Genomic DNA, 125,998 nt, shown 5'->3' with positions numbered 1-125,998 from the left:
AGTTAAATTAGATCGGCAGATACAAATATTACCACAAAAAGGAGGAAGTTAACTGAAATGTTTTGAAGGCAACCCGTGATGCTGCTGAATCAGTTGGGAATTGGTAAATAATAAACAAAATATTTCATGAAAATAGTAAACGAAAAATATTCTTAAAAAGTTTAAAGTAAGAACTACTTTAAATATTACAAAAATATTTAAAGACCTAAACGTGGATACACCAGGCTTGAATCAGTTTGCCATCGGATTTGTTTCGAGTCTGGATCGAGGATGACTTTAATAACACTAATCTTGAAACGCCAGCATTTCCCCCTAAATTCCACTTTAAAAGTGAGTGCCTTGTAGTAGAAATCCAATCCTGTTCTGATGTTTGCTAAAATGAAATTGATGTCATTCTTAGACTATTTATCAGATTTGTTAGCCTACAAACTCAAACTCTTGAAGACCAGAGGATCAGATTCCAGTGAAAGAAATACTTCAAAGAGAACGAAACTTCTCACTTTTTCCTTTTATTTTATGGGTTCAAGGCTGCTTCAAAACCTGAGTGGAAAGCAATACACCCATCAATTAGAATGCCGTGCATTTATCGTTTACAGTGCAGAAAAGTAACACTTATGAGAATCGAACTGACGCAATGACCCTTAGTGCATGAGGATAAGATTTCGAGTGCATGCAGCCAAATAATCCAAACAACCCAACATAGATTTGGCAAGAATAAATAAGGTAAACGATGGCAGATATAAGAAATATATCAGAAGATAAAGAGATACACTAAAAAACAGGCAAAGAACGCTTCATAAATTATTGAAGTCTACATGGCATATAATAGAGAAGGCCATCATGTCCCCATTTAGTTTGCCAAGCTGGGTAGGTCTCAAAACCTACTCATATCCAGTTTGGAAGGGCCCCATTTTTTTCATGAAGCCACAATATGTAGCAATTCTCTTTAGACACAAATGGGGTTGATCCCATTTACCTACAAGTTTACAGTTCTATGAAACTACAAATTTTAGAAGCATGGATTTAACATCCTTTTTATTTCACCAAACGCCAGGATTTCTAGCTAGAGGAGGCAGAGACTTCAAATCCATGAATTAAAAGAAGCATGAATTGCATGAGAGTCCTTGTTATGATCCATGGATCTTTCAAACAATGGACTTAAGATTCTTACTAGAATCTGGTCTTGGATCTCAGATCTTGAGATTTATGACACACAGATCTCAAGTCCCCTCGAATTTGAAATCAAATGCATGCAAACGCATACTAAGTTATAAGAATATAAGATGTGCTTGACTTACGTTAATATATATGAACGCCCTTCATATGGCTGTCATTGACGCGGATTTAAGTGGAACGCGTAGGCAAGCTAGATCAGCAGATCCAAATCAGATACGGTGAGATAATGTTGAATCTGGATCTCCAAAGTGCACACAAGTATGTTTATAAACTAGTGCTTATATAAATCCAGAAAACTGATGTTATTTGAAGATTTAACTCTGATATGAACTCACATCCAGCTTTTACTGCAAGGATCCAAATAAAAAAAAAAAAAGGATACCAAATTTGGATTGAATTCTCTTGTTATCTCCTTTCCAGTTCATATTCATTGATTAGAAAAGATGGGAATCAATTGTATATGAACAGCCCAAGGAATTTCTGGTAGGATTTTTGTAGCTTTCCAATGTTTCATTGCTTTGTATGTACTTCAAAGCTCCAATTGGACATTAAGGCTCGATCATGGGGACATTGCAATAATATTTTTTTTCTAATAATGGTGTCTAACAACATAGTTATGTTGTGGTTGAACTCGGGCATGTGTCATCATATTATTCTTAAGATGATTGATCGAATATTGTAAGTAGGGAGACAAACAGGCAACACTTATTGTAGGTGCTTTGTCATTTTTATGCACTTGATCCAATTTCGATTCAACTCTGCTTTGAAGACGAAGCTATGTGTCATCATATTATTCCCCAAGGATCTCAGATCCTCTCCATGCTAGGTGAAATTCACAGTTTTATCAAACTGTGGATTTCAACATCCACTCCCAACATGGATCTTAAATCCACGCTATAGTGTAAAAGACATGGATTTGAGATCCATTGAGCAAGTTGTGATCTACTGCTTGGGTGGGTGAGTTAATTTTGGACTTGATGTTCACAATACTTGTAGCGGCAAGAATTATCAGGTTGCTCACTTAGACGAAATTTATATAAATGAAGAGACTAAGTGGTGATTTAGATTCTTAAATATCACCTGAACGTCTGTTGTTCTGCTAATCATCGGCTAGTTTGCAAGGGAACTAATTGACTTAACAACACAATTAGCACTTGCACAACATTGGACATATTTTACCCGTTTACGTTCACGGGCCTGTGTTTGGGAACCTGGATCTTGCTACCAGCATATTTCCCGGTCTACTTTCATCTGAAGTGTACTTGTAATGACTTTAAACTTTTGAATTAAATATTTTTACGTGTAATGACCCAACTGACTGATCCCAACTCGCATCCTAGCAGTTTCTGTTTTATCTTAAAAAAGATAAGAAGCTGGGACAACCAATCACTTATCAAACCTCTTTATAAGTCTTTCAAGTTTATTTGTAATTTTAAATACGAGACTAAACTTTTTAAGGTGTTAGAGCACTTGCACCTCAAAATTGTGATGAAAATTTAGGGCTCCTACATCCTATTTTGTTTCAATTTTAAGGACAAAATCATGTCATGGGCCAGACAAAAAATGCTGGATAAAAATGGTAGTGTTTGTTTTGATACTTTATACAGTGAAGTAATTAGGTTAAATGTGGTAACCTGTGGGTCCGACCCCTACTTTTTTGTATTTCGAAAAAGAGTGCCACCTTTTGAAGTGGCAAGAACAACCTCCTGTTTGAAGAATTTACATTTAACTGCTTGAATTAAGGTGTATATCGGCCACAATTTCATATCTATACCAAACTTAAGCATATTCTTGTCATTTGATGAAAGTTAGACGTCAATTTGTATAATATTCATTTCTTCGTACAAGTCTAGCGAAACAGACCTGAAGGATCCCATTTACTAGAAATACAACATGCGGGAAGTGAAATACGTGGAATTTTGCGTTTGATAACTCTAAAGTGCTTCAGAATGCTTCACATGGTTCGTTTGCCTCGTTCAATATTTACTAGTGACAAATTATGGTTTCTTTGTCTCAAATAACAAAACACAAAAGTCCAGTTTTAACTATTTCATTTATAAGCCGTTGATCCGATTCAATGAAAGATAAACAGGGATGTGCTCACCATTATCATGATGTTACTAGAAACATGCATTGAACTAATGATATATTTTCAATTTTTCTACGTAAACGGTGACATTCATTGCCCATATCAATCGATTGCTTAAAGAACAAAAGTGCCATAGTGCCTGTTTGTGTTTCGGGTGGAGATAGTGCATCATCAATTCAATGCCATGCTCCGCGCCATACTGCTCAAGAGCATAGCACCTAGTAGAATCGAACCGAACCAGCGACACATCTTTTATTGGTTGCATGACCTTTGACAATAGTAGATTTTGATCTAGAGGATGCAGTTGACTAGCTAATTGTTGGACCAAGGCCTTGCGATTTGGGAATGGTAACAATATGTTATTGTGACATGCATCTGCTTTAAAAAATAGAGCAGATTCAGGTAACACTGTTTAAAGTATTCAATGAATCGAACCATTTTTTTGGGTAAGATACATGAGAATGTTCTCTATTTCCAAACAGCCTCTGAATTGAGCAGGGTTATCATGGATGGACATCAAGAGGTACTACTGAAGTCGTTTGTTGGTGCTCCATTCCATTCACAGGCTGTTCAAACAAACAATCTTTTTGATTTTGATGAAACTTTCTTCTGGGCTGCTAACTTAAAAATTTTTGGCCAAGAGGCACTAGTTAGATAATTTTAGATTTTTATGGGGCACCTGTATGTAAATGAAAAAGTTTCAATATTCAGATAAACATTTTTATGGGCCTGTGTGGGCAATTGACCACACATTCCCACACCTGCCTTTACCCTGCTGTCAACAGAAACCAAACAGGAAAGGCAAGTTGATGAATATATATGCATCTTAGGGTTCAAATCTTTTATAGTTGACTGTGCTTATATATGTTTCTTCTGACTGCGGCAATCCAGTGACCATCTTCTCCAAACTGCCGAAAATCAGAGCAGATCCTTTTTCTTCTCGACTCTACTCCTTCATTAATTGTCAAAAACTTCTGCATATATTCATCACCATTTTGGTTGCAACTTTTTGGTCGTACTCTGAACCTTCTGAGACTCAGACATGTGCATATAAATATATATAGATATATCAGACAATATGAATATCGATCAATATGAACCAAATGTGTTGTAACTCTTCCATCTGCCAAACATGCTTTAGGGATCAATCTAACACTTGGGCTCCAAATCCAATCCTATATGATACAAGGACAAGAGTGCAGGTAAAATTTTAAACAGGCAAAAGAACATTTTTTTGGAGTGCTTGGGCCTTCGATGATGTCTAAACTGAGTTTGAGAAGAACCCTGTTTTGACAAGACCTGGTTTTTCAAGAGTCGAGTGAAAAACTCTGACTCCGGTCAACATGAAGACCTGACTTATTAGTTCATGAAAAGTAGGGTTGACATTGGGGTTAAAGCACAAGAGGAAGTGGGGTAATTTTAATTATAAATGTTTCAATTCTTTAGTAAGCGTGAGGTTATTCAAGCTGAGTTGACCCCGAGTTCAATCAGCTCGAGTTATGCTCGACTAATGAAACCTCAAGCTCCACGCGGCTCGAGCTCAAGAATAGCATGAGGGGAAGCAACTCCAGCTTGACTCGGTGGTTACGTATTGAGCTCGAGTTCGACTCGATTAAAGCTCGACAAACTCGTTTGAATAGAATTGATATTCATCGTTATGTATTGAACTCGAGCTCGACTCGATTAAGCCTCGACAAACTCGTTTAAATTTATCGACTTGATTAAGTTTTGACAAACTCAATTAAGACTCGAGCTCGACTCGACAGTTATGTGTTGAGCTTGAACTCAACTTAATTATTTTAGCGAGTCGACTCATAAACTTGAGCTCGATTCGTTAAGTAAATGACTCAGCTCGAACTCGTTCATGACCCGAGCTTTAATTAGTTAAGCTCGACTCCTTGTTCACCCCCAATTATCCTACCACCCAAACCAGAGCCAAGTTCCCCCTTCTCCGCCCATGCCAGAGCCGAAGCTGCCCCTTTTCAGCCGCATCGGTACCAAAAGATAGGACAAATATTTGAAATCTTGACATGTGTATAGCGAAAGCTTTGCAATTATCGTGTCTCGTGTGAGTCTCTGCAAATTCTCCGTCGCATTTCCACATTTTCTTAAAGCTCTGACGAAGCAAAGGACAAGAAGAAAATAGGGGATTTCTTTGTCTTTCCTCCAACGGCTAGTCTTCCACCAGGGATGCCGCGTGAACTTCAAGATCTTGCAGGTAAAAAGATGAAAAGACAGTGAGGATGTCGATAGTCACGATCTCAGGTAGCCCCTCTCCTCAAATCTTGCCTAATTTCTTGCTGGAGAAAAGAGGAAAGGGAGATTCCTCTCCGGCCTTAATATGCGTTCATTCGTCGTTTTCTTTTTATGTTATGTGCTTTTCTTCATGCTCCTGTTGTTGCTACCTGCATTCATTAATTATATGCTTATTTTTATTGCAGTTCAGTTTAAGATTTTTGGATTTTGAGGCGTCGTGATTTAGCCGATACGTTGGCCTTCGTCGCTTGACTACTATAATGAATATACCTTTCATTAGTTATTCAATGAGTTCACACTTGAGGAGTTTATTCTACTTTACTGGGCTAAAAATTGTGCAACACAGAGATTTATAACGTCTCTAGTTTAGAAGCTGTGGTTAATTAACTGCTAATAATCCCATTCCAGCTTGCAAAATTTATTTGAAATCAGTACTTTTAACAAAAGTATCTAATCATAATAATTATAAAAATAATCAAGGAAATAATTGGATACTTATGAGCAGTATGATTCTTATACAAACGATAAATTTTGGAATTAATCTTCCCACTCACCTGGAAATAATGTGCTGCTTGTATTAAAAAGTGCTGACATAATAAATTGTGACAGACTGAGTTTTGCTTAATTGTTGAAGCATGAAGGTCTTGATTCTTGTTGGGTACGCAGTGGTTTAGGAAATTAAAGAGGCTTTAGATCCAAAAGATTCAAAAAAGATTTGCTTTTGTTTATTTCTTATTAATTTAGGTTTAGAAGTAATCAGGATGCTTTTGGGGTACTAGCCAGAACGAAAGGTCCGGATCTAACTATTGTACTGCATATAATTATTGAAGTTTAAGTTAGAGAGAAGGATTTAAGGTCTCCACATGTCAATATTAATTGCTGACGAAGACTGGGAAAAACAAGAACAAGTGAAAAATCACCGGATCTCTGATACGTGATGTAAGCAAATAAAAGCTAGAAATTAATCTGATAGAATATGTAAAAATTAAGCAAGAAGATCGAGACGAACTTGCGTAAGCTAATAATGCCTGGATATTGGAAAATATTGAAATGAATCTGAAGGGTAAAAATAAAACTTTTATCTATCCATAAAGACTTCTGACAAATCAATGCTCATTTTCCCTCTATATCATTTGCTTTTATAAGGGCTTAGTGGACGAGTTAAAAGCAGCATGCACCATTTCTATAAATAATATTTTATGCACACCTTACATCGACAAAGAAGTACTATGAAGTGGTCGTGGAAATAACTTATAGAAAACACTAAGATAAACATTACAGTGAGGTGAACTTCGTGGTTCACTTTCCACATCACTTTTTGACTAAAACTAGTGAAAGGATGCAAATAAAACTCTTTTACCAAAACATCTAGACAACATTTTATGAAAAGTTGTTCAATCAGAAAGAGAATCAGCGGGTCTAGCGTAAGATCTTTATACTATATTTAAGTGTTTTGTTGGTGAGTGTTAATAGTGTCAATCAAAACTTTTCATAAAATGTTGTCTAGATGTTTTGGTAAAAGTTTTATTTGCATCCTTTCACTAGTTTTACTCAAAAGTGATGTGGAAAGTGAACCACGAAGTTCACCTCACTGTAATGTTTATCTTAGTGTTTTCTATAAGTTATTTCCACGACCACTTCATAGCACTTCTTTGTCGATATAAAATGAGGTGTGCATAAAATATTATTTATAGAAATGGTGCATGCTGCTTTTAACTCGTCCACTGCCACAAAGAAATGCCATGAACAGTGATGGGGTCCAAAGTGAACCAAGCCAAGGTGACCCTGATCGAACTGCGTTTGGTTTGGGTCTCATTTTGAACCTTTGTGTTTGGGAGCCAGAAATTTTTCACTGTAGGGGTTGGACTATAGTTTTAAAACTTTAACAGGAGCTAAAATATATATATTTTTTAAATTTTTATATAAGTTAAACTAAATTTTTAAAATTTACATGTAAAACAAATGTCGTTCTACATCAAAACATTTTTAACCCGAAGAAGAAGATTGACAGGAGATGCATCCAACAAAACAGCCGCCCCATAAAGTGTCACATGCAAGTTAGAGCCACACACCCTAAATAAATAAGCTTCAACAAGTTTATGAATACCAACACTGCTTTTGCTTCTTATGAAAAATGATATTGCGGAGTTCGTCAAACTTTTGAAACCATAATTCAACCCCTTGATAAAAAAAAAAAATTTCTAGCTACGCCGCTGTTGGCATGCGTAAACTTGTTGAAGCCAATGTTTCTTATTTGCTTATTTAGGGTGTGTGGTTCTAATTAGTGACACTTTATGGGCCGCTATTTGTAGATTTATGTGCCTTAAATTAGTAAGTGCTATCAAGACTTTGAACATAATCACATGTGAGTCGCCTTAACTTAACTTGAAATTTTCACACCCTCACTTAATGGGACCCACCGTTTTGTGGGATATTGCCTTCCACACAATCAAACGTCCGGAACAAGGGAATTGGATGAAACGACAACAACAACAACAGAGATAGAGTCGAAGGGGAGACATTGTTATATATGCTTTCAGATCATGGCCGGAATGATCTTCCTATTAAGGACACTTGCGGACGCCGCCGTGAGTGGTCTGGGAGGCGTAGCAGGGGGGCACTCTTCGTTGTGGCCGGCGGTGCCGAAGGGGACGCAGTAGCACCTGGAGCAGGAGGTGCCGCACTCCCTCTTGCAAAAGTTGGGCCGCGACGACAGGCTGCACCTCACCCCGCATGCCGCATCGCCTCGTACCATTCACATCCTCAACACCCCACTCATGAATACACAGACTACACCATTAACAGCACAACAAAGAGAAAGAGACGTGCCTAGCGCTGGCGGAGGCAAAGGTAGAATGACCCAATGCCACACGAGGGCAGCCGTCGCTCGCGCCGAGGGAATGCATAGGAGTGCACGAGCGACGGCTGCGCTTGTGTGGCATTCGGTCGTTTTAGCTCTGCCTCCGCCAGTGCTAGGTACGTCTCTTTCTCTTTGCTGTGCTGTTAATTTTGCTGTGCTGTTAATGGCGTAGTTGTGTATTCTTGAGTAGGGTGTTGAGGATGTGAATGGTATGACGCAGATTGCGATGCGGCATGCGGGGTGAGTTGCAGCCTGTCATCGTCGCCCAACTTTTGCAAGAGGGCGTGCGGCACCTGCTCTCCAGGTGCCACTGCGTCCCCTCCGGCACCGCCGGCCACTACGAAGAGTGCCCCTGCTACGCCTCACGGCGGCGTCCGCAAGTGTCCTTAATAGGAAGATCATTCTTTCCATGATCTGAAAGCATATATAACAATGTCTCCCCTTCGACTCTATCCCTGTTGTTGTTGTTGTCGTTTCATCCACTTCCGTTGTCCTGTCGCGTTGTCACGGGCTCCACCATTTGCAGGAACGCCGCGTTCCTGATACTTGGTTTTCCGTGCAGTCAAACAGCCCATCATGTGTCCAGCGCAGAGGCCGTTCGTCGCATGAATGCAAGTGTTCTTGTGAAGGGCAAAGATCTGCAGAATGGGACAAGATCATAAGGTCATGCATGAACCTGAACCAGGTCCAAGTAGTACAGTTTGCATCAGGTGCGGCGTATGATTAAACTGTTGAATGTTTTATATCGAGAAAGTAGAACTTGGAAACATATCAAAGACCATATTCCAGGCCTAAAGTGGAAGAGAAAAATGTACAGCTTCAAAAATTAAAGTCTGCCACAAACAAATACCATGAACAGTGATAGGGTCCAAAGCCGACCAAGCCAGGGTGACCCTGTGGGCTAACAGAAAGTGGCATTTGAAGCATTTCATGTTTTGTTGGCGAGTATTAATATGCACCATCTGTCGACTGGCAAGCTAAGCTAGCTCGCTCTCCCCTAGACGAGAAATGATCATGCATTGAATAAAATGTTGTCATGCAGTGTTTCATGAATTTGCTCTAATAATTAGAGTTATAACAAACTGTTACTATAGCCAAACACCCTTGTAATAGGGTAATAGGGACTCCGCATGGCCCCTTCCAAGTTGGTGCAAAGCGAGCCCGCTGGGTTTCATCTGCCATGGAGTACAAAAGTGAGACAATTAATGCCCATGCTTCTTCAATAAGCTCTGGACACACCCAACCAGGTGAAGGTGAACTTTTGGGTTTATACCAGCAGTTGAAGCGCTTCATGTTTTGCATGTGAGTGTTAGAAGTAGAACAATTAATACCCATGCAAAGAAAGCAAGAGAGAGAGAAAGAGAGAGGCAGTGACTTTACTCAAAAACATCTCACTCTCACATGCATGTTCTCTCTTCCTTCTCTGGCTTTTCACCTTTTTGTGGCTTTATGTCTTTCCTTTCATTTGCTTCCACTTCAATGCAAATGAGACACCTATATGTTTTCTACTTAGTTAGCCATGAATGATCTTTTGATGGTTTGGTTTCCCACCTTTCAAAGAAGTGGGATGTCCACAAACTTTACACTGTCTCTATCTTCTCCTCAACTAACGTCTTAGTGGAACACAATCTTTAGCCTTTGCCCCTCTCTACTGTGTTTGCATCCCCGCTCAACTGTGTATATATATAAAGTCATCCGTTTGAGTTGGGGACATACCGTCCGTAAAGATAAAAAAGAGAAGGAAAAGGCATTTATTACTCAATTGTCCCAACTAACACTTACAGCGGGGAACAGGTGCACATTTATTTCATTCGTCTGCAGTAAAAGATCTAAAGCAAAAAGAAATATATTTAAAAAGCGCAAACCCCTTCTCTCTCCCTCCCTCTCAGCTCTCGTTAGGTATATATGTCTTTAAATCCCTCACCTTCTTCCCTTGCTCTCCTGTCTCTCTCGCCATGGGGAGAGCATCGTTCTTCGTTCTCTTCCCCTTCTTCCTCCTCCTTTCATCTGCTTATGCAGATCTCGTTTCTCACCAGACACTGGTAGTCCGACCACTCTCGAGCCCTCCCATTCTCGATTCTTCCATCCCCTGGAGCGACACTCTGTTTGAGGCCGAATCGTTTTCGGACCTTGGCTCGCTCTCCGCGTCCGCTTCCCTCTTCCTCCGGCTCGAGCACCGGGACTCCCTCGCCTACAACTCAACGCCGGCCGAGCTATTCTCGCTTCGCCTTAACCGCGACGCCGCCCGTGTCGACTTCATCGCCTCGCATGTCGCCCACCGGAGGCACCGTTCTGGGCGGAGGACGAGGCGGCCGGAGGGCAGCTCCGGCGCGGTTATGTCGAGACCGGGGGGTTTCTCTTCCCCCCTCGTCTCCGGGCTCTCGCAGGGGAGCGGTGAATACTTCACGCGCGTAGGAGTAGGCACCCCTGCACGTCCGATGTCCATGGTGGTAGACACCGGCAGCGACATTGTGTGGATCCAGTGTTCCCCTTGCCGCCGCTGCTACTCGCAGGCCGACCCTATATTCGACCCGAGGACGTCGTCGTCCTTCGCCGGACTACCGTGTTCATCGCCCATCTGCCGGCAGCTCGACATCTCCGGCTGCAACAGTCGCCAGACCTGCCTCTACCAGGTCTCTTACGGTGACGGATCCTTCACCGTCGGCGACTTCTCGACAGAGACGCTCGCCTTCCGCAGCGCAACCATCGGCCGGGTGGCGCTCGGCTGCGGCCACGACAACGAAGGCCTCTTCGCCGGCGCGGCGGGTCTGCTCGGTCTCGGCCGAGGCGACCTTTCGTTCCCCTCGCAGGCCGGCCGGATCTTCGGCCAGCGCTTCTCCTACTGCCTCGCCGACCGCCAGGCCGGCAGCACCCAGGGCTCGTCTCTGGTATTCGGGGACGCCGCGTTGCCTCCGACCGGCACCGGAGCGGCCGGCGGGACCGTCATCTACACGCCCATGGTGACGAACCCCAGGCTAGGGACGTTCTACTACGTGGAGCTCGCGGGGATCAGCGTGGGCGGCACTCCGATCCCCGTGCCGACGTCAGAGTTCCAGATCTCCAGTGATGGAAGCGGGGGGGTGATCGTGGACTCCGGGACGTCCGTCACCCGTCTGGTGCAGCCTGCTTACGAGGCGATGCGGGACGCGTTCCGGTCCGGCACGACGCACCTCCGGCGTACCACCGGCGGATTCTCGCTCTTCGACACGTGTTACGACCTGAGCGGGCAGACCGTGGTGAAGGTGCCGACCGTGGTGTTCCACTTCAGCAGGGGAGCCGACCTCTCCCTACCGGCGACCAACTACCTCATACCCGTCAACTCCAACGGTCTCTTCTGCTTCGCCTTCGCGGGAACCACCGGCGGCCTCTCCATTATCGGCAACATCCAGCAGCAGGGCATCCGGGTCGTCCTGGACTCTGCCGGGTCCCGGGTCGGGTTCATCCCCCACGCGTGTTGATACTCCCGGGTCGGGTTTGAAAAGTTAAATGGACCCGCTTGGTCGGGTTCATGTGACTTTGTCTGCAAAGTCACATGAATAACCTTTGTTTGGTAGTGTAGGAGGAAAATGCGTGTAACTTGTAGTGGTGAAAAAGTTGGACATGTAGAGTTGGATATTATTACAATCAGAGGAAAAGAATGATGAATTGTTTTTCTACTGTCATATCCAACCGTAGTCAAACGACCTGCTTTTTTTTAAACTGTGATCAACTATGTCCCGCGTATATTGAATATTCGATGTGCATTTGAGACGAGGATAACTGATCCTTACTAAAGGGTTAGAAGGACAGGCTCTTTAAGTTGTTTAATGCAGACTTTTAATGGTTTTGTTATTGCACGCGCCTTAGTTTGTACATTGCACTGCATGCGGACACGTATTATATTATATTATATACAGTGATGGAACATAAAGTTACTTTATATGCAAAATATGATTAAGAAATGGTATGGCATGTCGTGCTGACCTATTCGAGTGTCGCTTTTCTTAACTGAATTTAAAGCTCGAGAACATGTGATCTCTTAATTAAAACACATAATATTGCAAACAAGCAGTTCTACTTAGATATATATACATCACGTGTATTCGGCCAAGCGGATACAACATACAGAAATACAGATATTGAAGGAGAGTTCTATGAATGGTACACAGAGAAGCGAGTAAAAAGGCTGAGATTCATAGCCCTCTTCAACTCTAAAACCGTACCGCACGTAACTTTCTCAAGCATGGATTTCAAGAAAATGATTGGTCGAGATTAGGAACTAAAAAAGCAAAGGGTGCAAATTTCTGGGTGCCTTTCTAGCTGACTAGTTCCTAATCTTAGTGCTTTTTTTTAGTGTCAAGTACTCTTCACATCTTAAGACTTGTGGCGGTGGGAGATACAAAAAGTAAAAAAAGTAGTGAAGAGTACTTTACACTAAGAAAAGCACTAACATTAGGAACTAGTCAGGTAGAAAAGCACCCAGAAATTTGTGTCTGATTCAGATTGCACATCCGCCGGGAAGTGGAACCCAAGCTTTATTATCATTACTCCATATGCAGGTCGCTGTATATATATATATATATATAATATTTATAATTTACTATTTTTTTTTATCAAATTCGGCCTGGCTCGCCCTTGCCTGGTTCAAGCCGAGCCTGGGCACAAGCCCGTTCCCCGGGTTCTGAAAGCCCACCTGGGCCCTTACCAGTGTCTCTGGTGAGAAACGAGATCTGCAGAACCAGTGGAGAGGAGGAGGAAGAAGGGGAAGAGAACGAAGAACGATGCTCTCTCCATGGCCAGAGAGACAGGAGAGCAAGGGAAGAAGGTGAGGGATTTAAAGACGTATATATACCTATCGGGAGATGAGAGGGAGGGAGAGAAGGGGTTTAGGCTTGTTAAATATATTTCTTTTTTGCTTTAGATCTTTTACTGCGGACGAAAGAAATAAATGTGCACCTGTTCCCCGCTGTAAGTATTCGTTGGGACAATGAGTAGTAAATGCCTTTTCCTTCTCTTCTTTATCTTTACGGTCGGACATGTCCCCAACTCAAACGGATGACTTTATATATATATATATATATATAAAGTCACAGATACACAGTTGAGCGGATGCGACATACGAATACGATATTTAGGGAGACTTATTTTAACGATTTGCATTAATGAATGGGGACATATCCCACTGCATAGTTTAATGACTGATGAAGGTGGTTCATGTGTTCCTGTTTGGGATGCAAACACAGTAGAGAGGGGCAAAGGCTAAAGATTGTGTTCCACTAAGATGTTAGTTGAGGAGAAGATAGAGACAGTGTAAAGTTTGTGGACATCCCACTTCTTGAGTGGTGGGAAAAACAAACATCAAAAATATTTGAATGAACATTCATGGGTAGGCATAAAATATACAGGTGTCTCACTTGCATTGAAGTGGAAGCAAATTAAGGGAAAGCCATAAGCCACAGAAGGTCAAAAGCAAGGGGAAGCAGTGGGAGCATGCATGTCAGGGAAGGATGCTTTTGAGTAAAGTTTCTTCCTCTCTCTCTCTCTCTCTCATGGATATTGATTGTTCTACTTCTAACACTCACCTACAAGACATGAACCACCTCAACTGCTGATATAAACCTAGAAGACCACCTTCTGACAATGGGAAGGGGGCACACTGAGCCCCTCTACAGGCCAGGGCGGTGCGCCGCTGCCGCCATGTCCAGTGGGATGGGCGACATGTAGCCCTTGCGCGTCCAGGTCAGAGGAAGCCTGGTGGACAGATGGTGCACTGTTTAACATTCACCAACAAAAGATAAAAAAAGCTTCGAATGCTGCTTGCTATATGCCCATAGCTTGGTTGGCCAAGTTCTGGTAGCTTCTTGTATGTTTGGTCCTCAGCACTGTTAATAGTTTCTCTTTTACGGCATACTTTATTTTTGAAGCTGTACATTTTCCTCTCCCACTTTATCTACAAAGAAGAAAATGTATCCAACTCCAAATCTGAGCTTGAGACCCATCATGAAAAACATGAAAAACCTGCCTGCAACACCTTGTATGTTGTTAAAATAACAAAAAACTTAACAACAGTAAGAGATTTAACATGGTTTTTTGCCATGGAAGGCCACCCTCGACCTTAAGGATTGATAGTGTAAGATTTGATATTTATAGTCTCAGTTTATAATAATCTCCAAATGTTTCTGCCATTTTTTTTTTGCAATGTCAGATTGGTGACCTCCTTGATGAAAGCAATGCCATTATTATATTTTTTGCATATTTACCTCAATAGATGTCATTCACTTATGGGGAACAACATTATCTTTAACAATAATAATTTCCCTTTTATTGAGAAGATTCTGCTTGATAAAGTTAGAAACTTTGCATAAAGCCTTCCATTTTTATCTTCTCTCAAACTTGAAGACATATTTGGAAAGTCTAGGGAGATATTTCAAAAGATTTCTTTTTACAATGCCAGGTCGATGCCCCTCCTTATTGATAACAATATCATTGTCATTCTTTTTGTTGGCATCATTACCTACATACATCAATATTGCTTATGAGTCATGGTATTATTTTTAACAACAATAATATTTCTTTTGTGGTAAAGATCATGTGTGATAGCATCAGATACTTTGCATAATATCTTCTATTTTCATCATTCTTCAGATTAAGTGACATATTCATAAAGTCCAAGTTTGTCTTGTAAATCTTGTGAAGATGGATTGAGCCATCACTTTGTTGAAAAAGCTTGCGGTTTCTTGGTCATAAGGAGGGCCTTCATTGAACCCTAAATCTTCTTCATCAAGTTTGTCATTATTTTTGTTGGCATCTTAACCTTCACAGATATCGTTCTCTTAGTGGTTACAACATTATCTTAAAAACGAGAACCTCCTTTCGTCATACGTGGCATAACACTTTCTATCCCTATATTTGTTTGCAAACTTGTTTGCCATTTGACGGTGTCTCTTGAGTCGCAGGTAGGGCTGCACAAAGAGTCAAGCCAGTTCAAGCTCGAACTCGAACACGACTTGTTTATAAATGAGTCAAGCACAAGTTTAAATGTATGTTTAGAATGTTAAACGAGTTGAGTTCAAGGTGTAAGAACTCGGCTGGGCTTGTCTCCACTGGATAATGAATGTTGAATTATAATGATAAAAATAATTAAAAGAAGTAGCAACTAAATGGGTTAAACGAGTTAAAAGCGAGACATGCTTACACAAAGGAGTTAAACAAGTTGAGTTTGAGCTCGACGTTGTATCGTCGAGTTGAACTCAAGCTTATTCTATTGAGCTTCACTCGAGTTCCAGCCAAGTTTGAGCTCAAGTTTTATGAGTTGATTTGAGCTCGAGCTGGCCCAACATGAGAAGGAGATGAATCTCGCACATAGCGCCACACCACCCGAAAAATCCGATGGCCAAGTGGCAGTCCTTGAGATCTATGGGCAAGGGGGGAGGCATGTGTAGGTTACAATTGCCCACATGGGCCCCCAAAATCATGTTATTTTTATATTGGTATTTCTTTCTGAACAATTTTTTTCATTTACATATTGGTGGGCTTTAATTTAAAATTTATACCTAGTGCCCAGAATTTTATAGCTCCACCCATGTCCAGAGATTCCCACATCCGTGGGATTCGACATTCTTCCTCTATATATAAAATGAGTAAAACTTGTGTCATTTGGAGACTGATTTTTTTAACAGTATCGTCTACCCCAATTAAAGGGGTGTTTGAAAGCTTTGGAGGAGTGCTCAAACATGGAAGATCCCTGGACATTCCAGGTGGGTAGAGGAAGGGGAGCTCGTCATGTTGGAACGATCCCTATATTCGGTGCCAATATGGAGAGAAAGGGGCTCCCAAATCAAACCCATCATGCATTCTCTCAAGAAAAGTCACTCACTTGTTTGGACTATCCCCTCTGGTTCATAAGCCTATTTAGGTCTTCATTTTCAACATAACCAAACAATTCTGGAACCACTTGATCTGCTATATTGATGCGTCAATCGTCTCTTTTGGGATTTATAGAACTGAAGCTTCACCTGTATAGACGACCTGTTATTGTGATGTGAGTCACGATTTGGTGAAGGTTCAACTACACTAATACAACCAAAAAAAAAACCTGAGGGTCTGAAGCGTCAACACTGAACCGTGGTTACTGCCCTCTCTCTCTCTCTCTCTCTATCTCTCGCTGTGCATTGTATTGTATATTTCGTCTTTTTGCTTTTGTTTTTGCGGATTGCTTTTGTATCTAGGGGACTTAGGGTGTCGCATAGCTGGTCGAAAAGGAGGCGCATATCGGATGCGTCTTTTAATTCTGTTCCAGTGGATGCTACTTGGTTGATGGTGTTGAGAGTTGGGCTGATGGTGTTCCAATAATTGTGAGGTTTGGTCAAACCATTTTGATTTTAAGGACCAGATGATTTGAACTTTAATCTCATAAACGTAACCTGAAAGCCTTTGATTATCTCGTATCTCAAATCGAGGGGTATGAGCTGTCATGAGGTCCGCCTTAAATCCATGTCTTTGTCAAACTCGAGATTTTTCCAAATTATGGATTTAAGATCCTCATGAGCCTTTAAATTCATGGATTTAATCCATACACGGAGGAATGTAATCTTAAATATTAATGGAGAATGTAGCCAATATTGCATCTTTCAATCCAGAGATCTATGATCTCTGTCAAAAACCAAGGGATTCGATACGTTAGCATCTTAGATCCTAAGATTTTTTTTCTCTAATCTCATAACACAGGTATTCAAATGACGACCTCCCAGTTTACCAATCTATAATCTCTGTCAAAAACCAAGGGATTCGATACCTTAACTTCTTAGATCCTATGACTTTTTTTCTCTAGTCTCATAACACAGGTATTCAAATGACGACCTCCCAGTTTATCAAACCATTCCCACACCTATGTCTTGTGGCAATGGCACACAAAGACAATCACTTCCAAACATGGAATGAAATGAGGCTATTGCAGGGATATTAGTAGGACAGCAGCATTTTATAATCCAAAGGGCTTCCGAGGGAAGCAGACAACTTGATGGCCTATTACCTATGAGTAAAAGTACAGGCGAATTCACCACCCTGCTGTCTATGTGTGGAACCCACTGCAGAAGAAAAGAAAAAGACATGGCACTCTCCTACCAGTGAGATTTGATCTGGCTTGTTTACTTGAAAGTCTTTTAACAACGTCAGCTTGGACAAGTGTTCTTAATCAAACCATAGTGATGCATCATACAACCTGTTGGTATAAACTTTTGTAGAATGTTTCACGCATATGATTTGAATTGGGTATATTCTGGATGCATCATACGACCTATTGGCATCAACTTTTACAGCTTGTTTCAAGACAGAAACTTGAATTGTGCAGTCTACTAGAAACAAAATGAAGAACACATGAACAAAAAAAAAAACGATGTATAGAAAGTAAGAAAACATGAACTCATGAAAAAACGGCGAACAATCAGTAACTATCAATGCTTTAACAAGCAGCAACTTCCAAATTTTGATATTTTGTTGCAACAACACATCATTAGGACTTCCTAGCAAGGCATAATGAATTCATTGTTTTCTATGCCAATCTCCAGTTTTGCCACCCGTTTTGCTCTCAAGCTGAACATCAGTAATTCGTATTTCTTTTGATGCTGCCTTGCACATGTCATAGACGGTCAGACCAGCAACTGTTACTGCTGTCATTGCTTCCATTTCCACGCCAGTTTTCCCAGTTGACGAAGCTTGCCCTTCTATCTCTACTGCGAAATCCTTCTGATTCAGCTTTGTATCAACTGAAACATGACTCAGAGTTATGTTGTGGCACAAAGGGATGAGATTGCCAGTCTGCTTGGCAGCACATATGCCTGCAATCCTTGCCACTCCCAGAACATCTCCCTTGGCTATTTGGTTGGCAGCTACCAGCTTGAATGCTTTCTCACCTAGTAAGACTCTGCAGGATGCAATAGCAGTTCTATTACTGCTCTCTTTTGCAGAGACATCGACCATCTGAGCTTGGCCGCGGCTGCCAACGTGAGAAAGAGTAGGTTCAACTTCGAGAGGTGGGGAACAAAAGGACTGGGCCGGTTCCGCATCTTCCAGAACATGTGAGCTGGTTAGAGAACCATGGGAGGTGGGAGGAGGTTCACCGAAGATTGTTTCCATTTCCTGTAAAATGTTCCCTCATCCGTAACCACTTCAAATTTCAGTATCAAAGAAATTCGTGAGAGAGAGATGATCGTAAGATTTTGTGTGGTGGAAATGGAAAAAAGAAGCCAGTTGAAGGGTACCAACTTGGTCATTCAGCAAGAGAACGATGAAAAAATGCATGAAGTAGCAAATAAGACGATTGAATAAAGGCCTGAATATCAACACAAAAACAAAAAAAAAAGGAAAGTAGAGCGCTGCAATGGATCTTATCCTAATTGCCATCTTTAAACAACATAAATATTGCAATTGAGACAAGGATATGGTTTACCTTATTGAACTCTCTAATTGCATGGTCAAGGCTGTTATCACTGAAGTGCCGTCTTCCAGGAGCATAGAATGATGAAGTAGCCCTCGTAACACGTCTAAGGATCATAGAAGACATGACAGGAAACGGTTTCTACTCCTGGAAAAGTACAAACCGCATCAATAATATAATATGGATTCCATATGGAAAACGAAGAAGCAGTTGCCCTCTCTCTCTCTCTCTCTCTCTCTCTCTCTCTCTGGGGAGGTTTCTATATCATACATCACACTCGGCTGGTTGTCTAGTTACAAAATACGCTTAGAGAAAGCCATAATTAGCAAGCCGGCAAAAGCGTATAAGAAGTTTGGTTGAGTCATTTCGTCAAACAGTTTGGCGATTACTCCAAACACACATTAAGAAAATCGACGACCCAGATGTCAAATCACTATCATCTGTGAAATGGCCCTTTATACACCAACCAAGACAGAGAGAAGGAGAGACGCATGAAAGGGAAGGCAACAGAGAAGTTGAGGAGATCACCTCGCAGCACGAGCAAAGGCCCCTGCTGAGAGATTTGAACGCGATTGAAAGAAGCACTGGCTACCTTAGTTGGGGCATGCTGTCAAACATGTTGAGAGAGAAAGAGGGCACGAGTACTTGAAGCTGGGGTTATGCAGCTGATCCTGACGGTAGAGCGCAAGCAAAAGGCTCCCTCTTAATTTTCAAACCACACTAAAAAATTGAGAACCTTTCAGGAACGCATGGGCCATAGTTTGGCGATAACAAATATGTATTTAATTTTTCAACATTGTTAAAAACAGCTAAATTTTCTATTGTTAATCAAAACTAACTTTTGTCAATTAAAGTCGGGTTTCATGCAGTTAAGTTGGTTTAATGGTATAAAATTATGAAACTATGCCACATAAATTACGTAACTAAGAATACGTTCGCTGTTTTGCAAGCTTTTTCGAACTGTACGCCATAACATTGACTACATGTTTAACTATTAAAATTTAAGAAATTTTGATTTTGCTGTCTACTTTTTTAGCAAAAAAGAAACTCTAATTTTTTCAAGCAAAGGTCATATTTTTCATAACTTAAAGTATACTTTGCTAACTTGAAGAGAAAAAAGAAAGCTAGTTAAATTTTTTCAATATTACATATTGTTGCTAAGTTGGATTCTCGTTTTTCACAAGTTGCATATTAGAAATTGACAAGACTGACGAAAGGTACACAACGTAATTTAGTGGATAATCTCATATTAGAAATTGACAAGACAAAGGTACACAATGTAATTTAGCGGAGAATCTTATTGAGAAGAAAATAAGAATCTTATTGAGAAGAAAATAGAAGCTAATGTTTTTTCTTTTTTCACATGTTAGACCCCATTTGATGCACATAATAAACCATGGGCATCGGTTGAGAACTGTACGGGTGGGTGAACTTTCACCCATTCACCTCACAATGCATCAAACTACATGAAATTTCACCCGAAAAATGAGATACGATCGGGTGAAATGTCACAGGTGAAAAAGTCCGACATGTGAAGTGGGACTTTTTCATGGACGCCCATCGTCGAGCAAAATCTCACTGTCTCCTCCTCCCTCACACTCAATGGAACCTCTCCTTTCTCGCTGCACAGGTCTCTCGCTCTCGCTGCGTCTCCCATCTGTCGATGAGTCTCCTCCTCTGTCGCTCTCTTGTTCCTCACCTTTGCTGTTGGTCGTGTCTCCTCTCTCGCTGTGTCTCCTCCTCTATTCGCTGCATCTCCCCTCTGTCGCTGCGTTTCTTCCTCGTCGCTGCTCCTTCATTCATGTATACCTCTCAGAACAGGAAATTAGCCCTGCTTACTGTTTTACATCGTTTATTTTAGGTGCACTTTTCATGACAATTTTGAGGAATAAGATAGTACATATTTGTCATGTGTCATCCATGCCACAGTCTGATGGTCTCTAACTCTTGTTCTGTATACACTGGGGGCATGGATTATTTTAAGGGCATCAGGACCTCACTACAATCCTCATGTTGCTGCTAACTTAGCAATATTAATGGTCAAACCTATCTCTACAAAGAAACGTCCAAATGTTCATGACACCCCAAACTACGTTAAATGGTCTAGAAATCAGCTTCGCCATGTTTTATGTTTTCTTGCTGGTTATTTAAGGTTTTTACCTTTTAGAACTCCAATCATATACATGGTAGCTATTTTATGTATTGCAATTGTGCATTTTTTTAGCTGATATCCAAGTTTTTAGTTCTTGTTAGTAAAATGCAAACTTGTATCTTGTACAAAGTGCTCATGTTATGTTAATGTTTTGAGGTGCTTTTTCATTTTTCATGATTATGTTATATTATTCTTCAAACTTCTGTTTTCCTTGTATCGTGCTGACAACACCTTTTTCTTTTTTGTTAATATAGTCATTGTCCACCAGCATAGAAGGAGGCACAAAGTGGCTGGTTAACAGGATAAATGGTAATTTCCTTTAACTTTTGCTTTGTTTCTTGATTTCTTTAGCTCCTCTGCTTATCAGTGCAGAAATACCAAGGACATACTGATCTTTGTGATGCTAACTTTAATGTGATCTCTATCAATTGAATAAAAAAGAACCTTGGAAAATGTGGACATAGACACATGCTTTAGAGTTGATAATTCTGAGCTGATGTGCAAGTTATTTATTTATTTTTCTTTTCTGTGAACTTGGCACTGAGATGGATTTACTTGATCTTAGCTTTTCAGTGATGCAACACATTTAATGGGTGTATCTTACATTATCCAGAGCCGTCATGTCGAATTGAAGTTAACATATCCACTTTATGCTGCTTCAACATGTTGAAAAGTCTACTGTATGCTACTTTAACATGTTGAAAATTCTGAAGTTGCCATGATTTAAAAAAAATGAACACACAACAACTGTAGGGTGCAAGGAGATAAATACTGAGATGGATTTACCTGATCTTAGCTTTTCAGTAATGCAACACATTTAATGAGTGTATCTTACATTATCCAGAGCAGTCATGTCATGTCGAATTGAAGTTAACATATCCATTTTATGCTACTTCAACATGATGAAAAGTCTACTTTATGCTACTTCAACATGTTGAAAATTCTGAAGTTGCCATGATTTTAAAAATGAAGACAAACAGCAACTGGAGGGTGAACGGAGATAAATTCCCTGATCTTCTCATATGAGTACTTTATGTTGAAAAAGCTCTCTAGTTTGTGGTGGATGTCGTGCTTGGTCTTCTACATAGATCTTTATGGCCAAACTTGTCACTTTTAGCCTCAATATGTTCAAAATGTCATGTCTTTAACTTATTGAGCTCATTTCTGTAAATTTTATCTTGTGCTTTCTACCTCAAGACTGCCATCCGCTTCATGGACATTGTTGGTTGTTATTTTATTTCTTTTTTGTCTCTTCTACTTGATTGCCTTTCATTGATAGCATACTGCAATGTTCATTACACCATATTGCAGCCATATCCATGAGATGGGCAGTGCCTTTGATAGGAAATTTCAAGGACACAATTAGTTTTCTGAACGAAATCCCATACAAAAGAACGTAAAATTGTAGTTCAGCTGAATGTTGGCCATGAGTTCGTGCTATTTGGTCGGGTTTATTATGTATTATGTAGTCTTAAGTTGTCTATGTTTCATTGAAAAATTGGCTTGACTACTAATCCCATAAAAGGGGAGAAAAATAAGATAGCAAAACTGCTGAAGGATGACATGTATACAATTTTCTAGGTGTGTGCTATGTCAGCATTTTTCTCTATTCTACTGGTTGCAAGAACAGTCATGGTTCTAACTGTGTTACTTTATTTTGTACCTTAATTTTTTTTGGTACTGCATGCTTAATGAGTAGGTGTAAACCTCAACATTTTGTTGTTTTGGAAGATCATCTTCCAATTTGTTCCCACTGAAATTGAGGAAGAAAAGAAAAAAAAAACTACTATTAACATGCCTGAAAAAAAAGTCTCTCAAATTTTCTACTCTATGCATCAAACATGATTAATTTTACCATGCAAAAAACTACCATGTGCATTAAACATGGTTAAATTTACCACGTTAAATTCTACCATGTCATCAACCAGGGCTTCAGATTGGAAGAGAGAAATTTCATTCTGTAAATTTTTTCAAAAAAATATGGTAAAGTTACCATGTTAAATTCTTTCATACCATCAAATGGGGCCTTAATGAAAACCTCATAGTGTTAATTATCTCTTATGATTGGAAATAGGTGAGGGTTACATGTGGGCAATTGCCCGCGTGGTCTCCAAAAAATTCATGTTGATATTTGTAAGTAATTTTTCCCATTGACGCTCCTTAAAAATTTTAAATTTTAAATCCAATGCCCTTTAACAAGAATTTTGTCCATTCTTTCGAGAAAATTACAATAATGCAAATAACTTCATACTGTTAACATTGGAATGCATGCAAGGCGAAGCTAGGGGGCCACCAGGGCCCCTGGCCTCCCCACCTCATTAATTTTTTTTTCCAAATTTACATGTAACTAAAAAAAATTGTTTATCCTATATGAAAATTTATGTTTTGGTTCTTGTTAAAATTTTGGAACTATAATTCAGTCCTCCTCATGAAAAAATTCTCGTTTTGTTCCCTTTCAACACAATCTTATAACTAATATAAACATTCTAGGTCTGCAACTGACTGTTTCAACAAAATCTTATAACTAATAAAAATTCTGGCTAAGGTCCTGGCTGTTTCAGCACAATCTTATAAGTAATGAAGTATCTTGCTCTGCTCTACTCGTGGCTGTTTCAACACAATCTTTTAACTAATGAAAACTCCATGGGAACGTTTAGCATTAGGAACGACATATGAGTGTTTAGTGAATCTGCTTCAAAATGAGGTATATTTATATAACACTTGTTCAAGTATTTCACCAATTTATCCAAATTTTAAAAGTAAATTTCTAGAACACTCGCATGTTGTTCCTAATGCCAAACAGCCATGTCTGAACCCACATTCTTAGGTCAAATCGTCAGTTTTGAGTTTATTATTTATTTGAACGGGCATGCTGCATGATTAGGATCTCCAAATGAACTAGTTAGAAGAAGAGCTCAAATCACTTTGGTGTTCAATTTCTTTCAAAAGTTTACGGAAATTCCAGCACAACGAGCTTGGAATTATGCACACAATGCCCTCTCAAGTCGTTGTGGAAGAAGCACAATTAGAAACAAAATGTTTGTTTAGAAGGCCACATACTTGTCTCTGATTGTCATTTACCTTGTATAATCATGTAAACATCTTTGGTCATTTTGAACTGTCATTTTAGTTATTCTTTTTTTTTATTAGTTTTTAGATATTATATACATATTACATTTTGCTTCTAAGCTTACGCTTCAATGCTTCAAAGCTTACGCCTCGCCTCATGATAGGCTCAACCTTCGCATCACCTTATCGTACAAGATTCACAACCCGGTCACTATTTTGGTTTCAAGTGCGGGTCAACTTATAGATATACTATTTTGTAACTAGTATGAGTTCTTGTCATAGGGAAAATAATAATGATTTGGGTCTGCTTCATATGAACCAATGCTTTTTTTACCAAACGCTCCCTAAGTTAAGTTGTATTTTAATCATATTAGCAGATATTAGTTTTCCCATTTTCAATGTACTGGAATATATATATAACCTTTATATGGCATTAATAAGATTCATTGCTCTTCATATATATTCTGCCACTCCACTATTTATCACTATTTAGTGCGGCTCCGCCAATTTCACGGTTGGATTTCAGCTATTTCTTTCCAAATAAGATTCAACGTATTGACATATAATATTAAAAGACTTGATTTTTTTGGGTGTGCAAAGAAATCAACAATATCTGATGCACAGATTAAATTTCGTGAGGATTTTAGATCAGCCATTTCAAATTGTTTTAAACTTGTATAGGTTGAAGAGGCAAATTTTCACCATTATCTTTAGACTTATTAGTTTGAATTCTCTAAGTCCATCTCAGTATTGTTAAATTGGAAATAAATTTGAATCGAATGGTCAGCCAGATTTCCTTTATATATATATATATATATATATATATATATATCACTAAGTTTTCTGATTTGATTCACAAGCTGCTTTTGGCAACATTGGCCCATCCATGATCTCAATATATATATATATATATATATATATATATCATCACATTAAGTTTTCTGATTCGATTCACAAGCTGCTTTTGGCAACATTGGCCCATCCATGATCTCTACGCAACAAGATATTTGAAGAAACATACATGAACCCAATGAAGCTGTCATAAATTGAAACGGATTAAATGTGTGAAATGACCAACATCTTACACATAAAAAACCACAAAAGAAGTAAAAAAACCCATGATAAAGATAAAGATGAAAACAATAACTTTTGAAAGAAAAACTATAAGAAAAGGGGATCATGACAAATGGAATATTTTGTAAAAGTTCTACCAAATTGAAACAAATTCATAAACACTTAGCTCTAGTGTTCCATTTTATGAAAACCGCACTGCAGAGGCCATGTTAGAGGTCAACCAAGAACTTCAATGGTCAGCCTAATCGGATACACAGACATATGGCCGGCGTTCCACATTCAAGTTTCTGTCCCACCACTGTTTGATCCCGTGACACTCTTCCGTGCTTCCCACATTAAGGACAAGGCAGGCCGACGGGTTCACGAAAGGCAGACTGAGCTCTAACTGGCAAGCCTCCTTTGTGCTGTCCCGGTCCTCATAGTAGTCGATGTAGCCATTGCAAATGAAGTCCCCGGGATTCACTAGCAGCCGTGGCTGCCACTTCACGAGATTGTCGAAACCCTTCCCCCCTTCGTTTGATATATATTCCTTATGAGCGAGTATAAACATGTTCCAGGCAATGAGGCCGATTGGATCGTTCCACAGAGATTTTGTATAGAAATCAAGCTGACCCTTCCTCAGGTAGTACAGAACGATGGGGGGGTTGAAGAAAAAGGTGTCCAGGTACGTTCCGGATGTTGCCAGGAACTTCCCGGCGATCAACCCCATGGCTGCACCAAGGGAGTGGCCGCACAGCCACGCTCCTCCATGCTTTGAGTAATAACCCAAAGAGCCAGTGTTTTGGAGAGCGAGAGCGACTTTCAACATGCCGGAAAACGTATTGGAAAAGATGTGGCTGCTAGATGGCGTGTTGGGATCTGATATCTCGTCCCAACCGGCGACCATGCCCCGGAAGGCCATAACCATTTGAGGAGCCGATTCAGGGGCGGCCACACGGAGATAAATTGCTCCAAAGATCACGCCCTCATCGGGGTCAACGAGTGTTTGGAGCAAGGTGTAGCCGAAAGAGTCCCACCACGGTCGGGCCAAGACATGATCGTCTTTGGATCGGCCCTGCCTGCGTTCATGTTCCAGGACATAGACGCCATTGATGAAGCATGCTGCAACTGCATATTGATGCTCTTCATTTTGGCACCTAAACCAAGAGCATAAAAGAAAGCCAAATGAAATGGAGAGGAAGGTTTGAGTTAATTTTGCAAAGAAATGGACAAAGAATGAGATGGGAGAGAGAGAGGTTATATGTTATGGCTCCTACCAAGTGATCATGTCTTGTGTGACATTAGTGGCCAAAATGCCCTATTGATTAGACGAAACTCTCTCTTATATGAGGGTAAAAATGGAATTTTAAACATTTTCAATTTATGCAATAAAGGTAGTCAAAGTGGTAGATGCATGTGGGTAGAAGAGACAGAGAGGGAAGGAGAGAGAAATTATCTATATAAAAATTTTGAAAAATTATATTTCAGCGGTTATTAAAATTTGAGTTCTTCTCATAAAAAATTCATGACTCTACCGTGGTGGCAAGGACCTAAAGCTAGTGAAAGTGGCGAAAGATAGATGCATGTGAGTAGGAGAGAGAGAGAGAGAGAGAGATTTACCAGTTGGGAGGTAAGTGCTTGGGTCCATGCAATGCAAAATCCACCATTTGGTACTTCTTCTTGTTCTTGGAAGAGGATGAGGATGATGAGGCTTTGCTTTCCCCACTTGAAATTTTCTTATACTTGCCGCTGGAAGACGATGAGGAGTTTCCCATTTTCTAATTCAATTCAGAAAAAGAAAAAAAAAATCATTCCTTTACCCTTTGATAGTATGAACATGAACAATAAACCTACGCCTAAAAGGACACACTTTTTCCGTTGACAATAAGCTTTTAACACGAGTGAAAAAAATACTTCACTCGTCTAATCTGGGTTGAACATTACCAAAGTATAGTTACATAGACCGAAATTGGTGTATCCCATTTAGGTAGGGGACAAAAACTATACCTCTTCAATTCTTACAAAAAAACATGTATTTCGAACAAAATACAAATATTTTGAACCGCTTGTAAACATTAATTTGACGTAAAACATGTCTTAATTCTGGTTACTTTTATGAAAAATGTTGGTTTCTTACTTGTAAATATTTGATGTTATAAGAGTGTTCATCTTCTGATTATTATAGACACATTATTAACTGATCAATGATTTACTTGTACGTTTCTCACCAAAACATTCTTAAGATCACAAAACATTTTAACCAGGCTTCAAATGGAAGGTTGAAAGAAAAACAAAGAGAAAAAGACATAGACTAATAATAGATGATGAAAATACCCATAATTTTTTTTCTCCTTGGTTTTCTCTTTAACCTTCGTTATGATAAAAAATTCATTATTAAAGTTTTTTTAATCTAACATTATAGATATTTAGACTAATTTGATGAAAAACATATATTCAGTTAGTCATCTTTATATATATATATATATATATATATATATATATATATATATATATATATATGTAGAGAGAGAGAGAGAGAGAGAGAGAGAGAAAGAGAGAGAGAGAGAGATGTTTTTTTTTTTCATTGCTAAAAACAGCCACAAAAGGGGCATTCAACACTAGTTGCCTAGCGATGGTTTTATGCTACCCCGTAAAGGGACGTGACAAATAATCTGCCCTTCGTTAATCGCCGATGGGTGGTACATCGCCATGAGAAATTTTCTCATTCACCTACATATGTTTTGAATAAGAAGAAAATTGAAGAGACAAGTATTCATTCAAAGAGAAATGCAAACCTTGAGAGGAATTTGATGGTGCTTTGAATGAGCTAGGGAGGAAACACAGTTAAGTATAAGCAAATCAAAATAGATTCAATCTGCAGGCGCTGAATTGGTTCTGATCTGTGTTTGGGCATGCACTGGTTTTGCCGGCTTCCTGTAGAAATGGGTCGCTACTTCGTTGGTATGATGCTGATGGAGTAAGGCAGGAATAGGGCTTACACAGAGAGGCAGTTCTTAGTGGGAATCCAGCGAGCAGACGGGAAGACTGTGGGGGGTTTCACGTGGAGCTATAGAAGGTGAAAACAATAATTCATAGAAAGTCGATGCATCTAAGGAAAATGCTGCCGGTGAGGATTGCCTCTTTAATTTTTGAGGGCACTCACAAATCTTTTCTCACAAGTTGATATCGATAAAGAAGCTGCCATTTCTTAAGAAAAGTTACTTTTGAATAAATTTCTGATTCAGCTGAAGCAAATGTGCCCAAAGAGGCCGTAACTTGTACCTTGATTAGGGAATTCTGTCTGGGGATGCAGCAATAGATAAATCTTTAGAGTTCTGCTACCTATTTTGGAGTGTATATATATATATATATACATATATATATATATATATATATATATATATATATGAATGGTGACTGTGGCTTTCTATGGTCACCAAAACCATCAAGTAAGAGTCATCCAATTTATCATGATAAACTGTTAAGAAAAAAACAATAAAAAAAAGGTGGTGAGTATTTTTGTCATCTTGTTTTCCTCGCAATTATCCTTCTGCTTTAGATAAACAGGCTTGGTTAGGTGATTGGGTGACTCTGAATCATCAGATATATATATATATATATATATATATATATATATATATATATATATATATATATATATATATATATATATATATATATATATATTGGGTGATACAATTAAGGATGTCAATGGATTAATGGAATTGAATGAGGTATCATGTTTACTATATTCGATTTAGCAGACATTCACATATTCAAATCAATTACAAATGGAGAATGATTTATACTATACCCAAATCCATCTATTCAATTCACGACAAATCTAATTCAAAATCTATTTTAAAGTTCATATCCAAATCTAATCAACAATGTGATATTGAAAACTAACCTTCAAAATATATGAGTTTTGGGTATAAGAAAAATTATCTGGCCATATTGATGCTTACCATTTGATCGGGCAAGTATTTTAAACTGAATTCAAATCTAATTTTCATTTCTCAAAACTAAACTATTTGAATTTTTAACTGGATGTTAAATTTTTCATCTGCTCCATTGACATTTTTATGATATGGTTCAATATCTCCTAGATTTTAGTAATAGATTGACAAAAAGGTTTTTCTCTTACTACTTCAATACATTTCCTTTATTGTGATACAAGCTACATTCTTCACATTCTCATTAGGAAAGCATTAAGTAGTTACATTTTGGAAATGGTAGGTTGTTTGTCAATCTCATTTTGTTTCCTTATGGAAAAAAATATATCTGCAGATTCCTTATGACCAGTATTACTAGCATCCTCATCTTTACTATATATGCTTAGGATGAGATTGAGGAGGCATTCCAGTCCAATGGCAGCTTCTTTTGTTCAGTTTTCATGCATTACTCTTTTTAGTAGGCAGAAGTCTGGGAGAGTGTGAGGAAGCAAATAAAAGTACTTAAGATTTGAAGAAGCAAATGAAAATACTCAAAGAATGTCTGATGGCCCTCAAGAATTTTTTTGGAGGAAGAATTTCATGGTTCTTGTAGGACAAAGAGGAAGAGGAAAAATTCATTCTCATTACAAATTCAAAGTGTGTTTGATATTGCGTCATCATAGTTTCATAATATCAGTTATGTTGCAGTTTGATGGACCTTAGAAAACTTTCATGGGAAAAAAAAAATTCATTGACAAATCATTGCATTATGTTTGAAATACCATTGTATGATTTCTATAACCATTGAATTGACTAGTTGAACCCACATGCTTAATAAATTGGTTCACTTTCATCACTTGGATTTACGAATTTGTTACCATGTAATCTTTGCCTGCCATGTATAGGCTCAGTAAGACAAATTGTGGGGTTCTATGCAATATTTTACCCTAATTTATTGCCCTTTCTCATGATCCTCTTTTTTAATTAGTGTACAATTTTTTATGGAAATAGCTTATGCTCTTTCCTTCTTTGTGTGTCTCTTTCCTTTTGTGTTTCTTGGTCTTCTTCTTCCCGTTGGCATACGATTCTTCATCTTGCTTGTAAGATGTGAAGTGAATTAAAAAAACAATGTTATCTGTGTTCTCTCCGTGGATGTAGGCTATATGCTGAACCACATAAAATCTCTTGTCCCTTGTGTGATTGAGATTAGTTTCATTGTGTTATCATTGTGAGTCTTCTCTTGTCAGACCATTCCAATAAGTAAAAGAAGAAAAAATTAGTGCAAATGTAAGATAACTATGCCATGTATCAAAATATTTGCCTAAGCACCAAATAGAGAATTGCTTTTCACTTTTCAAGCACTTAAGAACTCATGAAGAATACTTGGAGCATCTACCAAATCATTGAAGTTTTAGAACAAAGGGTATCAATTTAGATTTTGTAAGTAGAATTGTTAGTTTAGTAGTGGGAGTTGCCAAATCTTACCTTGGAACTAGATAATGTACCAAAGCCATAGTTTGAGTGATAATGGAATCACATAAAACCCTAAATATTTCTTTTGCTTGAGTTCCAGCCCCATACTTTTAGTATGTGCAACAGCAGCTTTTGAAATGCAGTAAACAACCATGTAAAGTTGACCAATTGATTAGATAACTAAATACCAAAAAACACAAAAACGAAGATATAAGTTAGACTATCACTACCAGACATTGAGGTAGAGATTAGTAAATTGTGCTTATTTTCATACTGTAAATTGCCAGTTGCCCCTTAAAAAAAATAAGAATAGATATTGGTAGGGTTTCGTCAACAGGGTTTCTGAAACACCATACAAAAGAAATCGCAAGTGCGACCACTAGGCATTTTTTAACTCATTTAGGTCGTGCACCATGAAGTCAACATTGAGCAACTCTAAATTGTATAAACCTAATTTTAAGTGATGAAAGGTAACAAAGCACCTACTAAAGAAGCTTAATATGCAAATTTATTAAAATGAACATTAAGTTTTATTTCGATAGGTCATCCACAGCGAAAAACAAGTCGTTACAAAATTAGAAGTGAACTATAAACCTCAAAAAGAATGTTTTGACTTCCACTGCTCTAAGTCAACAAGCAACAACATCTAAAACCACACACAATGACCATAATAAAAAACATGCATAACCGTTCATGTCTATCTGGCAAATGAAATTTGATTATCCCATAATCTCAAATTGGGGGGTATGAGATATCATGAGCTTCACCTTAAATCCATGCTTTTGTCGAACTTGAGACCTCCAAGTTATGGATTTAAGATCTTCATTAGCCTTTAAATCGATGGATTTAATCAATACATGGAGGTAAGTAATCTTAGAGATTAATGGAGGAATGAAACCAATGCATCTTTCAATCCAGACATCTGTAATCTCTGCCGAAAACCATGGGAGATAACTTAAGCTTAGATCCTAAGATTATTTTTTCTAATCTCGCAACATAGGTATTCAAGCCATTCCCTCACGTATGTTTTGTGGCAATGGCAGACAAGAGGCATGAACTCATGAAAAATCGGTGAAAAATCTTTAACTATTAATGTTAACAAGAAACATCTTCAAAATATGGATATCTTATTGCACCAGCACATCATTAGGCCTTTCTAACAAGGTATAACTTGAGCCATATTGTTAACACTGCACTATTTGCGGTTCCATCAATTTGATTGAATTTCAGCGTTTTTTTTCTAAATCTGGTTTCAGATATGAAAACATATTTGGTTTTTTTTTTAAGGTGTGCATACAAAAAAATCATCAAAATCCGTTACACAAACTAAATTTCAAGAGGTTTTGAAATATATATATATATAAGCTTATTTTATACCAGTTATTTTCAATGCTATGATATCCATAATTTCTTCTATGCATTTACATTTTTCTTGTTTTTTGACTTTTCATTTCATTTCTGTTTTCCCACAAAAAATATATACATATTGTTACCTAATCAGTAGGGTGACAATGTGGAGAGCCAGCTCCAGCTCTACTTGAAGTCGCTTGTCAACACTCAAATCCAACTTACTCATTTATAAATGAGTCAAGCTCGAGTTCAAATGTATGCTTGAGTTGTAAGACCTTGATCATGTTTAAACTCAACACAGCTCGGCTATATATAATGAATATTTGATTATAATGAGAGAATAGTTGAACGACTAGCAACTGTACGAGTTAATTGAATCAAATTAGTTAACGAGTTACAAGAATAAAAGTGCTACACCCTCAAGCGACCATATGATGGGCCATGTGAGACGTCAACCACGGGCTTCAATCGTCAGCCGGAGAATCGTCATCCTCATCGGAGACATAGACATATGCCCGGCGTTCCACAGTCAAGTTTTTGTCCCACCACTGTCTGATCCGGTGACACTCCTCCGTGCTTCGACGACAACAGCGGCCGATGGGGTCACGAAAGGCACCTTCACCTCTGAAAGGCAGCCCTCCTTGGTGGTCTTCCGGTCCTCATAGTACTCGATGTAGCCAGCCATTGCTAAAGAAGTCCCCTGGATTCACTAGCAGCCGTGGCTGCCACTTCACGAGATTGGCGAAACACTTCTCCGTTTCTTTTGTTACATGTTGTTCATGAAAGTGTATAAACATGTTGCATGCAAATAGGCCGACGGGATCGCTCGACGGAGTTCCAAACTGGAAGTCAAGCACACCCATCCTCAGGTAGGACAGAACGATGGGTGTCCAGATGAGCTCCATGCTTTGTCAGGTCCTTCCCGGCAATCAAAACCATGGCCGGCCGCGCCAAGGGAATGGCCACATAGCCACACTCTCGCTCCTCCTTTCCTTGAGGAAAAACCCAGAGAGTCGGCGTTGTCCAGGGCAGATTCACCATGGGGGCAAGGTGCGGGTGTTAGATGGCAGGCCGGGATCTGGTATCTGGTCTCAGCCGGCGACCATGCCAGAATCATGTGAGGAGCCGATTCTGGGACAGCCGCGCTGAAGTTCCGAACAAGAATAGCTCCAAAGATCACGTCCGAATCGTCGTGAACCTGCTTCTGAAGCAACTTGTAGCCGAAAGGTTCCCAACGTGGCCGTGACAAGTCATGGCCTTGGTCGAATCGGCCCTGCCGGCGACATAAACGCCATTGACGATGCACGCCATGACTGCATATTTATGTTTTTCATTGTCGCACCTTTTGACCAAGAACAAAGAAAGGAAGCAAGTCAAATGAGGAGGAAGGTTGAGTTAATTTCAAAAGTAAGTGGAGAAAGCAGGAGATGAGGGACAGGGAGGCGACAGAATCGGAATTTAATATCAAAATTGTGAAAAGAAATCACTATGGAACACAAAGAGTCCCCAAAAAGACAAACAAATAAAGCATACAAGGAAGAAAACAAAAGGCGATAAAAAAGCCAGAACAAGAGAACGAGAAAATATGAGTTATGGCCCCTAACAATGAATATATTTTATGGACTAAAAGTGACCTAAATACCTCTGTTTGTTAAATGAAAGACCCCTCCTTTATAAGGGTAAAAGTAGAACCTGAAAAAAACGTAACTTATAAAGTTATCAAAACGCCTTTTTAATAAAACATGGGAACATGACTTCCAATGTTAGGACATAACATGGAAAGTGTTCCAAGGAAGAGAGCAAACCTGGGGGTGCACGAAAATTTCATGCGCCAGTACGGTTGATGACAAAAATGTTTTCATTTAACAAAAAAAAAAAAAGAAATTCTTTGTAAAGACCAAAAACAAACTAAAAAAAGAAAGTGAAAAGACTCAAAAAGATATTTTTTTCGATAATTTCAAAAGTGTCGCTTTTTTCTTTTGATGTATACTTGTTGCATGCACCAAGTGACACACACAACTCAAACTCGAGAGAGAGAGAGAAAATTGCATTAGAAACCAAATTATGAACAAACTGGTGGAGAGAGAGAGAGAGAGAGAGAGAGAGAGAAAAGGTTATATGTTATGGCTCTTAATAAGGGATATGTGTTATGCACTAAAAATAACCTAAATACCTTTATTAGTTAAATGACCTCTGTGAGGGTAAAGGTGGAACTTAAAAAAATTCAACTTATAAAATTATCAAAATGCCTTCTTAATAAAACGTGGGAACATGCCTTCCGATATTTAGGATATAACATGGAAAGTGTTTTTTTGAGAGAGAAAAGTTTTAACACCTCAAAAAGTTTAGTTCCGTATTAAAAATTGTAAGAGATTTTTGAGAACTTATACAATGGGTTGTTAAGTTGTTAGTTGTTTTGGTTTTTGACATTTTTTAAGCTAAAACAAAAACGGCTAATGCAAGGGTTGAGATTTGACAGATTAGGGGTCTCAGCCCAAGAGAATGTCAGTATAGTTATACACTCGAACCTACACTCGAACCTGGGGTGCCACACTCATAGACTGGTGTGCCTTAAGAGGTCGTTTGATTGCTGTCCATTGGGACAGGACAGACAGGACGTCCTGTCCGTTACACTACTGTCCTGTCCTCATGGACAATGATGTTTTTTGTCCAACGTTTGATGGTTTTAAGAACATAACACCATGTTATTCTTGTCCGGCGTTTGTTTTGCATATGTCTGTTCTGTCTGTTTTGTCCGTCTTGTCTAACGTTTGTTCGCATATTAAACTAATCTAATTACAATTATAAAAGATAAATTCGAACTTTGTCGCAATACTGGATACTTTGTTGTTTTATTTATGTCAATCTAATGTAAATTGGGATATGCCAATGGATCCAGATTCGGATTAGATATCTAATTAACCAATCAAACTGCTTAAACAAATTCTGTTTGGATGTAAAAAAAAAAATCGTAATCCTAAGAAATGGGATGTGTTCCAAATTTAACAAATAATCAAATTCAAATTCCTTCTTAAATGAATATTCTAACGAATAATAATCATTAATATCGTTAATATGTACATACATACTCTGAAAGTTTGCTGTTAAAAAAAGCATATATAATGCAGTTCATATTTGATAAGTGTTATTAAAAAAAAACATATATAATGTTGAATACAATACATTGACATTCCTGCATCCACCTCGAACGTGCCCAATAGAGACAATTTTAATACAGGCAACCCTATGAAACAGCTGCTCACACTAAATCTACTCCAACAACAAATTCTCCTCTTGAGCTTCTCGCTGTCTCAAAACCAAGACAGCTTAAGCGATGAAAATGCAGTCTTTTTTGCTTGAAACCATAGACTGCCACTTCCTCCCCTTCTTCCAACATGAGAGGATTTGCAGGCAAACATCCTTCCCACCAATAGAAGGCCAACCATCCGGGATGATGCCATGAGTGGACCAGACTCCACGCACTAACGATGACTTGAAATACATAAACTAAAACTCCTCAAGGTTCTGCAGTTTTGCTGCTGGACAACAACGAGAAATGGATGGCAATAACTTACTGGCAGCAGAGGCATCTTTTGCATAATCAGAACAACAAAAAAAGCTTGCCCAATAAAAGTTAAGGGAAAATAACAAAGATGTAAGAATGTGCAAATCCGGGAATGATTTTGTGTGAACCAAGATAAACAAGGAATCGACTCCCCATCACATGACAATCAAGGGGGTTGAGCCACATGGCACGCCCAAGAGGCATCCATCCCTTTGAAGAAAAGAATGTTGAAGAGATCACACGCCTGGTCTCCTCTGCTCGAGTAGGGCAAAGTGGTGGGTCATTCAGGGCACCACGTGCAATGCAGTGGCAAACACAGAAGGTAATGATGTTTGCCTCAAAATGAAATTTCTTTCTATGTGTTTACTCTTCCTTTTTGCTTTTATTGAATAAACATCAAGGAGGCAAAAAGAAGCAGCAACTTAACCACAACCTTCTCATTTTCTTTTTTCTGAATTTGATAGGAAAAGCAATAAATTTGCACCGATTGCACCTTCCTTTCTTCAAAGACAGATTTTGTACAATCCACAAAGTAATATGTCTCCATGAATATCGAAAACAAGGAGACTGTGACAAAAGACAAAATGTAAGTGTAACTCTGAACATAGCATCTCTGAAAGACAATGTCTGCAGAACAGGACTATCAAAATAGGTTTGATGATCTCCCTCTTTTCCTTTTCCTCATTGATCAATAAAGATATACTTGGAACAAGATGAACACAGGACAGCTAGGACAAGAACAAAGTTCACACATAAATCAAAGTTCACACAGTGAAAGCTTTTTATATTTCAAGATGACATTTTGCAGCGAGTTCAACAATGATAGTTGAGAATGCCAGACAAGACTACATTCACATGCTGACATGATTCTTCAACATAATCCAACATAGTATGAACAAGACCAAGGATACCTAGGAGAGTACAAAAGTTCACACAGTGACGAAGTTCTTCAACATAAACCAAGTTTGTTGGCTCCCTGAATCTGACTTAAGAACTAACTCCCCCCAGGCAGCAATACATTTTCATGTCATGTCAGGTGATTCATTCAGCTCCATGGATTGCAAGCTTATTCCCTGCTGCATGAAACACTCTGCCACTGAAAACAGCAACAGCCATGATAATGATGGCTTGTAATTATCATTATTTCATCCATATCAAAATCAATATGCACAAGCTCCAGCACAAAGACACCCCAGTCAGAGAGTTAAAACAGGTTGTTGAAAAGGTTCACACTATCATGACACATAAGCCAAACAGAGTAAACTTGGAACTTGCACATAAGCCAAACGGAAGAGGTCCACACTCCACAGGATTGAGAACAAGAAATTCCTTCACTTAATTACTATCACACATTGGAGGAAATTAAAAGGACCCAAGTTAAGAAAGATGGATAGAGAAAAGGAACCAGGCACAGACAGAAAAATAGGGTCAAAACATAAATCCCACTGGAATTTTCTGTTCAACTTCAATAATCAGGAAAATAGTATGACAATACAGAAAAAGCAATAACACGTGTGGTTCTCGACCACGATACGCCCTATAAAACAGGTTCTTGAAGAGAAAAAAATACAAAGGTGAAAGAATAGGGAAAGGAAAACGTTCTCAATAAAAATTACCCCCTCTGCTTTATTTGTGTTGTGCAGACGTGTTGAAAAGAAGCTTGTAAGGAAGGGAAGAGGACTGAGGCTGAGTTTTTCCCCCTTTCAAGAGGCGAAAGAGACAAAAAAAGTAAAAAGCCCAAATCTAGTAACCCAATCGTTGCCATTTGCAACAAATCTCCATATCAGACAATGCAAAAGGGGCTTCAACTACCATTGACAATACAATCGAACAATAGAGAGAGGAGAGAGAGAGAGAGAGATAGGAATAGACTAGTACCTGGAATGCAGATGGTCACCGAGACGTTGGAGATGAATAGAAGGCTGGAATACCCGTCGGCAGTAGGGCAGGATGTAGCCTCTGTCTGGCGGAGACAGAGGAGAAGGAGAGAAGACGGGGCCGAAGATGGAGGTGGCGTCAAGGGCTCGGGGTAGGGTGCTCGTGAGGGAAGAATACCGGCCGGTCGGCAGCAGGGCAGGATGTAGCCTCTCTCTGGCAGAGACGGAGGAGAAGAAGAGAAGACGGGGGAGGAGACGGAGGAGAAGGAGAGAAGACGGGGGAGGAGACGGAGATGGCGTCGAGGGCTCGGGGTTGGGGTCGGGGGCTCGTGAGGGAAGAGTTCTGTCCGTTCCGAGGGTTAGGTCGGAACAGGATGGGACAAAAAAACTATTTATAGTGTTGTCCAGTTGTCCATCGTGTCCAACCTGTCTTATGGACGGTGTTTGATGAAAATTTTGCTTAGACAGGACACGTGTGTCCTGTTCTGCGTGTCCTGTGGTCATCAAACGACATCTAAGGTGTGTTATGACTAGAAATAACTCAAATACCTCTATTAGTTAAATGAAAGACCCCTCCTCTATAAGGGTAAAAGTGGAACTTGAATTTTTTTAACTTTTAACATTATCAGAATGCCTCCTTAATAAAATGCGGGAACATGCCTTCCTATGTTTAGGACGGTGTTCCCAGAAGAGAGGGCCAACAAAATGGAAAATGCATTAAAACCCAAATTATGAGACAAACTGTCACTACTTTTACAAATTTTGACAGCAAAAATAAGTGGCAAATCAAAAACAAAAAACAGAGAGGAAGGGGGGGCAGAGGGTTGAATGAAAATGGAGAATAGTTTATGTTATATCCAAATTCAACTTCTAAGTTCCCAACCGAGTCTAATTATTCAACCGAACTATCTCATTTCTTAATTGGATGTTAAATTTTTTATTTGAACCAGTTAGATAAAAAATCCAATGCGAGTATGATCCATTGGCATTTTTAAGACATGCCTCAATATCTCTATCTCCTAGATTTTAGTAATAGGTTTACAAAAAGATTTCTCTCATACTGCATCAACACATTTCCCTTATCATGATACAAGCTATAATCTCCACAATCTTACTAGGTGAAATTGAAAGCATTAAGTAGTTAGTATGTTTAGAAATGGCAGCTTCTTTGTCAATATTCCTAGTGTTCCTAACCCAAGATAGCTTTAAATTAAACAACCCAACAACCTAACTAAGGTGAACAATTAAAAGTAAAACCTGACAACCTAAAGTAAATACAAGAACTATCTATAACACTAAGATAAACTAAGGTGGATAAATTAAGCCATGATAAAGCTAAAAAAAATGAAGATCCAATTGAGAAATTGGATCAGATTCAGGTTTAAGAAATGAGATTGAATTCAGATCTGATACCGAGACCTTTTGAAAGTCAGTCCTTCATATCGTGATGTGGATTCGGATTTGGATATCATGAATTCAAAAGTGGATTTGAATTTGATTTGGATGTAAATTTCAAATTTGGGTTGAAGTATATGATTAAACTTTCTTTCCATTTGATTCCAAGTATATGAACATCCAGTAAATAAGATGTGACAAAGGTTTCGTCTAATTCCTATCCAATATGTTGACTTCCCTATTTTATAATGCATAATCACTGTGGAAATGTGAACATATATATATATATATATATATATATATATATATATATATATATATATATATATATATATATATATATATATATATATATATATAAGATTATCTTGATTCCTGCATGGACTAGGTTTGCTGACAATCAAAACGACGCACAAAATATCTTGTTTTGTTGCATTTGCACCCTAGCCAAAACCCAGAGAAACAAAGGCTTTCAAAAAGTCTGACGCATATTATAGTCATTTCACATTCTTTTGACTGAGCCTAATTCTAATTGTTTTGTTTCAAAGCAAAGATATCTAAGGGAAGCCGGTTCATCCTATTCAACACGACCAAGAGGTACGGAATTCTCTTTTGAAAAAGCCTTTTGAAAGGAGAAGGAAGCCGGGAATGCTAACATATCTAATCCACCTGACACGATAGCACCTACTTATTGATGTTGGGCCTTAAAAGGTCCGCACAATAGGTTCTTTCTTCTTTCCATTGATGACAGCAACATTGGGGTGGTGAGCTCCATCCTCCCAAATTCTTATTACCCGACCATGGTGGACATAAATGTAGTCACCATCAATATTTAGGGATGCACACGAGTCGAGTCGACCTCAAGCTCTGTTAGCTCGACACGACTCATATATTCATTGGCTTTAGCTCGAGTTGATCTCGAGCTTGACTCGTTTACCAACTCCCCATTGGATTTGAGTTCTTTCTTTGGTATTAACTTTGAAAACTAAAAAGAAAAGATAATATTGAATAAACGAGCCAATTGAATTTGATTTTAATAAGAGTGGGACGAACTCGGAGAATTCAAATTTATGTCTTAGATAACGGTGTAAATTTCATGTACAATTCATCTTAATTTTTTATTAGTTTAAAGCAATCTAACGCGTGCACTACAGCAAAACTTGACCTTATTGGTGTGGTAGGGAACCCATCTCTGGCGGTTAAGAATCTTAGTGCAGCCGCTGACCAGGTCCTTGGGTGCGTGCTTTATATAACTACTCCACCCACTTGGTACCACCGAGCCCAATCCACTCTCTAGCAGCTTCCATTTCAATTTTAAATGCAGTTCTGCGGCCACCTCAAACTTTTTTTATATCCTTATATATATATATACATATAAAATATTCATTTGAAGCTGCATCTGTCTAGATATATGAGTAACTTATGAATAAAAGTAGCACTGGTTGACTAGAACTGATAAACTCCTACTTCCTTGCAATACACACATATTTATGTCATTCCCGATTATAACATGACTTTTGCGCATAACCAGATACTATATATATATATATATATATATATAGATACCGTTGCAAACTCAACTGAGTACAACACTTACCCTGAATAGAAATAATGTTGAATCTAAATAAGCAGCTCTTCTATCTTCTTTTCTCTATTATTTTGTTACTAACACGGTAGGCAATTCAGTTACCAGCAACTTTGTCTTCAACCAAGGATACAACAAGAAAATAGAAGGTATCTCTCTTTTTTTTTTTTCTTTTTAATACTACTGGAAATTTCCCCACTAAGGTTGCAGTAAGTAGGAGCTAAAATGGCACCTAATCAAGGTAAATAAGTTATTTTTAATGTCCCCAAGACTCCCATCCGAATCTGCAGTGTTACCCTAAAAAAAAAGAGTGACCCTTTGGTGTCTCTTACTCTCATTTAATGTTACAATTAAATATTTCTAGTAGTCTTAACATTCTCCTCAACTATTTCCTTTATTATTATTATGACGGACTTACTAATTAGTTTGACTGGTTCAAAGATTGCACGTAAATGAATATATATATATATATATATATATATATAGTCATTTACATGCATATATCTTATCTTTGTTTGAAATTATAGGGCCTTACAATATATATATATATATATATAGTCACTTGAAACATGCATTTAAGAAAACAGTTTTGGCATCTCACAAACATCTTGCCTTAAAATTTTTTTGAAGCGACAATTTATGAATTATTTTTACTGACCGGGAAAAATGACCCAGATTGTTCACATAATTCGTGTTGTGGGATCTAAAAATTTGGGTCCACGCTCCGATACGATTCGGTCAAACCGGTTCCTCGTGTCGCTTCGTCAAAAAAAAAAAAAAAACCACTGAACCGCACGTGCGAGGAAGAGCGAGGGATCCGTTATGATGCTTCAAAGGTTCTTTCCTTTTAGCTTCATAGAGAGGAGGAGACAGAAAGAGGGTTTGCTGCAGAATCGTAAGTAAAGAGATCGGCGAGAATCCGTCGGACCGGGAAACCCTAACCCTAAAAAGGGACGGAAGTGGGGAAAATCCAATATCCGGAAATTTCGGGATATCTGTCTTTATCTTTCCTTCTTATTCCGAGAATTTCCACTGCGGGCTCCTTCCGACGGGTAGGAGGCCGCGGATTTTTATTTTGGTAATTTGCTTGCGCCACTTGTGTTCCGTTTCTCCGTATTATCGATCGTCTGCCACTGCCATCTTCCTGGATGATGAGTAAATGGAGTGCCGCCTCTTCCCCATTCCCCCGCTCTTTCTTCTAGCCCTAATCGCTCCATCATCATCGTCGGGCGCCCACGAGGAGGATTGCTCCCCTCCCAGCGAGTTGTCGTGCTGGCCGTTGTGCGCGGCCGTGGTGACAGTCCTGTGTTGCTGCTCTGCATTTTGGGTTGCCCGATCGGGTCTGTGCAGCATGACGAACATGGAGAAGCTGGAGCAGCAGAAAACGGCACCGGATGATAAGAAGAAGGCTTGCGGTTGCAGCTGCTCTTGTGGGTATGCGAATGGGACGGCTAATGGAGACGTGCCTGCTGTACGTGAGGCTGCTAAGGAAAGGGAGCAGCCGGGGACGTCGATGATGGAGCAGTTGGTGCCGGAAATCACAACTCATGCGCTCAGTTATTTGGATTACCCGAGCTTGTGCCGGTTGTCGATGACGAACTCGTCGATGCGCAAGGCTGCTAATGACGATAATGCATGGAAAGCCCTTTATCATAAGGTAATGCCTCCATCTTTGACTTCGGATTTGCTGCCCTTGGCTTCCGATTGCTTTGGAAATTTCGAGCATTCTCCAATTGCTTAGTTTATTGTAGCCTTTGTCTTTGCAATATGACGTGTAATATCGAGGGAGAAACGAAGTGCCTTAGTTTAGCCTCTAGTTTATATCCAGTTGCAAAAGTCATGGACTCCATCTAGACTTCATTGATACGGTACATTCTGATAGAAATTATGTTTGTGCACCTCTTGCTTCCTTCTTGATGGGACAGAATGAGTCCTATGAAAATGTCTTTGTACTGCTGATTGTGTCTAATTCGAATATGCTAGCGTGCATTTGTTTGCTAAAGATAATTGTCTTGGGCCTTTAGACTTCATTTTCTTTGAGACTAGAAAAAGTTGAGAAAAGTATGAAGACAATACATGAATAATTTGGAAGTTGTCAATCAACAAAATTATGAACAAGTGAAATTGCTTACCGTCCTACTAGCATTATCTTTAGACTGTAAATGTGACTATACCTAAATGCTGCAACTTGGCTCCGTGAGTTCATGTCTCACTATCTGCAGAACGTTAAAACTTAGAAGCCATTTTAGTGTAACCGCAGTTTCTCTACAAGCATCTCTTGGCCATGTGACCTCGTCAACCTGGGACTATTAGGTTATAAGCCTAAAATCAGTGGGAAATCTATCACGGGATCACCTCTTCTTCAGGTGGTAATTTCTTTATCTATTATTTCCCTTAGGTTGATGAATGGACTATGACTGCCAGTAGGCATGGATATGTTTATTCTCAAGTTGATCAAAATTAATGATGCATAAGTACTCACTGCTAATCTCTTGCACGTCCACCCAAAAAACCAACATTTTATTTTCCACTATGCTGTTAAATGCATTCTGCTGAGCCTAGGTGATGAGTGCTCGAGTCTGGGCATGCCTAGGCTGGATTCGGTACTTTAAGTAGTACAAAAGAAAGACAGATATAGAAACTAACAAAATGCAACACTGAATGTACTATATATGTTCACATATATAAATTATAAACACATGCACAGTTACATACAATCACATAAAGATTGTTAAAGTACTTTAAAATAATTCAAATAAATAGAACTAGGCAGTTGGACGAGCCTAGAGTCTACGAAGGACTAGGCACATTAAGTGGGCCCACCCCCTTATAAAGGACTCTATACAAATTGTGTAACTATATGTGTGCATGTACAGTCACGTATACTTTCAATACCAAGTCACATGTGACAGCAAAAAGGTGAAAAAGTGAACAAAACAGAAGAACTCTCTCAAAAGAAAAAGAATAAGCTAAGTAATACAAACTCTTCAAAGGGGTTGCCATGTCCGAGTCGTGGCTATGAGCCTATGGCAAATAACAATTTGTTTTTATTTTTGAATTTTGATAAAATTCTAGTTTGTTAGTTGTTAGTTTTTATTGTTCGTGGATAACTATACAATGCACTTGCTTCATTTTTTTTTTTTTGGGAAAATGCCCACATCTAGGCCTGCATCACACCAACCCCTGCACCTGTGTGACATAGGAGGAAGAATAAAAAAGAAAAAAACAAACAAAACTTTTGGTGTCTGCAGGAAAAGCCTAAGCTATTGAGCACGTACCAGAGTATAGGTGTCATAAGTGATGTTTTAGGACGTTTAAATGGCAGGTTGCCTAAAACCAGCTAACCTGGGAAATCTGGGAGCTTAGATAAGCCTAGCGAGCCTTTGACAACATAGGTAGGCCATCATTTGTGACCACCCTGATTAGCTATTTAACCGATGGCACTTGCTTCAGCGGCCCTTGTTGATTGTAACAGGTTTTATGTATGCGTCTGTCTTAGAATTCTTGTCAATGTTTGTTTTCTCCCGGTAAATTGTCTTGTTATAACTTTTATATTTCATTTTTGTCTGCCCATATATCTTCCCGGTTTGTACGAATTCAATCATTTTATTCAAATCCATTAGGAGTTTCTTCATTCTGTCTGTTATTGCTACAAGGATCATGAGTCGTCCACCTTTTTTTTTTGGGGAAAAGGGTGCATAAGATTGACAACAGGGTTCTGTTTTACCAGGATTTTACTGTTGAGCAAGACAATATTACTCCACCAAATGGATGGAAATCATATTATGCAGCTACAAAAGCTGTTGTAAATGTAAATGCAGGATTTTACAACATTATCAGGGAGAGATCACTTGAAGCTATGGGCCGTCTTTGGCTTCGTGCTGATTATGTGAAGTGCATTCATGGTTCTGGAGAGCTTTTTGCAGGGTATGCTTCTAATAGAGCTCTACTTTGACACCTGAAGCTAATTCTCTACTTCTACTTCAGCAAATATTTTCATGAATAAACCATAAAATAGCATCCTTTCTCTTTTAATTTGTGTTTTGTACATCATATTTATGTATAATCATTATAATAACACCCAAAGAGAGAAAACCTGTGATGGTGGTGACTCTTGTGGTAAAATGAGAGATCTCTTATTTTACTTATTCCAGCCCCCTGGCCCTTGGTGAAATCTTGCAGTGAAATAAGAAATGTCTTATTTCATTTATTCCACACCCACCCCCTCTTTCTGATGGATGATATTAATCGTTATTTTGAATACCGTGGGCATTGTTCATGCAATTGAACTAGCTCGCACTCTATCAGTGAGGAGGATTGACGACCTCTCATATTCTTAAGTTAGCTTTGCAACTACAGTTTATTGAATAGTCGTTCTATTGAATGATCTTCTGAAAAGGTTGGGCCAGTGAATCTAGGAATGGATACTTGTTATGCTACAATGCTTGATTTGATCACCTTGAGGGACACACGTTTGTGGATGACTAACATACTTTTCGGTGTCAAACCTCTTGTGCATTAATATATAAATGGGCTAATAAGCATATGCACAATTATAGAGGGTGATAAACTTGTAGAAAGAGGAAAATCTTTGGCAGCCCATGCATGAGGTGGATACCTTCATTTAGAGCTTAGTTGAGCAACCAACCAAGTCACTCACTCACTGTTTCACATATCTTATGAGGAAAAATCTCAAGAATAGAAAGTAACATGTGAGAGTAAAACAATAATATAGCTAGATGATAATTTTTTTTACATAAATATAAAGAGAACTGAGGTTTTGAGTAGAAAAATTGTAGAGGGAAGAAGGAAAAAATGTATTAAAAATATAGAAGAGAAAAATAAGAAAGTAAAAGTAGCTGAAAATGTCACAAGCACAAACATCTATATATATATATATATGTATATGCACGAAACAGACATTTTTTTTTATTCATGTTATCGGTCTAGAGGCTTAGGCAGTCGCTCAGGTGTTATCTAGTGCCCAGAATGGTCAATAGTGAGGCATCAACTGGCACATTTGAGTACATGAACCTGTGATGGCTGTATCTGAGACTATTTTCTTCACATACTTTATGGTTTTCTGGAAAAACCAGTGAACAGAAAGCCTTTGATAAAGCATCCGGTTCTTAGCTTCTTGTGATGATATGTAGTAAAATTTTGAACCATCTTTACGGTGCACCAGAATTAAAAACTCTTTGAACTTGATGGTATGTGTGTTTCTAAGTCACACGGACTCTTCTATTTTACTGTTGCACTCACGTGAGTCGGATGCGGTCAGCCGCACCAGACTATATTTGTCCATTTCTGGCACGCACCCAACTCACGTCAAACTCGAGGCGGGTGCAGTCAACCAGCGTCCAATCTAAATGTGTCCCATTTTTTGGTATTATTGTTGTATACATTTTAGCATTTTATTTAGATACTTGTTCAGTTGTTCTTGAATCTACTATAAAAATTTCAAAGTTCAACTAACAAATATATATTGTCAGCCGTATACATATGCAGCCGTGCATATATACTTTGCAACTGATATAATGATATATTGTCATGTCATAAACTTATAATATATAATATAAGCTTTTTTATATATGCATTATGCAGCCGACCAGCTGTGGTTAGTGTTGTTCTTTTGAAGTTTTAATTTGAAATTTTCATTTTCTGCTTCTATGATTCTATCAATTTTTTATGTTTTATGTTAGTATGTCATATTACTAATTACTATATATAATATATTAAATATAATATATGTTGTCCTGATATTTTTCCACGCGTATCGCACGATACATGCGATACGGTAGCCGTATCGCACGATACGTGCGATACACCCCCGTATCGCACGATACGGGGGAAAAATTAAAAAGGGGCCCGACGGCTCCTTTTTTACGCCTTGTTTTAGAACAGACGCTCCTCTCTCTCTCTTTTCTTGTTTGTAAACGCTACAAGAGACGTGGGAGGGAGAGATATTCTCCATTTGCATCAAGTTTTGCCAGTGAAGAAGCTTTCTTTCTCGTTGTGGGGAGTCTAGGGACAGTGGGAAAACTATGTCAATATGTTTTGAGTTTTGACTTCTGAACTTATGAATTGTGATGTAATTGAATACTCTTAGCCTCTTAGGTTGCTCAGTATGTTATTTTGATTTTTTGAATGTTTGATTTCTTATTTTCGAATGTCTTGTTCATATGCATACTTCATAGTTCATACTTCATATACATGAATGATGAATGTTCCTTTAAATACATTTTTCTTGAATTTTTCTGATTTTTACTAGTTTTTTCGGTTTTTTTTAGTTTTTTTCTGATTTTTTCTATTTTTTTATAAATTTTTAACATTTTTTAGAAATTAAAAATATTAATTTTACGATACGTTACGATACATTTACGATACGTTACGATACGGCGTATAGGTTGGCCCGACCGATACACGATACGATACGGTAGTGATAACATTGGCATAAAATACTTTCTGTTGTTCATGCCATTGTGTTCCTTTTTAGTTGCAATAGAGAGTGTCGAAGGGTTAGCAATACCTTCTTTGTTTCTTTACGTTGAGACGGTCTCTTTTCATCATATCTGATCCCAGCTAGGGCTATACAATGAGTTGAGCTAATCAAGCTTGACAAATGAGTCATGCTTAGGTGGAAAGGCAACTCACTTATCTTATGAGTTGACCTGGAGACAGCCAAGGTTGGCCGTTGCAGAACAAGTAGGTACATTTAAAGAGCACATGTACAAGGTTTTGCTCTATGTTGTTAAGGCCTTGCCTAGGCATAGACTAAGCATGAGTCCACACCCGTCGCCTAAGTCCACCACTTAGGCAATGGGATATGTGTTGGTGCCTAGGCTCGCCTAGGTTGGCCTAGGTGCCAACACGCCTAATCCATGGAGAAGTAAAAAGTCACCATCCCTTTCAATTAAAATTTGTTAATTGAGTATAAGTTGTTATGTAGTTTATTTTGTATTGATATACGTATTTTTATGTGTTGATATGTTGATCATGCTGTTATATGTATATATTGATAGTCACTTAGTCTGTTATATAGTGTCGGAATACCTCATGTCTGTTATATGCATACGTTATTATGGTTATGTAACGTACTTATATCATATAGTAATATGTATGGTTAGTTTGTTATATCTGTTTTAAACTTATATGTATATATTATTATGTTAAATTGTATTGTAATACAATTTGTATTATATGTATTGTAATATGTGTTATATGTATATGCTGTATTGCAGAGTCTGTTATACCTGTTATATAGTATTGCATCAACCTATATATGTATATATTGTTAGCCTGTTATATAATATCTAGTATTGTGTGTTATATGTATACGTTAGTATGGTTATGTACTTATATGTATTGTCACTGACTTACTGTTGTGTACTTATATGTATACTATTATGTACTGTTAGTCTTTTTTATTATACTATGTCTTTCTTTAAGCACATATGGATTAAATCCTTCTTGTGGATTTACATTCCTTCTTCTAGAGAGTAGATTTAGGTTTTTTTTTTCCTTTTTGTTTCTTGTATCAGATTACATTTAATGAGTAATGTTAAATTTCTTCTATTGATTTTGCATATTCAATGAAGTCAACAATTAAATTTTGATGGTTTAAGTTGATTATGCTTGTTATATTACTACTCTCCACATTTCAAATATTAGTAATAGTTAATTAAAATAACTGACATATTAACAAAACTATAAAAAAAAATGGTCGCCTTGTTTGGCTGGGCTCTCCTAGGCCCGCCTAGGCCCTCCTTTTGGTGTACATGGTGCCTTTCTTTGGTCCTTGTAGACAAGTCTTTAGTTCAAACCTCCTTGTTCGCACGTGCTTTTCAAATGAAAAGTCTTTGTTAGACTCATTTTGCCTTGGTTTAGCTCATCCTATGGATGAAACAAATAATGTAAGTTGTTGGAATAAATAATGAGTTTTTGAAATGCCTATCAGGTTGAGAAACTTTTGGGAGACTTATTTAAATGAAAAGAACTCAGAGGAAAAGGGTTTATCTGATGAGCACAGTTTGGGTACAAAGTAAAAAAAAGCTGATAGCCTGTGATTGTCATGTCTGCACTAAAACACTAGGACGAAGACATCTTGTGGTATTTGGCCAAATGCAAGTCTAGATAGTCATCTAACCTGTATTACAAGGCTCTGAGTCATTATCAAAAGCTGAAGATGCTTTTGGTGTTTCTTTGTTGTTATGCTGTACGCATTTGAGTGTCTCGACTTGCTAACTGAACTATATCATTCTAAATAAGTTTATGCATCTCTTGTTGTCAGATCTCTGCTGACAATGATCAAACCACCCTTATTTTACTGAGACAACTATAGGAGGATATTTAGTTTGTGTTTTGGGACTATTAATGAAGTTGTGATCTTTTGGCCCTTTCAGGTATGATGCTGTTATAGAGAGTTGGGCACTAGCTTTCAATTGGCATCAAGGAGTAGCCTTTCATATCAGGGACGTGCGTGTGCGTGTGCTACCTGACATGGCCTGGGTCACCATGAAAGCATATGTAGATGTTGATTCTGGTCCATTTAATGTCACCAATATCTATGAATTTCACAATGGGCAATGGTTTATGGTTCATCACCATAGCTCCGTGATGCTGACCGACCCAATGGTCGATCACTTAATTTTTGGTTGAATCAATGAACTTTATTCTATAGATAGCGTTCTCTTATGAGGTCTCTTTGCTGCTAAGTCGAGCAATCAAAATGAAGAATGGGAAAAGTTTTCCACTATATCATTGCCAACCTCATGTTGGCTCATAGGCTCTCCTGTCCATGTTCCTCCTTTATTCAGTCTTTTTTTTTTTCTTTTTGGTTTTGGGGGGTGCGGGGGTGGGGTGGGCAATCTAACAGCTTTTTGTACAGATCACAAGTTGTTCAGCTGTCATATGTATTGTTACATGGAATGCAAATTGCCATTGTCCAATTAGTGGATAAGTTCAATATTGGTATCCTGCAACTTGATGCTGTTAGATTTTTGGTTGTACATAAAATTCATTTATTTGGATGATCTCCTAGTCCCACCTTCTTCTCTGATGTTCTTTAGTTAGCATTTACTTTCTGTTATGGAGAAAATATGTAGTAGGCAGGGAAACATGCCAAACTTCCCTTGGTTCGGAATACTATAGTGTCTTCTCTAGTGCTGTCTTACATTCGTGGAAATGAGTTTGGCAAGCAGAATGTGCACGGCAGTAGCTTTGCTTTGTAAAGCTCATATAAACTCATGAAGAAATAGTTTACTATATTCTAGCATACATGCCATGTGGTAAGATAATTTGTTGAAGTGTTTCTTTTTTGCAAATAAGTAAATGCAAATTCCAAATTCTATAAGGAGTTAGTATGAGATTGGTTCAATGACCTGAGGGTTCAAGTTTAATAATACATTTGATATGCTTAAATTGAAGGTATTGTGCACTGTGTGTTCAAACACCTAAATTGAGACTCGCGGAAATGAGCAGGTTCGGGATCTTCTCGATCTGATGTGAATTGCTTTACGCTTGCACGGCTTCCTATGAAATGATTTTGACCTTAAGACACATTGAACATGCTAATGTGTTTATAAACTCATTTGAAACGGGTATATCCTGGATCACTTTAAGTCGGTGGCAGTCAAGATCACGCAAATTTCATGTGGATATAGACACTAATTTAATATAAAGCATTCGTTGAGGCAAGTTATCTTTAAGAAACTGTTCATTTTCTACTGTTAAAATTGCAACCGTTGACATTCGCTTTTCGTAAAGACATTTAGACTTTAAAATATAATTAACAATATATATTTCTTATCAAATCACTCCTAAGATTATAGATTTGTGAAAAAAATAATTTGGGTAATCAATTTTAAGATGTGTGGTTTTTGTCCATGACCTAAGTGGTTTGGGATGCACCGTTTCTTGTGGATTCTGAAGTATTTTTTTTATCTAAAGAACGCAGTTTTCATTGTCATTGAAAATAGTAGTGCACAGGGCCTTTAAACTAAGATGATGCTGATTCGATTGGAGTTGCAAACGAAGTTATTCCCAAGAAGGAACACAGCTTATAAATGTGATCAATTGGGTGCTAAGAAATCAACGGTCTGGACATATACAGGACAATGATGGATTAGCTGGTATAGGTTTATCTTAATTGTAAGCTGCGCTACTTGACCGGGTAAAGCGAGATGTTATGAATGGGCTTAGAAAATGGAACAACATAGTTGTTAACGTGGGCCCGAAACAGTTCCAATTGGGTCTCTACTTAAACCTAAACTAAAGAGTTGTTCGTCTAGCAAAAATTCTGAATTTATGTTTGAAATCCGACGAATTATTATATGCACTGATTGAAGACCTTCGGTCAAACTTATTAAGCCAAACCCCTTGGCCATATAGGGCAGTATACCTAGCTTAACTCCGTGGTGCAAGAAGCTAGTAAGCTAAATGCATTTTTTAACTAAGAAGCAACAATATTATATCAAATGGTTCCATGGTCTAGTGGTTAGGACATTGGACTCTGAATCCAGTAACCCGAGTTCAAATCTCGGTGGAACCTGTTGAATCTGTGCAGATAGTGGACCCCACTCTCTCTCCCGGAATACTTTTTTATCTCACAAAAGTGACTTCGGTGGCCTATATTTCAATGCTCTTTATATTTATTCGGTGGATATCAATATAGAAAAGCAGTTGCATGAAAATAACAAAAAGAACCTCATTCCTATAAAAGATCTATCGACCGAAGGAATGTAAGCTGCCATTCTGACATGACATCACAACCCAGGGATGGAGAGCCGCGGTCTTTGGAGATGAAAGCCGAAAACCTTTTGCATTCCAGTTGAAAGCGCAAGGCCGCACAGGGCTGTCTAGTACATTCAGTATCTTCCCTTCTTGCTTTCACGTTTGGCATTGTTTTTTAAGTCAACTTCCTCTTCCAAAGTCGTTTAGAAGACGAGAAACCATTTCAGAAGAACGAAAACTTTTCAACGAGAGGGAGCAGTGAGGCCAACTAAGGAACAGAAGTTAAGGCAGGGCCTGCGAGTTGCTGACCACCGTACGACCCATAGATTTTTTTGATCGGATTTTCAAAGGATCCTAAACAATCATCCTCGTTCAATCAAGTCATTCTCAAAACAGATGGTAAGCCCCGAATCAGAAAATATAGTTCATAGTCACCATCTGCCAAAGAAAAATCGATTGCAAAAAATGTGGATTGTTTTCAAAAGGGATTGTGGTAGTTAACTAATATACACACTTTTTTTTTTCTGCCACCACAACCCAACTTGAGAGCCGTGTCGTGGTAGATCCTCTGCACGGCGTAATCTGGGCTTCCTTTCTGATAAAATGGCAAGCCAACCATGTCAGATCTGCAGACAGCTTATCAAATTTCAATGAAACTCAGTATGATCGTTTAAGCCAATAACTGCTAACAATTTAGAGTCCAAAAAGTATTTCATGACCATAATGCCAACTCGATACGATCAATACAGGCTTATTCCCCTATCCTTCTGTCAAAACAGTTAACCTCCAATAAAATGCTGGCAATCATGGAGTCAAAAACCATTCCTGGCAAGAGCTTCAGTATGTTCCAGCAGAATCTTACTCGGATCAAATCAAATCAAGCATTCAGGTTCTTTAAAACAGACTGGTTTGTGACAGAGATACACCACCAAATGCACCAAAAAAGAGAACACCGGAGTTACTGTACTGTATGGGATTCACCCACAGAATATCGGTTAGTCGGTAGTCATCATTCAGCAGTAATGCTTCAAAAAATTGCAGGAGTATCAACTGGCTCCACAGAAACAGAACCGCCAAAAAGATTTTAGGCATAACATTTCCGGTTGGAATACGAACTGGATGGTCAGTGATATCACTAGTGAAGGCCCTGCTTTTCATAGAGAAGTGCAACCTGTAGGACATGTTCTTACATGTCTGAGCATTTATTAAACCGAAGCAATAGATGGTAGAGCATTGTCTATAATGGAGAACATTTAGTTGAATGTGCAAGGACTCATCTCAACCTCCGTTCTCCTAGCATTTCTCTCTTTGCCCCAGAAGATCCTGATGCTAAAAATACAAACAAGAAAATAAGTGTGTAGACATTCTTTGACATAGAAGGAATGACTATAAAAAATGAGCTGAACACAGAAAACGAACAAACAGTATAAAAAACAACACAAATTTATTCTTTACTCGAAAATGAATTTTGATTTCTCTTAGTTACTGTGACCATGTGGTGAATCTGAAACAAGGACTGGTCTTAATAAAGAGAACATAAGCTTCACAATAAAAAGCAAGAAAATTGAGGGTGTGGAGGGCAGAGTGCAAAAACAACAGCTATTAATGGAGAACAAAGACATAAAAATACCAGAAAACTAGATGAAATAAATATAAAACAAAAGATGCTTTTGGAGCACAAAAATTTTTAGCAGTCCTCGTGATGGTTTTATATGTACAGTGCAAAATACACATTTTACAAGAAAGGACTCAACTCTGTAGAACAACAAAGAGTATACTCGGGCATTAGAATGAAGTTCACGCTGCATTATTTTACCTTGCTCATTAGTGGAGCGCTCTGATCTAGGAATTTCATAAATTCTTCTCTTTTCAAAGTATACATACTTCTAACTTTATCCAAAACACTCTTCTCTCTTCTGATGTCTTCATCAATCCTTTCTTTGTTCCATATCATCAGCCTCAAACGTTCCTCAGATTCAACCATGTCAAGAGACATTGATGAAGCAGGCAAACTTACAGAAAACCTAACTTCAACTTCTTCTCTGACAAAAGATAAAGGTAAATGAACAGAAAAACAAATGAGTGACTTTTAACTAAGGAAGTCAAAACAATTGTACTCCACCACTACAAGTATAGCAACTATGGCTAATATAAATGCAAATTACAGTGTACTGAAAGTCTGAATACCATACGTTGTGACCACAACTAATAATAGAAGAGAAGGCAGAGCTGAATAAGATGTTCCGATATCTAGCATAGGATAAGCATAAAAAGTTGAACAGGAGTCACATCATGTATGGTAATATAAAATATATGCACTAGAAAGAAACACAGCTCTATGGGCTAGGAGCCCTGCCTTTATTAGATGTGACATTTTACAAGAAGGAAATCTGGTAAAACATGCTATCATCAGAAATATTGGTTGACTTATCTGACTCTCACCTCTGACCAAGTGAAATCATACCACGAGTTCTAATAATTCCGCCATCCAATGATAGGGCACCATCACTTATGCAAGGGAGAGCAAGTTCCATTTCTTTTCTGGTCCAATACACTTGCAACTGTGAGAAAAGCTCATAAAACAATGTTTCCCTCAGGCCATATCCCGAGGATGTAACACAGGTCAAATAAGCAGGATTTACATGGACCATATTCACTGCAAAGTCGATAAAGCCAAGTGGATGTGTGCCATCTGGAAGTCTGGGCTTCAGCAAATCAAGCCTTTTTTGTGGATCCCCAGCGACTAGTTTTCCCACATAAGGCCTGCATTAACATGAACAGACAGGGAAAGCTACAGATTTATTTAGTCATAACCAAAGGTACAACCGTACAAGCCATTCGCTGTAAGAAGAATGACACATCAACGGAAACATTAACCTTAACGGGAGGCATCATCATACGAGATTCTTCGGGAAAAAAGAGAGAAAAGAAAAACAGTGTATCTGTTCTTGCCTTAAATCTTCGAGACAAATTGCAAGAAATCTCCCACTGACAGGCTTTCCTGTAATAGTTCCTACTCCATGAATTCCAGACACGATATTGATCTTGGCTTCAGTGTCATAACTTTCAAGAGCTTTAATACCCTCATATGTCTTGCAAACAATTGCAAGCATATTTTCTGATCCCAGATATTCCGAGAAAAGCCTGGAAAAGATAGTGTCATGATAGCTACTGTACAAGGCCCAATGTGTAACAGACACTTGCAAGAACAGAGAACTTATGAACTTGCACATAGAAAGACCTGCTGAGGTTATCATCTGGTGCCTTCCCAAGCATAGCAACTATACCAAGAATATCTTTAGACAGGGTGCAGCCAGCTGCTTGCAAGCTCTTCTCCCTGCATAACACACTAGAAGCTTTTTTATCCTCTTTCAATATCTGATCAATAGTATCCTTTTCACTCTGCACATTTTCATGATTCTGACTGTTCGTTTCAGCTTTTCTTGATGAACGATGTGCGACAAGTCCACCTAAGAAATAGTAACTTTAGAAGTTACACAGTAATCATGGTTGAAGGGAATAACAAAGCATCAATAAAATAGGTCCTGTTTAGTTCCAATTCAATGTTATAATCCCTTCATCTCATGACAGTCTAAGATCAGGCTTCCATCTTCAACATAGACATTTTGAAACAGCAAGATAAGTTAATCTTAGAAATGATCTCGCCATCCTTTTCCATTTAAGGAAAAACAATTCCTTTGGGAATGAATCTTTTTATCTTGTTGAGAGGATCAAATATGGAGGGAGAGAAAGTGCCATGCAGTCAACTTTGTGTGGTTCTCAAACAATGTCATTGGGAGGTAAAACCTTCTCCAAGTTCAAAGTCGTGATCTTCGCTAATAAGCAGCATAACCTAAAAATTGACATCGGATAGCTGTGGTTTTCATTTTTCTGTTCCAAAATTGGTACTCCCCATTATTTGACAAAATTATTTCAATATAGGAGTATACAAAAGGTTCCAAACAAGAAATCCAAGCAAATAAAGTACATATATATTTTCTAACTACAAATTTACACTGGTCAATATATGCTGCAGCAAGTGTCACAAATTGATCGAAGAAAAAATATATGAACAAACAGATTAACAGAGCACTAAATCAACACTATTCAATCCCATAAACCTTCCAGATCCTTTATTGACTTGTCTAAGCTGTTTGATTGGCACTTCAAAAACTCCAGGTTTGCCTCGTGGTGCTTGATTTTTAAGTCAAACTTCTGTATATCGTCTTCAAGTATCTGCAAGTTAGCAAAGCTTTCAAAGCTTAGGTGAACCTGCAGCGTTCCAGACACAACAAAACTTCATCTGGACAAAATGGGCACATTAACGTGAACTAGACTGTACAGTACATCCTAGGCACAAATAAGAGATCCAACAGCAGGTAGAAAAAGGAACTATTGATGAAAAAAATGATCATGTGGTCAGCTGAAAGATACCCTAATCCGGCCTAAGACTATCTCCACGTTGTAAAGTAATTCCCTTTCATTTTGTATGGCCCCATTAGTAGCTGTATTTGGATTTCCCCCATCGAGTACAGGAACGGGCATTTCTGGAACAATTAGTGCCCTTGAATGTGAAGGAGAGACCTGAGAGGTTAGAAACAAAACAAACAGAAAAGTCTGTGAAATATCTGAAAAAATGAACGCAGAAATGCAAACAGGCGTACATACCGCCAAAGTTGTTGCGTGCCTCTGTAGTAAATACCTCAACTATATCAGACTAGTTTTAAGTAGTAGTCTGAAGAACTTGTAAGTTTAGACATTGTGGGCCTCAAGAACCATAAACTGGAACACACATATCTAATTATGTTGGATCATAATGGAACAAGAAACAATGTCCAATCAAAATGCAAATGCTAAGAATAGAAAAGGACGGTCTTTCTTCAATTCTACACTACGTAAAGCAGTTGCTCCAAGAACTGCAAGTGAACATAATTGGCCTCAAGCGGAAACGAAGAGTCCCATGATGAAACAGAGTGTAGGTCAAGGAAAATAGAGAATCGAGATATTTTTCTCAATAAAAACAAGCACACCAAAGATGAGCAGAACTCCAGGCTCCTCTGCAAACCTAGAGAAGATATAATGTGGTTTCCAAATAAAATAGCAAACACAAGCATTGCTAAGAGAGCAAAATCCAGGCTCCTCTACAAGACTACAACCTCAGTAGCAGAAAATAAGAGTTGGAGATGGGTGCAGTCACCAAGAGAGGTTATACACATCAAGAAATCCCAGATTAAGCAGATACTATTCTTAATCAGGACATAAATGGAGATGGGTTGTGGTGAAATTACCTGATTTTGGTGAAACTGTGAAGAATTTGTGGGGTTACTCATGATAAGGAATCGGAGAGACGCTTCTTGGCACCCAGAAACTTTATGAAACTCTCTCTCTCTCTCTCGCGCGCGCCCGCGCGCTAAGATGCAGAACAGAGAGGGGACGAGGGAAAAGGAATGAGGGAAAGCGTCGAAAATCTCTCCTCAAACTGCACCGTCTGTCTGCAGTGTACGATGCGACTCCTTTGCCAACACATGGAGGACCCGCCTGAACTGTCCAAATAATTCCATTTAAACGTTCTTAATCGAGCCCAATCTGAAGCCTTAGATGCCAAACTGGGATTCGTTACTTTGACGTTTGCAAAAGCACATAATAAATAAAGAAAGCAAATTCCCGCGTTTAGCTAGTGTTATTCATCTCCAGATCCACACTACGAGCCGGGAGTTGGGCTGTGAGCCAGATTTGGCTTCTGGGCTCTTTCTTCTAACAGCGGAGAAATTGCAGTTGAAGTGGAGTCGCCTCGCCATGCTGGTTTAACTTGTCATACCTGCTATCACCTCCACATCTTACCTGATCAAGAACTTCCAATCTATTTAGAGCATGGTACCAATCATTTGCAACCATAATAATGGCGTATTCATGCCATGGGTTTACATTTTCCCAAATTTGGGAAGAGTTTAGATCCTCAATGATGCACAGTATTGATGGTTGTCTCAACAAATGTGGCGGTAGAACCTTGCAGTTTTTTCATTTAGAATATTTTTTTTTCATGTTGTTTCGAGAGAAGTAATGTAGCTGATAGGACTGGCTGGTTGATGAAAGTGAAATTGTTAATTCGGATAGGTGCAATTTATTTGGACTATAAATGGTGTATGTGTGATACTTTAATTGATGGGTATATCGCTCTTCACTTCTGATCTCGAAGCAGTCCTAGACCCTAAAAAAAAAAAATAGATCCTGAAAAAAAGAAGAAAATGGAGAGAGTTCAGCCTCTTCGGGATATCTCTCATACATCATACACTTGACGTTTGCATTGATACCACAATTTCAAGCACAGTTCGCTCACTTGAGAACTTGGATATTGATATCCAAAACTTTGTCCACAATTCCGACGCAGATTTAGTCATTGTTGGCAGTCGATATATTTAGTTTGGAGGTGTACTATCATCTACCCACAAACTTCAGCCTTTGGATTAAGGTTTTCAGCTTGAAGCCAAGATATTCGAGTTACAAGGAGTAAAAGATTGTGGCACTCTAGCTGGTGATCAGTAAGGGTAAAGATCAAGTAATTTGATGCTTCTACTTAATGACGCGAAATGTCACAGGAAACACCCATTCGCATAATTAGGTAGTGAACAAAGATGAATGACTCATTTAAACAGTACATAGAGATAAATAAAGCGGAATTATTATAACTTTAATGTTGCAATCATGTTATAAGGAAACACACACGCACACACATCTCCATCATAAAGTGACAAACTTGATTTTACTCATATGATAGCATTATACTAAGCGCGAGACCTTTTCCATAGCATGCACGTGATATAATGCCCGACCAAGAAATTCTATTTTTTGTTGACTATTGGAGCTTAGTTAATCGTATGTCATTCATGTCATATTATGAATATTATAGAGGCGGAAGTAATGACATTTCATTTGCGGATTTCCAACTAGGGCTCTTATGGACCGGATTCAGACCCAGCGTGCTTTTCTGTACCCGCCCGACCTTGACAGGATTGAGTTGAGCTCAATGAAGCTCAAGCCATTCCTATGGGAATTGATAAGGGTTTTACAACCTGGTCGATTGAGTAAATTCAATATATCTAGGAATGACAATGTATCTAATTTGAATTTGACTGAACTGTTCTAAAAAAAATTGAATATGAAAAAAATTTAATATCTAATTAAGAAATTAGATCGGATTAAGATATAAGAAATAACATCCAAGATTCTGATTCAGATTTAGATATATGTGATCAATGTTTAGATTTGGATTCAGATTTGTTTTAGTTTTAAACAAATATCCTATATTGAACACTCTTACATTTTGAAAATTGACTAGATTTGGTTTAAAATTGAGATTTGGTTGTGAATTTAAAAATGAGATACGAAGGTAGGGCTGTTCATGAGCGAGTTCAAGCCGAGTTGAGCCGGCTCAAGTTCGGCTCGTTTGTTTTGAAAGGAACTTGAACTCGGCTCGAGCTCAACTCGGCTCGATTCAGCTCGATTAAGCTCAAGCCGAAGATTGGCTTGAACCGAGCCAAACATTTTCATTAAAGAATTTGTTTTTTAAAGAAAGAGGCAGCATGTAGACTTGGAGCCTCCTCCATACCATTCACATGTATACCATGTGAACACTCTCACCACTAGCTACTGATACAGTAGTTTACATATGATCTAATACTGCCTCACTCGGCATCAGTTGCAAGTCGGCAGCTTGTTCAGTCTTGAGCACTAGCTAAACAACAAATTATATTATTATTACAATTCGGAGAAAAATTATTGGAAGTTCTCTGGACGAAGAAAATCTACCAAGCACCAAAAAGCAGATGAGGAAGGTGTAGCCGGACGCGCTCAGTAGGTGTACATACAATTGAGGAGAAAAATACTGAAGCATTTCCATGGCCGTGGTGCTTCCCCGCTACAGATGATGAGGTGCTGCTGCTGTGGCTGATGAATTGAAGCAAATTATGGCACCGGCTTCAAACTCCATCCTCTCCCCACAGGGGGAGGTCATCACCTCTATGAACCATGCCCACCAAATCCACGCTCACATCGTCAAGAATGGCGGCACCCAATGCAACACACTCCCTCTCACTAAGCTGCTAAGTTTCACTCCACTCTCCAGCTGTGGAGATATCCGCTGTACCAACTTGATCTTCACCTCCATGAACAGCCCCACCACCTATCTCTGCAATGCCATTATCAGGGGCTATGCAGGAAGCACCACCCCGGAGAAATCCATCCTTCTCTTCTGCGCCTTGAGGGAACTGGGAGTGAAGCCTGATCACTTCACCTACACATTTCTTCTCAAAGCCTGCAGCAGTCTGCGGGCTACTGCTGAAGGGAAGCAGATCCATGGGCTCGTCTGCAAGGCTGGTTTGGTCTGTGATTGCTATGTTCAGAATTCTCTGATACATATGTACTGCAGGGGAAGCGAATTGTCTGCCGCCCGCCAAGTGTTTGCCAAGATGCCCGAGAGAGATGTGGTTTCTTGGACGTCAATGATGAGTGGCTACGTCGCCAATGACCGTTCCCTCGATGCTCTGCTATTGCTTAAGCAGATGGAAGCCGATGGCTTGGTGCCGAACGAGGCAACAGTTTTGGCTGCTCTGAGGGCTTGTGCTGATTTAGGTGCACTGAGCGTTGGCCGGAAACTCCATGACTTCATTCGACGAAAGGGGTTCGACTCCAACGCGAGGGTAGTCACTGCGTTGATTGATATGTATGCTAAATGCGGACGGATAGACTTGGCTTCGGAGGTTTTCGATGGGTCGCCTCGGGTTGATGTTTTCTCATGGACTGCCATGATTTCTGGGCTAGCCATCCATGGGCTATGTGAAAGTTCATTAGAATGTTTTGCCAGGATGCAGAGTCTTGAGATACAGCCAGATGAGATGACTCTTACTGCAGTCTTAGCAGCTTGCAGAAATGCAGGGTGGGTTAGTGAAGGCATGAAACTTTTTGAAAGTATGGAGGCAAGTTACGGCGTGATTCCGACCATACAGCACTATGGATGCATAGTCGACCTCCTTGCACGAGCTGGGCAGCTTGAAGAAGCTGAGAAGCTAATTGAAGCCATGCCCATGGAGGCAGACGCAGTCCTGTGGCGCACCCTTGTCTGGGGCTGTAGGCTCCATGGTGATATAGCCAGAGGAGAAAGATTGGTGAAGCAGAAACTTCTGGCTCATGAAACAGATGATAGTGGAAATTATGTTCTGCTCTGCAATCTTTATGCATCTGCGAAAAAATGGCAGGAGAAAGCAAGAGTGCGGAAGCTCATGAAGGCCCGCAAGATCGAAAAACCACCAGGAACAAGCATGATAGAGGTGAATGGTACAATACATGAGTTTCTAGCTGGTGACTCTGAGCATCCAGAAGCAGGGAAAATATACGCGAAATGGGATGACATTGCAGAGAGGTTGAGATTAGAAGGTCACCACCCAAAAATCTCGGAAGTCATGCTTGATATAGAAGATGAGGGAAAGGTCTTATCGCTGCACCACCACAGTGAAAAATTGGCCATTGCTTTTGGGCTGATCAAGACCAATCCGGATGAAAGAATTCTCATTGTGAAGAATCTGCGATCTTGTGAAGATTGCCACAGTTCGATGAAACTCATATCTAAGATCTATAGGCGGGAGATCATCATCCGTGATAGAATTCGGTTTCACCATTTCAAGAATGGTAGCTGCTCCTGTAAAGATTTCTGGTAACAAGAAATTTCCTGCCCTGCACAGACCAATAAGAAGGTTGTAGCATTTACAGAAGCAGGAATGCAGGGGGAGAAATCCGACATAACACGGTTAAGGAGAAAAATAGCATATTCTTGTCATGTCATGCATAGAATTAATTCATTCCTTGTTGAAAAAGAGGAAATCTCAAAAAAAAAAAAATCGTGATTAATAACGAGCTTTCAGAAAAAGAACTCGTAACATTATTGTGATTGCAACACTCTTTCTAGTGCTTATTTATGCTTCAGTCCCAAAATTATTGCCCTTTGCTCGTGCAGATACTTTCTCAAGATTTATACCATATTTTTTGTGTGCTTGATACTCATTCACATTGTACTACTTATATCCTTGTGTGCTTGATACTCATTCCCATAACAACGTAGTACTACCATAGCTCCCCAAGTGCTTCACGTTTCCTGTGACTTGTAAATGTTTGCTTGTGTAAAGCATCAAATGTTTCACTTTTGATGCTTTACTTCTCACTTCCTCGCCGTGGCAGTTACAGGTATACCAACGAACCGTTGCTAATATCTTTTCCTTTCCTTGGGTGGGCAAGCTAGGGTTAGATGGACTTGCAACATCATGCCAACTTAGACATACTCTGAGCAGTGAAGCCCTTCTGTTCTTTTTCTTCAGATAATGAGGATGAACCCTCCAAGGTCCAAACCATCTAATAGCCCCGCTCCTTTGGGCGGAGCTCTGAATGAGTCCTGAGTCTCCTGACCACCATATCTGATGAGGACAACACCATAGGAAATGTCAGGCGGCAGAGTTGCAGGTCCGGGACTTAGATTCAAACAGCTCAACACCCTTCACAACCCTCTCTTACAATACGTTAGGGCGAGCTCTTCTTGGCTGAGAGATATCATTAACAAAAATACTGGGAATTCAGGTGATAAGTTTTTGTTTTCCTAAGGGAAATGGAAGTAGATAACTGATACAGAAACAGAAACCACATTATCAGCTAAATTTTAACAATGAGACTCATTAATGCGTGCAGTAGACAGTTACTCTAACTTTTACATAGAGGAAATGGTAGTTAAAGCTCTCATGATCTAAAGATTAAAAAAATTGGAGAACTTCAATATGGATCAGATGAGTAATGGAGGGATGATTAACATCATATCAAAGAAGCTTTGGATATTGAAGATTCAAGAGAGTTTCCTTTTCTTAGAAGTTCAAGATATCTAAACCATGCAATTCTCGCAAACTTTTACATGATCAGAAAAAAGCAATGTTTTTCTGTTGTAAGGGCACCATTCCTTGGAATCCGCAGGAGCAGTGGATACAGTTAGAAGATGACGACATGCTTTAGATGGTTTAATGGTTAGGTCAACTTATTGGGATTTTACATGGTTTAAGATGCCACTACTCAGCGGTCCCCAATATCACTTCCTACTCCCCGAATCATTTGAAATTTTGAAGCGGCTGCCTCCTGGTTCTCGTTCCTATACTGCTCCTGATGTTCAACTCGCCCTTTGGCGACCATGATCTGAACATCATGTTTCTTAAGAAATTTCTACCTAAAGATTTGATGGAAAAAGTGAGACAGTAGACATGAAAAGCTTTGCCAACTGAGAAAATATGCGAACACGAGATGGAGCGAGCAAAATAAGTCCGATCACAATTACATAACCAGAGAAAAGAAACAAGATCAGATGCAGAGACAAATTACCCAAATATACTTATAGGTAATTTCAGTCTGTCATCAATGTTACTGAACCTCCAGTTGGGAAAACATTACCATTCTTTGCTAGGCCACCTTTTCTGAGCCAACCAAGGTGGACGATTTTTTGCTTAATCACACTAGCAGGGATGATAACTGCATTCTCCAGTCCAATAACAAGGACGGTTCAAATGCTCCCACAGCATCATCCAATTCCAGTTAAAGTGGTCAGGATACTGGAAAATCTGAAATCCAATCCATCCTTGAGAAAAATTCAGACCCAAAATGGCATAATAACTCAAGCCACCCACGATTATGATCGCGCGGAACACTTGCCAACTTATTCAGCTTTTGAGATGATCAAGATGATAAATTTAGTCCTCTTCATATTTATTGACCAGGTTATTGTCCCCGCTGTTTCCACGTGCATATGAGAGAGAGAGAGAGAGAGAGAGAGAGAGAGGAAAAGAGGCCACCTATGGGGGGAATCTGGATATTGTAATTATTAGCAAAAAGATCTAAGCAATCTTGACAGATTAAACTCCATTCCGATGCCATAATATCAGCACAGTTTGTCAATAATACTAAAACATTGATTAGTTAACTGAATAGTTGCAAAAAAGATCCGTTATGGATCAACTAAATACATGGAGGTGAAGTTCCAGGGGATCAGCTACAGTACAGCCAAAAATGGGCAGAACACCCACAGGCCACAAACCATACAACTCATGCCACTTATCCTGGCATATAGTTACCTAAGAAGGGCATTCCTCCAAAGGATTCTTCCATAACTAGAATAACAAAAATTATTACAGGATGTTGGTCCAAGACCTAATAAATCAGAATTACAACTACAAACTCTTTACTTCATTAGAGAATACAGCAATCAACTTGTCTTTTGTAATCTGCTTGGGCCCATGAGGCCTGACAGTGAAAGTATGTAAGACTGTATCACTACTAGTCGATATATTCGACTCCACCATTGAAATCTCAGCTTCCTTAAAAGCATGAAGCACTTTTCCGATCGGATGTGCGTCCAAGGGGCAGCTCATCTGGATAACTACCTTGTCTTGCAACGTCTGCACATCGACCTCAGGAAGGCAGGTTCTCATCCCGTGATCTGCCGCGTTAGTTTCTTCTCTCTCTCCTTCCATGTCTCTGAGCTTCTTCTGAAGTTCCATGATGTAGGCGACAGCATCCCCAAGCAGCGAGGCCTTATCCATCTTCGAGATGTTTGGCACCACAGCTCTCAATGCGTAGAACCTCTGGTTCAGCTTCTCCCGCCTCTGTCTCTCAGCTTCGACATGGTTCAGAGGCTCTTCCCTTCCGTTTGCCGGCTTCCTCCCTCTCTTCCGCGGCCTCCTTTCATCCATTTGTGCCAGACGATCATCCTTACACGAAGCCTCAACATCAGAGTGCTCGGAGTCGATTACGCCCGACCGAGCACTAGAAGCTGTTACGGCAACTCCAGTAAGATCCGGCTGTCCATGTTGGTCTTGACTCTGAAATCGACTCAATAGGTTTTCTTCTCTGCTGCCATTGCTATGAGCACAGACAAGGTGTGAAGTGGAATCTTTACTAACAGCAGGTATGCCATTGCAAAGCTTTGGCTGATTAAAAACTTGAGCTTGAGAATTGAAGACCATGGCAGGTTTCCCGTCCTGGATATGGTCCCAGTTCAGTACTGGCACAATCTTCCCGCTACCGTTTGAATGAAGATTGAGTGGATCATGGGAGGGGCTTATCAAGGAAAGGCGCTGATCCCCGATCTTTCCCATAACCTTCTCACTTGATTGAGATTGTGCAACATTTAGATCTCTACCAAATATTTTTGGGTTCTCCTTCGATTGCACAACAGATACAGAACTGGTACTGTTCTCCCGCCGAAGAGCTATAGGAGCAACCACCCTTGAAGATGGCGGAGGAGACGAGAACGCTGAGGTGCTGCTCGATCGGAACCAGGGGCAGTCTTGACCATCAATAAAGAGAGACTTAATCATCTGTATGACGCCTTGATTCTCAGGAATGGAAACAAAGGAGCCCAATTCGAGGACTCCATTCTCAGTTGGGATGCAGACCAAGGTTTGGAACCTCGCAGAACTAGCAAGATGAGATCGGTAACAGAACTCCTTTGATGTCTTGGTGAAATCAGAGATCCAGATATACCTCCTGGTTCCAAAAGCCTTGCCGGGAGCACCAATGCCACTAGGGAAGGAAAAGTACATCGAAGATAGGAAGAACATTTCAGCATCAGAAACTCTATCCAATCCTAGAGCATAATTTTCTTCATTAGATCCACCGGAGAAAGTGTGAAGGTGGTGAAGAACCCTTTTCCTCTTCTTCTGTTTGGTAACTTCATCCTCAAGAGAAGAGTGCAGTCTCTTACCATCAAGCTCTTCTCGTGACTCTTTACAGTAACCGTCCCCCCAACCGAGCATCAAACTCCCTGACTTAGTCCTAGAGACCTGCCAAAAGATGGCATAACTCCAACTCAGAGTGGGACATGTATGTCCTTCCACAAGCTCATACAGCTTGTTCTGCAGTGAAGGATCAGCGGAGGCAATTTCTAAACCTTCTGAACAAGCATAGCTACTTGTTAAGTACTCGAAAGCACGACTACCCAGAACGTCCACAGCCATTGCTTTTGCTTCTCCATGCCAATACTTATCCATTGTCATCTCTCAACAGTCAATTGTCTACCTCTTACAGCGGAAAGAAGACTCAAAACACAGAAAGAATACAGAACTAATGTACTAAAAAACTTAAACCTCCTTCACCCTTCCTTCCTCCCCAAACACCCTAGAAAAGGAAAAGAAAAACAGAAGAAAGATCCCAAACAGATGACAACGCACAGCCAAACCGAACTGTTATAAACAGATTCCTCCCTCACTTCTCACCAAAGCAAAAAAAGAAGGAAATAAAATATGAACCAATTTTAGACTTCTCTTTTCCTCTTTTTTTGGCTAAATATACCACTACCCTGTGAAGAATTCGCTCAAATTTCCGAAGCAAAATTCTCTCTTACCAAATCAAGAAAAACAGAAAGGCAACAGAGACCCACAGGCCAAAAAATTGGGAGAATTACCTCACCCTGCCCTCACTTGTTTCCCGACACCCTCAAACACAACACTTGCCCATCCACCACCGACAAAAACTCAAAACCCACCATGAATCCATTCTTCTGACAAGATTCCACCATCAAAAGGACCGAAACAGAAAGGAAAAGAAGATGGTCGCTGCAGAAACTGAACTCACCTCAGATGAGGAGAAACCCAGAGATTCACCAAAGGAACCCGAAAAAAAACCGACAGACCCAAATTTTCAAAATCGCTACTGGGACTCAACGGTCGGCCTTCAGGTGAAACAATGGAGGCAAAGGCCAGATCTCGGGGAGTCTGAGACGGTAACCCTTTCTCTCTCTCTCTCTCTCTCTCTCTCTCTTGTGCCCGCGAGCGGCAGCTGGTGAAGAAAAAGGCGAGGAGGAAAAACCGAAAACGAAAAGGGAGAAAAGCCGAGAAGCAAAGTGGGCCGAGTTTCATTTTTTCTTTTTAGTGCTTAATTTTCACTTCCTTTGACAACCACGGTCAATATATTTATTCATACATACGGTAAGCTACAATACGGATTCCAACTTCATGTTGTATATTTCTTTCCCTTCACCTACTTATAAACACTGACCCAGTTTCCGTTCATTGGCTCATCATTACTCAAGCCTATGCGACTGAAAGAGGCAGAATTAGAATATATACTATTAAGTTGAAGAAAATCTGCACTGACTCTCAACTTTACATTTATGTTTTCATAAACCTTCATGACCGGTGCCGGTAGAGGCCCACATTCAATTCACAAGAAAGAGAGAAAGAAAGAAACAAAGAGATGGTGGATATCATTTCTTAAATTTTTGAAAAAGGGTTCATAAGTAAGGTTTTCAAAAGCATATGAACTTTTTAATTTTTTTTTTGGAGGAAGAGGCGCACCAGATTTTTAACCTTTATTAGCTTGAAAATCTTATACCTTGCCAATAAAGTAGTTTCAAAAACATACGTGTCTCTTTCTGAATACTTTTGCAAAATTTTGAAATTAATTTTAGCTTTTATTTTTTAAAGTATTTTTGACATAAATGCTTTTCTAAGTATTTATCTCCCCAATTCTCAAACGGATTCAAGGGAATCCAGCAAAAACCGGATTGCTGTGGTCCACGATCCGAGAGACCCGTGGGTCGGATCCATCCCATCAGGCTCAGCACCGTATATACGTATTTGAATACGGTAGGTAGGACTGGATGTTCGGCCTCACGCGAAGCACGTGGTTAACATGCGGTGGGGGACACGTGTCACGAGATGGCCTGCGTTGCCCTCCGTTCACCTAAAGCTGTGTGAGCGCACGTGACAAGCATGTCAATGTGGCGCCAAGCACGTGAACGGCATTTACGAGTGCCTTCCCAACAAGTCATCGATTTACTCTCAAATTACCTTTTTAACCTTGGCTCACGGAGCCGTAATTTATCAGAAAGAAAGTTCAAATAAGACAGGCGCTGCAAAGTACTTCAACGTGATGTCATTCACTGTTACCTCTCGTGACATGTTTAACACTTTTTCTATGTTATTGAATCATAGAAACGCGTAGTTGAAGCGAAAAATGAAGCAAAAATGTTTAAATGAATGTTGCATTAATAAGAAGCCGAGTCAAGTTCGAAAGAAAGTTTGATAGAACAAGCTCGAGTTCGACTCGTTTAACTCATTTATGTTAAGCATGCTTAAACTCGAGCTCAAGCTGACTCGAGCTCAAGCTGACTCGCCTCATTATGAAGCTCTACATTTTAGAGATGTAAGGTAAAAAAGTAAATAGACCAAAGAAAAATGAGTTTATAATTGTAACAAAAGTAAGCGAGCCAACTTGTTATCAACTCATAAGAACCTTGGCAACGCACAAGGGCAGAGGGAGACGGGGCTCGCCTAGGCCATGGCCCACTCCAACGAATTGAAAAAATTGAAAATTTTTTGTTGCGTTCATGTATTGTTTGAATTTTGGTTCATTTTAACCCTACCTGGATCCAACCCACAAAACTCAACCCCTTTCGTTGCAGTTCGTTGAATCATTTGACCCGCCCCTAAAAAAATCCTGGCTATGTTCCTAGCAACAAAAAGTTTGGTTATGGTAATTGATCCAGCTGCAAAAAGACTAAATATTTAAAAACAATTGTTAAAAACACCATAAACTATCGCTACACTATAAACCGTGGTTAATGTTTCGATTATATGATGCTTTAATGAAAAATTTAAAATTATTTTTGTTTCTTTTTTCTTGTTTTAACTTTCTTTGAAAAAAAGAATTTACAAACGTTGCAGTTTTCACCGTAGTTTTGGATCTTAGATCTGAGCCACGGGCCCTCCTCATATTTATGGCGTTAAAAGAAAAGAAGGCGAAATTTGGAGCTTTGGGATCTTGTGCCTCCGGAAGCGTTCCCAATCACGGGGACATTTTGGTCAATTCACAAGACTCATTCATGCACCACTTGCCTTTGACAACTATGAGGCAAAAGTCACGCCAAAAGCATGTGACACCGTGCAACTGGTTCACATGTTCAATGCCTATCTAATTTTGCACCTTTTTCCTCATCGCCTTTCTTTTTTTTTTTTTGCTTTTCCCGTTTTTAAAGAATCTGTCATGTGCTTTAGCAAAAAGAATGCATAAACGTTAAGATGTTTTTAAAAATAGCACACCTTTGTCATAAAGAATATATTTTTCTAATGCCAAGCACGCCTTTATAAAGAACTTTTTTCCTTTAAAATCCCGCTATTTAACCACGAGTTCTTTTTGGGAGAATCTTTAAAAAGCCAAGAAGGTGATCTTATCTCAATATAGAGTAAAACTTTTTTTTTTTTTTAACTTTAAAGGCATCGAATTGTTTTGTCACAACAATGATGTTTTAATATTTTGTTATAAATAAAGTAACAGGGTCAAATCGTTTGGGTAGTTTGAGTTTAGTTTAATCACGACTGTTCGATGCATATTAATATGCTATAAAAAGCTTTGAATAGAAAATCCATAAATTTTACAAATATTTCTTAAAAAATTTTCAAATATTTTGTATTTTATAAAAAGAAAAAAAACAGTAAGCTCTGAACAGAAAATCCATAAATTCTACAAATATTTCTTAAAAATTTTTCAAAAATTTTGTATTTTATAAAAAGAAAAAATCAGTACTTCTAGCTTAATTTATTTAATTCAGAGTTCACTGTAAAAAAATGTCGTTTTTGCCCACACAGTCCAATAAGATTTTCATATTTACATATCAGTTGATCACAAACTTTTGCATATTCATATATACAGTCCGGTGGTGCCTCTCAACCAAATATGCCTAGCAACTCACTACTTAAGGGCTAGAAAAAAAAAAAAGCAAATATATAAACTACTTTGAAAGATGCCAAAATATACAAAAACTTACGTTGAAGACGGACACTAATACATAAACAGTGCATGCACATAAATTAATGAAAATGTACGTCAAGGATGCCCAGCTTACATGTGGCGCCTCTGCAACTGCAACTGCAAGACAACCCATTAAATGGTGAACATATTGCATGCACCTACCCCATTGACTCTTACGAGAGATGGAATAAAAAATTTTACGGGCCCTTTTTTCTTTTAATGGGATGGGTTCAAAAAATTTAAATGATTCTCTTTTAGTTATTTTTTGCCTGAGGAAGGGTCGAAGTTGCGCCCCTTCCTCTCATGCTCTAGGTTTAAAGTTGTTTTGGGACTTAGAATGAACAAGTATTTAATACCCAACTTTTAGGAAATTTTTTTTTTAATTTTGCTGCCATGAATAATTATAAAGTATTTGTTATTTTATATGCAAATTGAAGTATAGTAGAAGTGTCAACCCCCCCTCGACCTACTGGTCCGTGAGCCAACCTCTCATAGAATACTTCTTTGTTATTAGTGAATTTGCCAATTTGTAATGCATTTAGATGCAAATTACAGCTGGATCTAGACTGTTTGAAATCCATTATACGGCGTTCATCTTGGATGGGTCATTATAAGTATAATAAAAAAATATTTATGCATCAATTATGTGTATGCAAAAGACACGCAACAGTATGTAAAAAAAAATAAAAATCGAATTTTAAAAAGTACGATTAACTATTAAACTGATGCATTAATAGAACAAGACAAAACGCCTAAATCGTTCAAAGCACGTGGACAGTACTGAAAGGTGTAAACGAATGATCAGAAACTAGAAAGAAGACTGATACAATCTAAACTGTATAAATTTTATATATAAACAAGCATAGTGTGTATGGTACAATTATTGTCCATGATATTTTGGTTAAGGAGATGAGTCGTTGGCCCTCTGCAGTACTTATTTACAACATTTAACAGACATTTGTAGGAATTTCAATTTAGATAATGGAAATATATGGATACTCTAGAAACTGTCTGTGTAATGATTCGCAAATTTATTGATAAAATTTTGGCAATAACAGAAATGTTTATATCAGCATATATAAGCTATTAATGAACAATAATATTTTTCGTTTATAATCTTCGATCGTCACAATAATATTTTTAATTCAACTGTTCGCCACAAATGATTAGGAAAAGAAAAATAAATTAAAGAGATGTCACTCTTTTTCTTTGTTTCTGTATACTACTGGCTCGATGAAATGAATGGCATAATATTAATTTAACAAAATTTGCAACATCGTCAGCCCCTCTTAGAGGCGTAGTATAGCTGGTCGAACCAGTTAACATGTAAACAACATGCCGGTGCTAATCCCCTGAATGCTAAACATGAGTTGAGGTACAACCACCCAGGTCCTGAAGCAAGCCCTGAACCCCAAGGAAGGAGGAAGGCTTTGACTTCTAGAATATATATATATATATATATATATATATATATATATATGTATATATATATATATCAGGTAGAAACTTTGGCTAATAACATATTCAACTATATTTACACATCCTAACAAGTAGAAGGTTAACAACCCACTGCTTAGAAAAAGACCGGAACGGCTCTGTACATACATTTACATCACCATTCAAACCCTTGTCACCTCATATGTCGCTCAATTCAAGCACACCCTTATCATGATGCCCAACTTTTCAATTTAATGTAAGAACCTGGTCAATGAGTATTAAACACGTTTTGGGTGTCACATGTCATGGATGGTTAGGCTGTTCTACGACCATGTGCGAGTGCCGTGCTCAAATCCCTTTGAAGCGTCAACTAAGAAAGTGACGTGATGATCATCTTCTTTTTCACTACTCACCTGTAAAGCTAGCAAGCTTAATCAATGGAGAATTATTAAGGACACGTTGATCATGACTCCACATGTTTGTAATCTTTTTAAGGGTTAGCTAGCGTTAGGTAGTAAGTCCCCTTTGATATTTCCATGCTGAAGGTAATTTTTATTGATAGAATATATATGGTAATTAACTCATAGAATAGCAAAAATGCAACGAGGTTTGAAGGTTTTTATTTATTATTATTATTTTTTTACCGTGTCACTTCATAGGGAATAAGAAAATGTGAAATGGGTATCTAAGTAAATGATCACACTCTTATGAGTATGTTTTTAGAGACTTAATTTTGAAAGGAAAAGGATTTATGATCCCCTTGGCTGGGAAATTAGGTGAATTGAATTTAACTTCACTTTGAATTGATTGATGCCTTCAAGATGTGCATCGGTAGCCTCTTGTTTACAGTACAAAAAGTTGGTCCGCATGGGTTCCAAGCATAGACTAGTCGTCTGCCAACTCCTACTCGATCCCACTGTACCAACTGTCCTTAGGGATTTCTTGGTTGACCAGGCATCTCTTGCTGGCAAAAAAGAAAAAAAAGGAAGCGGAAAGAAATTTGTCGATTTTAGCATAAGAAAGAAAGAAAGGCAACAGTTTCTAAAATAAATGTATCTAGAAGCGCTACATTGATAGCTTCCTTCCTTGCCGTCCATATCAACATAATTGAGACTACTAGTCCCTCTTATGGAGGACGTTTGATTACATTGTGGAAGAGAATATCTTTTCCCTTAGCAAAAATTCCCCTGTTCAAACATGTTGGAGGATGTGACATCCTCTCAAACCCATGTTCAAAAGCCGCCTCCTATTAATCGTACCAACCAAAAATGTCCTGCACCGTGGTAAAGAACCCGCCTCATAAATGGCATTGCATCGACAGATGTGATGGAACAATGAGCTTTGTGTCAAATCGCCATACTTATATGACCAATTTTTTTAGTGCAACAATGTTTAGTTGAGTAAACCCGTACTGATCAATTTAGCTCCATGAGAAAGTAAGCCGATTTAGCTCCCAAAATTCCAGCTTCTTGAATTATTAATATCCAAGGCATATTTTTATTATGATATGTAGATGCCGACACTAGAACGGATGAGCGGAAGTATTTTAGAGCACCTAAATCCTTCATGTGAAGTTTAAGAGAGATGAAAGACTTGAACTTTTTGATGGCATCCTCTTAATTGCTTGCAATCAACAAATCGTCAACATACATCAGGACGGCAAGAAATATGAAACTACGCTGGTATGTAAATATGGAACGATCGGCCTTCGATTGAACAAACCTATATTCTTTCATAGAGTTGTTAGTTTGTGAAACCAATGTCTAGGTGACTGCTTCGGGCCATAGAGAGACTTGAGGAAACTTGCAAACTTGATTCTCTTGGTATACTTAGAAGGGATTTTCATGCATGCAAACTTGATTCTCCGCCTGTTTGGTATACTTAGAAGGGATTTTCATGCACACTTCTTCGTCTAAGCCATCATGCAAATAGGCATGGCTGACATTCATTTGACATAGAATCCAATCTTTGTTAGAGGGAACCTCAAGAAAAAATGCAAACATTCACTATTTTAGCCAAAAAATGCAAATGTTTCATTATAATCAAGTCCCTTCTATTGAGAATAAGCTTTGGTGACCAGCTTGGCTTTGTATAGTTGGATGGACCCATTAGGCCCATGTTTGATCTAGTAGACGTATTTGCATCCAATTGGTTTAATTCCGTTGAGCAATATAATCAATCGTCATTATTATCCTACAGAGCATGGACTGTAGAATCCATAGCATCCCACCATTCTCTGTGTTGAACCGCCTCATCAAAGCATTCAAGTTCAGTTTTTAACACAAGGTAAGCCAAAAAAAAATAAAACGTAAGGATGAATTGAAACGTTGAAAAGAAATATACTAAACTTTCTATTGTGGGATTCATTGCAGACAAAAAAAATAAAAGGTGGGCATTTGTGGATATGGATATGAGACTTGTATTAAAATAATATGATGAATCAGTAAGTTTTTTAACATTGTTGAACATAAAAGCTCAATACACTAAACTAGCTCTTAGGGGATCCATTGTTGACAAAAGAGAAAAAAAAAACAAGCTTTTGTGGATGTATGGGACTTGTATTAAAATAATATGGTGAATCAGCCATGGTCAATCAATATGTGGCCGACTACATTAGAATATTGTCAAGATTTTTTTTTTCTAATTGATAAAATGGTAAAGAAATAATGATAATGTCAAGACCAATATCATCTTGTGACACTTTTGAGTGCTGAGACAATATAATTGATATCTATTAAACATGTAAGCATATTGATAAACAAAAAGTGAGAGGATCATGAATATAAAGTATGACAAATATGAAGATTTGATACCAACAATGATGATTTTGATTGGAGGCTCGTCAGGATAGTAATTTCTTTCAAGTCCTTCATTTAGCAAGCCATGATTGAATATTTTGGTTGTGGGTTTTTCTCATGTATATACAACCCATTTTTGGATATGAACTTGATGTTTACGAATTGATATATATATATATATATATATATATATATATATATCAATTCTCTGTAATGGATTGTTATACAATGCATAGATGCACCACTCTAACTATGCACTAACTATGCAGGTAATGATATACTGCCGCAGAAGACAGGTGCTGCTAGATGCCAATTATGTGAGCAAACTGCTTGCATCTATGATACGCCTCCACTGCATTGTGCATTATGGTTTGTGTGAATTGTGTGGGTCGTTTCTTGAGAAATGGAGCCGTCACAGGTCAAGTTGCTCTTAATAATATTGCTAGGAATGCCAGATACCATTAGTAGAAATTTTCTACAATCAATTGGAAGAAGATTTCCATCTATAACTCCATAACCTTCCCTTGGATGGGGTTTACATTAGCAATTCACAAATATATATATATATATATATATATATATATATATATATATATATATATATATATATATATATATATATATATATATATATAAGTGTTATAGAATACTATTTTTGACATAATCCCATATGAACAACTTGGAAACTAAATGCTGAAAGCAAAATGAATTTTGTAACATGGGGAAGAGTAAGAGGAAGAGGTTTCATATAATCAATGATAATCACTAAGCAAAACATGTAACAATATGATAAATATAAAGGAATTTTTGTAACTATGGAAAGGGCAAATAATCAGCCACTTTAGACGATCAAGGACACTTTTTTTTATCATATCCTGGACCACCCATAGTTATGTAACGGCCGTATTGATTATGATATGGCCAATCCATGACATCATAACATTTGGAATTTGTCATGGTGACCTTAAGCCCATTGGGTGCATTATATAAATTCATATTTTCATCAAATAAGCGCATGTTACTGATGTAGGCAGCCCTCCCTATCCCTTCTCGAGCAAAATAGCCACTGCCCATTTGGGTGGTTGTGTGCCTTCTAGATCTCCATTCGTTTACGATCTCTCCTCCCCATTCAACGCCAGTAGCTGAGGGGAATTTATCAGGGTAATTATTGCTTGGCCAATAACCGATAAGGTTGTTGTCGAAAAAAAGCTCCCAATTTCCATCATCGTTCTGTTCACCATGCAAATGCATTAGAGATCAACAATATACAATGTTTCACTCTCATCTATGGCTAAGTTATCCTTTTTGCATTTGTTGTTTGTTTCGATCATTTTTAATTTGCATCCTTAGATTTCTAGTTGTGATGATTTAAACTTTGAATTTCATACAAAGTTTACTGAAACAAAAAAGCCAAATTATCAGAACTACTGAAACAAAAAAGCCAAATGATCAAAACCATGTCATAGTCTTACATTTATAAAGCTTAGAGTTATGGACCCATTGTGAGGATAATAGCAGATTAGACGATGACAGCCTGTTCTTGTTGTGATTTTGATAATCCAAAAACACTTTAATCTAAAATGCATGAATCTATCTTGATTCATAAAGTATGTCATTTAAAGAAAATATTACTTTTAAGGCTTTACTGACAAACTTGATGGGCAAAATTAAGGTATATTCCTACGTCAGGCCATAGATATTCAAATGAACATAAACACCAACATTGCATAACCATGCACAAATAGGAACAAATTTCTTTCTTAATATAGGCTCCGAGAGGAGCGTTTGTGTACCTTTTTCATAGTGATTTCTATTTCGCGTTGTTCCCCTGCATAACTTGAGGTTGGTGTGATTTGATTACCAAAAGGGATATCATTGTTATGTACCACAAATTGCAAATTGTTGTCGTCAGGCATCTTGATGTCGCTGCCATAAAGCGATGTTTTGTAATCATCATTCTGTTGAATCAAAGAAATGCAACAATTGTTAACATTCTCATCTTGTATGTCCTAAGAATTATGGCATATTGCCTAGTCAAGATGGCCAGCTAGCTACCAGAGTTGCTAAACAAGAATAAGAACTTTTTAGAAGACCATTTTTTGCTTCATATAGAACCAGTGACAATCTATTAAAGACAGATATTTAACAATGATTTTACATGAGACACATGTAAACAATGTAAAAATTTTCCATTCACCCAGCCTTATGGGAGTGCATCAAATGAATTAGAGATGAAGTCAATAGTGGTGAGAGCTAATTTGTAAGGCAGCAATTTAGAAGGAGGTCAAATGATTATTATATCATGTTAATGAAAATTACCACGAGCACATATTTGTTGAGTTACTATGCCACCGTCACTACACCAGCATGACAAACATAGCCATAAATGTGTTCCTTTCATGCATATGGTATGGAATAATAAGGGTATGCGCTAGATCCTAGTTCTAAAAAGTAGTTGATGTTCATCTCCATGAATGTTTGCAAAAAGTGGATGACACATGCTAAATGGTCCCTTTTAGTTGATGACATTCACCTTAAATCTCCACCTCATCATTCATATAACATTTTCTAAACAATGACTAACTGGACGTTGTTTTAACTAACCTCAAAGGTTTTTTAGAGGCTGCAAAATGGTCCCTTTTATGTGGACTATATTTCACGATAATGGTTCCCTCTTGTTACTTAATGAAGTGCAACTTACCTTCCAACCAACTCTTGAAAGATAGTGTCTTGTAGTAATGTCAATTCCCACCTTAGTTGAAATTATTAACAATAAAGTAATAACATGCAACCTTGCATTTAAAGATGACAAATTTTCAACTATTGGACCTCTTTAGCACCCTATAGTTAGTAAAATTTCACAGAAATAGATTATAACAATGTAATCATTGTATCAAAAGCTTCTCTTTAAATGGGTTTCTATACTGCAGACAAGAAACAAAACAGACATTTTCAGTCCTGAACTTAAGGTTATATTTTACATATATTGGTAACACTAATACCTTTGTACATAGCACATGGTTGTATTCACAAAGAGAGAGAAAGAGATTACTTAAGCAATAAACTTCAGAAGAGGGACATCTCCCTCTTCTTTCTATTTTATAACAATATTCCTAGCAGTAGTGGGATAGGTAGAAAATTACCGTAGTGAAGTAAAAAAACCTTGTCTCGAAATCTCCAAAAACAGCAGGATTCACCTTCACCATTAATAATATAAAGGAGCTAATCAATATAAGATAAGAAAAAAAAAAAATGAAAGCATTCCAGCAATTTGTCTCTTTATGGATGTTGCATACCATCCAACCAGCTTCTAGTGTCATAAGTTTCTTAAGAAGACCATAGCGTCGTGAAAGCCACACTTGTGATAGGCTCATCTCAGTAGAGTGCTGAACAACAGGCTGCCAAACATTAAGAGTTCCCTCTGCTCCATAATATTTTCCCTTTTTCACCTCAACTATTGCATGCTGCGATCCATGTGCACATCAACCATACATTAGAAAAGAAAAATTGCTCAAGCTGCACCCCTGCTACAAATATAAGGTGAGCAAAGAGGTGCAGCTAAACTGCTCAAACTATAAGTTGAGTTACTGCAAAGAAGAAGAAAAAGCTTGGTGGAAAGGGTGCACTTAAAGGGTAGGCATTAGACCTCATGTTCCCCTTCATCTGACTTGCGAAAACATGTTGGCCCTATAGTTCTGGATCTGAGAAGAAACCTGGCACGTGATCTTGCAAAATCTTCAAGAGCACTGAGATTAAGCGGTCCTGCCTTGGTAGCCTTGAGAAATGGAACGCTTCCTGGTGGGCAGCTCCTTCCTTTTGGGTCAATCTTTCCCAACTTGTCACTAGCCGGTTCATGGGATTTATTTTTTGCTGATATTGTTCCTTGCGGGAGGATTTTTTCTGTCAACTGAAGCTACATCCGATAAATATATACATATCCTTTCAGTAATTTTTGCTTCACACATGATTTGTGACCTTAGATGTTTCCAAGGGTCCTTTTCATAAATCACTCTTGGCTTACATGATTCAATATATAGGGTACAAGAGAGAGAGTGAGTTTCTAGAAAAGGTGTAGGTAAAGCTAAAATATGCTTAGGTTTACATATATAAAAAATATGCATGTAGTTGAATTGCGGTACAACGTGAACTTGGTTCCTTTCTTTAAGAACAAGTCTTGATTTGGTGACAAAAACTGAAATAGAAGAGAGAATGTTTGTAACGCAAAAAAAGGAAGGAGGAAAATGAAATCTTTAGAAATTAGGTCAATAAAAACTTGGTTCAAAAAGCTACCAAAAATTTTTTAATCACTGAAATGAAACAAGGAAGGAAACCATACTTGCATATTTCTTCTAACGAGAGGGTCTCGCATGGCAGGCTGACCGTAAAAATCCACGCAGTCAATGATGTCTCCATTATCCAACTAAAAGATCAGCAGATGCTATTAGAACTACAGAAGGTATTGCAAGAATGGAGCCGTAGCACTTCTTAAGCTAAAAACATATGTGTGTGTGTGTGTGTGTGCATGTGTCCATCTGTATAGAAATATTTTCTTCCCATTTGGATTTCGATAAAACTATAGTGTTTTCTCATAGGAAAATTTTATTACACCACTCTTGACGATGTCCCACTTTTTATATGCAATGGTAGCTTAGATATATGACCACATTTTTCAATGGCTGTTGAAACGATGCATGTACTTTTGACATGAGGGAGTGAGCACGTCGATCTGAGAAATTTATGCATGTGCTGACATGAGCGTATGCTTCAAAATTGGACAGCTTGTGGTCCAAATATAACAACAAAAGTCTTGCTCTCAAACAAGATGCATTACTTAGAATGTGTGATTTGCATCAAAAGGTTACATTTTACGAACCGGCGTTGTTTAATGCATATATAAAGGTTCTTGTACAAATTAGGTATGTGTGACTTCATGATCCTTTTACGCACTTTTCAATGTTTTCATTGCGAGATTTTGTATCAATATTTTAGGTGGTGCCCGAAGACATGGTGTTTTTGCCGACATGAATGATCAACTCATATCATCCTATTTTAAAATTTTCTAAGTCTAAAGAATAACAAGTAATTTTTCCAAGGGGGTCATTCGTACCAGAACCGGCTAATTATGCATCGCAATCATAACCCTAGGTACTCGCCAAATGGGAAAAAAGTTTTGAACATTATTAAACATAAAGTCTCATAGTAAACAAGTTTTGTGGATATCGGTATAACTTATATTATATTAATAAGGTGGAACATAATTGGGCCTCGTGTTACTCATGATCATTAAGCCAATCAGAGGTGTCAATGGATCAGACTTGAATTCAATATACTCTTATTTTGGATGTTCACATATTTGGATTCAAATTAAATTTCAAATATGAATGAAAAAAAGTTAAATCTGAAGCCGAAATCTGATTTCACATTTGGAACCTATCCAATCTAATTTTCAAATTCACATCAGCTTAATTCTATACTGAATCTAACCTAGCTTCAAAATGTATGGGCATTAAATATAAGATTTTTATTCAAAGCTAAATCCAATCCGATCCAAATGGATATTTATGTATATCAGGATCTGAATCTGATTTTTTATTCGGATATATTTTTTTTTTCCATATCCAACTTGTTGAGAACGGTTTAGTCAGATATCTGATCCAAATCTGATATTGGGATCCCTAAGCCAGTACAATCTATATTAACAGAACATGCAACCTCATTGATAACAAAAAAACAGAGGATCAAATGGAAATAAAGTAATCTGTATATCTATAGCATTGCGTGAATCCTGAGTGTTAAGCCAATACAATCTATGTCGAGCGAATATGCAACTACATTGGCAACAAAAAAGGAGAGAGGATTAAGAGATAATGAAAGACAAATAAAAAATGTACACCAACCATGATGGTTTCGATTGGATGCTCGTTAGGATAATATTTTCTCTTGAGTCCTTCAGTACCTCGGAAGCCATGATTGAAGAAGACAACGATACAGACAAGAAGAGATGCAATCTGAAATATGACACTCATTTCTGGTGTTTCAGGCCTGGTAGAACAATTGAAGATTTAGGCTCTTTCGGTCTCTAAGGTGAGGGAGTTGGCAATTTATACTAAATATTTTAAGCAAAAAATGTTAATTTCTCAGTAAACAAATTTGGGGGAAAAAAATCAATATAAATCTTTTTTCTTTGATGGTAATGAGAACTTGCCTTGTTTGGTGAATCCAAATTTTATCATTTTCACTCATCTATATATGAAAATAATGGATGCTATCCTTTTTTTAATTTGCTTCACAAATCTTAATGAATAATATCGCTCCAAGCTATAGCACTGGCATTTGTCAACCCACCACAACGCAAACCCTTATGGAAAAATAATCCAAAATCAGATTTAAGCACTAATTATACTTAAGAAGGAAACATTTGGAAAGTTCTTTGTACATATGCAAGAAAAACAAAAGGAAGGTCGATAAAATTCAAGTCGCTCCAGGAAGTAGGAACAATGCCCTTTTACTTTCCGTGGTCCCTATCATGGATTGTGCTTGAAGTCCCTAACTATATAACCAGTCAATCTGTACATACCCCCACAAACAAAGAACATGTACTAAAAAAAAGTTTATCTGTTCAACATTAAAACTACATTGATGTTATCTTCAACATCTCAAAGACAATAAAAGCAAAAATAAAAAACGGAATCAAGTAAATCTATATGGAAATGAAAAATTATTAATTTGGTAAAATCTATAATCATATTTGCTTTCCAAAAAAATGAAACACTTTAGTTCTGTTTCTGGTTCACAAACGAAAATACACGTTATCCTATAAATGCTTTATAAATTTTCCTCTTTATTTAATTTGAATTTGAAATATATATATATAATTTATAGATTTTTCTGGTTGGACAATGAACAGGGAAATCCTTTGGCCTCTAACAGAAGAACACTGAATGCATTTGGTGGTGTGTTTAAGCACATGGCCTGATTCACTTCTTCCGGTGGCCCTAATTAGATGGTCGGGGACGTCTTCGAAGATAATTTGTCTCATAATCAAAAGGTCGGGGACGTCTTCGAAGATAATTTGTCTCATAATCAAAAGGTCGGGGACGTCTTCGAAGATAATTTGTCTCATAATCAAAAGGTCGAGACGTCTTCGAAGATAATTTGTCTCATAATCAAAAGGTCGGGGACGTCTTCATGAAGGAAAGGAATATTTTTTATTTGATTATGAGACAAATTATCTTCGAAGTTTGAGACGTAATGCCTTTATGGATATCCTGATTAGGCATTCAAACGTGCGACCAATCTCCGGTTCAAATGATTGGAGCATTTACAAGCTTCGTAATTGAATAATGACATATGCGTTGTGATTAACACATGTTTATAATTTTCTTAGAAGCTAGTAAATTCTTGGAGGCGTTTTTTTTAATTAAAATAACGAACGATAATTGAAAGCAAAACTACCAAAAGATTCAAGTATCACTTAAACGAATTTAGCGTGTCGTATTGTATGTCCTTATGTCACTCGTTTATATGTCTTTTCATAATACATAAAAAAATGTGACAAATTAGTTCACACTTTTAATATGTTAAAAGGAAAACAAGAACAAAAATGTGATGGACATTTTTTTTATTTAATATTAGTTAGCACTTTTTTTTCTCTCAACCATCCATCAGTTTTATATAGACGGTCTTGATTTTTTTTATTTAACATTAGCTAGCACTTTTTTTTTTTCTCAACCATCCATCAGTTTTATATAGACGGTCTTGATTAGGTGGTTGGGTGACTCTAGATAGCTGGAGTCATGGTTCACTCACTCCCTAAAACTACATAGAAATATTGAAAGACAAAACGATAGAATCCTTGTTCATTTACACTAAAATTCCTTAACCAAATAAAAAAAACAACAGATAATTACCTAAAAAAATTATCCTCCAAAAAGTTACAATATTATCAAATCTAATTGTCGAAAGGATATAAGCAAAACCTTTATAATTAAATGAAACATAATTCTACAGAAATGCGGAAAACCTTCCAAGAGAAATAGCAACCCAATCTAATACATATCTTACAATTCAATATGCTAATATTCAAGTTCAATCTCCAGACTCAGATAACAATTTGAAACAAAAAAAAAAAAAACTTGGATCCAAGATTATTTGATGATGCGCTGCTTAAGCCACGCGTCATTTCCTTTAGGTCGAATAAACTGGCCCTCGGGTCGTTTGACCAAATAATCCAAACCATTAATTTGTCACTGGAGTTGCCGTCTCCCAGGTGAAACAAATCAAATGGATCTAAAAAAAGATGCCATAAAAAATTTGGATCCATCAATGAGAAATCAGTGCGGTTTACCTTTTCCTTCCATTTTCAAATAGATATGGGGCTCCGATAGGTTTGGAAATGTTTTGGGCTTAATGGATCTTGGTAAGGGGGCGGGTTTGCCTGGCTAGCTGGTTCATGTTCATGTGGTTTCAGTCAGCTTTGTAAGGCCGATTGCATGAATCCTCGTAGAAGAACAGGAGCCAATGTTCCTAAAGATGTAATTTGATTTGATTCGAATCCAATATACTTTTAATCCCATCTGCTTTTTGGATGTTCATGCATTCAGATTTGAATTTGGATTTAGGTAGGAATGAAGAAAGTCATATCCAAATCCAAACCTGAAATCAGATTTTGTTATTCAAATCAGATTTTTAAATTCACATTCGAATCCAAATTTTAAATCAAATCCAACCAATTCTCAAATATATAAGGGGTTGTTAGGCGACAATAACACATTGTTACTGTCTTGTGAATTTGATCCTAAAAATGTAAAGCATATTCATGAAACCCTTGTTACAAATTATTACATGTATTAGCACATTAACAGTGTGTTACTATTATCAAATAGCTCCTAAAAGGCATCAGTCATTCAAGACGAATTGTGATCTGAATCTGAATCTAAATCTGATTAAAAAGTTATGTATATCTGAATCTGAATCCAACTATATGTCACTTTTAAAATCCAAAACCTTTTTTTAATCAAACATTAAATATTTTTCCATATCTTTTTTTTTTTCTCACAATAGTTCGGTCGAATATACAAATGGGATGATATTGACATTCCTCATCAAGGAAGACATATATTCAAATGGACCATTGCTGTTTTGGACATGCGGATCCCTCCGTTTCATGAACTGAGTTGCACTGCTACTACTGATTCGGTGAATCAAACCGATTAATTGATTCAGTGAAGGAGCGAAAAATATTTGAAATACCATCTACGGAAGAATGAATAAATAATATGTAAAATCATTAAAAGTAAAAAATTATCAAAATACTAAAAAAACAAAAATTAAAAGAGACCTTGTTTATTTGAATTGACAGGTTCTTTGGAATTGGTCAAAAAGAGTGACTGGTAGCTACCCGACTGTTAGGAACAACACAATAAACACTCCTCTTTCATAGCTAACTCCCACTTAACCGAATCTGTAACCTGCATTGCTTCATCAAAACACTCGGGTTCTCCAGCATCAGTTAACAACAAGTAATGTAAGTAAGGAGAATACCTTCGATTTGGTTTTGGTCTTCTACTTGGTCTCCTTAATGGAGGTTGGGATGTGCTTGCTTCTTGTTCCATCTGACTGTTTCCATCTTGACTCTTAATTGCAACATCATCTTCAGAGACATCTTGAAGTTCTACAATGTCTTCACCTGTGTCATGATGTTCATTCTTCTCAGACATAAGACTATCCTTGTCTTTGTACAGAGCCATCTCATTAAACACTACATCATTATGTCTAATAATCTTCTTCGCTTTATCATCACAAAAGCGATACCCAAACTCATCATTTCCATAACCAATGAAATAACATTTCCTGGACTTAGGATCTAATTTATCCATTTTATCTGAGTCTATATGTATGTAAGAAACACAACCGAAGACTCTTAAGTGTGCAAGATTTACCTCCTTGCCGGTCCAGGCTTCTTCAGGTATTCCATAGTCCAAAGGAACAGAAGGCCCACGATTTATCAAGTATGCAGCTGTACTGATTGCATCCGCCCAAAACATTTTTGGTAAGCTTGAATGCAGTCTCATGCTTCTTGCTCTTTCACAAAGGGTTCTGTTCATTCTTTCAGTAACCTCATTCTGTCGTGGCTTTTTAGGGACCGTTCTTTGTGTTCGAATCCCATGATCTGCACAAAAATTTTTAAACTCTTTGCTGTCATACTCACCTCCATTATCTGACCGCAGACATTTAATCTTCTTTCCGGTCTGATTTTCTACTTCTGTTTTCCACCTTTTGAAAACAGTAAACACGTCAGATTTATGTTTGAGAAAGTAAACCCATACCTTCCTTGTACAATCATCAATGAATGTGACATAGTATAGGGATCCTCCAAGAGAACGAACTGGAGCTGGTCCCCAAACATCAGTATGCACCAACTCTAGCTTTTCCTTCTTTGGAGGCCGTCCAACTTTGGAGAAAGTGACCATTTTCTGTTTTTCGAAAACACAGTCTTCACATAGCCCAATGTCTACAGATTTCAAGTCATGCAACTTGTTATTTGTTGTCATGATCTTCATTCCCTTCTCACTCATATGCCCAAGCCTGTAATGCTACAACAATGATTTATTCTCACATTTCGCCACAGCCACTGTGTCTTTCACATCTGCAGTCATGTACAAAGTGCCAAGTTTGTGACCTCGTGGTATAACCATAGCACCTTTGGTTATCTTCTAAGATCCGCCAACAAAGGTAGTAACATAGCCTTCGTCGTCTAATTGTCCGACCGAGATGAGTTTCCTCTTCAACCTTGGGACATGTCTGACATCTTTTAACTTCCATACATGCCCATTCTGCATTTTAATGTGAACCTCACCTTTCCCTACAATATCCAGAGGTTCATCATCTGCAAGGTATACTCTACCAAATTTTCCTGCAACATAGTTATGCATACTTTCATTAGAATACGTTGAATGGAAAGATGCGCCAGAGTCTAAAATCCAAGACTCTATAGAGCTGTGTACACTCAAGGCAAGTGCATCAGCTATATCTTCTGTTGCTGCATTTGCTGAATCATCTTCACGATTTGGGTTCTTCTTCTTCAACAACCTGCAATCTCTTTTCCGGTGTCCTGGCTTACCACAGTTCCAACAGCCATCACTTCGAGGTTTGGATTGACTCATTCCCTTAGGTTTGGACCTTCCAAGCTCTTGGTAGCGTTGATTAGTTCTGTCCCTATTTTGAACATTTAGGGCAGAACCGAAGGGCTCTCCTGCCTCTCTTCTGCGAATGTCCTCACTAAGTATTAAATCTCGAACACCACTGAACTTCAATTTGCTTGACCCCGATGAACTACTCACGGTGGTCACAGTGGCACTCCAATTCTCCGATAGAGATGACAGTAAAATTAAGGCTTGAACCTCATCATCAAACTTAATATCGACAGAACATAATTGAGAAGTAATAACATTGAACTCATTTATGTGATCCGTAACAGAGGCACCTTCAGCCATTTTCAAATTAAATAATCGACGCATCAGATATACCTTATTCGAAGCATAGGGTTTTTCGTACATATCTGTTAGCGTCTTCATCAGACTTGCTGTCGTCTTCTCGTTAACAATGTTGAAGGCGACGTTTCTGGCCAACGTCAACCGGATGACTCTAAGGGCTTGTCTATCCAGCAACTGCCAATCTGCATCAGCCATTGTTGCAGGTTTCGCTCCCATGAGTGGTTCATGCAGTTTCTTCTGATACAAGTAGTCATCGATCTGCACCTTCCAGAATCTGAAGTCTTTACCATCGAACTTCTCGATTCTGACCTTTCTTTCTTCCAGCACCATTGTTCCTACCTCGAACGAACCTGGCTCTGATACCAGTTGTTAGGAACAACACAATAAACACTCCTCTCGCACTCTCAAGAAGGGGTTAGAAGCAACAAGGAAGAAGACAACGATTTACGTGGTTCGGAGCAATAATCTCCTACGTCCACGGTCGCACAGATCTCTTGTATTCTCTCTCTTAGAAGAACACACACACAGACACTCTCAGCAGCGGCCATCCTCAAAACATAAAGATTAGGGCAAACCCGCATTCGTACAAAATGACCCATATGCCCTTACATGAAGAAAAAATTTTCCGCGATATTGCAATATGGATCAACTTCCATACACCAACACCGACCACTTGGGTAAGAGGTAAAAACAGATATCTTAAATTCATGTTAAAAAGTGTTATGAAGAAATATGGACCTTCTAATGTGTTTATAAACATTAGTTTAATATAAAACATATTTTACTTCAAGTTATTTTTATAAAAAAGTTGATCAATATACTACCAAATTTTTTATGTTGTACGAACATTTCACTTTTTGGATATTGAAAAAAAAATATTTAAATAAGAAAACAGTGAACTTAATATATGTTTATCATCAAATCACCCTTTAAAACATATCTATCAGATTAGATATTAAAATATCATTTTAATAATTAATTTCAAATATATATATATATATTGAAACACTAGGTCCCTAAGAGCGTAGTAGCTACGTTCCATTCGTTCGAAAAACACATAGGGCATTGGGGTGCTGGGGAGGGCGTTGCGTTCCCTCCACGGCACTGGCAACACCGGTTAGGGTGCCGCCGTTTGTTCTGGGCAGCCGGTGAGGCCTCAGCAGACGTCGCCGGTGCCACAAAGGGGAGGCAACGTCCCTCTCCTGCGTTGCTTCGTGGAGCATCATTTTTTTTCTATGCAGTTGCAGCGGACACTCAACAAATGAGCGCAGCCGCTGCGAGTTCTTTATATATATATATATATATATTGGTTGAGGATCAGAAGGACAGCTCCCATATTAATGTGTGGAGATGATGTAATGTGACTCAGTAAAGCTACTAAAAATGTGAAAGCTTTTCTGGAGAGCAAAAAACTAGCAGAGGGCTAAAGGTAAGCAGCAAGTAATCAAGTGATCCTCTTCAACGTACTTGAGCAGAAAGTAACTGCCCTCGCTAGTATATTACACTGGAAGAGCTCACCACTGAGCCTGTTGATAGCGGGAGACGACTTTGAAATCATAGAAAAGAGCGTACGTGTAAGGCAATCCAAAGAGCTTTTGCAGAAACAGGAGTTGTAGAGTGTTGAACGTTACTTCCTGTAACAATCGAAGAAGATCGCCCAAAATCAAGGAATCAGAGATCGCCCTAATCAAGAGGATGAGTTGTTAGACGTTGCAGATTGAGAAATCACAACGAATTAGGAATGATGATCTTGTATGAGCAGAAATCAGGGATAGGATCGCTTCTCTATTCTTATCCAATTGCCCCTATATATACCTTGTAAATGGTTCATAGAAATACAATGAGAAATACGGTTTCTTTCCTCTCACCATCGTTCCTATTCCTCTTTCTTTAACATGGTATCAGAGCTACGTTAGATCGTGAGGAATAGAAGAAAAATAGAAGGATCTGCCGCCTACCTTCTTGCTGCCGCTCGCCGTTCTTCTTCATCCGTCGGACCTGACTCTTTCTCTGTTGGTCATGGATGATCCTGCTCACAAGCAGCAGAGGCTGTCTTGATCCACTCTGTTTTTTTGGGGAAAACCCAGCTTTTGTCGGAGGAATAAAAGAGATCTGCTTTATCCCTCTCCTGCATCGTCCTCCTAGCTTCCCACCTGTTCCAGCATCGCCCGCTCTCTACTTTGAGCGCCTGTTCATTAAGCAAGCCCCTGCATCGCCCGCTCGAGCAAGCTGCTGCATCGCTAGCTCGAGCTGCTCCCGCTCGAAACGCCCCCTCGAGCTGCTCCCTGCTCCCGCTTCCGCTCCTCGCTCGAGCATCGTCCTCTCGAGCAAGCTTTTGCATCGTCCGCTCGAGCCACTCCCGCACGAAGCGCCCGCTCGAGCGACTCTTCCTGCATCGCCAGCGAGCGCTCTCTGCTGCATCATCCGCTCGACCCGCTCCCGCACGAAGCGCCCGCTCGAGCGTCTCCTCCTGTTCCAGCAAGCGCTCTCTGCTGCATCGCCACTGCTGTCGCGAACGAGCGGCTCAAGCGCCTTCTTCGTTTTTTTTTTTACTACTCCGGTGGTGGGCGTGCAAACAGAACACCGACTCTGCACCCCTGTTTTCGCCTTGTGCCTTCCTTAAGACAAAATCTGGGCACAACTTACAACGAAAACTCCGGTCGTTGTCAGATTTGGGGCGTTTTTCTCTTGCCGTGTCCTCTGGAGACCTGTGAAGGGATCTTCTTACAAGCATTCGGTTAATTATTTTTGTGCCACATCATGGCAGATTTTCATGGAACTTCAGGTAATTCTATGTCATCAACCACTCAAGAAGATAGTCCATTCTTTCTTCATCATTCAGACAATCCTGGTACGTGTCTTGTATCCCAACAGCTCACTGGAGATAATTATGAAACGTGGATAAGAGCCATGACCATGGCCCTTTTAGCCAAAAATAAGATGGGTTTTGTTGATGGTTCTATTCCGAAACCCACGGGTCTCCACTCTCTCATTGTTTCTTGGGAGAGATCCAACAACATGGTACTTTCTTGGCTGCTGAATTCTCTTCACAAGTCACTGACTTCAACAGTCGTTTATGCCACAAACGCTGCAGACGTTTGGCATGAATTAAAGACTAGATTCACCCGGTCAAATGCTCCACGTCTTTATCAAATCCAACAACAGATTATTAACTGCAAGCAGGGACAATCTTCCATTAGTACGTATTACACTCAAATCAAGGGCCGTTGGGATGAGTATGATTCGCTTGTCACTCTTCCCACTTGTGAATGTGGAGCCATGAGGAAAGCACATGACATTCAAGAACATGACAGATTAATTCAGTTCTTGATGGGGCTGAATGAGAGCTATGGAGCGATTCGTAGCCAGATCTTACTCATGGATCCTATCCCCAACACGTCCAAAGCTTACGCCCTGCTGGTTCAAGAGGAATGCCAACGTGATCTCCATGTTCCCCTACAATCTGACAACATTTCAGCAGCTATTGTGAAGAAACAGAATCATGACAACAACCGCTTTAAGAGTCGAACCAGACCTCAATGTGAACACTGTGGGCGACTTGGGCATATTAAGGCTCGCTGCTACCTCCTTCACGGTTTTCCCAAGAAGAGCACTTCTAATGGCCAACGACAACAGCCTCAAGCAAACCTTCATTCTACCAATGATGCATTGTCAATTCCTCCATCCACAAAGTCTCAAGAGCAGTCGCCTCCCCTCACACCAGAACTATATCATCAGTTTATGGAATTCATAAATTCCAAAACACCCAAAGTCAACCTGGCAGGTATGTTAGAGTCACCCATTGTTTGCTTAGCTTCCTCTCAAGTATGGATAATTGATACCGGAGCTACACACCATATTACTAATTGTTTGTCTAACCTCATTTCCCCTTCTTTAGCTCAATCTAATCCTGTTAAGCTCCCTAATGGTTCCACCACTCCAGTTACCCATGTTGGTCAGTTGTATTTAAATTCTTCTATTACATTACATCATGTCTTATATGTTCCCACCTTTTCTTGTAACCTTTTATCTGTGTCCAAGTTGGTTGCTCAAAACAATTGTCAAGTTATTTTTTATACTCATTCTTGTACCATTCAGGACCGACGCTCGATGAAGACGATTGGGAAGGGTAGAATGCAGAATGGCTTGTATATCCTTAAGGATGAAGAACCACGCGCCGCCGCTGCCTCACCAAACCAATCTGTTCTATGGCATGTTAGACTCGGTCACCCTTCATTTGCTCCCTTAAAGTCCTTGTTTAGTTTCATTGATTCCTCTCATGTTAATGAGCATTGCTCCATATGTTATCTTGCCAAACAAACTCGTTTACCTTTTTCTAATAGTTCAATATCCACCACTAGCATATTTCAATTGATTCATTGTGATATTTGGGGAGGTTACAATACACCTTCACTATCTGGCGCTCATTATTTCCTCACTGTTGTGGATGATTTCTCACGTTGCACATGGGTTTTTCTCATGCGTTATAAATCTGAGGCATTCTTTTATATTCAAAAATTTATCAATTTAGTAGAAAATCAATTTCAAACCTCCATTAAAAAAATCCGAAGTGATAATGGAGCTGAATTTTTTTCTGCAAATATGGAAAATTTTTTACATCATAAAGGCATCGAGCGTCAACATTCTTGTGTCGCCACTCCTCAACAAAATAGAGTGGTTGAACGCAAACACAAAGATATTTTAAATATTGCTCGTGCCCTTCGTTTTCAAGCATGCTTGCCTATAAAATTTTGGGGGGAATGTGTTTTAACTGCTGCTTATTTACTCAATCGTTTGCCTACTCATCCTTTACAAGAAAAAACCCCCTATGAAGTTCTTTATGGACAAACTCCCAAATATAATCACATTCGTGTTTTTGGTTGCCTGTGTTATGCATATAACATTGGCAAAGCTCATAAATTTGACTCACGATCACGTAAGTGTGTCTTTGTCGGATACCCTTATGGTCAACATGCCTATAAACTCTACGATCTTGACACCAATGAAATTTTCACTAGTCAAGATGTTAAGTTTATAGAAAATACATTTCCTTTTCAAAACCACCAAGTCCAAGATAGTGAAGTTGTTATACCTCTACCATCTCAAGAATCACTTGATTATGTACCACAACCTTCCCCAACCAGCCCACCACAACCTCCTCCACCTCAATCACCTACACACTCACCACCGGCACCACCATCAAATCACCATCAACCTAACATCGTTGATACTGTTACCCCCCACATTGATTCCTCTGACACTCAATTGCGGCGATCAACTAGACGGCGCGTTCCACCTTCACACTTTAAGGAATATCAATGTAATTCCATCACCCAGCCTACATCTTCTGCATCGACGTCGGCACATATGCAACCTAAAGGAACAAGGTACCCCCTTTGTCACTACCTTCATTTAGACAAGTTTTCTCCTACTTATCAAGCTTTCCTTACATCTATCCTCAATCACCATGAGCCGTCCACTTTCCAAGAGGCAATGCAACATCAAGAATGGAGAGACGCTATGGCAGCTGAAATTCGGGCACTAGAAGCCAACTCAACTTGGGATATTGTTTCTCTCCCACCAGGCAAACACCCTATTGGCTGCCGATGGGTCTATAAAATCAAGTATCATGCCAATGGTACTATTGAACGTTATAAGGCTCGACTCGTTGCTAAAGGGTATACTCAAACCGAAGGCATTGATTACACAGAGACATTTTCTCCAGTTGCTAAAATCACCACTATTCGATGTCTTTTATCAGTTGCAGCCATCAAAGGTTGGAGTCTTTCTCAAATTGATGTCAACAATGCCTTCCTCCATGGTGATCTACATGAAGAAGTCTACATGACACTGCCTCCCGGGTTTACCCGACAGGGGGAGAACAAGGTGTGTCGGCTAAACAAATCTTTATATGGTCTCAAACAGTCATCTCGCAACTGGTTTTTTAAACTATCAGAGACTCTCAAACACCTTGGCTTCTCTCAATCTAAGGCTGATTATTCCTTGTTCTTCAATATCAATAAACAAGACAGTATTTTCATCATTGTGTATGTTGATGATATAATCATTGCGGGAGACAATCGTGATGCCATTAAGAAACTGAAAGTCATCCTCAATAACAAATTTCAATTGAAGGATTTGGGAGATTTAAAATATTTCTTGGGTATTGAAGTAGCCCGATCCAAGAAAAGGATTTTTTTATCCCAAAAAAAGTACACACTGGATATCTTACATGAAGCAGGATATAGTGGTGCCAAACCTAGTGAAACGCCTATGGAGCAACATTTAAAGTTGGATGATGAAAAAGGGCAACTATTACAAGATCCCACCTTTTTCAGGAAAATAATTGGTCATTTGGTCTATCTAACCATTACACGACCTGATATTATGCACAGTGTTCACATGTTGAGTCAGTTCATGTCGCAACCAAGAACAACGCACTTAGAGGCAGCTTTCAGAATCCTTCGCTACATCAAATCTACAGCAAGTTATGGGGTCTTCTTATCATCTCATAGTGACATGATAGTCAAAGCCTTTTGTGATTCAGATTGGGCATCTTGCCCAATGACAAGGAGATCCACTTCAGGTTTTTGCATTTTTATTGGAGAAAGTCCAATATCTTGGAAAGTTAAGAAACAAACAACTGTTTCAAGGTCTTCAGCAGAAGCCGAATATAGAGCAATGGCTTTGACTTCTTGTGAGATGACTTGGATAAAGTACATTCTTAATGATTTTGGAATTATTCTTCATCAACCAATGGAACTACATTGTGACAATCAAGCAGCAATACACATATCTGCAAATCCGGTGTTTCACGAAAGAACGAAACATATTGAAATCGACTGCCATGTCATTCGAGAGAAGATCCAAAGAAAGGAAATTTGTACTAAGCAAATTGACACTGAAAATCAAACTGCAGACATTTTTACTAAGGCATTGGGAAAAGATTCGTTTGTAAAATTCAGATGCAAGTTGGGTCTCATCGATCCTGGAGCACCAACTTGAGGGGGAGTGTTGAACGTTACTTCCTGTAACAATCGAAGAAGATCGCCCAAAATCAAGGAATCAGAGATTGCCCAAAATCAAGGAATCAGAGATCGCCCTAATCAAGAGGATGAGTTGTTAGACGTTGCAGATTGAGAAATCACAACGAATTAGGAATGATGATCTTGTATGAGCAGAAATCAGGGATAGGATCGCTTCTCTATTCTTATCCAATTGCCCCTATATATACCTTGTAAATGGTTCATAGAAATACAATGAGAAATACGGTTTCTTTCCTCTCACCATCGTTCCTATTCCTCTTTCTTTAACATAGAGAGGTTGAGCTTCAAGGAAGCCCCAGTGGTGGGCAAAATACCTTGCGCACACATTCTCCTCAAAAAAGGGGCAGCACCGGAAACGATTTCCTTTCCACGCCCTTTTAGTTAGTTCACGACAAAGAGCGTATGAGACAAAGAAGCACCATCTGTTTCAAACGTGCGACAACTTCCCTTTCGACTCTGTGGCATTCAGGAGTTGATTGGAGTCTCCAATTACGAGTCCACGTCCTTCTGATCCTCAACCAGCAACGAGCATATCAAATGGATCTAAGCCATTGTCCAAACTGAAGTCCCCAACCCAATCATGAAGTCTGGTCCTACTTGCTGGGTACAAGTACCCAACCACCACCTCTTACATTCTAATTCATCGATTGTACACAAAATTCAAGGCAAAGAGAAGGCCGGCCCGTCCAATCAAGACGTAAACAAGTGAGATTGATCTTCCTTGTTGTTGGTACAGCTAAATCTTTGCCCCTCTCTCTCTCTCTCTCTCTTTCTCTCTCTCTCTTTTTATATATATATATATATATAAAATTCTCTGGCCATATGGATCTCCAACCAACCATGGTCACTCGATGCTGACAAAAGACCTCAAACCAGACTTCTTATACCATTTGAGAGGTATTTTGGACTCTTTTAAAACAGTTTGTTTTGTACATATACCTACAATCGAATCTCCACTGTTATATATAAGTTCAATGCTTTATAAAATTTCATCCGAATTTTTTCTTTAGATTTTTCCGTGTTAATTAGATATCAAAATTATATGAGCCAACCCTACATCCAAATCGCCTTTTTCTAAAAAAGAATACAAATAGGAGCATACTTAAATTTGGATGCTAATCTTTGACATGAAGACTATTTGATGTAAGATGTACATGTTACCGAGTTCCCGTTCCTCTTTGTGTTACCAAAATGAAAGTAAAGAATAAGAAAAAAAAATCCAACCTGTGGAATTTGATTCCCCTGGTGCAATGGCCAAAGCTACCCTACCGGCCTGCTTGATCAGGACAAACACAACCAGTGTCTAAATGCAAGTGGGACGGTTCAAGAAGGGGTGTAGGACCAAATAAGACCAGGCAAAACTCATCTTGAATTTATTGGGGACACACTTTAGTTAACAAAAGAGACTGAGCTTGGAAGCGGATGTTCATGATTAGTTTACATTCTTAATCAACTTATTTTGTCAAGATGGATCACATATTTCCAAAATATGAGATTTGTAGGTGAACAGCGACTCACTGCTCAGAGAAGAGGGCCAAAGCCCTGCCCATTCCCAATGCCTCCTAGGTTTAGGGTCGCTTCGCTGTATGATGTAAAGATAATGTACCTTTTCAGCTTGGTACATGCTCTACCTATATAAGATACAAAAGAGTAACGTCTATGAGAATCGAACTAGCAATGCACTGTTAACTCGCTACCAGATTGCGCCCCATAGGCTTCAAAATATGAGACTTGCAACCGATGTAGTAATGCATAAACATTCTTTTCAAAGGCACATTTTTTTCAAAGATAATCCCCCAAAGATATAGTCGAAATGGTAATAATGCACTTCATTTGGAGGTGAACGTACCCGTTCCTTCGGAGCCAAGCTTGAAATGTAGTGAATTGATTGCGTTTGGGGGCAATGTTTTGTAGTTTCCATATCCGAACAAGCAACAAGTTGTTGCTTGGAGGTCTCACTATGTTTCTTATAAATATTATAAGCTTTTTTCTCTAACGGCAACAAGAGTAAAAATGTGACTTAACGGGCACAGTGTAACTGGTTGAGTTAGGAGCATGTAAAGATGTAGATCTTTAGTTTTATTCTCATGGGCGTTATGCCTCAGATCTTAAGTGGTGGTTATGATACTTAGGTTAAAGGATGCATCATTGTCATTGTTGACACTAATACGGTTCATGACTCCAAAAATAAAGGAAATGGAAGACCTTTTAATCTTTTTTATCGGGCAGTTAGTTGTTAACCTCTTGCTCACCCAAACCAAGAAATTGTGCCATTGCGAAAGAAGATTCTGCTTTACTGCTCTAACCTGGCGTACTTTAGTGGCTTTTCCAACATGACAAGTCCTTCAAGTGAGAACCTTTTGAACTTTAAGAATCTGCATGACTTGCACAAACAAAAACTCTAATCAATTAGAAGACACAATGAGGTTTGAATCCACAACACAACTGGCAGAGGCAAGGCCCTTTGAAATGGAAGTAAGTTGCTTATAACCCCTTGGATTCTTTTGATTCTTTTGAGTAGAGACATTGTAAATGATTTGTGCTCAGTTGGATCCAAGCTGTACCAAATTTGAGTTTACCGGACCTCGTACAATCGGCTTTGCACATAGTCTCATTCCCAGACATTATTTTTCACACCAGTGGTAGAGCCACGTCACACCAGTCTCTTAAAAGTTCTTTATTTTTAAATGGACACATTTAAACATTTATCTTTATATATATAAAAAGTGTCCCTCGCCAAATATGAGCATTTTTTAAATATGAGCATTTTTAAACTAGTGCCACTTCAGTCAATTTTTCTTGTTCCGCCACTGTGTCAGACCCAACGCCAACAATGCAAGATCCAATTTTATTCATATGCAATCGCATCAAATCTTAATCTCACCTTATTTTAATCATTAAACTTGGATTTAGATCTCGTTACTATACTGCATACCAAATTCAAAATCTAGCTATTATGAATTGAATCAAAATTTCTTCATCTGACCAATTGACATGCCAAGTTTTGGGCCATTTACGTCCGACTGCTGCCGGAGCTGATATCTTTGTGGAGACCGTAAAAGCTCCAGTTCGGAACTCTCGTGAAAGACTTGGAAGCAATAATTCACATCTCTATTTAAAACAACTTGTATAAAAGTAGATAGACCTGGTGTGCAACACGGGCGCCCAATAAAAGAACATGGTACATAATTGGGCAATTTTAAATAAAGGCCCTACTTTTCAGCAATGAACTCAAAAGCGACTTTCACATTTCCAATTTTTTATGACACGGCTAACTTCTGCCAACCCAAGGAACGCCTTCGTCTTTTCCCTTTAACTCAGGTAGAAAAGTTTTGCAAAATAAAATGGTAATAATCTTCTTTCTTTTTTTTTTTTTCTCTCTCTCTCTCTCGATGGAAAAATCCTCTACCCTCTCACCACACCAATATATATATTGTATTAAGTGATGTGTTTAATAACTGCCACTCATTACAATGCATGGAGCGACTATATATATATATATATATATATATATATATATATATATATATATATATATATATATATATATATATATATATATATATATATATATATATATATGTTAGAGTCAACTCATTCAATGAGTGCCGTCCATTTAAAATAGATAGATGGTTAAGAAAAAAAAATATGTAAATTAATATTAGATGATAAAAATGTCTATCACATTTTTTTCTTTGTTTTTCTATTAATCATTTATCATTATAAATCCGACTGTAGTTAGATGTTTGAGTGACTCTAAAAAACCAAAGTCATGGACAAAGGAAAGGGAAGTCAGCATAGGCCATGGCTCCCATCAAATTTTAAAAATTTATATGTATATTTAAAATATAATTTAAAAATTTTCTATTTTGAACCATATTAAAATTTTAAAACTATAATTCGACCCTTGCAACGAAAAATTCTTGACTTTGCCCTTGGCTAAAGTCACCATTTAGTGTTATATATATATATATATATAAATAAAGTCACCATTTAGTGTTATATATATATATATATATATAAAGAAAGATAGAGAGAGAGAAATGAAGAAAGCTTGAGCGCCCTTTTTATATTTGTGGGTAAAATGTTGGGCCCTTAATGAACTTTGATGGCATAATTACTACAACGCCTACTCCTTTTACAAGGTAGCTAGATGGTCAATGTCTAGTTTCAATATTTGGTTACTTATCTTAGCCTTTCATGTGACGCTCTCCTCTGTCTTATTATAGGCAGGAATCTTTGCTTGATTTATTAAAAATTGGTCGTATCGAGTGGATCTTGAACCTTACATGCTTACAACGAATAACTCTTCTTTTCCCTTTTCAAACAGAGAAAACTGCCTGCCTGGCGTTGAAAGATGGGTGTGAAACGTATAATAATAGGACATGTATGTATCCGAGCTCGGACCCATCAGCCCGTGTCCTGACCCGCCACTACTCACCTTGTCTAGCCAATGAATTCCATTAATCTATATGATGTAAAATTTCTAGGAAACGACTATGTTAATTTATTGTTTTCCACATCTCAAGGAGCCTACCATAGCTAGTTTGATTTTATGTATGTTACTCTTATGAACCCTAAAAGATGGGGTGTGCTCTGTCGAGTAGAAGGCGGCCCGGCCCATTATCCACCAAGGCTCTGATGCAGCTCAAGACTCTAAAACCAAAGAAAATGATGGGAGCTTTCAAGTTTTCTCAAAATAGTAAAAAAAACTCTTCACCTGAAACTTATCGTTTATATTTTTCTTAATGTTGTCGTATATATATATATATATATATATATATATATATATATATATATATATATATATATATATATATATATATATATATATATATATATACTGTATGAAACATATTGCATGAAAGATCATGACTTTTTTTTTTGTTGGGCGATTTTAGTGGGCGTGATTGTATTCCTTTCGAGAAGGGAAATGTTAGAATCGACATTGCCGGATTTAGGATGCAACTTCTTGTAAATAGTCAGGGCCACATTCAATAATTAAGCAGAGAAAGGCAACTTTCGAAGTGTAGACACTTGGGGATGAGAAAGAGACGAGTTTTTACTGGGATGGACGTAGGCGAGAAAAGAAGAAGGGCGAAGGGCCGTTGAAGAATGAAGAGCAGCGAGTGCTGTGGTAGGAGAGAGAGCCCGTGAATGCGTTAAATACGTTGAGGCAGACGGCACGTCGCCGCAGTTATGAGAGGGCGCTTTCGCCGCTACCTTTCCCCCCCCTCCTCCTCCTCTTTCTCCCTCCTCTCCTTCTCTCCCTTCACCCCTCTTCTTCTTCCTCCCGCTAGGTGTTGCATTTGCCTGCTTTTCCAGCGATCCGTGAAGTTTGACTCCCTTTCTCCGTCTTCTTCTCAAGATAGAACAACAGAGGCGGGCGAATTCTGAAGAAGCGCGAGCGCAGAGGAGAAACAAGGAAAAGCTCCTCGGCGATCATTGAAACAAGAGATGGATCATCGCCTGATCAGAAGGCCGGGCGTCGTTACGACGTGACGGAGCCGATTTTCCGGCAGGTCGGTCTTTCCTTCTTCGGAAATTTCTTTCCCGGTGAAATGAGCGGTTTTTTTTTTTGTTTTTGACGAAAATATCCTTTTATGCGGAGTTTATCACCGTGGGAAAAGCATTCTCGCTTGAGATCATCAGCGTCGGAAGATGGGGCAAGTTGGGGATGGTGCCGAATGTTTGCTAGAAATGTGTTCCGTTCCGTTGTTTGCATAACCGAAGATTAAAGAGACTTGCTAAAATTTTCGGGGTGTTTTTAACTCATTCTGCATGCTTCGTTTTTTTCCCTCTCATCTAAATTGTCTCTCATTTTTAGGTATGGGAAAGAAGGTGAGCTGGTTCACTACGGTGAAGAAGGTTTTCAGGTCGTCTTCTTCCAAAGACTGCGACAGGAAGGTAAAGATTTTTCGTCTTTTAATTTGTTTTTTTTTTTTTTTCTTGTCTTCTGTTTCGTTGGCTTTTATTTGCCTTAATTAGCGTGATACTACACCCTTTATCAATGTTACGCCTTTAGAGCGATTTAATTAACATTTTATACATATCTACGTAAGCACCTTTCAATCTGCAACTTGAACCTCCTGAGACAACTATTCTTTAGTTGTTTTAATCACAGAAATTAATACACCAAATGTGAAAAAAGGACCCATAGAGTTAAAAATTATTTTTTGTTTCTCCTAGGGAATGAAATCACAGAGGTCTTTAAACATGTCAAGCTAGCAGCATGGTTTATGCTAATTATGTCATTTTCTAATTGTCCCTTGATGTTAATGTTGCCTCGAAGGGTGGAACCATAGTGGATGGATGACTCTCTAGTTGATTGTTACATCGCTTTCCATTTAAGCCCCAAAGCAATCTTAAACCCCGAGTCAAGGGAAAGGGTTTGGATATCTTAGTTGACCATTGTGTCGCAACCCACACAGGTTTCAAAGCATCCTTAAACCAATGGTGGAATGGTGGAGCCACACGGTACTCACACCAGCCTCACAAAATTAGTTTAATATATATGTTAATGTTTTGATATATTTGATTGTTATTAAAAGTATTAAATGAGTACCCCAACAAAAATTTTTTTTAGCTTTGCTAGTGCCTTGAACCCCATGCCAAGAGAAAGGGTTTAGACACCCTTTTTATTCTTAAGGCTCTCTTAATACTCATCCCTTGGCAATTACCCTCCTTCCATCGTTTTCGCCTCATAGCTCTGATCCCTTTCAAGCAGGCGGAGAACCAAACCATTATTGGACTAGCTAGACCGCAATGGCCCTCGCTGTCAATTATCACAAAGGTTCTTGGTGAGGGATCTTCCAAGTTCCTACCATGTTTCTCTAAGGACTTTCTTAGTTCTTCACAGGTCGATTTGGATCTCCCGTGGCTGGGGAATTCGAAGTAATCAGCAATCAGAAATAGCACCATTCTGCTTTGCTTAAGTTGCAGAGACCTTCTTGTCATCTTAGCATGGTACTGTATAAACCTAACTGCGCCTAACGTGACTGTGGTCCATCGGTTCTTGCGTACAAGCATCAAGGGGTCGAGCTGCTCAGTACGGTCAATTAATGGCGGTCCGTCTCAAGAATTTGATGCTCTGCAGCAAGGTTGTTGGTTGTGCAAGTTGGGTCCTCTTCCTTGATGCTTGCAACGAGCGCCGTTCATCTCGAGATGCACGGCAGGAGCGGATGTGGGTCGTTTCTAGATCTTCATGATTGAAACTTGCATTTGTACTACTAAGTTCTCAGAAGGAATGGATCATGATCTAGATGGGCGTTGTGCTTTTGGATCTTGTATCGGCAGTCTTGTGTAAGTGCCACTCGTGATTCCAAATGCCGGTGGCCCACATATATTCCCAGTGTCAGGCCTGTTGTGTTTGGCATCTATTAGACTTTAGCCAAATTTGTCTACTGTTACCCGTCGCTGCAAGTTCACGAACTCGATGTCACGAGTGTCGAGCCTGATCCTTGATTCATACTTAATAGGTTTCTTCTATTTTCATGAACTTTATAAGGGCATTCATATAATCTTACATTTTCCGTTTTGTAACGTAGGAAAACCCCACATAAACCCTTGTGTCTTTTTCTTCTTTCTCTTTTTTTCTTTTTTTTTTTTTTTTGTTCGTGAGCAAAGAGAAAGTGAGATTTAGAGCCTCGTTCCTAACACTTTGTCATTTCATTTGTATTCTACTGAAGACGCAAACGTAGCTCATTGAGCTTCATAAGCTTCCTATGAATCCGTGAAACACTATTGTGAGTTCATTGTCGCACGACGTGTTTGAAATTCATGAGCTCGTTTAGATCTACTGTGGACTCGTTTTCCTGCTCTGTTTCTTGAACTAATTGTTCGTGACCATTAATTACCGAAATTCATGTTGGTTAATTTGATTACTATGTGGTAACTTCTTCTCTTTCGCAGAAAGAGACGTGCGAAAAATGGCAAGCAGATGCATCGGACACGATCTTACCAGGCCGCTTCGCGGTCCAAAGCTCACCAAGGAGAGCTCTTGCTGGAGATCAGAGCACAGCATCACCGATGGCAGAGGAAGACAAAGGCCGGGCCGTAGCAGTAGCGATAGCTACAGCCGCTGCGGCCGAGGCGGCTGCAGCCGCCGCTCATGCAGCTGCTAAGGTTGTTCAACTTGCGGGGTTAAGGCGTCATTCAAGAGAAGACCGAGCTGCTATAGTCATTCAAGCGGCGTACAGAGGATACCTGGTATGCCATGATCCTTATTAACGATAACTCGGTGCCTGGATAACAGATCAAACACGACCAAGTTCATGAACAACAAAATGCAACTTCCATTACTTAGACTCTGCACAGTTCATGAACTTGGTCACGTTTATAGTGCTGCCAAACACAGTGCAAGCATCTGAATATGGGAGTAAGCCCATTTAAGTGGTCTGGCTGTACAGGGTCTCTTTTTTTCCTATCAAAACGAAACTGCACTTAGATCAGGAAATATTGGCCTCCATGTGAGTTTCACCTTTATTGGTTGGCAGTCAATGACTGTTTCGTTCTTGTGGACGACATATGAAAGCCAGGGTGTCACAATTTCAAATGGATCAGACAAAACAAGGGGCTAGAATGCCATCAATGTCAGGCGTGTTCAGACTTCAGAGTTCTTGATTTTGGATCTTGGTGATTCGGGTCACATCCAATATTGCACGCTCCCTGGGCAATATTTCCATATTTGTGTTTGTATCAGCGATCGAGACACAATCCAAAGCACTAGGAGACCCCCCAACTTCTAAAATCCCCTTTACTTTCTCGGCAAAATAATCCAGTTGGGATATATTATCTCCCTGCTATGTTACATGGGTACAAGTATATATACCATGGTGTGGGTACAAACATATCAATTTTGAAAATTATAGGTATGGGGTACAGTAAGTAAGGTGTATATATATATATATAATGAATATATTTATACACATAATTCTCAAAATTAAATAAGTAAAAAAGGAAAATCAAAATTAAAGCAAAAATTGAGTTTGAAGAAAAAAAAAATGTGTTCTAAAATGCAACAGGACTCGAGTAATTGGCCATATCATACGTACCTATCCATCTGACATAGTTTCCATGGGCTTTCATTTAGGTTGGGAAAAGTAGTTCCCTTTCACAGGAAAGTAGAGCACGTGAAGTTCACGTGTTGGTTTTGTCTATGGGGAGGACCAACAATTAAGGTCCTTCAATTTGGAATGATTGAACACAGCCAACTCATGCTGAAGGGAAAAACACTCACTTCACGGTTGAGCGAAGTTCTGTGAAGACAAATGCGGGTCCTTCCCTGCGTAAGGCTCAAGGATCGTGGAGAAACTTTTCTCTGGTAGATCAATTAAGGATACTTAACCAGTGGATCTTCAAAGTTCTTCTTTTATTTCAACTTCATAAAGTCAGTCTCTTGAGTTACCAAAATAGGAAGACAAGATTTATTAATATCTAGATCTGAGTACTTTACCTAATACCTATAAAAACATTGTGTAATTTCTGGGCTTACGATATACTTGATATTGTGCACCTACATAGGCTACATTATACTGTGATCAATTGAAAAGAGATTGAGTTGCTTGGTTCGATCAGGGTCCGTTTGGCAAATAAAATGGTTTATAAATGTTTTTTAGATCTACCTCAAAAGTTGGAGCAGATTCATACAATACATTTTAAGTTATTCCATGAATTTGTCTCAATATTAGTACCATATTTGTGAAATAGTTATATATTGTTCTGTTTGCCAACCTAATCTCTTCCACTCTCAAACTCTACAACCAGAAATATAATATATCTAAATCAAATAACCACTTTTAAATATTTTATATCAACTTCAAATATAATATATCTTAGTGTACGTGTTTTTTTGCTTATTGTTCTCTTAAAAGTACTGCTTTCATGGAGATCATACATGGATCAGGTTGATAAGCATTAGACCCGATCCAATTGATTAGACGAGCCAATGATCGGTTATGTAATGTGCTTAAACGACACAAGTGGTGTTTCAGGCAAGAAGAGCCCTGCGTGCACTCAAGGGCCTCGTGAGACTGCAAGCGCTGGTCCGAGGGCACAATGTGCGGAAGCAGGCGCAGGTGACCATGCGCTGCATGCAGGCACTGGTCCGGGTTCAAGCCCGGGTGCGGGCTCGCCGGCTTCTGATCGCACAGGAGAGACGCCGAGACCAGTTACAGAAGGAAGATGAGCTTGTTATTGTTGTTGGCGATGATGATGGCAAAGAGGACATGTATGGGGATTACGATGACGGTGATTATTTTGATGGCGACGTTGATGATGATGATTATTATTCGCCAAGCTTGGAAGTGGATAGCTGGGACGACAGAAACCATGGCAGGGAAGAAGGTAGAAGGAATGTTGCTTCTAGGAAACATGATGCTGTCATTGAACGTGAGAAGGAACTCGCTTATGCATATGCCCATAAGGTATGTTGACTGTATATGTGTAGCTGTGGCTGTGTGTGTGTGTCGCATGCATGCATGCAAATGGATGAGCATAATGTGTTCTCGAAGCAGCATCAATGTGTTGTGTGTTTCCATGAGCGTAGATCTAATAAACTGGTCTTCCACTAACTGAATTTCAGATCTTTTGGCAAATGAAACAGTTTGTTATTGTTTTATGAATTTGCCTGAAGTGTTCTAACAACAATAAAGATCATGTGTTATTTATTTTGAACCTCGATCCTGCTAGGAATTAAGTTTGAATAATCTAGTCCGATATTGTTTTGTGTTTGCTGAAAGTTAATTCTTGACTACAAGATTCCCTACTTAGAATCGGGAATCAATTCTGACATACATGATCCAATCCATATAAGTCGTATTTCTTGTCTTTTCCGTTTAACTTTCTAAATGTCAAGGAATATTCTTCACTTTCAGCAATGGCATCCGGAGTCCAGCTACGGAGAAAATTTTTCCGGTGCGCAATCTGGCAAGACGCAGTGGGGCTGGGACTGGCTGGACCACTGGATCTCGACGCGGCCGTCTGATGGTCGCCACGCCGTACCGGGGGGCTCCTACCTCACGGTCAACAACACCGACGACATGTCCGAGAAGACCGTCGAGATGGACATTGCTAGGACATCGTCCTACGTGGACGCCGGCAACCACCGCAGTACCAATATTCCGGCGAGAAATTTCCGACGCCCACCACTTTCGCCGGAGAAGGAGGTCACCGTCACCTACGTGCCGAGCAAGGACATGACTCCCTCCGTGAAGGTGGTGTCCACACCCAGCTACATGGCAAACACACGTTCGTCCATGGCCAAGGCCCGGGTCCACATTCCTCAGAGACATGCCCCACCCCTGGCCTATGCGTGGAAGCCTCCATCCAGGCGTGTCGGATCCACCGGAGACTCATCGAGCTCCGGTGGTTACGGCGCGCCGGCGAGCCAGGAGAGGAGCTCAAGCACGAAAGCCGTCGATATGCGGGTAAGGACCCATGGGGTCACCGGCTACAGTGCTGATTCGAGTGGTGGGGAGGAGCGTACGCCGCCTCCCGGTGGCACCGGCCGGCGAAAGAACTTCCGGTGAGCTGCCCACCTTGTTAACTTACAATCAGTTGATGGAATAATTTGGATCGCCTCTAATAACTGCAGTGTTTCCCATCCTGTCAATCTAGAAAGCTCTAGTCTGGGGTCGAACCTCTAACTGTCAAGAACATGACCGCATCGTTCGAGTGCGGTCATGAGCCTAGTGGGTGCGGTCTAGTCCGTATGTCCTTGTTGCAAATCGTCCGGCCACTTGTTAAGTTCTTTCTGAAAATAATATCCCTATGTTCTTCAACGTTCTTTCTTATATCTGAGCTCATTGAGGTTGTTGAGAAGTGCCAAGGAGTACTCGCAACATCTGTGGTTCAAGTCACATAGGGACTTGTTATTTGAAAGTGTAGTGCCCCATATGTGTACAATTTCATAAGAGAAACTGAAAAAAATGTCGCATCATGTGCCTTGACAGACGCGTCGTATCCATAATTGGTGGTTTGTGTGGATTGTGTTAATGGCAATTCCAAATTCCATGGCAAATTGGGTTTTCAAAAATACATGGCTGCTCTTTGGTTTGTGCTTCAGCTATATTTCCTTTGGTGATGTGATCCTTCTCCACGTCGCTAAGCGCAAGGTCAAGTATCCCGAATTCTTTTCTCGGCATAAGTTAATTTCATAGTCTCTGCCAAATGACTTAAAAGATATCATCATGCACACACTAAGTTGGCAAATGAAATTGGTAAATAAATCATGCTAATTGTCTTAATCATTTAAGTGGTGTTTGATAGTTTCAGATCTCATATCTAAGACTCCATTGAAGGGTGTGCTTTCTAAGATAGTATGGATATTAGATCCATGTTACATGTAACAAACCCTAGATTTAAGGCTCTAAGGGAGGATGCCAGACCTTCAATTCAAAGATCTGAGATCCTAGTAGTGATCTCAGACCACCATGGATCTCAGATCCCGTAAGCAAGCACCTTTATTCAAATTTAAGTGGTAAAATGGTAGCCATCAAACAAGGGCACCTAATGGACATTCTGTCTCTCTCTTTTTTTTTTTCTGGTCCCAAGTGTTTTTGTATGTATCTAAATGTTCATATCAGCCCTTGGCCTTCCCAAGCCACACAGCCAAGATAACTACTTGACTAATGGCTGCCTTGCATATAAAGATCTCTCGGCCCATATTAAGCACAAACCACATGTTTCTCCCGTGAACAGCAAATTGCAAGTTGAACCAACCCAGTCCGGCCACCTGTTCAGCTCTACATCACACACGTCGCCTTGACATGTGCCGTTCATAAATTCACGGCCCACCTGCCATTCTCTTAGAGATAAGCCATCTCGAAACATTATGTCATAAGCAGATTCCGAGCACATTCATTCCTTGCCTGCAACTCTTTCCTTCACCCCAAAGATGGGCTGCGTTTCCTCGAAACATGTCGAGCCAATGGACGTTTACCGTCCAACAGGCGCAAGCCTAGCCCTGTTTAACCTTGAGTCCATAGAAGAGCCATGGCTGAAGCAACAGCAGCAGCAGCAACATCTGCAACCAAAATCAGGCAAGGGAATGGAAGTGCCGAAGCCTCTATTAGAAAAGCTCAACACCTTTGAACTCGCACCCGATGCTCCTCACTCATGGTCAGAGGTGAGTAAAGCACTAGAAGACCTGAAGCCTACACTTGACCAAAAGCCTAAAGCCCAACCCGGCCCGGAAACCGAGAAACGTCCTGGAGAGTCCCCGGCAGAAGAGAAGACGCAGCCGATCAGCAAGAAGCAGTCCTTCCACACACTCGAGGAGCTGGATGCTAAGCTCACACAGAAGCCTGAGCCTAAACCTCCACAACCCACAAGCCAAAATGCCGTCTCTTCGGCGGCGAAGCCAATCCTGGACTCCACCCAAGCCGGCAAGCTTAAGGACAACTACTTTATCGTTATGGACCGGCTACAAAGGAACAAGGACGATAACTCGATGCCAAGATTCCCCCGCCGAAAGAGGGACCCTCTGGAGGGTCTGCCGGAGAAGTGCCCTCCGACCGGTGCCGACAAAGTCGTCTTGTACACGACAACACTTCGGGGCGTCCGGCGGACTTTTGAGGACTGCAAGCGAGCCAAGTCGGTGATGGAGGGGTACCGGGTGACGGTGGACGAGCGAGACGTATCGCTTCACCAGGACTATCTAACGGAGTTGAGGGAACTGCTAGGCGAGGGAGTCTTCGTGCCGAGGCTGTTCATCAAAGGGAGGTACGTTGGTGGCGTGGAGGAGATGGTAGACCTCAACGAAAGGGGGAAACTTGGGGAGATGCTGGACACCGTCGGCCCAAAGGGTGAGAATTCCGGCGAGGCTTGTGAGGCCTGCGGAGACTTGAGGTTCATTCCTTGTTTGGATTGCAGTGGGAGTTGCAAGGTCGTGGACGAGAAGGAGGTGTTTGTAAGGTGCACACGGTGCAACGAGAACGGGCTGATTATGTGCCCCGTGTGCCATTAGATGATGGGGATAGACGGATAGTAAGTCATTACAATATCAATATGTTTTCTGGTGTGGATTGTTTGGTGCTCAATGGGTTACTTCATTTGTGGATGCGTCCTATATGTATTTCCCCATCTCTTTTTGGAGCATTAGATCGTGATTGCAATCCATGTTGGCTTCTTCATATAATGTTACATTAGATGCCCGGTATGTGTATCAGTCGGCCATGCCACAGCTCAAGTTCATTCAATTAGCGTGCTGATGAGCTCGATCATCTATCGAGCGACCAACAAACTTGAGCGATCAAGCAAGTTCACATTGCGATCCGTCTTTTCCAACATTCGAAGGCCGCTTGTAATAGGGGTGAACACAAGCTTAGTAGAGCTCAAGTTCAGTCAGCTCAAGCAGCTCAAGCTTGGCTCGACTAATGAAACCTTAAGTTTGAGAATAGCTCGACAGAAGCAGCTCCAGCTCTACTTGATTAAGGCTCGATAAACTCGTTTGAATAAAATTGATATTCATCATTACATGTTGAGCTTGACTCGATTAAGGTTCGACAAACTCGTTTAAATAGAATTGATATTCATCGTCATGCGTTGAGCTCAAGCTCGATTCAATTAAGGCTCGATGAACTCGTAATCTCGTTTGAATATATCCACTTGATTAAGGTTCGAGCTCGACTTGGCAGTTACGTGTTGAGCTCGAACTTAACTCGATTATTTGAATGAGTTTAATTATGAACTCAAACTCAACTCATTAAGCAAATGCCTCAACTCAAACTCATTCACTAGTGGACCTTTAATGTCATTGTTCATCCCTAGCTCGTAGGGCCATGTACCAATTGTTAACCCTATTCGTTTTTAGTAATGTTGAATGTATAGCAAAATGTGGTTGGTGTTGCTTGGCATAAGACAAATAAATAGAGTGCTGTATCGCTGCCGTATCTATCCGTTTTGTTCTCTAGCACAATATATATCATTTTTCAATTTAAAAATAAGTCAATAAATAATTTATATAATATTATGAATGAGCAGGCGTATTTTATCTTATCATTAAGAAAAAATACGCCAAGTGTCTCTTCAAGGTCAGTTGCCCCGGAGTTTACAATATACAATAAAACAGAAAAAATATTATGGTTCCATATCCTTTATTGGTCAGCGTCGTTTCAGCTTGTGGCCGATATGCACTTGGCAAATACGCAGCCGATGTCGCTCATAATACGAGCATGAATAGTTTAAAGGGGTGTGCAGTGGCCAAAATAATTTTATTAAAATACAAAAGTAACTATTTAGAAGGATAAAGAGGGATTGTGAAAAAAGAAAAAATTAAAAAAATGCTAAAATGTCCATTACTTTGCGAAAAATTCAAAAATACCGCACCCTCCTTTGGTGCATGCTTGTTGTTATTGCCTGCAGAGAAATGTCATTCTCGAAATATATAGCTAGTTGGAGATTGTTCCATCTATGGGAATGAAAACCCTAATTTCATCTGGGGACCTGCTTTTGCCAATCGTGTCCATAGTGCAGGCTATGCTAATTTCTAAGAGGATTTTCACGAACGTGCTTAACATAATCATGAAGAAAAGAACAAGACACTGGCATACAACCAACTTGTTGACCCAGTTCATGCGATATTTTGACCTCTCTGCTAGCAGGAAGAGCCTAAAACGTTTGCGGGTATTACTACACATGGATGTATGCCCTTGGGTATAGCTAATCATGTTATCATTTGAAATGTATCAAGATTCAAGATTTACCATAGTTTAAACAACCTGCAAACTAAATAGACTGATTACTAGAAAAGGTCCAACGATACCGTTAATGTAGAGGAACCATATAGATTATTGATGGGAAGCTCTCAGGTTGCATGACCAACTCTCAACTTGTTGCAATATGAACCACAAATCTATGCAAAACATTAAAAGCTAGATGCAATAATCTTGTCCCTTCTTTTCCCTCATATTGCTATAGGCCTCTACCCATGCACATTTTTCCTCTCATTATGTTACATTTGATGACAAAAAGAAAAGGAAAAAGATAAAACATCCAGTTTTTGTTGAGCGCACCCAGCATGTGCAACTGAGGGAATGGATCAACATAAGTCCCAGAGAAGAATGAAGATTAAAAAGCATGTGTCATTGAAAAACATAATCTCAGTTACAGATGTAGGAACTTCAAACCAAGAGACCAGATAAACAGTCCATCACCTGTCCTAGAAACCCTGTCGTTCCACTTTCAACCAAAGGGACATCAGCAGCCAAACAGAGTCGGTTAACATGCCGACGAGCATCTAAGTTGTCTACACCATTCAAAACTACATTAAACTGCTTGAAGAAATCCACATTGAAGTCCGGATCCTTGACATTAGAATGATATGCTGTAATACTTATGTCAGGCTTGAATTTCAAAACCGCTTCTCTCGCGACCTTTTCAAGACAAGGAAGAGCATTATTCAGCATGCGAAGATTAAGAATCACGCGTATTAGTAAATTAGTTAGTGACTCAGTAAAATCAGAGACTTAGACTCAGTAAAATCAGAGACTTACTTTAGCCATTTGCGGAACAGAAACTGTCGGTTCAAGTTACTCACTTCGATGGTGTCCATACCAATCTGCAAAAAGACAAGCTTTAAATCCAAGGGAAAAAAAAAACAAAATAAAAGAATAAATGCATGTCCTCCGTCACTTTAAAATAGAAGAGTGAGATCCCTACGATAATCAGAATCACATTATGAGAATGAACCCGCCGAGTTGTGGACACCATTCTTCTCATGAAAATTCAACCACGCGTACTTTAAAAATTCAAGACGCAAGAGAAGTAGAACCGAAAAAAAAAAACCCAAAACCCACTAAATAGAAAGCACAAAAAACTACCCAGACAAATCTCAGGGTGGAAAAAAAAAGGAAGTTTACCGTATGAACATCTCGTAACCCCGAGACAGCAACCGTCTTAAGAAGCTCACAACCGATGCCTCCAGCACCAACCGTCAAGACTTTTGCACCCTTCAGCAACAAGACCAACTAAAATCAGAAAAAGAAACGAAAAAGCATGGAACAAAACAGAAATCCCCGAATCTCAGAAGAAATGTGAAAAGGGTGGGGTAATGAAGGAAACCAACGGAACCTTATTGCTTCTAACTGTTCCTCCGGCGCCATTAGAGAAACCAACGTACTGTGTATTCCAGTAAAGCTAGGGTTTCACAGAAAGGGAGCCAAGGAAGAGACACCGACGGAGAGAGCAGAAAGAGCGTGAAGAGGGAATGAACCAACCGAGTGGTGCTCCGATGGGCGACGGGTTGAAAACCCTTACAGTCTCAGATTACAGGAATAGCCACAAATGACTGCGAGAGAAAATGACGCCGTTAGTGCCGTACCGGGCGGAGCACCGGCCGGAGGAGGCCAGGGAGGTAACTTTGAAATGGAGACGAGGACAAGTCAAACTTTTTTGCAAAGGAGAAGCAAAAAAGGACGATTCGACGTAAAGTTTAAGCAGTAAAAAATATAGGCAGCCATTTTTCTCCTGCTCTTCGATGATATTCCATGATATAGGAGTTTTAAGCCGATATGCATACTTGTCGTTCGTTTAAATGTGAGAAGACTTGAGAATGGTCATGCTCCTCTCAGGGGCGGGGAAACGGGGGAGGGCTTTGGTTCTACTTGGGGCGGCTTGAAAATAATCATATGGGTGGAACCTTAGCTTGGTTACCTGTACAATGATTTATTTTGTAACGAAGGCTCAAAAGAAAGCAATAAGCAACCCCAGAAGCGCAACTCCCACGGGCTTCTCAAGGGACAAGCGATTGTGAATGCCTAGACAAACTAAGTAATGAGCACTTTTAGTGATTAAAGTCGCCTACGGCTAGGAACTACATACCTTGCCGCTTTTCTTTCATAGGGTTTGTATATTTCCAGTTGCTAATAAATAAATTTAGCATGCATTTTAAGACATCTGAATGAGTTGAGTGGTCATCCACGTGGATGCTTTGAGAGTCCGCAAATTGGGCCGTCGGTGTTCGGGGAGGGAGGAACATGGGGGACGTCGACCCATGCGCCCTTGCTTCCTCCGCATTGCTCTTCTGTGGGTGCCGCAAAATTTTTCCATTTTTGGGTTCCGCAGCCGCCCGGGTGGGCGGATTTCCGGTTCCCCGCCACCTTCATCACAGGCACCGACTGCGCCGATAGGCCCCCACCTATTGCTCTTGCTTTTAACCAATTCTTCCAAAAAATTTCAACGATCGATGATATGGTTTTGGATGATTTTGTTTTTAATTTTAGTTTCTTTCGACTTGAGGACCTTTCGATTTTGTAATTTTCCTCTAAACTAAAGTATGGACAAGCAACGTGCCCATGCAAATTGTTTTTAAAATATTTACATATTTTCACCATTTAAAGGTCTAAAATTTGAAATATTAGTGCCCCAGCAGCCATTGTTTTTATACATAGGTGCCGCATTAAAGAGTTATTGAATTGGTATCCCAACAGTCAAATTTTCTGGCGGAACTAAAAACATTTTAAAAATGAGCAGAAACTTTCTCTGTTCCGAGCATACCCTAACAACTTCAAGAAGCGATTGTATGGTGTCTGTTCTTTCACTATTCATTCGGAATATCTTGTTTTCTGTTTGCGTAGTTGATTCTCAATGAGTCCATCTTCTCGTCTAGAGGAACAGAACATTAAGTAACCGCACATTACCTACACTCCTCCAAACATTAAACCTACAAAATCTTTTCGTCGTTGATCCTACCCAAGTACCTGGATGGTTGTGCAGTTACCATTTCTCAGTTCTTATAACTAAGTCCTTATGAACCAACTCAACAACATGAGCGTTGATGCAGTTTTTTGTTTGGCCAACAGATTGGTCTTCATCCCAACCTGCTGACGAACCCAAGTCCGATGTCTTTTGAGCATGTCCTTTGATAAATTGAAAGGAACTCCAAGCTTTAGCACATTTATTTTTTATATTGAAATATCTTTCATTGGAGAATCAAGAAAAAAAAGTAAGACGAATTTCGAAAAGCGCAGCTAATGAATTGGTACTAATGAAAAACATACTAACCTTTTAGTATTGTTAGCTAAGTTAAAAATAATCACTTAATCTTAAGTTATTGACCACTTAAGCTTAGGTTGGTCATAAACGACCAAAATATATACCTTCTTGAAAAACAAATTATTAGATAATTGTGTTGAGTTAGCTTTCTTCACTATATCCGACAACATTAATATGTGATGTATTTATTCCAAGTAAATTATATGTTTCTGTGAATATTTAAGATAATTATGTGACAGTACTTTTTATTAATGTATTTGTGGTTTTTCTGCAAGAAAACTAAAATGTATTAACAAAATCAGACATATTTTTCATGCTATTTTCTGGAAAACAGAATGGTAATTTTAAGCTAATTTGGCAATCAAGTTCTAAAAAATAGTCCTTTGGGTCCTTCTTATTAGCCATAGAAAAACTTAGATGCGCTTACAACAACATGAAAATATTAGATATTTTTTTCTTATTGGTAATTCATGGATTGTGCTTCCATCTCTTGCCAATGTTTTTTGAGAAACCCCAAACAGAAAATAGTGGAATTTTGTCCAAAGAACATTAGCGAGATCAATACATCTGCATCATCCAACTTAGATTTATGTATCTGCATCGATATTATGTGAACTGAATGGGAATAGCTACTTCCAAATGGAATTTGCAGTAATTAAATAAATATAATATATTAGTAAGGGCCATTTCTAGAGCATATCCCAGACCTCAATGAGGCACACGTTTTTCTCGTCTTATTTAGTTAAATGGATGTAGACACATATGGCTAATACATTTTCAAGAGTTGGATGTAATGCAAAGAGGGAAGGAGCCAACGTAGGGCCGTTTGCTCCCTAGCCCCACCTCAATTTTTTAAAAAAAAATTATATGTAAATTTTAAAAAATTTCACTTGTTCGGTATAAACATTTTGAAAAATGATATTTCGGCCTTTGTTAAAATTTAAAAGCTTTAATTCAGTCTGCCACATAAAAAAATTTTGTCTCTGCCCATGACTGCAAAGGCCAATGAACCACAAAAAAATTTCAAATTCAAATTTTCAAATAAGGTGACATGTATATGGTGGCGGAGCTGGATAAAAAATTAGAGAGAGATTTCTATTTTCAAAGGGGCACTATGTATATAACATAAAAGTATTTGAAAATGTTAAAATGAAAATAAAGAAGAACATTTAGTTGTCAAGACACATATTAAAAAGAACATCGGGCTTGCTTGGTTGACACTCTTAAATGCTTTCTAGAAGGCAAAATACTGCTTTGCCTCTAAAATGTGCTTTATTTAGATGAAGGTTAAAAACTATGTCATTGAAAAACCAAGTTTTGAGACAACTTTTTCATAAGATTAGGAATAAAATCTTTTTGCAGAAACATCATTTTGATATTGTCATTCAAACATACAAACTGGGTTTTAAAAACTAATTAAAACCTATATTTTCACCAAAAAAAAACAACGTTTTTGATGGTGTCATGCAAACACAAACATTGTGTTATTATTCAAGAAAAAATGGTAGGATTATTAATTTTGTTTCCAAATCCAACAATCAAACACCAGATATAATCACACCATGTTTCCTGAAAATTGTATTTTATTGGTGTCATCATCACTTCTCACACAAGCAAATGTTCAAAAAAACATGGGGCACAAGCTCCTCTCCCCTTTTACCTACCTCTACAATGTAGGACTGCTTGAGACCTGGGTGGGGAGCGAGACATTTGTTAATTAGAGTGCTTATAGTCGAAAGTATTGGCACTTACAAGAATTAAACTAACAACCGGACATCCACAAACTTGTCGACCCGACCAACTACATATGCCCCTCTAGACAGATTTTAAACAGATGGAATCTCAAACAAGCAAAATGAATTAGAGATCTAAGTCATCTAGTGAAATAGAAAACGATGAAACCCTCAAACCCCACACGATAACCCATTTACATTCTAATGATCACCCTTAAATTCAGATCTGAAATTTGCATCCAAATCTACATATAAGCATGATCTGGATCTGATTTCAATAAATGACATTTTATTTATTTTTTGCTGTAAAAATTCACATATGTTACCAAAACTCTGGAATTGTACCTTCCGACTTGTAGATATGCCTTTGATAATCTTGCAAAACTAAAATTCCACTAGGTGACCTGCTTAGACAAATTTGCATAGGTTCTGGTTATTGAGGAGGGAGAGCCCAGTGATTACCGTCACTGGTCCGGGTGGATTTGAATGAGAGGATTCACATGTTTTGATGAGTAAACATCCAAATCATTGTGGATATTTTATACCCAATTGCTTAGTCATATGTCATGTTTGAACATCTAATTTAATCTCAGAAACTGGATGCAACATTTGAGGATCAGAATTCATGAGACAAAGAAAGATGTATCTTTTAATCTGGAGATTGAAGATCAGAATTCAAAATGAATCTAGGGAAAGTAAGAGGACTATGAAGTGTAATATCTTATCTACATAACTACATCCTGAGAATTGAAAATGACAATACTGAAGTACAAGATTTACTTGCCAAACTTGCCTTCTAGAGTTCACTCGCTTGGCCATCCTCTCCCCACGCATGATTTATGATCAGATGATCAGCATTGAAAATCAAATCTAGTATGTATCTGAAACAAGGACGATCCAAATATGGTTTTGACATCTAAAGCACTTTGCATCCTTTTTGTCACATTCTGTCTCATCACCTATCACCCATCATCACCTTTCTCTCCCGCCACCCGCCATCCATCCCGCCACCCGATATGAGCCTCTCTGTCTTCCCTTTTAACGGAAGAAAGAAGAGAGCCCGCTCTGTCTTCCATGAACTTTGTTCCCCTGTTTCTCTCTTCAAGTCCTCATCTACTTGTCTCTGCATGTTTGTGTTTTTGTAGTCTTTTTTTCTTTTTCTTTTTTATGACTCCTTTCTTTTGTGCATTTGAGACATGTCTGTGAATTTGACAAAAGATGTTATTGCTATGGCGAGGGAACCATCATATGTCAATAGAGGGCCTATTGTTAAAAATGAAGCTTATGCTCGAATTATTCCAATTGTTGCGTTAAACCCATGTCAGGGAAGATGGACAGTTAAAGCAAGAGTCACATCAGAAGGTGAGCTTTGGCGATACAACAATCCCACAGGAGATGGCAAACTTTTTTCTTTTGATATACTAGACTCTGGTGGTGGGGAAATTCATGTTACTTGCTTCAATTTGGTGGTGGATCAGTTTTATGATAGGATCAATGTAGGTAAGATGTACTTGATATCCAAGGGAAGTATAAAGTCAGCTCAAAAGAACTTCAATCACCTTAATAGTGAATAAGAAATCATTTTGGAGTCAACTTTAACAATAGAGCCATGCTTAGGCGAAGACAGTTCTATTCCTAGGCAGCAGTTTAACTTTAACTTTAGGTCTATGTGCATCCTTCCTCTACCATAATGCGAAAAAATGGTACAAAAACAGATAAAAGAACTCTTCAGTTGAAGGACATGTCAGGGCGAAGTGTTGAATTAACCATATGGGGTAACTTTCACAAAATGGAAGGACAAAGGCTGCAAAAAATGTGTGATTCTAGGATGCGCCTTGTTTTAGCTGTGAAGGCTGGTAGAGTTAGTGATTTCAGTGGAAAATCAGTTGATACGATTTCTTCGAGCCAGCTATTCATTAATCATGAGTTTCCAGAGGTTTATCAATTGAGGGAGCAGTTATTTTCTGTGAATATTTGTCACAGTGGAATTTCTTCTACGATAAATCAACTGGAACAACATTCTCTCACAAAAGATACAATGCATGAAAGACAGAGAGCACTACGGTCCAAACGGAATGTTAAACCTTCATTATTCATTGTCAACTGGAGCACAAATAAGAAGAAGCAATGCATCGCATCAGAGATAGAGAAAAGTCAAGCCAAATTGAGACTTCTAGTGGTTTCACTCCTGAAATAGATTTTGGATGTGTAAATGGCATAATTTCTCAATCAAATGAGCAGTCTATGAAACAGTGCTCAAGCTGTCCTAAAGAGCTTATGGTAGGCTTCTAGATTATTTACTCTTTATTTTTTAAATGAAGTGATTATAACTTTTACAATTATTCTGCAGGGTGGTAGCTCTAGCAAAAACCCTACCATGATAGGTACCGATGATGCTCATGAAACATCCGGGTGTCCCAATTCTTCTAAAGAAGATTTATGGAGTAAAGTCATACATAGGTGCAACAATTACCAAGAGGTTATTTATTGCCATTTCATGTGGCTTTCCAAGTTAGTTTTAGAAACAAAGACACCCAGTACCTTATTTGGCATCCATTTTGTACTTTTTACTCAAGATCCTCTAAAATCATACTAACATATCCACCAAAGAATTTATTGTGTCATCTAATTTATTGCTTGTGTTACCTTAAGCTACATCAGTTTTCATCTATGATATTTTAAGCCTATGTTTCTGAAGTTACTTGGCATTTCAGTGTAGGAAAGAGTTTGTTTACAGAAATCCTAATGCTTCGTCAAGTATTATCCACTGGAAAGATTGCACTGCTTGTCCTACCTTATGTTATGTATTAATTTGTGCTGAAAAGGTATTTTATCTCTGTAGAGTTAGACTATTGAGGTCAGTGACAAAGCATTGAATAGTTTCTTACCTCTTCTTCCTCCTGAACATTTGGAATCACTCCTTCAGCCAATGAACATGCATGTTTGCAGATTTTATGGGAGCCAAGGTGGTGGAACACTTCCTAAAGATACATCTATTGCAGTATGTATAATTGAGAAGGCAAACTCTCTAATAAATAGATTATTAGAAGAAAGTCGACTTTCGGAAGTTGGAATTATTGTAATCGATGAGCTTCATATGGTAAACATCTGTTGTCTTTAAGTATTTATTGGGGTGAAAAAGTGAGATACATAGTTTTGGTCCTTTTGGTTACATTGTCTTTAACAGCTCTCCAACTTTCTCTGCATTTTCCTTCAACTAACAAAAACACTCTGTCATCTCTTGACCTTTGACATTGTCTTCTTTCAAATTATTTTGTTGTTTGACTTTACTCGAAAACCAGAACTAAAAGATTTGGCCGTCTAGCATTCCTTGATCACTTCTGAATTGTTTCAGGGATTGGTGATACCATGTTTTAACAAATACCTGCTTTTCCCTTGTGCATCTAGAAGTGGTGGGTGCGAAGGTGCCCTGGGCATTAAAGTTTGGTAGGAGGGGCAGACTTATAATATTCAATCATAGTCACAGATACAGTGATCCCCTCAATGGAGTTCTATTCTCAATATTGCCAGATGGTGTCCAAAGTACAACAAAGAAGAAGAAGAAGAAGAAGAAATTTTGAAGGAAGAGGCTCCTGGCAACTTAATACAAATTAAACTAATTCCCCGCCACAAAAAAAACATCTGAATGTTTAGGACTGTGCTATATTAGGACCATGCATTGCAATTACTTGCATATGAGAGAAACTTACGTGCACCGGGCACACCATGCGCACTATGTGCAGTAAAGGAAGAAAGGGCATTTTGATAATTTATTACAAAAGAAATGTCCTCTATAGTCTTTTTACTTTTTTCCATTTTCAATTTTTGTCTTTACAAAAGGTTTTCACTAAGGGAATTTTAGTTATCAACTATACTGTTGCACAAAAAATCGTGTACCACTATGCCACATATAACCAGGTTCGCTTGCATATGCTAATGTGCTCATTCTCTTGTCACTTGTTGCATAACGTTACCCAGTTACATCCTCTTGCCGTCGGTCCCTCACACACGGGTTCTTCTCAAAACCTCAATCCTACAATTGATGTGAAATCCATGTGCATTCCCTTATGAAATGCTGGGTAACCTTAATCAATTACATCCTCATTTTGAATAGTTTTGCATTCAAGAGAAACAAGAAAATTTGCAAAATGAGTGTGTTTTACCACTTTGCTTTTCGTGGAACATAGCCTTTATATGAGTATTTCTGAACGAGTGACCCTCCCAACCAATTTTCCTGGCTTCACCACTACTTAAGCAGGTTCATTATGTTTCTTTTCTAGCTCATGCTTATTTTGGTGAGACTAGTTCATTATTGAAGGAATTGATGCCACCAAACATTATGATTGTCCATAAAACATAGTAAATGCTAGAGTTTAATATGAGCGAGGGTGCATGTTGCAGAGTGCAGAGTGCATGTGCTTTTTTTTTTTTTTGAGGTTAATCATCAGTATTTTCCAATATTCATAAAATATAGAACTCATTTTAGCTTTGGACATGCACTTAGCCATTCATGTTTCATTTAGGTGAACCAGATGCATCTTTCATTTGGTACCTAAAAAATCAACAGGACACTATAGGCCCTGCCATTCATGTTTTTGGGAACATTCCATTAATTCCTTATGGTTGCATTGGCTCCCCCACAGATCTTAGATCCATGGGGATTTGGAACCCACAATAAATAAAATCCACAGTTTTAACATCCACCCCTAACATGGATCTCAAATCCATGTTGTAATGTAAAAATTGGGGATATGAGATCCGATTGGTAGGTCAAAACATGGTGATCTGAGACCAACAGATCACTATAGATCTCAGATCCGCGGTGATCAAATGTGACCTATGTGCATTCTGGATATTTAAATGGACTTTAACGAGAAGCCAGTTGAAAATCCCTTTTCGTTTCTATTGAACTAAGCTCTAACATATTTTGTGATTTATGGTTAGGTAATGTGACATTTCAACGTAACTAACATTTTCTTCTGATAAACATATGCATCATGTTGATATTTTAGATTAAGTTTTTGAGTTTTGCAGACAGGGGCGGAGGGAAGGGGGCTGGCAGGGGCCATGTCCCCTTTATACTTATGTTTTAAAAATGTAAATTTGGCCTATCTTTGTGAAAAATATTGTTCATCCTCTGTACAAATTTAGCCTCCAAAAAACCTTGTGGCTCCTCTCCTGTCTGCAGATGCATCATGTTATAGTTGGAGGCTGTCCTCCGTATATCGTTATTCAGATGCACATGATAGAATTTTGGAGGCTTCTATTTTCATCTCTTTTCCCTTTTTCTATAATTACACTAAATTTTTACAGCTAGCGCCAAATTGGAAAATCCTCACAGTAAGTAACAATTTTAAATTTTGGCATGTTTTGACAGGAAAGACTTTCGTTTGAAACATCAATATGAATGCATGTCGATGTATTTGTCATTCATTCAGGTGATTTGATGATAACTTATTTTTTTATGCTTCTATTTAAATATGAGTCTTATATGTTATGCAAATATGTTTTGCTGTTTGGAGTACTTCTAATTTATGAAGATGCATTATAAAAGGTATTTAGCACGATTGCCTATAATGGCATTACAAAGGTCCTTGGCACAATTGCCCTAGAAGTATTTGTGTAAGGTGAGATATTATTATATATCTGCATGAAGTGTTAAAATTACCTTCTTGAGAGGCCCTCCATTGTGCTATTTGTGGCATTTCATGTATGGCACATTTTACCAGGTTCACAAAAAAAGTAGTTGGTCAGAATATCCACATGGTCGTTGCTATCCTATAAGGGGGTGTTTGATTACTTTAGATTTGAAATACATGGATTTGATCATGTACGTGAACAATCCGGTATGGCATTTTTTTGTTGATGTGGCAAAAGATCAATGATAAAATCATCTGTGATTGGAGGCGATGGGAAAAAGGAAAAACGAAGGCAACATATTAAACGCGACGAAAACACATTTCAAAAGTGTTGTGTGATATCATGAAGAAGGCAGCACAACCAATGTGAAGATTCATAGCAAGTCTACTACCGAAAGTGTCTTGGAAAAAGAATAAAGGAATTAGATAAGAAAACAAATGTTTAAAGCACTGCACGGCCCAATCGGGTTCGAACCGGTGACCTCTTGATCTGCAGTTAAATACTGAGCTGCGAACCCAAGTTATAATACTCAATTTTTGCAACATGCCATCTATTTTCAGACATAGTGGTAGGTCAACTATTAGATTGGATCCTGAGAAATAAATTAAAAGTCTTATCAAATGCAATAGAAATCGAGAAAGCCTTCAAAAAAAATGTGAACCATCTGCAACCCCAGTTAAAACCATAGTCACAAATAACGTCGTAGAGTTTTAAACGGCGAGGTTTTCTCGGGTATAATACGGAAAGCTTGAAAAAAAAAGAAAAATATGGTAAATTTTGAAAAATTTTAAAAAATAAAAATAAAATAAAATAAGTGAGAAACTAATAACACAAACATCACAAGATAAGTAGATTTGCAACAAATAAAAAATAAAAAATGAAATGTTTGACTTTAAAAAAACTGAAAAAATGAAAAAAGTGAAAAAAAAATGTGTTTTGTTTTTAATGTTTCTTTCAAAAAAATGCACTTTTAAAAGTTTTAAACAGCCATTTAACTTATCCCTTTTTTGCGTTTTTTCGAGGTTAAAACTTTCATTCTTCGGTCACTACCCTTTTTCCCGAGGTATAAGACAATGTCACGGGCCTACTAATATAATGTATAAGACAATGCGTGTACCGTGTAAGGCCAGATTCAACCTGCATCCAGTTCAGACGTTCCCTGCTTTAGATCCGGAACAACAGCAGGCAGACCCAAAGGAATCCACCCTAACTCAAACCCTACAATGTAAATCTGAACCGGACAGTTAAAACTTAAGTTATAAACAAGTCTAGTTCAAGTTACAAGAGCTCCACTTGTTTAAATTTGACTTGGCTCAAGCCTTTTCTGTTGGCCAATCTTCACCAACATGAAACACCGCAGGTCATCTTTGACCCAAATGAAGAGGTATTCTTATCTTGTGCCGTTCTACCCCCAACATCCTTGTATTTGGAGCATAGGTAGAGATAGATTTTTTTTTTTTTTTTCGTAGGACGAAATATTTAACCTATTTTCAATTGCCTTTCGGCCAGTCACTCAGGTCTAGTGGGGCTACCCATATAACGGGACCCATGTCCACCGAGGTTCAACATGTAAATTCAAAGTTTTAGATTGGGCTTGGGGCATATCTCCTCCCTTGATCCGGAGAAGGTTTCTTTTTGTTCTGAATTCCACCTCATTATAGGAATTTGAGGAATGTCTCGTTTTGAGTTTTTTTACAACCATCGATACTGAGCATATACAGGAGGTAATCATATGGAAGGTGTTGATGAATTTGGACAAGCTAAAACATATATATGAGGAGTCGATTTGGATCACAGACATACTGACAACAGAGAAGGAAGGTCTTCATACGAGATCTGATTCATCTGCAACTCTAAAATCAAGTGCTAACTGAGTCAGGTTAGCAGTAAAGGACGATGCCCATTGACTAACTAGCAGGAATGTACAAGGAGCTAGCTTAGCTTAGCTCGAGTTACATATTACTCAGCTCAAACTCAACTCGAGCTTCATGAGGCAGGTCGAACTCAATCTTGACCTATTTAAGCACGTGTAATGACACGAGACACGAGCTTAAGTAGGTCAAGATTGAGTTCGACCTGCCTCATGAAGCTCGAATTGAGTTTCAGCTGAGTAATATGTCACTCCAGCCCAACTCGAGCTAAGCTAAGCTAGCTCCTTGTACATTCCTGCTAGTTAGTCAATGGGCATCGTCCTTTACTGCTAACCTGACTCAGTTAGCACTTGATTTTAAAGTTGCAGATGAATCAGATCTCGTATGAAGACCTTCCTTCTCTGTTGTCAGTATGTCTGTGATCCAAATCGACTCCTCATATATATGTTTTAGCTTGTCCAAATTCATCAACACCTTCCATATGATTACCTCCTGTATATGCTCAGCATCGACAGTTGTAGAAAAACTAAAAACGAGACGTTCCTCACGTTCCTATAATGAAACCTAAATCTCTAGATCAGGGGCGGAGATATGCTCTACAGAGCCCAATCTAAAACATTGAATTTACATGTTGGACCTCGGTAGACATGGGTCCAATCTAAAGCCTTGTTGGCCACAATTCTGGCAACAACTATGGGCTAGTATTTATTCTCCTGTACTATAATATATATATATATATAAGCAAACTTCATTTGATTTAGAAATAACCTTTTTCCGTTTTACTATTAATCAGTGCGGGCCTTAGATTGTTTGTTAGACGTTTTTCATCCATGGTTGCCTCCACGAACATGTAACTTGGGCTTTCCACTGGTTAAGTATCGACTATGGAACCCATCCCAATATATATGAACTTAAGACATGGATATGAGAATGATAAGTTCATTATATAGATCCATATATCAGAACATGATCCAGATAACAGGTGATTTTAAAATGGAATCCAAATATACGTGTATCAGCATATGTTAAATGAAAACGTGGATTCTGATTAGGTCTACCCAAATCCAGATTTCTCTGCCTAACAAGAAAAGAAAGAAAAAAAGCAATTACAAATATAACAAGAAATATTTGAAACTGGAGTAATGGAAAAAGTTTTCTTATTTTGAATACTTTGTAAAAAAAATCAGACAAATAAGAGAGAGAAAGAAAGAGAGAGAGAGAGAGAGAGAGAGTCTGTGTTCTCACTAATTCGTAGCTGCGTTATTGCTATTGACAAATTATTTGATACTGTTTTTAAAAATTTAGCCAATGAAACGATACGCATCTTGAATAAGAATGAAAAGTCAAAAACGAGACAAGAGAGACATATATTCAAGTGTCTCCAATTGGCATAAGTTATGTTAACTCTAAGTAACAAATCAATGATTCAATTAATTTGTTTCAGAATGCATGTTCATCGCTTAAGTCCAGAGCTAGCTGGTTTAGTGTCAGTTGCCCATAAGTCAAGGCCGTAGTCATCTTGCAGGAAGAACATCTCTTTTAAAAACTTATTTCTCCCACGATAAGGCATCTTCAACGCGGCTTATTTATTGCGATCTGCACTAACAATCAAATAATCTTGCGGCCATATTCTAATATATCCTCTATTGGTTTTAATTAAGGCGCTGATCTTAAAAGCTCTATGATTATACAATGCGATGAAATTATCTAACATGATAAATAATTTGGGTTAGGTTGCCTAACCCTTTTAAAAGAAATAGCGTGTCATTAATTTTCATAAAATAATAAGAAGACGATGAAGCAATTGGAAAAACGAATATTTCATGTTGGTCGTCGATATTCCAAATTGACGTTCATTTTTGTGCAGTGTAATCGTGTTACATGCACTTCATTAAGAAATCATGCAAAGTAGAGGCCGACGTCAGCATCTAACTATAAGAAAAACCTTTGGATTCAAAGATAAATTTCATGGTTTGATTTAGATCCAGACTTTATCTTTGTCAATTAAAAAAATCACCCCCTTTATAGAGCTTGAAATAACTTTTGACTTCACTTGTAATGGCAATTGTTTTAAGAATCTCTCTCTCTTTCTATATATATATATAATCCTTACCAATCAAAATGTTACATCAAATCTTGATGGAAATGAATGGCCTTATTTTTAACATTTTTGAAATTCTACTGCACTCCGCAAATCTTTCTTAACAAAGAGCAGTCCAAAAAAGGAAGATCCACACGCCTGGTTAAATAATCAGTCAAATTGAATGGCAGCAGTATTGCTTTTCATTGTTGTGCAAAGAAAAAACCAATTCCAATCGTCGTTGCATGGAATTGGAAAATAATTTAAAACTTGACGTGTTTTAACATGATTTGATTTGATGTGAAGTCTTCATTTCGCAATAGTCGGCAAAAGTTTGGCACCTGTCCGAAAAACACGATATGAAGCTTTAAGAAATGGACTCATAGATGTACGTGTAGATATACCTTTCTCAATCTTAACAATTATGTACTGTGCATGTGTACTAAGTGAAAAAAAAAAAAACATATTAATAACATAAAGTGCATGTGTTGTAGATTAATTTTGCAAGTTCAGGCTCAGGTGGATACCCATTTGAGTATCACAAATCCCACCATTTACGATCTAAGGAAATTACTGTAATTACGGCAGGCACAAACTCGCCAATTATATTACACTCCTCGAAGCCAGGACTGAAGCCAACGTCTCGCCAATTATATTACACTCCTCGAAGCCAGGACTGAAGCCAACGTGGGGCTGGTAAGGGCTTGTCCCCTCCTTAATTTTTTTTTATTTACAACTAAATTTTAAAAAAAAAATATTTATCTTATATATATTTTGGCCCTTCTTAAAATTTTGAAATTATAATTTGGCCCTTTTTATGAAAATTTCTGATCCTGCGCCATGTACAAGTGCACATAATTATGCCATATACATGTAAATCCATGCATGCATGCACACACAAGTACACGTAAAAGCATGTTTTTAAATTTTTTATTTTGCAAAACGAGCAATGAAATAACTAGATTCGAGCTTTATCTGGATCAGATGTTAACTTCTTTAGTGACAATATATTTTAACCATTACAGACGACTTACTTAAGGCCCGGTTGAGCAGTACCTCCATGAAAGCAGACGAGTGTAACAGGCGCCTTCCGATAGCAATGTTCAACTGTATGAAGATTAAAAGCATATTAACGTTCAAAGTGCTAGCTCCTCAGGACCGCATGCACTTATTTGGGTGTGCATGCGCAGAGTTCAATGCATCATAGAACCTGCATTTATAAGGATATGAAGCAGTGGCGGAGCCAGATACGTCAATGTTATATATATATATATATATACACACACATATATATATATAGCTTTTAAATATGTGAATGACAATATCCCGAGTAGCTTTTGCATCGGTTTTAAGTACCCTCTTTATACTACTTGTTTTAAATTCAAGGGCAGTAGTTCTAAGGATGAAATATCACTTTATAGCTAATTAATTTCCACTATTCTGTGCATGATCAAGATTCCTTTATATTTAGACAAATTTCCTAAGAAAAAGAGACATACACCATCAAGAGTGCAATAAATGATCAACAAGTCCAATCGACGATATCGATAGCTTTCAATGCCTTTCAATGTTCACGATGCCTGTCTTCATCGCTCGTAGTCATAGGTGGATGGCCTTGCATGTCACAAGCTCAGCCACACCATGCTTTCTAAGCTGCGTACATCGCAATATTGATTTCTAGATCTGACTTGTGTAACCGACGAAGGACGGTTCTTAAGTTTTGCTGTCTTCTTCTGTGCCTCATATTAAATGATAATTGTTCTTGCTTTACTGTTTAATTTGATATTTAGATGAATTTAATGTTTTCTTTCACAAGTCATTGATTCGAATCTTCTTTTAATAAATTATTGTTTTCTAGAACAAGCATTGTAAGCCATTTGATGTTTTTTTTTGGGTGTGTTTTTGGTGGTCTTTTTCACACTTCCAAAATATGTGTTTAAAAATTTCTTTCAAAAAAAAAAAATTACGTGCATCATTTAGAAATTATTTGAATTGTTTAAAAAAAGATTTTGCAATAGAAACATTAAAGGCACACCATTTAATTATTTGTTTAATAATGGTGCCTTTTATACTAATAGCTGCTCCCAAGCTCAGCCTTTGGTAGAAAATATGGAGGGTGGGATCTTCTACAAGTGATTGTCAAAAAATCTAAGGAGATATACAAAGCTAAACTACATATCCTAACTTGTATTGTATATATAGTCGTCTTGATCTAGTCTTTACATGCACACACACACACACACACGTATTAATCAAAGAGTCGTATACAAGGAAGTAATTTGGGCCAAGTCAACTAACTCATTGCATTATCCAATGATCTTAGTGAACTATTTTATAGGAAAAGTTCTCTAGGTACCATTTTGGAGATCAAATCCTAATCTTATTTAATGAAATTCGTGTAGGCAAATGACTCGTAGATCTCCAAGTAAAGATGGTGTTGTTCCGTATATATGATGTAACAGATAGCCATAATATATTCGAATAATACTCGTAGATCTTGATCAAGGATATAATATTATAACCTTAGAGAACGTGGATGATCCTATCTTAGGCCTAAAATTACATATACTTTTCCATGTTAAATATGAACTCGGAAATGTAACGCAGTTATTTATTTAGAGAGAGAGAAGTAGATGGTGGCAGATTTCGCTTGCTAGGGCATCAGCAGGCTTATATTTTATTGCAATAATGTGCATTAAGACAGCCTTAAGAGCCGTTTGGCAGTGGGGACACTATGTAACAGTTTCATGAATCTTTGGTCAAATTCATGGAACATTAAAACTTCTCAATCACTGCAGCAGATTCGTGGGATATTCATAGAGTGTCGTTGCTACCAAACAACTCCTAGAGTGGCAATGTGGTTTCAGAAGGAAGCCTTAAAATGCATTTGGTTTTAATTTTATTCTTAAAACTCAACCAATGAAAAGAACAAAAGCAAACTAATTAACGGATCGAGTGTTTGGCAACATGAGGAACACTAACACAAATGCTTCATAAAACTGTATTTCTATTGATGGAATGTTTGGGAGTACAGATTCGTAGAACACTAATAACACTGTATCAGTGTTCCTATTGCCAGATGCCCCTAAGATGAGCCGTATTTGATGTTTCACAAAGCATCCGTCCTTGGCATTTCGCCTACAAGATACCGATACGACACAGCGGACCCATGTGTTCTACATTCAAAATACCTTCTTCCATTAAGGACAGACATGTCATGGACATACAGGATTATTTGGACTGCAAGTTCGAACCAGATCATAGAACAAGACCGAACAGATTGGGATTCATTATCAGAAGATTCTTGTTTTCCATGTGAAATAAATTTCTATAATCCTTTTAGTTTACTTAGTAGTTATTAATGCTATGGCTTGCCGATATTGGAGTTGGAACAAACCAACCAAATAAAATAAAGCAAAAAGGTATTCCTCCATGTCATTGTTTGCAAGAGTGATGAGACAAACCATCTGATCAGATGCATTGTCTTACTATGGTTTGCCTTAAAATGCTTTAAATTTATTCTTACTATATACCGTGAGACACAATGTCTCATGGGACAATCTGTCTTCAATTACGCATTCAAGATGAAACACCTGCCCTGGAGCATCTTCGCCGCTGGTTATATTATTTTGTTGGGCAACGCCGGAATGCACGTTCCCTATGAGTGCGATTGATAATTTAAATTACACCCGAAAAGAATCATCCACTTAGTGCAGCTAGGGCAAACAATACAATAAAATCTTTTCTTTAAATGCATGCATGTGATCTCTAATCCTGATTTTTTTCTTCTAGTTGATATTTTACTTTAAAATGATCACCTATCTTGCGGCTTACATTAATACAAACACGCAACGAAAGAGAAAGCACGAGCTTCATTGAACGCTTTGGCTTTCCATCTTTATGAATGAAAAGTCAAAATTATATATATATACGTGTGTGTGTGTGTGTGTGAATGCATTTGCTGTGAGAAACAGAACAATATATACAAGGGCGTTTGATGTGAGAAACAGAATATTGTCCACAGAATCCATTGAATCGTCGCCATTCCATCAATTTGGCAAAATTGGCGACGAATCTATTCAAGTTCTAGGGAAGGTCA

At 38.6% G+C, this 125,998-nt stretch overlaps 10 protein-coding genes and 1 non-coding gene across 16 annotated transcripts; 7 read left to right on the top strand and 4 right to left on the bottom strand.

Annotated features, from left to right (window-relative positions):
- The first annotated feature begins 10,273 nt into the window (after positions 1-10,273).
- Positions 10,274-12,043, top strand: LOC116267274 (aspartyl protease family protein 2-like). The gene has a single exon (XM_031648906.2). It carries the CDS (start codon positions 10,337-10,339, stop codon positions 11,837-11,839), a length of 1,503 nt encoding a protein of 500 aa, XP_031504766.1. The 5' UTR covers positions 10,274-10,336; the 3' UTR covers positions 11,840-12,043.
- A 5,741-nt stretch (positions 12,044-17,784) lies between these two features.
- On the bottom strand, positions 17,785-19,562 carry LOC116267116 (uncharacterized). 2 transcript variants are annotated; one of them, XM_031648690.2, is made up of 3 exons: positions 19,388-19,562; positions 18,808-18,942; positions 17,785-18,497 (listed from the first exon to the last, which is right to left on the bottom strand). In XM_031648690.2, exons 2-3 carry the CDS (start codon positions 18,919-18,921, stop codon positions 17,901-17,903), a joined length of 711 nt encoding a protein of 236 aa, XP_031504550.1. In that variant the 5' UTR covers positions 18,922-18,942; positions 19,388-19,562; the 3' UTR covers positions 17,785-17,900. The 2 variants fall into 2 exon arrangements, with proteins under 2 accessions (XP_031504550.1, XP_031504549.1); XM_031648689.2 differs by having other exon boundaries at positions 19,324-19,556.
- Positions 19,563-25,331: 5,769 nt separating this feature from the next.
- On the bottom strand, positions 25,332-26,844 carry LOC116267046 (GDSL esterase/lipase At4g10955-like). The gene is made up of 2 exons (XM_031648594.1): positions 26,690-26,844; positions 25,332-26,226 (listed from the first exon to the last, which is right to left on the bottom strand). Exons 1-2 carry the CDS (start codon positions 26,842-26,844, stop codon positions 25,332-25,334), a joined length of 1,050 nt encoding a protein of 349 aa, XP_031504454.1.
- Positions 26,845-41,114: 14,270 nt separating this feature from the next.
- Positions 41,115-49,088, top strand: LOC116266625 (F-box protein SKIP8). The gene is made up of 3 exons (XM_031647912.2): positions 41,115-41,906; positions 43,980-44,176; positions 48,652-49,088. Exons 1-3 carry the CDS (start codon positions 41,409-41,411, stop codon positions 48,905-48,907), a joined length of 951 nt encoding a protein of 316 aa, XP_031503772.1. The 5' UTR covers positions 41,115-41,408; the 3' UTR covers positions 48,908-49,088.
- Positions 49,089-50,726: 1,638 nt separating this feature from the next.
- On the top strand, positions 50,727-50,798 carry TRNAQ-CUG (transfer RNA glutamine (anticodon CUG)). The gene has a single exon. It is a non-coding gene; the product is annotated as a tRNA-Gln (tRNA).
- A 786-nt stretch (positions 50,799-51,584) lies between these two features.
- LOC116267204 (protein DEFECTIVE IN MERISTEM SILENCING 3-like) lies at positions 51,585-56,829 on the bottom strand. 5 transcript variants are annotated; one of them, XM_050081292.1, is made up of 9 exons: positions 56,269-56,828; positions 55,649-55,762; positions 55,415-55,544; positions 55,102-55,216; positions 54,222-54,450; positions 53,933-54,124; positions 53,423-53,743; positions 52,797-53,022; positions 51,585-52,309 (listed from the first exon to the last, which is right to left on the bottom strand). In XM_050081292.1, exons 3-9 carry the CDS (start codon positions 55,523-55,525, stop codon positions 52,274-52,276), a joined length of 1,230 nt encoding a protein of 409 aa, XP_049937249.1. In that variant the 5' UTR covers positions 55,526-55,544; positions 55,649-55,762; positions 56,269-56,828; the 3' UTR covers positions 51,585-52,273. The 5 variants fall into 5 exon arrangements, with proteins under 5 accessions (XP_049937249.1, XP_031504672.1, XP_031504671.1 ...); XM_031648812.2 differs by having other exon boundaries at positions 55,415-55,564; positions 56,269-56,827; XM_031648811.2 differs by lacking the exon at positions 55,649-55,762 and having other exon boundaries at positions 51,585-52,303; positions 55,415-55,564; positions 56,269-56,829.
- A 1,802-nt stretch (positions 56,830-58,631) lies between these two features.
- LOC116266732 (pentatricopeptide repeat-containing protein At4g21065-like) lies at positions 58,632-60,990 on the top strand. The gene has a single exon (XM_031648041.2). The coding sequence runs from the start codon at positions 58,945-58,947 to the stop codon at positions 60,688-60,690; it is 1,746 nt and encodes a 581-aa protein (XP_031503901.1). The 5' UTR covers positions 58,632-58,944; the 3' UTR covers positions 60,691-60,990.
- A 2,034-nt stretch (positions 60,991-63,024) lies between these two features.
- Positions 63,025-65,894, bottom strand: LOC116267136 (transcription factor MTB2-like). Its single transcript, XM_031648720.2, has one exon. It carries the CDS (start codon positions 65,050-65,052, stop codon positions 63,226-63,228), a length of 1,827 nt encoding a protein of 608 aa, XP_031504580.1. The 5' UTR covers positions 65,053-65,894; the 3' UTR covers positions 63,025-63,225.
- Positions 65,895-87,446: 21,552 nt separating this feature from the next.
- On the top strand, positions 87,447-88,669 carry LOC116267043 (uncharacterized). Its single transcript, XM_031648591.1, has 3 exons — positions 87,447-88,320; positions 88,435-88,491; positions 88,635-88,669. Exons 1-3 carry the CDS (start codon positions 87,447-87,449, stop codon positions 88,667-88,669), a joined length of 966 nt encoding a protein of 321 aa, XP_031504451.1.
- Positions 88,670-96,605: 7,936 nt separating this feature from the next.
- On the top strand, positions 96,606-103,550 carry LOC116266849 (protein IQ-DOMAIN 21). The gene is made up of 5 exons (XM_031648281.2): positions 96,606-97,104; positions 97,410-97,489; positions 99,494-99,790; positions 101,575-102,006; positions 102,457-103,550. The coding sequence occupies exons 2-5, from the start codon at positions 97,412-97,414 to the stop codon at positions 103,108-103,110; spliced, it is 1,461 nt and encodes a 486-aa protein (XP_031504141.1). The 5' UTR covers positions 96,606-97,104; positions 97,410-97,411; the 3' UTR covers positions 103,111-103,550.
- A 731-nt stretch (positions 103,551-104,281) lies between these two features.
- On the top strand, positions 104,282-105,749 carry LOC116266850 (uncharacterized). Its single transcript, XM_031648282.2, has one exon. The coding sequence runs from the start codon at positions 104,478-104,480 to the stop codon at positions 105,546-105,548; it is 1,071 nt and encodes a 356-aa protein (XP_031504142.1). The 5' UTR covers positions 104,282-104,477; the 3' UTR covers positions 105,549-105,749.
- Positions 105,750-125,998: the final 20,249 nt, after the last annotated feature.

Source organism: Nymphaea colorata, chromosome 13, assembly GCF_008831285.2.
Source record: "Nymphaea colorata isolate Beijing-Zhang1983 chromosome 13, ASM883128v2, whole genome shotgun sequence".
Classification (NCBI taxonomy): domain Eukaryota; kingdom Viridiplantae; phylum Streptophyta; class Magnoliopsida; order Nymphaeales; family Nymphaeaceae; genus Nymphaea; species Nymphaea colorata.
The sequence above is the reverse complement of the archived record's forward strand: the minus strand, read 5'-3'. Positions and strand labels throughout refer to the sequence as shown.

Coding starts and splice junctions, on each gene's coding strand:
- LOC116267274 (XM_031648906.2), top strand. CDS start 10,337: ATGGGGAGAGCATCGTTCTTCGTTCTCTTCCCCTTCTTCCTCCTCCTT.
- LOC116267116 (XM_031648690.2), bottom strand. CDS start 18,921: ATGTCTTCTATGATCCTTAGACGTGTTACGAGGGCTACTTCATCATTC. Junction 18,498..18,807: donor CAATTAGAGAGTTCAATAAG/GTAAACCATATC, acceptor AACATTTTACAG/GAAATGGAAACAATCTTCGG.
- LOC116267046 (XM_031648594.1), bottom strand. CDS start 26,844: ATGGGAAACTCCTCATCGTCTTCCAGCGGCAAGTATAAGAAAATTTCA. Junction 26,227..26,689: donor AAGCACTTACCTCCCAACTG/GTAAATCTCTCT, acceptor CTCTTGGTTTAG/GTGCCAAAATGAAGAGCATC.
- LOC116266625 (XM_031647912.2), top strand. CDS start 41,409: ATGGAGTGCCGCCTCTTCCCCATTCCCCCGCTCTTTCTTCTAGCCCTA. Junction 41,907..43,979: donor GGAAAGCCCTTTATCATAAG/GTAATGCCTCCA, acceptor CTGTTTTACCAG/GATTTTACTGTTGAGCAAGA. Junction 44,177..48,651: donor TCTGGAGAGCTTTTTGCAGG/GTATGCTTCTAA, acceptor TGGCCCTTTCAG/GTATGATGCTGTTATAGAGA.
- LOC116267204 (XM_031648810.2), bottom strand. CDS start 56,310: ATGAGTAACCCCACAAATTCTTCACAGTTTCACCAAAATCAG. Junction 53,744..53,932: donor ATTTGTCTCGAAGATTTAAG/GCAAGAACAGAT, acceptor ATGTTAATGCAG/GCCTTATGTGGGAAAACTAG. Junction 53,023..53,422: donor ATGATTTCACTTGGTCAGAG/GTGAGAGTCAGA, acceptor ATCTTTTGTCAG/AGAAGAAGTTGAAGTTAGGT.
- LOC116266732 (XM_031648041.2), top strand. CDS start 58,945: ATGGCACCGGCTTCAAACTCCATCCTCTCCCCACAGGGGGAGGTCATC.
- LOC116267136 (XM_031648720.2), bottom strand. CDS start 65,052: ATGACAATGGATAAGTATTGGCATGGAGAAGCAAAAGCAATGGCTGTG.
- LOC116267043 (XM_031648591.1), top strand. CDS start 87,447: ATGACCATGGCCCTTTTAGCCAAAAATAAGATGGGTTTTGTTGATGGT. Junction 88,321..88,434: donor ACCCAAAGTCAACCTGGCAG/GTATGTTAGAGT, acceptor CCCCTTCTTTAG/CTCAATCTAATCCTGTTAAG. Junction 88,492..88,634: donor CACTCCAGTTACCCATGTTG/GTCAGTTGTATT, acceptor TGTACCATTCAG/GACCGACGCTCGATGAAGAC.
- LOC116266849 (XM_031648281.2), top strand. CDS start 97,412: ATGGGAAAGAAGGTGAGCTGGTTCACTACGGTGAAGAAGGTTTTCAGG. Junction 99,791..101,574: donor CGGCGTACAGAGGATACCTG/GTATGCCATGAT, acceptor GTGGTGTTTCAG/GCAAGAAGAGCCCTGCGTGC. Junction 102,007..102,456: donor CTTATGCATATGCCCATAAG/GTATGTTGACTG, acceptor CTTCACTTTCAG/CAATGGCATCCGGAGTCCAG.
- LOC116266850 (XM_031648282.2), top strand. CDS start 104,478: ATGGGCTGCGTTTCCTCGAAACATGTCGAGCCAATGGACGTTTACCGT.